The sequence below is a fragment of the Rhipicephalus microplus genome, chromosome X (assembly GCF_043290135.1).
Source record: "Rhipicephalus microplus isolate Deutch F79 chromosome X, USDA_Rmic, whole genome shotgun sequence".
Classification (NCBI taxonomy): Eukaryota; Metazoa; Arthropoda; class Arachnida; order Ixodida; family Ixodidae; genus Rhipicephalus; species Rhipicephalus microplus.
The window spans coordinates 443,228,333-443,372,511 of NC_134710.1; the positions used below are offsets into that span (position 1 = coordinate 443,228,333).

Genomic DNA, 144,179 nt, shown 5'->3' on the forward strand with positions numbered 1-144,179 from the left:
TAGAATGGGAACGGTTAGGGATAAGAGGTAATGGAGAGTACCTTAGTAACCTGCGCTTCGCCGATGACATCGCCTGGATGAGTAACTCAGGGGTCGAATTGCAATTCATGATTACGGAGTTAGACAAGAAGAGCAGAAAAGTAGGTCTTAAAATTAATCCGCAGAAAACGAAAGTAATTGTTGCTTTCACAAGGGGTACTTTCATTACCACTGAAAGTACCCATTGTGTTTAAACTGTCGCCAGACACCCATTGTGTAAAGCCTGGAAATGTTATGTAACTGTCCCGGAGAGCGTTAACAAGCAGATTGTCCTTAAAATACGTCCTGGAAAGTTTAAATGAGAGGCAATGCTTCTTATAGCAGTGTGTGGTAAAACCTGAGTTAAGTCGTTCAGAGATGAGATGTGCGAAGGTCCCAAACGGTAAACATCAGTGCACTCTCTTGCAGTTATGCTTATGTAGATGACGCCTTACAATTTTTCTCGAGTAATAAATTGACTGAGACTGCTAGGGTTTATATACACCGCTACAGATTTTACAACTACAGGGGTAACGCTCAGCATGTCAGCCTGGCACTGTCAAGTTCAAACCAGTTGCTAATATTGCTGCAGTGGACTAGAGCTTTCTGTGCTCGCCGCTCTCCTGTTCGCTTTCAGTGCGTTCCCGATTCTCTCGCTTGAATTGATAAAAACAGGCCGATATTGAATTACCAAGAATGCAGGGCATGTTTTGTCGCCTCCCGCGACAGCATTCCATCAGCTTGCTACATAGTTTGAGCCAAATGTAGCCTCTAATTCGGTCTGCCTAGGTAGGCCCCTTGAGGCAGTAGCGCCTGTTGTCGGAAGGTACAAGCAAATAAATGCAGTTCAGAGGGTGGATTGGTGGGCTAGTTGGTATTGCATTTTAGAACGGGTACAGGTGCATGAGACGAGAATAGAGTGAACAAGAAACAAGCCCCAGGGCTGTCTTTGTTTCTTCACTCTGTCCCTGTCCTGTGTCTTGTTTCTTCACTGTGTTCTTGTCTGTGTGCGCTCTAACCCGTTCAAATGCTTTTTACACAATTGTGTACGTTACTTGTTTGTGCTAGTTGTGTCAACTAGGGGCTAAGAAAATGCAAGAACACTGAGGTATAGGTGAAACTAACCTCCTCCTTGATAAACATATCTTCATTTAATTGTTGTTTTTACTGTACTATTGCATATAACTTTTTCGAAGGCACTACCATAGTCGACGAGTCGTGTTCTTGTCTGTGTGTGCAGTAACCTTTGTAAGATAAGCGAAGGGATTAAATTGCCATGCCTATTGGGCCAAGAGGCAAGGCCTGTTACACTCTGAAAAAAATATCAGCACTGAGTGTGCGCCAATGCATGGCTTTTGCAGTCTTTCACAAAAAAAGCTTCTGGCACCTAAAATTCATATTTTAAACATTCCTTTGCGAACTGCAAGCACCTTTGGCGTCTGTCTGCGTATCTATCATCTATCTAGCCGCTTACGCCCAAGTGCTCTCGTGATCACTCCCATCGCTTGGCGTGAACCAAAAGTGGTATGGGAGGGTAAGCTTGTTAGACAAATATTATGCACTGGTTGAGACATGAGGAATGATTCAATCCTGTCGCGTACGTTGTCAAACACTTCCGGGCAGACAGGGGCACATAACCGCTGCCGGGTATGTGTCACTGGTATGTGCCACAGGTGATTGACACTTGATATTTACCGAGAAATGACAAGAGCACACATGGGCAATTTTAAAGCGTGAGCGGTAAGAAAAGGCTGACATTGGCAACGTTGACCTGACAAATTTAAAGAATGAATGTCAGGGTCCCAGCATGAATCGAATCCCAGGATTCTGCATGGCAATCGAGTATCCTACCACAGAGGCATGCCAGGTTTCAGAACTACTTTTCAAATAAATCATAATGTTCGTAAAATGTCAATTGCTTTTGCAGTGTGGGCTATTCAATTTTATAAACATTTCATAAGACCTCCTATTATACAGCCGTCATGTTGGGCTAACGTCAATTGTAGTCGGGTGCCATGTGCTGAAGTTGATTTATGTAGCAATGTCTAGGGCTACCACCCTTGGGAGTTCCAGCGCTTCATATCAGGTTATCGTTTCTGGTGTTGCTAGTACTCATGTTCTTATTGGCATCGCAGCGCATATGCAAAGAACTGGTTATATAAACATTGGTAACTCTTCAACATATGTCTGTGCATGTAACATTCATACATATATTTAGCATAATTTCATGACGTGTTCCTCAATAAAAAATTTAAACACGGTGCCTTTCCCCTGCATGATTCGCATAATGTTGATTGCCGAGGTACGTGGGATATGTTAAATTTTTCAAGTAACCACTGTAATTTTGAGTGGTCATGCAAACATACAGGTGAGAGCTATGTTGTTGAAGAAATCTTAAAGGGCAATAACCGCATTCTCAGATTATTGGATTGAGTGTATGATGATGAGTAAATGACTTGTCATCTCTTGATGGATTCAGCTTCACATAATATTCATACGTAGTTACCATTCACACTCTGATACTGTCTTCTGCAAGCAACTTGCTCAGCTACAAGACAATGCTCATAGCATCTCGTAGACGGCGACCTAAGCATCCTAGCACATGCCCTGATGTAAATTGGGCTGACATCATTTTAAAGATAGAGTGCTCGGGGAGCATTTGGTTTGCACAAATAGCTCGCAGCGTACAAAACCATGTAAGCTTGCAGCTTTGCATGGCAGTTTTGATAAAAGAGCAAATGTTTCTGGCTTGTAGTGACCAAGGAAATGATGGGGCCTTGGATGTGAGAAATAGGAGCTGAAGTTGCCTTGTATTGAGAGAGTCGTGCAGTATTAATAATTGTAATGTGTCTATATATGGAAGCTTTATTCCAGCAGTCTACAAAATTTACATAGTTCAGTCGGCTAATGTGTGGTACGAGGAGCCGTCCAGATGCACCCATGCTAAACAAATTCAACTACTTCATACTGTGTAAATAAAGTTTCCTACTGCTACAATACCACACTGCAAATATACATTAGGTCAGTGAAATAGCTTGCGATTTCTATGGAGTCGCAGAGAAGTAATGCTAGGTGCGATGGCATGTTTTCGTAAGACCGCAGTCTTACTTGAATGATTGCAGTGATTAGGGAGTGTATGTATGCAGTGATTAGGGAGTGTATACAGACCATATCGTTTCAGCTAGTTGTTTTTCAAAAGTTTCCAGCACTTTAATGGATTTCTCCAAAAGCTGGGTCAGGGTGCTTAGGCCTAATGTTACACGTTGGCCATAATTTATTGCTGATTCTGGAGTAAAAGATGGCTAATGTCTGTGGGAGTATCATCAAAAATTTCCATCCATCTGTGGATGATCCCACCTATTTCAATGACCACCTGGGATTTCTCTGAGGATGCATCTCATCGCTATATTCTGGTATCTCTGCTGTGGTACTCAGCAGTGAAAAAGCCTCTTGTGAAATAACTTGTCCAAGCTAGTTATGTAGCCTCCATTACCCTAGATATCAGACATAAAGCACCAGTTAGTTATTGCTACCAATTTAATTAACTGCCCATGAACCAGGATTCTTGTTAATCTGCCAATTAGGGAAAACAGCGGGCACTTCACCTCAAACTAAAGGCTTGGGTTGTACTGGAGCCAGGCATCAATAAACTTTTTTTATTATTGTTATAAACATGCACAGAAAATTTATGCCGCCTGCTCTTTCAGTGCTCCACTCATAGTGTTAGAGAAAGGCTCAATGAATTATCGAGCTTTGCAAGCTCGGAGAAAGGCCGGTTAAACTTCAAAAGAGAGCAGGAATTGTTTTTTGCAACATTGTATTGAAAAGTACTTGCATGTGTGCATACTAATATATAACTTTTATTTAAGAGGCTACAACTGCTCTAGCTTAGACACTAAATATTGTCACGGGGTCGTGACGTGGCCAAAGACAGAAAACTTCGTGTTGGGATTTAACTGTTTATTTGGGCGAACCTGTGCCCGGTAAAGGGAAAGTCTAATTACAGCAGCAGTCTTGCACAGATAGCAGTCTCGGACTGATAGCGGCGAACGCAGCGTCGGCCTTCGATCAACAACTGACAAGCGGCGAAGCGCATCGGCATTTATACCCTTGCCCTCGAATGTTCTAGCGTTATCGCTGGCGGTGGCGTAGGTTCCAGAACAATCTGTACCGTTCGCACAGTGGGCGTGATCTTCTCGAAATGATCTACTACAGTCCGGAACCTTCTCGAAACCTGCAGGCGCGGTTTGCACCGAGAATCGTGTGGTTTTCCGAAAGATAACAAAAACTTGTGAAATGGAACGTGGCATTGCCCCCCTCTGAAAAAAAGGCATCGTCCCGATGCTTTAACTAAAGATGAAGGTACAATAATTATGCAAGAAAGTACAATGAATAAATTACAATACAACAATTATACAAAAAAAACACTGTTTCAGTTTGTTAACGTGCATGAAACGGCTTGAGGCGCGCGACATGGACGACTTCAGGTCGCGATCGGCGTCGTTGAGAGTTCGTGATGCCGTCGGGGACAACCTCGTAATCAAGTGGGCCGAGACGTCGAACCACCTTGTACGGTCCGAAGTACTGTCGCAGAAGCTTTTCACTTAGTCCACGTCGGCGTATCGGCGTCCACACCCAAACACGTTCACCGGGCTGGTATTCCACGAAGCGTCGTCGAAGGTTGTGACGGTGGCTGTCGGTCGTCTGTTGATTCTTGATACGAAGACGCGCAAGTTGTCGGGCTTCTTCGGTGCGTTGAAGGTACTCGCTCACATCGAGGTTTTCTTCGTCGGTGACGTTGGGTAACATGGCATCGAGCGTCGTTGCCGGGCTCCTTCCGTAGACCAATTTGTATGGAGATATCTGCGTCGTCTCCTGCACCGCCGTGTTGTATGCGAAGATAGTTATAGCGCGAGAACAAAACGACGACACAGAGACAAGAAGGACACGTCGTTTTGTTCTCGCGCTATAACTATCATCATGCCATACCAACTAGCCCAAGCTGCCACACTTCTAAGTTACATGTATGCGAAGGTCACATACGGAAGAATGGTGTCCCACGTCTTGTGTTCGACATCGACGTACATTGACAGCATGTCGGCGATCGTCTTGTTAAGCCGCTCGGTGAGACCGTTGGTCTGTGGGTGGTACGCTGTCGTCCGGTGGTGGTTTGTTTGGCTGTATGCCAAGATCGCTTGAGTTAAGTCGGCAGTGAATGCCGTTCCTGTGTCGGTGATAAGGACCTCCGGGGCGCCGTGACGTAGGACGATATTTTCGACGAAAAACTTAGCTACCTCGGATGCACTGCCTTTTGGCAGGGCTTTTGTCTCGGCGTAGCGGGTGAGGTAGTCGGTAGCTACCACGATCCACTTGTTTCCGAAAGCCGACGTCGGGAACGGCCCCAGTAGGTCCATACCAATCTGCTGGAAAGGTCGGCAAGGTGGATCAATTGGCTGCAGAAGTCCCGCTGGCCTTGTCGGCGGTATCTTGCGTCGCTGACAGTCCCGGCATGTCCTCACATAACGAGTGACGTCGGTGGTAAGACGTGGCCAGTAGTACCTTTCTTGTATCCTCGCGAGCGTGCGGGAAACACCGAGGTGCCCTGCCGTCGGATCGTCGTGCAGGGCCTGCAGGAGTTCTGGTCGCAGAGCTGAAGGCACCACAAGGAGGTACTTAGCTCGAAGCGGTGAAAAGTTTTTCTTTTGTAGAAGACCGTTTCGTAGAAAGAACGACGCAAGTGCGCGCTTGAATACCTTCGGGACTTCGGCGGTCCTGCCTTCGAGGTATTCTATTAGGGCTTTAAGTTCCGGGTCGGCCCGCTGTCGTTCAGCGAAGTCGTCGGTAGTTATCGTTCCTAAGAAGTAGTCGTCATACGAGTCGTCGGGTAGCGGTTGGTCGACAGGCGCACGAGAGAGACAGTCAGCGTCGGAGTGTTTTTTGCCGGACTTGTAAATGACAGTAATGTCATATTCTTGAAGTCTCAGGCTCCATCGTGCGAGGCGACCTGAAGGGTCCTTCAAGGTGGCTAGCCAACACAAGGCGTGGTGGTCGCTCACAACTTTGAAGGGCCCAGCTGCCGTAGAGGTAGGGGCGAAATTTCGACGTAGCCCAGATGATGGCGAGGCACTCGTTTTCTGTTGTGGAATAATTTGCTTCTGCTTTGGATAGCGATCGGCTGGCGTAACTAATAACCCTTTCAAGTCCGTCAGCTCTCTGCACAAGAACGGCGCCAAGACCTACGCTGCTTGCGTCAGTATGTATTTTTGTCTCGGCGAATTCGTCGAAATGGGCAAGTAACGGAGGCGTCTGGAGGCGATGTTTAAGCTCCTGGAAAGCGTGTTCCTGTGGCGTTTCCCACTTGAACTCCGAGTCGGCCTTGGTAAGGTTAGTGAGAGGATCGGCGATGCGGGCGAAGTTTTTCACGAACCGCCTATAATAGGCGCACAGGCCCAGAAATCGGCGCACGGCCTTCTTGTCAGTGGGCGGCGGGAAATCGGCGATGGCGGCTGTTTTCCGTGGATTGGGACGAACTCCAGACTTGCTGATAACGTGCCCCAGAAACAAGAGCTCCTCATACGCAAATCTGCACTTTTCTGGCTTCAGTGTGAGTCCGGATGCCTTGATGGCTTGAAGTACAGCTACAAGGCGCCGAAGATGCTCGTCGAAACTCGAGGAAAACACGACGACGTCGTCCAAGTACACAAGGCAAGTCTGCCACTTCAATCCTGCCAGTACTGTATCCATAACGCGTTGAAAAGTTGCAGGCGCTGAGCAAAGCCCGAAGGGCATCACCTTAAACTCGAAGAGGCCGTCCGGTGTTATAAACGCCGTCTTCTCTCGGTCTCTTTCGTCGACTTCGATTTGCCAATAGCCAGTCTTGAGGTCCATTGACGAGAAGTACTTGGCGTTATGGAGCCGATCAAGGGCGTCGTCTATTTGTGGGAAAGGATACACGTCCTTTCTTGTGATTTTGTTCAGGCGGTGATAATCGACGCAGAAACGTAGGGTCCCATCCTTTTTCTTCACTAACACCACGGGGGATGCCCACGGACTCTTGGACGGCTGGATAATGTCATCTCGCAGCATTTCATCAACTTGTCTCTTCATTGCCTCACGTTCTCGCGTCGAAACCCTGTACGGACTCTGACGGAGTGGTCTGGCATTTTCTTCGGTTATGATTCGATGTTTCGTGATTGGTGTCTGCCGAATTTTCGATGACGACGAAAAGCAATCTTCGTATTGCAGGAGCAGGGCCTTGAGCTGTTCTTGCTTATCGTTCGGAAGTCTGGGATTGACGTCGAAAGCTATGGGAGGGGCTTGGTTCCTCTGAGCAGGTTCCGCAGAATCGGCGAGGGCGAAAGCACTGGTGGCTTCGACAATTTCTTCGATGTATGCGACCGTTGTTCCTTTGTTCACATGTTTGTACTCATTGCTGAAATTCGTGAGCATAACCGTTGCTTTGCCTCCCCGCAGCTCTGCAATTCCTCTTGCGACGCAAATATTTCGGGTGACCAACAGATGCTGACTGCCTTCAACGACGCCTTCCAAGTCAGGTGATTTAGGAGTGCCGACTGAAATAATGACGCTTGAGCGAGGCGAAATGGTGACTTGTTCTTCCAGCACATTCAAGGCATGGTGTCCTGACGGCGTGCGCGGCGGTAGTGCTTCTTCTGTGGATAACGTTATCGACCTTGTTTTTAGGTTGATGACAGCACCATGGAGGCATAAGAAGTCCATGCCAAGGATGACATCTCTCGAGCAACGCTGTAGGACGACGAAGTCTGTAGGATAAATACGGCCGTTAATGGTGACTCTTGCTGTGCAGATTCCTGCAGGCGTTACGAGATGACCTCCGGCTGTGCGGATTTCAGGGCCTTTCCAAGCTGTCCTAACTTTCTTTGACTTCGCGGCGAACGACCCACTGATGACAAAATAGTCGGCTCCAGTATCGACGAGAGCAGTCACACTGTGGCCGTCGATAAGAACGTCAAGGTCGCTAGTTCGCCGTCTCGCATTACAGTTAGGGCGTGGCGTCGGGTCACGGCTGCGTCGGCTTGTTCCGCTGCTTCCATGTTGCGTCGTCCGGCCACCTTCGGTAAGTGAGCTTTTGCCTTCAGGGCTTTTCCTGGTTGGGGTTGTGTTCAAAAAGCTCCGTCGCGTCGGCGTCGTCGTCGGAGGATCTTCGGTAGTTCGTCGCACAGCAACCGCACCTCCATCGGTTGCTGCCCTTAGTTTCCCGGATACGGGCTAGGAGACCGGCCCCGCGTTGGGCCAGAGTACTGACGGGGGTGCGGTGACATGCGGTGGCTGGGCGACGGCGAACGGGAAGGACTTCGTGGTGTCCATTGAGTTCCTGCCAGGTAGTCGGCGATGTCACGTGGCCGATCTCCTGGCTGCGGACGCGGTGCATTGACGGCGAAGCCACGCAGTCCCATCTGTCGGTACTGGCAACGGCGGTATGTGTGCCCGGCCTCGCCGCAGTGGTAGCAGAGCGGGCGGTTGTCAGGTGCACGCCAAACGTCCGTTTTTCTCGGTGCACTGCGCTGGCCCGCTGGGGAACGGTAGGACGTCGGTTGGGGTGGTGGCGGCGGTGGCGTCTGGCGACGGAAGTGTGACGGGGCGGCGTTTTGGCGTGGACGGGAAGGAGCGTTGTGGCGCACTGCAGCGGCGTAGCTCATAGTTTCTGGCTCGGGCGGCGGTGTTTCGGGAATCCGAAGCGATTGCCGGACTTCTTCTCGCACAATGTCGGCGATCGAATCCACTTGAGGCTGCGCTGAAGGCAACAGTTTGCGCAGCTCTTCCCGCACGATCGCTCGGATCGTTTCACGCAGGTCGTCGGAGTGACTGGCTTGAGCAGCAGCGCATTCTGGAGTCAGGCGACGATTATACTGTCTGGTGCACATGTCCAGCGTTTTTTTGATGGTGGTCGCCTCGGATACAAATTCTTGGATGGTGTTCGGTGGATTCCTCATTAGTCCCTCGAAGAGCTCCTGTTTGACCCCTCGCATGAGGAAACGAACTTTCTTTTCCTCAGGCATGTCTGGGTCAGCGTGACGGAATAGGCGGGTCATCTCCTCTGTGAAAATTCCAACCTTTTCGTTTGGTAGCTGAACCCAGGTCTCGAGCAGAGCAGCGGCCCTCTCTTTGCGAGCGACGCTTGCGAACGTTTGAAGAAATGCGCCGCAGAAGACATCCCACGTTCGGAGCATGGACTCCCGATTCTCTAGCCAGGTCCTTGCGGTGTCTTCCAGGTAGAAGTACACACGACGGAGCTTTTCTTCGTTGTCCCAGTGGTTGAGGGCGGCCACGCGGTCGTATGTTTCTAGCCAGGTTTCCGGGTCTTCAAACGATGAGCCATGGAACGTTGGTGGTTCCCTGGGTTGATGAATGACGATCGCGGGCTGGGACGCTCCGGTTGTCATTGTCGCTGCAGTCGAGGTCATAGTCTTGGTCTTCCGCGCCTTGTCTTGTAGCAGGCCGTACTCCGGTGGGAGACCTTGCTGTCGGCGGCTCGTTCGCTGCTCTTGGTTGGCGTCGGTGTCTTCTCCGCGAAGGGGGCTGGGTTCACGGCTTGACGGGGGCGTCCGGTACATGAACGAAGCAGCACCTCCACCAGATGTCACGGGGTCGTGACGTGGCCGAAGACAGGAGACTTCGTGTTAGGATTTAACTGTTTATTTGGCGAACCTGTGCCCGGTAAACTGAAAGTCTAATTACAGCAGCAGTCTTGCACAGATAGCAGTCTCGGACTGATAGCAGCGAACGCAGCGTCGGCCTTCGATCAACAACTGACAAGCGGCGAAGCGCATCGGCATTTATACCCTTGCCGTGGAATGTTCTAGCATTATCGCTGGTGGTGGCGTAGGTTCCAGAACAATCTGTACCGTTCGCACAGTGGGCGTGATCTTCTAGAAATGATCTACTACAGTCCGGAACCTTCTTGAAACCTGCAGGCGCGGTTTGCACCGAGAATCGTGTGGTGTTTCGGAACGATAACAAAAACTTGTGAAATGGAACGTGGCAATATTAACGTTTGGAAATGTTAGACTGATAACTGCTTCAAAAGGTGGAATTGCTGCCTCAATGTGAGGTTCTAGCTGCTCTGGAAGCTACACTACTATGGCTTTGGTCAATTGCATCACTGCAAATTGAAGAATCATTTCATACAACCATCTAAACTTGAGGTTCACGCCTAAAAAGCGGGTATCAGAAAGGAAATGGAATAGAAAAGAATTCAGGAGAAGGAGAAGAAGTAGAATATTGTGAGGTTATAGAAATATAATAAGACTGCATGTAGTTAACTTCTGTCATGGCCGATTTTTATGCTTACAAGCCAACCTCATGTTTATTAAAAGTTTCATAGAGCATCAAGGGCAATAGTCGCTGCACTTTTGTGTGTTTGCAAAATTTTAAGTGAGCCTTATTCTTTGTGTGCAAAGTGTTACAGGGGTGGTAATACTCATGTCCTGTGCCAAATGACAGCATCAGGTTTTACTATACAGTGGCGGCTGCATTTCCGATGGAGGCGGAAATGTTGCAGGCCCGTGTGCTCAGACTTGGGTGCACATTAAAGAACCCCAGGTGGACGAAGTTTTTGGAGCCCTCCACTACGGAGTCTCTCATAATCATATGGTGGTTTTGGGACGTTAAACCCCACATGTCTATCTATCTAGGTTTTACTATGCACTAGTTTAAAGGGATAATGCAGGCACATTAGTTTGGTACTTGGATATTCTTTCTTTCAGCTAGAAGGTGAACCTTAGGCAGGTGTGCTTACACCGCCAAAATTCATTTGGTTTCTTTGCGTCATTCTGTCAAAATGTCAAAGCACCGACTGGCCCTACATGTGTTTCGCAAGTTGGAAGCTTCTAAGCTAACTCTGGCAACCTGTACTTCGCTAGTTTTCGTCCCTGAAACTGCCTTCCCCTGCTGTCATTGCTGTATTGTGGGATTCGCCACTCACGCCCAGCATGCACCAACATTGCCACGAACCTCTTTCGCAAAACCCGTGCCAACGACTCATCTCTGGGCATCTTAGCCAGCAATGATTGTCTAGGTAGGAATGCGCTTTTTGCTTTCATCTCCTTGATTTGTTCGTCGCCCTCTTTCCCTCATTTATACCAAGGCACATCTTGGAATTTTCACAATATTGATAAGCATGCATGGAATACATAGGCGGACAAGAAAATGATTAATTGCTAATAAGTTTGACAGGGTCATATATTTGATGTAATACTTGTCCTTTGAGGAGTCAACAAAAATATTATCGGGTGAGAATCTTAATGTTAATAGAGAGTACTGGCCCAAAATTCTGAAGGTGAAATAACTTGTGGAGAAGGTCTAATAAGAATTTTGCTGTTAACAAACACTCAAAGGAGTACTGACACAAAATTTCGAAGACAAGATTATTTGCAGAACAGATTTGTGTAGACACACATGAATGACCTACAAAATATCAACGGCTATAAAGATTAGAACAGATTTAAAATGAAACTCGCTATTCATGTCATCCAAAAGCACGCGAAGCGCCCCATCTCTCGACAGTGACAGAAACTTAGTTTTAATATAAACAGCCACCAGCATTAGTAGTCTGCGCTGGCTGCCGCGATCCTTGCCAGCACTCTCTTATAGCAGATCTTTACAATTCAAAGATGGGGTACCTTCTTTATGGAGTTTTACAGGAGTATGCAAGCTTGGAACTCTTTGCCTCAGCAGCGCATTTTTAAAGGGTCACGCATATTTACAACATCTTTGAAGAAATAGCGGCACCCAGTCTACCTTAGTTGAAAATTAGTCAGAGGGGATCATGTGAACGGGGTTTTTTGTGCACGGATGGCCACTATATGAAAACTATTCTGGGCCCTGCTTTGAAACAAATTGAGACTGGGTGCTGTAAAACAACCTCCAGGTAATTGACCGTCATGTGCTCAAGAAAGCAAGTTTTTCTGCCATGTAAAGTGTCATTATCTACTTATTCCGACAGAAAAAATTAGAAGTAAAATTGTGTCAGCCCTTCTTTGAAAAAAAAACTTGCTTCATTCATTTATATATGCGTTTAGTGTACTCGTGGCGTGCTCACAGTGCTAAAAATTTAGGATTTAAGGTTTAGGATAAGCACCTAGCAAACATGGTTTTAGCAACATTGTGTAATTTTTCTTAGAAAGGCATTGATAGACAATGCTACATCAAAAGGAGAGTGGGCTTAGAAGGTGTGAGATGTGCATAGAAAGTCAGAGGAACATATAAAATTTCCCTTAAAAAAAAGAAGCATTTACTGCATTGGCATCGGTCACTATTGCTGGTGGCTAACACTATTGAGCATTTCAGATAAAGTGCTGCTTTGCATTAAAAAAACATGACATGGTATTTGTGACCACTGGTTTCTAAGGCTCCTTGGCAGTGCCCTTACTTTAATAGTCAGCTTACAAAAAGCACCGTGATTATAGTCTGCAATAAAGGCTTTTTATTTATTTATCTTTCAAACAAGCATAATCATTTATGTATATATAAAAAAACACGTGGGGTTACTCCAGATTGCTTGCCTAGTCAAGGGGGCTATGAGGGGCCTTCTAAATTAGGATTTAAGAATTCTTACCCTGGCCTAGGACTTTTTGTGGGCTCATTTAGAAAGTAATGAATGAATTAATGCAAACTTTGCTTCATTGCAAAAAGGGAATGGCGCGGGAATAGTTAGTGTTGCGAAGTCTGAACTGAATGGCTTGAAAGAAAAAAAAAGAAACAGAACAGCAACACATTCTCTTTTCGTGTCAAAAATTAAATGTGTGTGGTGTTAAACTAGTTCTTTTTACAAAGTGTGAATGGGGAACCTGTGCACTGTTCTGTGTACTGTTCATACTGTTCTGTGTAGCGGAAGGTTATGCTGTCAATGCTTGCCACTGGGCTGCTAGACTTTCTTTTTTAAACAACTCTCTTGAGAACTGATTTTAGGTTATTTAGGCACTGGCTAGTATCGGCTTAGACATACACCTAGTCAGTTATTCACTGTGTTGGATTGGGTGTGGCTGCTCGAGGAATTCCTCGGAGGTCGGATGTTCTAAGGAGACACTAAAGTGCAATTTCAATAGAAATTTGAGTGCATCTTTTTTTTTCATGCATTTTCAGATTTCAGCCTTCTCGGTACATCGGCAAGGTCGCCAGCTGCTGAACAGGCCGTGATGGAGGTCACTTGTGTTTTTGTTAGTTCTTTAATGATTGCGTAGTTTTATAAAATAAGGTTGCAGTAAATTTTTCTCATAACATCTATAAAATGTTCATGCCATCGTGATGCACATTTTGACTCCTATGCTGTTTGAAACTGTGTAAATAGTGTTATTTATTTTACTGTATATCACTAGATACTATCGCCAAAAAGCCCCAATCGTACAGCAAAATGTGCAGTTGAATAGGAGAAAAGCAAGTGTAGTGTTGCTCTATAAATGCTTAATCGTATTAAATACACTTTATGAAAATGTTTCATTTACAGCAGTCTGAGGTTCAAAATTGAGATTGTGTTTATTATTGCTAATAAAACTCATCTCTGTGGTTTTGCTTTGCATATTATATTTTTGTAGGACATAGAAAGTGATCAAAAGAAAATGTATGGTTTTCTCAAAATTAGCCACTGAAAAGTAATTGAAAACAATCTCTGTTAATAAGTTGCATGGTTAGGGGCATATGGAGTGATATAATTGTCATTCCTGTAGGCCCAATGAACTAACATTGAGTGGTGAACTTTTTAGTAATTGCATCTAGTGGGCATGTTTGTAATTTAAAGTCAGGGGCCATTATGTTTCCACACAGTTTTGGATTTTTTAGCATGCATGTCTGTGCTCCAAGATATCTGGTTATAAATTTTAATAGGAGTTTGCATGATTAGGCATGCAAGACAGTGAGTGTCCAGGCACGATTCCTCCCTAATGTGACATGCAGTCATTCCTTGACATTGCCAGCCAGTAGTAGAAGGTTAACTGCTGTCTTCTTTTACTATGCCTTCGACTCGTCAGGTTAAATGGTGGACGAAACTGCTGTGGGGCATTTGGGAGGAGCTTTGTGCCGATCATCACTTTCTTGATTGCGAAATCATGTGAGCCAGCAGCCAGAGATCTGTCACCATGGACATGCTAGAAGAATTCTCTCAAGGTAAACTGTTTAGAAACATAGCTGTTTTCAACTTTTCAGTACAGGCAGGCCTGCTAATTGCATTTTTTACTAAGTTCATCATTTAATCTTAGTTTATTTGACAGCTGACAGAGATAATTATCATCGCGGTCTGTGTCCTCATGGATACACGACTTACTTAAAAAAGTTTTTTTCACGTACCTCAAAGTTCTCAATTTCGATATCATAATTTTGATCCCATTGTGTGGGCAAGCATGATGGTATAAGTACACCTAGCATGTATTTGGAGCAAAATAAATAAAAAGAAAAAACAATGAGGTGCATGCCATTTTTCGATAGTCAAGGAGTCGATAGGATCAGTGATGCCTTGTAATAGTGGCTGGGCTCTAGGCACAGGCCTCCAACTACCTGGCATAAAGTGGCTGGCTACCACCATGAGTTTACATCTTGGCCTAAGACTGAAGTTCATTCAAGTTAATCCAGCTGGCTTTGCAGGACGACAGAAGAACTTTAAGCACCACAAGGGGTTGGTGGGCAAATTAGTGTTATTTCATAGTGATATCTTTAGGGTTCCACGTCTACACAAGACAGATAAGATGACAGCACCTTCACCTGTCATCTGTCTTATGCTGTAGTTTTGCACCAAAAAAGCACCGTGGAAGTATGACCAACTCAAATACAGTTATCAGCAAGCTTGAAGGAGCACTGACATCCAATCATCCAATTTCAAGAATCGAGATGTGCCCATCATTCGATCACATGGTATGCATAGGTCTTCTTGGCCAAATTTGAATGGTGTCTGTCACATCAAGCTATTTTAGTTTGACGTCACACAGGCTAGAAAAGCTAAGGAGAAAAAACGAAAAATAGACTTCCCTGCAACATCTACACTAGTGCTCCCCGCAGGGGCGCCTGCGCAAGTAGGCGTTTGGTGTGTAGCGACACCACGGACCCGAGCTAACGGGGGAGCTTTGACTCCCTCCCATGCCTAGCCGTGCGTGGCTTTGCCGTTTCCGAGAAAAAGGGGATCCTGGGGGTTGAGCTGACGCTGGGTGATTGGACCTTTAAGGCCCCCCCGGCAGAGGCAACACACCCCTTTGGCCCCGGCTTCACGTAGACGGCACCCCTGGGCTGACTCACCCAGGGAAAATCCGCAGTCGCCTTTTCCTATCTCTCTCTCCCTACATCTTCGTCTTTATCTCTTACTATTTATCTGTCCTGTCTTCTACTCTCTTCTGTTTACTTCCAAATTTTCTGGCGGCAAGGGTTAACCTTGTGTAGTTACCCAACGTTGGGTAGTTATATCTGGTTATAGCAGCGATGTATGACTGGCGCGTTCAAGTGTTCTACCTTGTAGCGTCCCCCTGTTGGGCTCGTTGGTGGGTGGTCACCATCGCCGCCGAACATGAAATGCACCACATGGCGAAATCTTTCCCCCTTCTCAATGATCGGTCCCTGAAAAGGAACGGCATCGAGTAAAGCTCCAAACGAACCGGAAGCGATTGTGACCACTTCCCGCGCTTTCTAGTCATACACTCTTTGGAAGATAACGTCTCTGTTGCAGGACTGTCGGTTTTCCTGATAGCTAAAATCCTTGCTAACCTAATAGGCAAAAAGTACGACGCAAAGAAACTGTCATCTGGTGATCTTCTTGTTGAAGTAAGAGAGAAACAGCATGCAAACACTCTCCTTAAACAGAAGCAGTTCGCCCACGTGTCTATCACTCCCCATCGCAGCCTTAACACTGTTCAGGGCGTCATTTCACAAAGTGATCTGGTGTTAGAAACTGAAGCTGACATCCTTGAAGGCTTTCGAGAGCAAGGCGTAGTCGCCGTCCGTCGGGTAACCATCAGGCGAAACAATGAAGAAGTGGTGACGCCTCATATAGTACTAACATTCAACTGCTCCATCCCGCCATAATCTGGGAAAGCTGCGTTCCTTTACTGCAAAGTTCGCCCCTACATACCCAACCCTAGAAGGTGCTACAAATGCCAGAAATATGGACATGGGTCGAATACCTGTCGCGGAAAACAAACATGTGCAAAATGTGGTGATCATGAGCACCCAACGGAGAGCTGTACTTCCACGCAAACAGAGTGCCCCAACTGTCACGGGCCGCACGCAGTGTACTCGCGGACATGTGAAATTTTCGAAAAGGAAAAGGAAATTATCTAGATAAAAGTAATGGAAAAACATCACATACTCTGAAGCCCGGAAGAAGGTGTCGCTCTTCTCCAGAAGAATGTACGCTGACGCAGCGCGCAGGGGGGCCGGGCGGCATCTAGCAACTGTGGGCACGCAGTATAGCTTTGCTGATGCGTGCACAATTCGGCCCCCCACCAAGCAGCCACAGGCTGCACCAACGTTCGAAGTCTCGCAGGTCCACCTCCATCAGACCTCAGAGACAAAACAGGCAATCCAAACCCCGCAGGTCAACCTCTGTGAGATCTCGGGGACGACGCAGACAACTGAGAGGGCACCTGTCCCTCTTGAGAAACCTCCGTCAGCCTCCGAGTGCTCACATGAGGCAATAGATGTAACACCGGCGTCCTCAGCATCTCCGATGCTCACGGAATCCATGCTAGTGAAGCGGAGCCCAACAAAATGCCTCAGGGGGAAAAAACACCCTCTAGTCCAGGCGCCTGACAAACGCGGCGAAGTCTGAATAACCCTCCTACCTTTCTTCCTTCTTTAAAATGGCTGCCGAGAGTATCATCTACTGGAACTGCCGAGGTCTACTGAAGAACCTGGATGACATTTATGAAATACTTGTGCAGCACCAACCTAACATACTTTGCCTGCAGGAGATACACTTAAACTCAACACACACTAACTTTCTAAGAAGATATCCGGTATACCGAAAGGACAGGCAACTGCCCATTCATCCGGCGGTGTCGCTATTGTGGTGCAGAAAGCACTCCCGTCCCAAAACTTCACTCTGGTTACCGGCTTAGAGGCAGTGGCAAGACGAACCCTTATCTTTGGACGAATGACAACTGTGTGCTCATTATATATCCCTCCAGACTACCACTTGTCTACTAAAGAGTTTGAAACTCTAGTTGACCAGCTCCCGCATTCATTCCTCTTGATTGGAGATTTTAATGCGCACAACCCCCTATGGGGATGCAGAAGAACAGATTCTCAAGGCTCCTTAATCGAAAACTTCCTCTTGTACTCCTGCTCCTGTATATTTAACAAAAAAAAACCAACGTATTTTAACGCAGCGTGGAACTCATACACAGCCATAGAGATCTTGCTATCGGCTCCCCTTCATTCATGGCAACCACAGCTTGGCCTGTTATTCATAACCTCTATGAAAGTGATTATTTTCCTGTCTGCCTAAAACACACAGGAAGTACAAGTAAGACGACTACAAGTGTATTCAGGTTTAGAGAACAAGATGCTGACTGGACAAAATTCCGAGAGCTTACAGAACTGTCGCGTTCTTCAATTGAAAACCTAGACATTGAAGACTGTGAAGCGTTGGTCGTACTTCTTATCATACAGGCCACAGAGCGATCGATCCCACAGACATCTGACAAGACGCGAAACAAACGACGACCCTGGTGGAATGCGGAGTGCAAAAAAGCTCGCGAGAACCAAAACAAAGCTTGGTCGAAATTTCGCAGGTACCCGACAACTGACAACCTGATGAATTTCAAGCGTGCAAAAGCAAATGGTAGGCGTATCCGACGAGAATCAAAGAGGCAGAGCTGGCAGTCCTTTCTCTTGTCATTTAACTCCTACACTGATACGCATAGGGTGTACAACAGAGTAAGAGCACTTCAAGGGCACAACACTCATCCGGTCCCTCTCGGCAGTACTGCTGGTAATACGCTAGAACACCAGGCAGATGCCATAGGCCAACACTTTGAGTATATCTTCAGCTCAGCACATTATACAGTCTCCTTTAAACGACACAAGCTTGCTGAGGAACGTAAGCCTATCCGCGATAGAAGGCCATCTGCTGGAGGCTACAATACTCTGTTTACCATCGACAAATTGAAGGCAGTGCTGGCGAAATGTGGCAACTCAGCCGCAGGCCAAGACAAGATTACATATGGCACGCTGAAACACTCACACGAACACACCCTTGATGTCACTCTCTTACTGTTCAACAGCATATGGTGCTCCGGGCGTCTACCCAAGGCCTGGAAAGAGGCAGTTATAATACCCATCCTCAAACAAGGAAAAGAAGCCACACTTGTCGCTAGTTATAGGTCTATCGCCCTGACTAGCTGCTTGTGCAAGGTATTTGAAAAAATGGTAAACTACCGCCTCATGTATTACCTTGAATATAATGGCCTCCTTGACCGTCGTCAAGCTGAATTCAGATCAATTCGGTCGACAGCTGACCAACTCGTAGCATTCGAATCCTACGTCATGGATGCCTTCATTCACAAACAACACTGCCTTTCTGTATTTTTCGACTTGGAGAAGGCTTATGACACGACATGGCGTTATGGCATTCTCCGTGACTTGCAATCTCTTGGAGTGTCAGGGAACATGCTGAATACAACTCAAAGCTACCTCTCTGAACGTACATTCGTGGTTCGTGTTGGAAATGTCCTTTCAAGGTGGTTTACGTAGGAAAATGGTGTCCCCCAAGGTGGCGTACTTAGTTGCACACTATTCATCGTAGAAATGAACTCCATAAACACTATACTGCCTAAAACAATTTCCTACTCTGTATATGTGGATGACAATCAGATCAGCTTTAAATCGTGCACCTAGCCATCTGCGAACGTCAGATTCAGTTGGCAGTAAATAAGCTCTCAAGCTGGGCAGACAAAAATGGCTTTAAGTTTAACTGTGACAAGACTGTCTGCCTACTCTTTTCAAAACTACGTGGCATAAGCCCGTCCCTCAACATTTCAATGAACGGACACACTATTGCTACTAAGAAGGATCATAAATTGCTAGGTGTTGTGATGGATGAAAAGCTCAGCTTTGTCCCACACATCAAGCACCTGCGACTGAAATGCTTGAAAGCCTTGAACTTGCTCAAGATTCTCTCGCATCAGTCACGGGGTACAGATCGTGACTGTCTATTGAACCTTCTCAGTAGTGTAGTGCTCTCACGTATTGATTATGGCTAGGTTGTGTACGAATCAGCATCGAGATCCGCACTTAAGATGCTCGACCCAGTGCATCACCATGGGCTTCGTCTGGCTAGTGGCACTTTCCGAACCAGCCCAATAGCCAGCCTGTATGTTGACACAGATCGGTGGTCATTAGAACGACGACGGCAGTTCACAAGCATCAAGTATGCAACCAAGGTGCTCTCTCATGTCGACCACCCATCTCGCAAGCTATTGCAGGATACAGCAAACGCCCACCTGTTCTTGAGGCGACCATCAGCTACCCCAACATATCCCATCAGAGTGGCCTCACACTTTGAAAATCTTAATATACCGGTCTCTAATCTTCAACTAAGTTCCCACAAGGACACTGTGGCACCATGGGAAAGGCGAGCTATCAATTGCGACTTGTCATTCCTAGAGGTAGGAAAGCATGGCCTCCCAGTCGCAATCAATCAGCATTTTATGTACTTGCAGGCAAAATACAGGTGTGCTGAGTACTACACTGATGCTTCCAAGTCCTCGGTCATCGCATGTGCTGCATACGGCCTAGCGTACTCTGAATCTGCAACAATGAATGAACATACCAGCATATTTACTGCTGAGTGCTATGGCATACTATTAGCTATAAGGCACAACTTAAAGAAGAACCAGCCTCCATCATATACACAGATTCCCTCAGTGCAGTGGCTGCGTTGTCTTCTGCAAAGACACATAAAAATTCAGTGACTAATACTCTTCTAAACTGCCTCGTGTCAGCCTACAGATCCAAGCTTAAAATCAAGCTATGCTGAATTCCAGGACACCGCAACATAGCTGGCAATGAGGCAGCGGACCAACTTGCGAAGTCCGCTGCACTCCGTCCAACAGTAGACGTAGTCGTCATCCCATATGAGGACTTGAGGCCGCCAACCAGAAACCGAATGCATAAGCAATGGCAAAACAAATGGAACGTAGCAATTAAAAATAAATTGCACACAGTAAAGCCAAGAATAGGTAGATATGCTCCTGAAAAACGTAACAAGCATCAAGAGGTTGCACTGTGCAGACTCAGGATCGATCATACACATGCAACACCCACACACCTTTTAAGCAACTCTCCTGCACCGTGTTATGGAAAATGTGGTGATGTACTATCTGTCCTTCACGTTTTAATTATGTGCCCATAGCTTGAACCACAAAGACTGCATCACTTCCCAAAGCTATACAAATGCCTCATACCGCCTCACCCTTTATTTTTTCTTGGGGACGATCCCATGTTTCCCATAAAACTAGTTTTAAAGTTCTTAGCCTATGTTGGATTCCTGCACTTAATTACATATTCTCACTAATCTCAGCCCTCTCTCGATCCTGAGAGGACCGCTGAGACTTCTTTACGAAATGTCATGCAGCACGCACTCCTTGTCCTGACAAGGACCACTGCCACCACTGCGTGACTTTTTAAAACCCACAGGTTTAGACCGTTTTAAACTCATCACGCATAGTCATTACACTTAAGTTTAAACCATATGCCCCACTCTTTTATTCTTGCCACCCCGAGATTTTTTTCTATAATTGAACCAATGAAAAACCCTGTGTTTGGCGTTCTTTAGCCTGAGTTGCCCTTGCGCCACTAAAATCTACCATCATCATCATCATCATCTACACTAGTGCTATCTGTTTGGTGTGATACATTCCGCAAATACCATTCTGAGTGACAATACGCTAGTAACGATGGCGTCGATGATCTGTGAGTGCGTTTGGAGCCAAATCCCAGCCATGCTCTCAGTAGTGGCTCTCCTTGCTGGGTTGAAGCTTGCGTGCCAATCATCGTGTCGCATCGACTGTGCTCCACTGCATCGGCTTTGCTCTACTGCATGTGAGTACGGTCATTCAGAACAACAATACGTGCCAGAATGTTGGGGAACCACTGCGTAGTGTAAACTTGCATGTCGAAGCGCAGAAAAAGCGGGAATTGCGTGGCGTTTCATGCCTTTCCCAGCCACGAACCTCAACGCAGCCAGTGGGTCGACTTCGTACGCACCGGTGGATGGAGCGACTGAATGACTAAAAAAAACAGCCGCATTCGCTCACTTCACTTTGCGTCGAGCTGCTACAGGCTAAATCGTGTTGGCGAACCAGTAGGGTTTCACTGGCAGTAGGAGGCCTCTTCTCGAGGCCGGGACTATTTCTACCGTGTGCCCTGCTGAAGCTGAAAGAATGAAATCACTCGCCACACGTCCGCGACATGATGTGCATAGTTGGTGTTGCTTAGCTCGAACAGTACGGCCGGGACTAATAAATGCATTGCATTTAACGCGGAGCTTGTCAAGCAAGGGTCGTCGCAAATCGCGGCGATACCCAATTCTAGATCACTGTCATTGTCACTTGCTACTGTTCACCGCGGCTACGGCGAGGACGACGATGTTGGCAACAGAGGCATGTCTACGCCTTCGAGAGACACAGCTGGACTGACTGTACATGCGTTCCTAGCAGACGAAACGCTAGTGTGACGTCACCATTTTTTGTGAAAGCGGCATCATCTGTGCAGTGGCCGCGAGGTAGCGCTGCCAGCAGTGCAATTCGGCAGGCTTTCTACCCATTTTGAACAACGTTCGATAGCGAATGTGTTAATCAATATTACAGATACTCATTCGTCACTCAGATACATTTTACGTCGCGAATCGCTACTAGGGGGTTGATAGCTACTTGTTGACGCAAAAATTTTGACATGAGCAAATTTGATGTCAATGTTATTTTAACACGAACGCTTCATCGCGTGACCTGGACTACCTTGACTGATGCCAGCTGCGAAGTGCTTGGTGCTGTGGCCAAGTTGACGCCTCGGTATGCTTGGATAGTATGTCGGCATGCATGGGTAACATCTCAGCAAGAGAACCCAAAGCTATGCGGAACTAGCATCAATCAAACTACAGTTTACACCACTTTTTACGTAACAATTTATAGGGGAGAACTGACTACGATGCGGTCTTTTTCAACTTCCATTCACCCTCCCATAGAACCTAATGTATCTGCATACTATTGGGCAGTCCTCCAAGATGAGATGCCGATTATAATGCGGTTGCCGGAAAATCTTTGTGACAATCGCGGTAACGAGCGCGCTTCAGAAAGGAGGGGCTCTCGATGCACCGCTGGAGAGCGAGCGACGAGGTTGTTTTGGAGGAGGGGACCATGAAGTAAACGAACAAAGGTCAGAGGGAAGAAAAAGAAAAGGAAAAAATGCCTTGGCACGCTGTGCGGGCTTGGGGAGGAAGGTGGGTTCCTCGGCGACAGATAAGCTATATTGCTAGCATGGCTCCGGCCGCATGCAGCTCGACATGGCAAGTGCGATGCCGTCCCTATCAACTGCGCTTGATAGTTTAAGTCGGGAAATGGCTCGTTGTAATCTTGCTTGCTACAGATATTACGTTTGCTGCCTCGTACGCAAATTTAAAACATTTTACAGCCTAATGACACATACTTTTGCCTTTGATTCCAATGGGCTGTTTTTTGTAATCTTGGCGGGTTTGTGTCATTTTTGATCTGCCGGCGGCAAACGTCATATCACGCACGCTTTTCTCGCTTCAGTGCTTGAATGTCGTCTTTTCAATGTCAGATCTTCAATTCTTGGATAAACTTCCCACGACAACATACCAAATGGCAGGCTAGGCCCAATCGGCGTTGGTTGTGTTTCCGTAGTGGCCACATGCAATCTAAGTCATGGTTTGGTACGTAATCTATGAAACTCTTTGCAATGACTGTACTTGACAGGAAAGGATAGATATAATAAAAACGAGGGTGGCACGTGTAGTGCTCGTAAGGACGTTCGCGACTCGATTGTGACGTTTTAAAATCTGGAGCACGCATGTAAAATGGAATGATTGGCATCTTTCAAAGCATGAAGTTCCGGACGTGATTCCGCATTATGTGTACTGCGCATAATCGAGGTGGTTTGAGAAGCAATCGGCGAATTTTCGCGATGGTACTTTCTCTTGTTTAACTCCCTCCCCCCCTTTTCGTGTTCATTTCATTGGCAACGTGTGTCTTTAGACACCACAATTTTTTTAACATTCAAAAATTTAAAACATAAGCACCATGCATTGCATGCTTCAATCCTCTGACACGCGAGGCTGCTTGCTCAATGTGGTACCGCTTACAGTGCGGATATTAGCGACTCCCGCTACCTACGTTATGAGCGGTCTGTACTGTATTTGGAGTGTGGTAGCTTGGGCTAGTTCGTATGGTATGACGGTACTCATAGCGCGAAAACAGAACGACGGCAAAGAGACAAAAATGACACGAGCGCTAACTTCCAACTGAGCTTATTGCGCAGAGCGCGAAAACATAAGAAGGACATGAAGGACACGAGCACTAACTTCCAAAGAGTTCATTGCCCAGAGCATGAAAACATATGCACAATAAACTCAGTTGGAAGTTAACACTCGTGTCCTTAGTGTCCTTCTTGTCTCTTTGTCGTCGATCTATTCTCGTGCTATAATTATCCTCATGTACTTTGAGTATTCGTGTTAAGCTTGCTGACAACTATTCATGCAGGTGTGTTGTCTGGTTTGCAGTTGTGTGTTTTTGTTTTTGCTCAGAGTTTATTCATTCACCACGATAAAGGATGCGTAAGAACGCTTGGGGAACAGCATTGTTTAGTAGTGGAGAGCAAGCATGTACTAGCTGGGCCAAATAATGGAAATAGTGCGAGTGATCTGGCTGTGTGGTATTCTGGGGAGATTAGCATAGCAGAGAAAGGGTGGACAAGTATGGTGGGGTACAGCACACGTCTACATCTTGCCTTTTATCCCCTCTCCTGTTGTGCTGTATCATCAGCTGTTTGAAGCTGGTCGCAGCCATAAAAATGCTTGGATAAGTGGTAATAAGGGAAGCCAGGTCAATTTATGTTCTTGTTACTTCTATGAAATAGCTGGCTGACTGCTTTTCTGAATAATGGATATATCAGCGTGAGTACCCTACTGGTGGATTGTAATGCAAAATTTATGGCAAAGTGATGCATGTAATGATGTTTGCAGTTGGGGACATAGCATAATTTTGACTCAAACACTTACATGACATCCAACATTACTGTTAGCGACCAGATTTGCTGTAACATGATATGGCAGTCAGAAACAGTTGCTCAATAGCGCATGCATTTAAAAAATAATTTAAATCTTTGAATTATGCAGCGTCAGCATGTAGTTTCTTTGTAGCTTCCTTTCTAAATGTAACATTGAAATTCAACATTGAGAAAAGCTCATCTCTTTTGCATTGTGCTAAGGGCAAAATAATGGGTGTATTTTCAGTGATATTGGATAGACTTGTGGCATAATTTCACATTCACTTTGTGCTTCATAGGCGGCACCTTTGATGCGTTCAAGCACATACCTGAAGGAACGCTTTGGTGTATCTGATGCTGGTGAGTGGCAAAGTTATGGTAGATCCCTATAGGTAGATCACAAATAGATCGCTTACTGTAATGGTGACATATGTAAGTAGCCTCTTTGCATAAGACATAAAGAAGTTGGCTTTGCTAATTTGGAAATAATTACCACGTCCGCTTGAAAAAAAGAGGGCGTGGCCGGTAGCGTCGCGGTCAATGATTGAGCGCGTCTATGCCGAGTTGACAGTTGCGGCCGCTTTTTTGGTGAGGGCGCTGAGGCTCCACCCAATAAAGTGGACAATACTTTGCATTACAGTGGGATTGCGTGAATATTTGTGTGTGTCTCTTTGCTTTTTCATTCTTTATTTGTATATGATCGTGTGTGTGTGTGGAGGGGGGGGGGGGTACTTCATGGTTCCTGGGCTCAAGTACGATTCCTTGGTGTGCGCGTGTGTGGCAGACTTGTTTTTCAGTGGTGTGACGCCGCAAAGCTGTTGTGTGCCGCTGAGCATATCGAACACGACAAAAGATGCTAAGAAGAAGTACAACATAATCCCCTGGGATCTACAATGTCAAGAAGCATAATTTGGTGTGTATTATTCATAACAGAGCACTTATTTTTACCACATGCGAGGGCTGTCGCTGCCACCGCCTCCAGACGACAGCATCAGATCATTGTGCCAACTGTTCCCTTCCTGGGCGCGCACAACGAAACAAAAGAACAAGCATCAAAAGGCGCACAGGGCATGCCCTTTCTCTATACACATGTGACAGCCCACACAGATCGGGAGAAGTCGAGACATCGAAGCGGGGCCTCTTTTGGGGGCAGCCGTTTTTGCAGACAAACCGGCGAGGCGAAGCCCCTTCCCCTGGCTGTCGCCATGTCACTGTGCAATTACTTGAAATGTTGGAAAAACCGGCAAGGATTCAAACTAAAGGTGATGGAGGGGAGGACGGTTTGGTGAACTCAGCCAAGAAGTTGTGATCTTTGAGCAGTTCAAGTGAGTTGTGTAGTGCGGTCAGTTGATATTGAAGATTCTAGTGATGCTGCCATGAAATTACTGTTTTGAAGATTTTCGCCGGAACAACGCTCCCAGTTAGAGTTGGTTTCATTGTTTCGATGCAGAGAAATATTCGACATATGTTTGAAGAATAGTGGAATACACACGTGTGGTGAATAATCAAATCCTCTGTGTGTTTTCGTGCAGCTCGTAGTTATGCATGAAATTGCATTGGTAGCGTGGTAAGTTTGTTCCCGTGGTTTTAAATACTCTCTCAGTGATTTTGTGATTTGTAATTGATACCTGCTGAGTATGGAAGTTTGTCTGATGCTTTTAGTAAGAATACTTTTTGTTTGTGTTGCCAACTTTTGGTTTTAACTATGTCTTTGGGCCTCAGCCGGCATTGTTGGTAAGCTAAAAAAAACTGCAATGGAATTGTACGTGCTTTTGCGATGTTTTTTGGTGGGCCAGCATATCAGCTCTTGGAAACTGGGTGGCGATTGCCTCTTTATGAACGGAATCAGTGAGCTTTTTCATTTCAAGTGAGTCACACGGGCAGTATTCATGGGGGGTATTAAGGCCTACTCTACTAAAAATTGGCTCTTCTAGGGCAAACTATTCACATTTGTGTTGCAATAGGTACTAATAATGATTCAAAAGAGAACTTGTGACGTGCTCTCAGGAAATGCGTTATTTACGGCCTACTGTCGCGCGTAGCAATGCGTGTGATAGAGTTTCTCCTGAGGGGAAGTGTTGACGTCAGAGAGGGAGTGAGGAGAACCAAGTCCGGGACTCCGCTGCAGCGGCACGGAACAGGCCTCACCTTCTTTATTCAGCGACCGTAGAATCACACTGAAACCATAATTTAGAGGACCGGAATATAATGAGGTATCGGTTATAACAAAGTAAGTGAACAGTCTTGCAATTGATCTAGTGGTAGAGTATACTTTTATAACAAGTTTTTGTTTATAGTGAACCTATTTTCATGTAAAATACAACCCTCGTTATAATGAGGTTTGAGTGTATGCCTTCACAACTTGTTACTGCTGAAGCTTTCCAGAACTTGCTGGCATAAGAAGCAGTTTCATTACTTCTAAAGCTGTGCTGTTCCTTGCCCTGAAACATGGCTGCAAATGTCTTGAAAACATGTCATTCTACTGAATTCTGCTTGTTCGCATTGAGAACTCCTTTAGAAGAGACAGGGTTGCCAAGTTTGGCTACTTTGAGCCAATTCGGCTACCTTCTTTTAGGCCGGTGGTGGAAGGAAATTGGTCTACTTGACTCTTTTTTGGCTATTTTCTCGCCCCTCAGCTTGAGCCTAATTATCAAAATCTGGTGAGGTCGCAGCCTGTAGTGTTCGAGTACGCCGACAAAACGCTGAAGTCAAACTGTGCTTCTAGCTCCAAAAATAAAATTTTGCACTTTGAATAAAAATGGCAGGTTGCAGTGGCCTAAACAGGGGTAAGGGTAAACTGTTGATTATTACAAGAAATACGAAAACTACACATTTACAACCTCTTGGTGAAGCAGGCCTCGCACGCACAAATACAGAAAAAAAAACGTTTCAATGGCTGTTTGCTGAGAACGATTGTATGTGGTCTTGTTTTGCTGATTACTCAATGCTGAAGTCAGTTTTAAAACACGATTTCAAGGGAAGAGGAATCAACAGCGATCCACACCCATGCCCCTGTGCACTCATTGACATGAGAGATCGGATATTCGATTGTTCAAGTGAGCACTGAATACAGTGTATATTTACGTTTTCACGGATACGCTTCTTAGACATGCAAATAATAGTGTGGAAGTCGTTTTCACAGATGTTCGCCTCTTTTTGACTATTTTTTACTGCTGTTGGCTCAAGTTGGCTGAATTTTGGCTATTTTTTCCTATTTCGTATTGATTTTTTGTCTTTTCAACATGGCAATTATGACTAGCAATCATTAGACATCAGTAGTCTGTTGCATGTAGGCGTATCAGTAATGGGTAATGCATTTTACAAATGATGCCATGTCCTGTATGCCTAACACAAACGAAACCCCTATATTTTTTACTACTCTTTAGATGTTATACAGGCAGCGTGTAATCAATGTGTGTATAATATTGAATCAGGTGTCTGTTACGTAATGGGTTTTCATTATTTACCTACCGGAATTTTGCTCATTGGCACTGTCATTTCAGATATTGATGCCCAGGCTGCCCTAGGTTTCTAGGAAAGCTTAACAGGTGAGTTTCAGCATATTTATAGGTGTATTAATACTTATATTCATAAACTATCGATTTCCTATTAGTTTCTTATATTACATTGGTGTGACATATGTGGGTGGCTGATATCTTAGATTTCATGAAGAGGATGAAGTGGATTTGACGGGTCCACGTTATGTGTTTCATGTATAATTTGTGGTCCGTTGTAGTTGAATGCATTTTGACTACTAGGCAGTCTGACGAAGGGACAAATTCAGCATACATAAGATGTGACCAGCCAAAGCTGTAGGGGGCCAACTGGGAGTACACGGCCTGTCAAAAGCACCCAGGTCACTGTGCTGTGTACAATAGACTCTAGTTAAACAAAACCTGTGGCAACTGGCAGAATATCTTCAATTCAGCAGGAGTTTCGTTTACTGAGAAATGAACAAAGGTGCAGAATGTTAGTATTAAATCAATTGGAGATAGTTCTTTCATTTTAGCAGCAATTCCACATTAAAAGGTTTCCGTTTACTGAGATTCAACTGTATTCTTATGGCAGTGTGGCCTAGGAACTTTTGACCCTCCCCCTGTTCCCAAGGATTGCAAATGGCCTTCATCCAGAGCATATGATGGTGATGCACCATCTAACAGGCAGTACTTCATCCTTGATCAATAGTACTTGATTTCCGCTACCAGGAGTACCAGCAAGCCCTTAAAAAGCTACTACGTAACAAGAAATTTTCCACTTATCGTTTTTTTTCTCGTCAAATGATAGGCCAAGCCTTGGGAAATGTACCAGTAAGCTTGAGTGTGCTCTGAAATTGTAAATAAAGCATGCCTTTAAAAGCTAGTTCCAGTTCGTACTCTACCCTGACATCACGATATAAAATGAGCAGTGCCACCTGCTATTAGTATGTGCGTTTGCAGGTTTTTGCGTCGTATCCTCGTCCGTGCATCTGCTTCGTCTGCATGGGTGAAAACTGTTGCGGGAGGGGGGCACAACAAGGGGATGGCATCTCAGTTGTGCCCCTTTGCTCTTCATCGACAATCTGAAGTCTATTTATTTTTTTTATTTTTTTATTTATCATATACTGCGAACCATTTAAGGTCCAAGCAGGAAAGGTACAGCAAGTTCAAAGGTAAAATAAAGGTACAACAAAGTTACAACAAAATTGATACTGGTATACACGAAATGTAAGAAACACATAGCAATCACCAGCAAATTATGCTCGTTTCCAGAGGGCTGAGTACACCCACTGCAACACAATCCATAAGCAAAGCACCACACTCTTAGGCACACAACAATTTGTTAAATCAAACAAGTATTGTGAAAGCCAGGAAACACAAGGCGCATTTCATGGTGAAAAAGAAAGAAGAGTAGAGTTTCGGGGCAACAAATTCCACTCAGAGATTGATTTCGGGAAAAAAGAGTGTTTGTATAAATTAGTTCTTGCGAAAATTGGCTTGATGCTACAGCTGTGTTTGTGACGGGAAGGCCTGGAAGAATCCTTTGCCATGTAGTTGTCTGGCTTTATTTCGAGTTTAGAAAAATATATTAGACGGAGTAAATTAAGTCGAGCAGCTCGTCGTCTGTCCTCAAGAGGTTCAAGATTTGCCAACTGCAACATCGCAGAGGGGGAATCGTGGCGTCTATACCTACTGTAAATAAAACGGGCTGCCAGGCGCTGAATTTTTTCTATCTTTTTTATATTGCTTTTTGTGTGAGGGTCCCATACCACGGAGGCGTACTCCAAGGAAGGCCTTACCATTGTTTTGTAAGCTTTAAGCTTTAAGGAACTGGGGGCATTAGCTAATTGATGCTTTAGAAACCCTAGTTTTTTACGTGCGGAAGAGCATGTATTTACTATATGGGTTGTCCAGTTGAGGCTTGAGGTAATTGTAACACCCAAATATTTATATTCTTTGACTTGTGTAATCTGTGACCCTTTTATATCATGTTTAAAGTAAAGCTTGTTGATTTTGTTGGTGATACACAAGTAAGCAGTTTTTTCTAGATTAATTACCATGTTCCACTCGGAACACCAAGTTTCCAAGTTACCGATGTTTCTGTTTAAAACTTGTTTATCTGCCGTTGAGTGTATGACTTTGAAAAGAATGCAGTCGTCTGCGAACAGTTTAACTGATACGCTGGTATCTATTGCTTGAGCCAAATCATTATTATAAATGTTAAATAAAACAGGACCGAGTACGGACCCCTGCGGTACTCCGGAAAAAACGTCTAAGAAACGCAAGCGCGAACCCTCAATCTCTACGTATTGTTTACGGTTTAGTAGGTAAGATGTGACCCAATTTGTTATATCTGAAGGAACGCCAATTGACTTCAGTTTATTTAATAATTTTTTATGGGGAACTTTGTTGAACGCCTTCGAGAGGTCAAAAAAGATCACGTCAACCTGGCTACCAGCATCTAGAGCCTTCGCAAATTCATTAATTGTAGTTAATAACTGCGTAGTAGTAGAAAGACCTCGTCGGAAACCGTGTTGGTGCTCAGTGAGAATAATTTGGGATTGAAGAAAGTTATTGGGGTATTTTGCAATAATATGTTCCAGCAGTTTACAACAATGACAGGTGAGAGAGATGGGCCGATAGTTACAAAAATTGAGACGGTTACCCTTCTTATACACAGGAGTCACACGTGCAATACGCCAATCATCAGGTATCGCACCAGACGAAACGGATTTCTGCAAAATGTCTACAAGGAACCTGGCTAACAGTGTAGCATAGCGTCTGAGAAATACGGAAGGGATATCGTCAGGGCCTGTCGATTTTTTCGGATCCAATCGCAAAAGCAATTTTGTGACACCTTCCAAAGAAATCTGAATGACACCACAATCACCATTTTCACAAACAGCCCCGTTTGAATGATCTGACGTTGAAAACACACTTTGGAAATACTCGTTAAACACCTCCGCCACTTCTCTTGGATCAGTAAGTACCCGATCACCCTTGGCGATTTGATCAAGCCTCGTGCCACCCTTATTCGATAAAAATTGCCAAAATTTAGAGGGACTTTCGGATACAAAACGATTGAGTGTCACATTAAAGTAGTGATCCCTAGAAGCAGCTAAATTGGACTTTAATGTAGCCTGTAAATCAAAAATGTCTGCTTGAGCAGCATTGGAACGTTTCCGCAAGCGTTTTAATTTGCGCTTCACATGAATTATTTCTCTATTTATCCACGGATTCGTCCTACCAACTTTTTTCACTTTATCTGGAATAAAATGCTGGATACAGAAATGAGAGTGCGCTTTGAACTTTGTCCATAATGTATTGCTGTCATCACTATCATCAAACAAAACAATGGCTTCCTCGAGATAATTAGTTATATTTACATCATCTGCAGATGTGTACTGCTTTATGGTAATAGGTTTGTATTGGGGTGGGTTGGATTGACGTGGGAGCAATGACGTAAAGTATACCAATTTATGATCTGAAATTCCCTCACAAATATCGGTGGTAATGCCAGTTATAGTTGAGGAGCACAAGATGAGATCTAGAATCGAAGACGTACAGCTTGTCACCCGAGTGGGAAGTAAAACGGTTTGGGTCAGATTAAACGCCAAGAGCATGTCCAGAAAAATTTCAGAATTCGGTATGTCTGTTGGGCTGAACTTTAGCGTTTCCCAATTAATACAAGGCAGATTGAAATCCCCAACAACTAAAAGAATTTGGTTGCGATACTGATCTAGCTTGTCGTAAAGTTTTAACAAGAAATCTGGCTCAGCATTGGGTGGTCTGTACAGACCTATGACGATGATTTGGTTTCCTAAAAATTCACACCTGCAAAGCACACTTTCGTGGTCGACATCAATCTCGGGCAATTGATATGACGGCACACCACTTTTGACAAGAACTGCAGTGCCACCGCCCCTTGTTTTGCGATCCTTACGATAGCACGTATATGAAGGCGGAAACACGCAACTATCTCGATCGTCAGGGTGCAACCAGGTTTCTGAAATTACGGCTATGTGAGGGTCATAGGATAGCAGAACATGTTCAAACTGTTCTTGTTTCTTCCGCAGGCTCTGTGCATTGAGGTTTATCAAAAGAAGCCGCTTGTGCGCTAAGGTCTGCTCGTCATTGTGATGTCAATCTTCTGAGCGCGCAGCGCTGCGCAACAGTTTCCTAGGGTTTTGATGCTCGTCCCATACGTAGACGTCATCATTGATGTAAAGCTTATCATAAACTAAGTACGCCTTATCACCCTGACTTCTGTTGTCCTTTACTGTTTTCCAGAGCTTTTTTCGTAGCTGAAGTAATGCTTGCGAGTAGTCGTGAGATATTGATACACCCGAATCTTTTAGTATGCTACACTTCTTGAAAAGCAAAAGTGTTTCGTTGTAATTGTACAACCGCACAATGACCGGCCTTGGGCGTTGTTCATTCACCCGTCCAATTCTATGAATGCGCTCCACGGAAGTAACTGTGACCTTTAGGGTGTCTTGGAAAACTTTAGAAACAACTTTGTCTTCCAGAATTTCTCTGTTTTCGTCTGGTCCTTCCGGTATGCCGAATACGACCAAATTATTCCTTCTTGAACGATCTTCGTAATCGACAAGCTTTTTGTTTTGTCCTATCAGAGCCTTTTCTACGCGCTCTATTCTTCCCTCCAGTCAGCAACGGCATGTTGCGCATGTACTCTTCCGGAATGAAGTGCAGTGAACAGAGTAAGCTCCGCTTGGTTGGCGTTCAGTGTCCTCCTGGGCCGCGAAAAACGAAGACGACCCACGCTTGTGTTAGTGCTGGATCGAATGGGAATCGGTAGAACTTGCACCTATTGTCCCTTGTTTCACTGGCGCAAGGCTTATTCATGAAAAACTTGTTCACGCAAGACTTATTTACACTAGTGCCATGACGAGAAATTCAAAATCAAAGGATTTTGTTACCCTTGGATGAGCGTATATTTTGTATTCGTGTTCACATACACTATTCCAGACTCTGCTAGTTCGCTTCACAGGTACGCTGTATGACAGCAATGGCACGATCACAAGGCGCGAGCAGGCGATCGAGAAGGCGACGTGCAAGCTGCCATTTTCTGTATTTTGGAGCTTGACGCCATCTCAACTAGGCAGACTACTACGTGAGGTCACCGGGTTTAGTAGTACTGTAGTCTGACATCAAGTTAGCGTTGATTTCGATAGGAGAGCTGCGAGAAATTTGACTCTATAATATAATAAAGTATCTTATCAGCGTTTACTAAGTATCTCACTGGCTAAGAGTCGTCTTTGTATATCGGAGATCTGTGTGGCCGAGTAAACTTGCCTGAGAAAAAAGATGTCAGTACCCTTTACCTAGCTGAGTTATGTGTATGTTGTACCCGAACCTTAATACTGAGCAGTTGTAGTCGTGGAAGCACAATGTCTTAGATATTCAGCTGTCGACTAGAACTAGTACATTGTATGGAAGATATGTATCGTAACAACAATATATCTCTACCAGGGTGCATCACCGCGGGATGTCACCGGCGCATGTACGATGCCGCTAGTGCCTCAGCGTGGTACAGTGGTGCGATGCTTGGGGCAAGTTTTTTCTTTGTTTTTGAAGCTTAAAGTTCATTTTAAGTGGCAAGATTAGCTGTGGTATGGGTCAAAGAACAACTAAGAGTGAAGTAAACTAGTAAACTACGTGACGAAATATTTCGCTCGCTGGCTGCTTGTTTATCTTGGAGAAGCAAACACATGTAGTGGCCTCTGCGACGGACAGCAGCATTTTCTTTGAAAATGCGCCGTGTTTAATATTGCATGCAGTATGCATTGAAATGCATCGACAATATTGGTTCACCTTCAAGGACAGTGAAACTGAGAATATTGGTTGTGTGTGTAGGGGGGGGGGGGGGAAGGGGCTTGCATGAATAACGATGTGCCTTGTTTCCAAAAACATTACCACTCATTGTGGGTTGGTGGCACTAACAGGTCGCGGACGGAACTTCATGACTCGACATTTCAGTCAAGGTAAAAATGCATTTGACGCGATCACCTGCGGGAGGGTACATCTCAGTGTTTGCGCTGTGTGCAGAAAAAAAAGTACATGATCTCCGGGCTTAAAGATATTGACTACACATGAGTTATAAGATGTTTAGCATTGCTGAAGCTGCATATACGCTTTGCCACGGCGAATACGCAAACTGAATAAAAGTATAACTCTTATTATCCGAGACCTTACATGTCTTGAAGTAAACAGCAGGAATTTTTGTTTCACATATACTCTGTACATTTATACTTTGTACTTTTGTACCTTCACACATATACTTTGTACTTTACGGCTTGATCTTTATGAAGTGATGATGCGCACTAAAAGTTTGCATATCGGGTCTAAGTGAGCAGTGTAAGTATGGAAATACATTGTAGGCATCGGATGCAGCGAGATAACTGTACCAAAGTTTACAATTATAATGAGGTTATTGATTTAAATTGCATGAATTTTCAGTGGGTTACAAAGAACATCAGCGAGAACTTCATTTCAGTTTTCACGAAGATTTCTTAACCTCAGCATAATGCTCGCCAGAAAAATGTTCATTTTCTTTTTTTGTCATTCATCTATGATAAGAATTTTGTGCGGTGAATGATTGTAACAGGTTCGGTAAATAAAGCCAGTCATGGTTTCGTACATAATCAACGAAACTCTTTGCAATGGCTGTACTTGACAGGAAAGGATAGATATAATAAAAACGAAAGTGGCACGTGTAGTGCTCGTAAGGACGTTCGCGATTCGATTGTGACGTTTTAAAATCTGGAGCACGCCTGTAAAATGGAATGATTGGCATCTTTCATAGCGTGAAGTCCCGGACGTGATTCGACATTATGTGTACTGCGCATAATCGAGGTGGTTTGAGAAGCAATCGGCGAATTTTCGCGATGGTACTTTCTCTTCCTAAACTCCCCCTCCCCTTTTCGTGTTCAATTCATTGGCAACGCGTGTCTTTAGACACCACTATTTTTTTAACATTCAAAAATTTAAAACGTAAGCACCACGCATTGCATGCTTCAATCCTCTGACACGCAAGGCTGCTTGCTTAATGTGGTATCGCTTACAGTGCGGATATTCGCGACTCCCGCTACCTACGTTATGAGCGGTCTATACTGTATTTGCAGTTGGGCAGCTTGGGCTAGTAGGTATGGTATGACGGTACTCTTAGCGCGAGAACAGAACGACGACAAAGAGACAAGAAGGACACGAGCACTAACTTCCAACTGAGCTTATTGCGCAGAGCGCGAAAACATAAGAAGGACATGAAGGACACGAGCACTAACTTGCAATGAGCTCATTGCGCAGAGCATGAAAACATATGCACAATAAACTCAGTTGGAAGTTAACACTCGTGTCTTTAGTGTCCTTCTTGTCTCTTTGTCGTCGATCTATTCTCGTGCTATAACTATCGTCATGTATTTTGAGTATTCGTGTTAAGCTTGCTGACAGCTATTCATGCAAGTGTGTTGTCTAGTTTGCAGTTGTGTGTTTTTGTTTTTGCTCAGAGTTTATTCATTCACCACGATAAAGGATGCGTAAGAACGTTTGGGGAACAGCATTGTTTAGTAGTGGAGAGCAAGCATGTACTAGCTGGGCCAAATAATGGAAATAGTGCGAGTGATCTGGCTGTGTGGTATTCTGGGGAGATTAGCATAGCAGACAAAAGGTGAACAAGTATGGTGGAGTACAGCACACGTCTACATCTTGCCTTTTATTTCCTCTCCTGTTGTGCTGTATCATCAGCGATTTGAAGCTGGTGGCAGCCATAAAAATGCTTGGAAAAGTGGTAATAAGGAAAGCCAGGTCAATTTATGTTCTTGTTGCTTTTATGAAATAGCTGGCTGACTGCTTTTCTGAATAATGGATATATCAGCGAGAGTACAGTACTGGTGGATTGTAATGCAAAAATTTATGGGAAAGTAATGCATGTAATGATATTTGCAGCGTTTGCAGTCGGGGACATAGCATAATTTTGACTCAAATCCTTACATGAGATCCAACATTACTGTTAGCGACCAGATTTGCTGTAACATGATATGGCAGTCACAAACAGTTGCTCAATAGTGCATGCATTTAAAAAATAATTAAATCTGTGAATTATGCAGCATCAGCTTGTAGTTTCTTTCTAGCTTTCTTTCTAAATGTAACATTGAAATTCAACATTGAGAAAAGCTCATCTCTTTTGCATTGTGCTAAGGGCAAAATAATGGGTGTATTTTCAGTGATATTGGATAGACTTGTGGCATAATTTCACATTCACTTTGTGCTTTATAGGAGGCACCTTCGATGAGTTCAAGCACATACCTGAAGGAACGCTTTGTTGTATCTGATGCTGGTGAGTGGCAAAGTTGTGGTAGATCCCAATAGGTAGATCCCAAATAGATCGCTTACTGTAATGGCGACATATGTAAGTAGCCTCTTTGCATAAGACATAAAGAAGTTGGCTTCACTAATTTGGAAATAATTACCACGTCCGCTAGAAAAAAGAGGGCGTGGCCTGTAGCGTCGCGGTCAATGATTGAGCGCGTCTATGCCGAGTTGACAGTTGCGGCTGCTTTTTTGGTGAGGGCGCTGAGGCTCCACCCAATAAATTGGACAATACTTTGCATTACAGTGGGATTGCGTGAATATTTGTGCGTGTCTCTTTGCTTTTTATTCTTTATTTGTATATGATCGTGTGTGTGTGTGGAGGGGGGGGGGTTGCTTCATGGTTCCTGGGCTCAAGTACGATTCCTTGGTGTGCGCGTGTGTGGCAGACTTGTTTTTCAGTGGTGTGACGCCGCAAAGCTGTTGTGTGCCGCTGAGCATATCGAACACGACAAAAGATGCTAAGGAGAAGTACAACATAATCCCCTGGGATCTACAATGTCAAGAAGCATAATTTGGTGTGTATTATTCATAACAGAGCACTTATTTTTACCACATGCGAGGGCTGTCGCTGCCACCGCCTCCAGACGACAGCATCAGATCATTGTGCCAACTGTTCCCTTCCTGGGCGCGCACAACGAAACAAAAGAACAAGCATCAAAAGGCGCACAGGGCATGCCCTTTCTCTATACACATGTGACAGCCCACACAGATCGGGAGAAGTCGAGACATCGAAGCGGGGCCTCTTTTGGGGGCAGCCGTTTTTGCAGACAAACCGGCGAGGGGAAGCACCTTCCCCTGGCTATCGCCATGTCACCGTGCAATTAATTGAAATGTTGGAAAAACTGGGAAGGATCCAAACTAAAGGTGATGGAGGGGAGGACGGTTGGTGAACTCAGCCAAGAAGTTGCGATCTTTGAGCAGTTCAAGTGAGTTGTGTAGTGCGGTCAGTTGATATTGAATAAACTAGTGATGCTGCCATGGAATTACTGTTTTGAAGATTTTCGCCGGAACAACGCTCCGACTTAGAGTTTGTTTCATTGTTCCGATGCAGAGAATTATTCGAGAAATGTTTGAAGAATTGTGGAATACACACGTGCGGTGAATATTCAAGACCTCTGTGTGTTTTTGCGCAGCTTGTAGATATGCATGAAATTGCATTTGTAGCGTGGTAAGTTTGTTCCCATGGTTTTAAATACCATCACAGTGATTTGGTGATTTGTAATTGATACCTGCCTAGTATGGAAGTATGTCTGATGCCTATATCAAGAATACTTTTTGTTTGTGTTGCAAAGTTTTGGTTTTAACTATGTCTTTTGGCCACAGCCGGCATTGTTGGTGAGCTAAAAGAACCTACATTTGAATTGTACGTGCTTTTCTGATATTTTTCGGTGGGCCAACATATCAGGTCTTGGAAACTGGGTGGTGATTGCCTCTCTATGAACGGAATCAGTGACCTTTTTCATTTCAAGTGAGTCACACGGGCAGTATTCATGGGGGGTATTAAGGCCTACTCTACTAAAGATTGGCTCTCCTAGGGCAAACTATTCACATATGTGTTGCAATAGGTACTTCTAATAACGATTCAAAATAGAACTTGTGACGTGCTCTCAGGAATTGCGTTATTTACGGCCTACTGTCACGCTTAGCAATGCGTGTGATAGAGTTTCTCCTGGGGGAAGATTGACGTCGGAGAGGGAGTGAGGTGAACCAAGTCCGGGATGCCGCTGCAGCGGCACGGAACAGGCCTCACCTTTTTTATTCAGCGACCGTGGAATCACACTCAAACCTCAATTTAGAGGAGCGGAATATAATGAAGTATCGGTTATAACAAAGTAAGTGAACAGTCTTGCACTAGACCTAGTGGTTGAGTATAATTTTGTAAGAAATTTTTGGTTATAATGAACCTATTTTCATGTAAAATACAACCCTCGTTATAATATCGTTTGAGTGTATGCCTTAACAACTTGTTACTGCTGAAGCTTTCCAGAACTTGCTAGCATAAAAAGCAGTTTCATTACTTCCAATGCTGTGCTGTTTTTTGCCCTGCAACAAGGCTGAAAATGTCTTGAAAACATGTCATTCTACTGAATTCTGCTTGTTCGCATTGAGAACTCCTCGAGAAGAGACAGGGTTGCCAAGTTTGGCTACTATGCCCCAATTTGGCTACCTTTTTTACGCCGGTGGTGGAAAGAAAATTGCCTACTTGACTCCTTTTTGGCTACTTTCTCGCCCCTCAGCTTGAGCGTAATTATCAATATATGGTGACGTCGCAGCCTGTAGTGTTCGAGTACGGTGGTAAAACGCTGTAGTCAAACTGTGCTTCTAGCTCCAAAAATAGAATTTTGCACTTTGAATAAAAATGGCAGGTTGCAGTGGCCTAAACAGGGGTAAGGGTAAACGGTTGATTATTACATTAAATATGAAAACTACACATTTACAACCTCTTCGTGAAGCAGGCCTCGGAAACACAAATACAGAAAGAAAAAAACGTTTGAGTGGCTGTTTCCTGAGAACGATTGTATGTGGTCTTGTTTACTGATTACTCATTGCTGAAGTCAGCTTTAAACCACGATTTCAAGGGAACAGGAATCGACAGCAATCCACACCTATGGCTCTGTGCACTCATTGACATGAGAGATCGGATATTCGATTGTTCAAGTGAGCACTGAATGCAGTGTATATTTACGTTTTCACGGATACGCTTTTCAGACATGTAAATAATAGTGTGGAAGTCGTTTTCACAGATGTGCGCCTACTTTTCACTATATTTACTGCTGTTGGCTCAAGTTGGCTGCATTTTGGCTAGTTTTTCTTATTTTGTGTTGATTTTTTGTCTTTTCAACATGGCAATTATGACTAGCAATCATTTGACATCAGTAGTCTGTTGCATGTAGGCGTATCAGTAATGGGTAATGCATTTTTCAAATGCTGCCATGTACTGTATGCCTAACACAAACGAAACCCTTATATTTTTTTACTATTCTTTAGATGTTATACAGGCAGCGTGTAATCAAAGTGTGCATAATATGCAATCAGGTGTCTGTTATGTAATGTGTTTTTATTATTTACCTACTAGAATTTTGCTCATTGGTACTGTCATTTCAGATATTGATGCTCAGGCTGCCCTAGGTTTCGAGGAAAGCTCCGCAGGTGAGTTTCAGCCTATCTATAGGTGTGTTATTTATTATATTCATAAACTATCAATTTCCTATTAGTTTCTTATATTACGTTGGTGTGACATATGTGGGTGGCTGATATCTTAGATTTCATGAAGAGGATGAAGTGGATTTGATGTGTCCACGTATTGTGTTTCATGTATAATTGGTGGTCCTTTGTAGTTGAATGCATTTTGACTACTAGGCAGCCTGACGAAGGGACAAATTCAGCATACATTACATGTGACCAGCAAAAGCTGTAGGGGGCCAACTGGGAGTACAGGGCCTGTCAAAAGCACCCAGGTCTCTGTGCTGTGTACAATAGACTCTAGTTAAACAAAACCTGTAGGAACTGGCAGAATATCTTCAATTCAACAGTTTTGTTTACTGAGAAATGAACAAGGGTGCAGAATGTTAGTTATAAATCAATTGGAGATAGTTCTTTCATTTTATCAGCAATTCTAAGTTAAAAGGTTTCCGTTTACTGAGATTCAACTGTATTCTTTTCGCAGTGTGGCCTGGGAACTTTTGACCCTCCCCCTGTTCCCAAGGATTGCGAATGGCCTTCATCCAGAGCATATGATGGTGATGCACCATCCAACAGGCAGTATTTCATCCTTGATCAATAGTACTTGATTTCCGCTACCAGGAGTACCAGCAAGCCCTTAAAAAGCTACTACGTAACACGAAAGTTTCCACGTATCGTTTTTTTTCTCGTCAAATGGTAAGACAACCCTTAGGAGATGTACGAGTAAGCTTGATTGTGCTTTGAAAAAGTAATTAAAACATGCCTTTAAAAGCTAGTTCCAGTTCCTACTCTACCCTGACATCACGACATAAAATGAGCAGTGCCACCTGCTATTATGTCACCTGCTCCCTGCCACCTGCTAGTATGTGTTTTTGATGGTTTTTGCGTCATATCCTCGTCCGTGCATCTGCTTCGTCTGCATGGGTGAAAACTGTTGCGGGAAAGGGGCACAACAAGGAGATGGCATCTCAGTTGCCCCTTTGCTCTTCATCGACAATCTGAAGTCTGTCAGCAACGGCATTTTGCGCATGTACTCATCCGGAATGAAGTGCAGTGAAAAGAGTAAGCTCCGCTTGGTTGGCGTTCAGTGTCCGCCTGGGCCGCGAAAAACGAAGTCGACCCACGCTAGTCTCAGTGCTGGATCGAATGGAAATCGGTAGAACACCCACCTATTGTCCCTTTTTTCATTGGCGCAAGGCTTATTTATGAGAAACTTGTTCACGCAAGACTTATTTATAATAGTGCCATGACGAGAAATTCAAAATCAAAGGATTTTGTTACCCTCGGATGAGCGTATATTTTGTATTCGTGTTCACATACACTATTCCAGACTCTGCTAGTTCGCTTCACAGGTACGCTGTATGACAGCAATGGCACGATCACAAGGCGCGAGCAGGCGATCGAGAAGGCGACGTGCAAGCTGCCATTTTCTGTATTTTGGAGCTTGACACCATCTCAACTAGGCAGACTACTGCGTGAAGTCACCGGGTTTAGTAGTACTGTAGTCTGACATCAAGTTAGCGTTGATTTCGATAGGAGAGCTGCGAGAAGTTTGACTCTATATTATAATAAAGTATTTTATCAGCGTTTACTAAGCGTCTCACTCGCTGAGAGCCGTCTTTGTATATCGGAGATCTGTATGGCCGAGTAAACTTGCCTGAGAAAAAAGATGTCAGTACCCTTTAGCTAGCTGAGTCATGTGTATGTTGTACTCGAACCCAAATACTGAGCAGTTGCAGTCGTGGAAGCACAATGCCTTAGATATTCAGTTGTCGACTAGAACTAGTACATTGTATGGAAGATATGTATCCTAACAACAATATATTTCTACTGGGGTGCATCACCGCGGGATGTCACCGGCGCATGTACGATGCCGCTAGTGCCTCAGCGTGGTACAGTGGTGCGATGCTTGGGGCAAGTTTTTTCTTTGTTTTTGAAGCTTAAAGTTCATTTTAGGTTGCAAGACTAGCTGTGGTATGGGACAAAGAACAACTAAGAGTGAAGTAAACTGCGTGATGAAATATTTGCCTCCTTGGCTGCTTGTTTATCTTGGAGAAGCAAACACATGTAGCGGCCTCTGCAAGGAACAGCAGCATTGTCTTTGAAAATGCGCAGGGTTTATTATTGCATGCGTATGCATTGAAATGCATCGACAATATTGGTTCACCTTCAAGGACGGTGAAACTGAGAATATTGGTTGTTTGTGTAGGGGGGGGGAAGGGGGTTGCATGAATAACGATGCGCCTTGTTTGCAAAAACATTACCACTCATTGTGGGTTGGTGGCAGTAACAGGTCGCGGACGGAACTTCATGATTCGACATTTCAGTCAAGGTAAAAACGCATTTGAGGCGATCACCTGCGGTAGGGTACATCTCAGTGTTTGCGCTGTGTGCAGAAAAAAAAAGTACATGATCTCTGAGCCTAAAGATATTGACTACACATGAGTTATAAGATGTTTAGCATTGCTGAAGCTGCATATACGCTTTGCCACGGCGAATACGCAAACTGAATAAAAGTATAACTCTTGTTATCCGAGACCTTACATGTCCTAAAGTAAACAGCAGGAATTTTTGTTTCACATATACTTTGTACATTTATACTTTCTACTTTTGTACCTTCACACATATACTTTGTACTTTACGGCTTGATCTTTACGAAGTGATGATGCACACTAAAAGTTTGCATATCGGGTCTAAGTGAGCAGTGTAAGTATGGAAATACATTGTAGGCATCGGATGCAGCGAGGTAACTGTGCCAAAGTTTACAAATATAATGAGGTTATTGATTTAAAATTGCATAAATTTTCAGTGGGTTACAAAGAACACCAGCGAGAACTTCATTTTAATTTTCACGAAGATTTGTTAACCTCAGCATAATGCTCGCCAGAAAAGTTTCATTTTCTTTTTTTGTCATTCATCTATGATAAGAATTTCGCACGGTGAATGATTGTAACAGGTTCGGTAAATAAATCCAGTCATGGTTTGCTACGTAATCAACCAAACTCTTTGCAATGGCTGTACTTGTAGGAAAGGATAGATATAATAAAACCAGGGTGGTACGTGTAGTGCTCGTAAGGACAATCGCGATTCGATTGTGACGTTATAAAATCTGGAGCAAGCCTGTAAAATGGAATGATTGGCATCTTTCAAAGCGTGAAGTTCCAGACGTGATTCCACATTATGTGTACTGCGCATAATCGAGGTGGTTTGAGAAGCAATCGGCGAATTTTCGCGATGGTACTTTCTCTTGTTTAACTCCCTCCCCCCCTTTTCGTGTTCATTTCATTGGCAACGTGTGTCTTTAGACACCACTATTTTTTTAACATTCAAAAATTTAAAACGTAAGCACCATGCATTGCATGCTTCAATCCTCTGACACGCGAGGCTGCTTGCTCAATGCGGGGGTCGCTAATTTCCGCTTACAGTGCGGATATTAGCGACTCCCGCTACCTACGTTATGAGCGGTCTGTACTGTATTTGGAGTGTGGTAGCTTGGGCTAGTTGGTATGGTATGACGGTACTCATAGCGCGAAAACAGAACGACGACAAAGAGACAAAAAGGACACGAGCGCTAACTTCCAACTGAGCTTATTGCGCAGAGCGCGAAAACATAAGAAGGACCTGAAGGACACGAGCACTAACTTCCAATGAGCTCATTGCGCAGAGCATGAAAACATATGCACAATAAACTCAGTTGGAAGTTAACACTCGTGTCTTTAGTGTCCTTCTTGTCTCTTTGTCGTCGATCTATTCTCGTGCTATAACTATCGTCATGTATTTTGAGTATTCGTGTTAAGCTTGCTGACAGCTATTCATGCAAGTTTGTTGTCTAGTTTGCAGTTGTGTGTTTTTGTTTTTGCTCAGAGTTTATTCATTCACCACGATAAAGGATGCGGAAGAACGCTTGGGGAACAGCATTGTTTAGTAGTGGAGAGCAAGCATGTACTAGCTGGGCCAAATAATTAAAATAGTGCGAGTGATCTGGCTGTGTGGTATTCTGGGAAGATTAGCATAGCACACAAAGGGTGGACAGGTATGGTGGAGTACAGCACACGTCTACATCTTGCCTTTTATCCCCTCTCCTGTTGTATTGTATCATCAGCTGTTTGAAGCTGGTCGCAGCCATAAAAATGCTTGGCAAAGTGGTAATAAGGAAATCCAGGTCGATTGATGTTCTTGTTGCTTTTATGAAATAGCTGGCTGACTGCTTTTCTGAATAATGGATATATCAGCGCGAGTACAGTACTGGTGGATTGTAATGCCAAAATTTATGACAAAGTAATGCATGTAATGATGTTTGCAGTTGGGGACATAGCATAATTTTGACTCAAACACTTACATGAAATCCAACATTACTGTTAGCAACTAGATTTGCTGTAACATGATATGGCAGTCACAAACAGTTGCTCAATAGTGCATGCATTTAAAAAATATCTAAATCTGTGAATTATGCAGCATCAGCTTGTAGTTTCTTTCTAGCTTTCTTTCTAAATGTAACATTGAAATTCAACATTGAGAAAAGCTCATCTCTTTTGCATTGTGCTAAGGGCAAAATAATGGGTGTATTTTCAGTGATATTGGATAGACTTGTGGCATAATTTCACATTCACTTTGTGCTTTATAGGAGGCACCTTCGATGAGTTCAAGCACATACCTGAAGGAACGCTTTAGTGTATCTGATGCTGGTGAGTGGCAAAGTTATGGTAGATCTCAATAGGTAGATCGCAAATAGATCGCTTACTGTAATGGTGACATATGTAAGTAGCCTCTTCACATAAGACATAAAGAAGTTGACTTCACTTATTTGGAAATAATTACCATGTCCGCTAGAAAAAAAGAGGGCGTGGCCTGTAGCGTCGCAGTCAATGATTGAGCGCGTCTATGCCGAGTTGACAGTTGCGGCCGCTTTTTTGGTGAGGGCGCTGAGGCTCCACCCAATAAAGCGGACGATACTTTACATTACAGAGGGATTGCGTGAATATTTGTGCGCGTTCGTGTGCCTTTTCATTCTTTATTTGTAATTGTGAGGGGGGGTAGGTTGCCTCATGTTTCCTGTGCTCAAGTACGATTCCTTGGTGTGCGCGTGTGTGGCAGACTTGTTTTTCAGTGGTGTGACGCCGCAAAGCTGTTGTGTGCCGCTGAGCATATCAAACACGACAAAAGATGCTACGGAGAAGTACAACATATTCCCCTGGGATCTACAATGTCAAGAAGCATATTTTGGTGTGTATTATTCATAACAGAGCACTTATTTTTACCACATGCGAGGGCTGTCGCTGCCACCGCCTCCAGACGACAGCATCAGATCATTGTGCCAACTGTTCCCTTCCTGGGCGCGCACAACGAAACAAAAGAACAAGCATCAAAAGGCGCCCAGGGCATGCCCTTTCTCTATACACATGTGACAGCCCACACAGATCGGGAGAAGTCGAGACATCGAAGCGGGGCCTCTTTTGGGGGCAGCCGTTTTTGCAGACAAACCGGCGAGGGGAAGCACCTTCCCCTGGCTATCGCCATGTCACCGTGCAATTACTTGAAATGTTGGAAAAACCGGGAAGGATTCAAACTAAAGGTGATGGAGGGGAGGACGGTTTGGTGAACTCAGCCAAGAAGTTGGGATCTTTGAGCAGTTCAAGTCAGTTGTGTAGTGCGGTCAGTTGATATTGAAGATTCTAGTGATGCTGCCACGAAATTACTGTTTTGAAGATTTTCGCCGGAACAATGCTCCGAGTTAAAGTTGGTTTCATTGTTTCGATGCAGAGAAATATTCGACATATGTTTGAAGAATAGTAGAATACACACATGTGGTGAATATTCAAATCCTCTGTAAGTTTTTGCGCAGCTCGTAGTTATGCATGAAATTGCATTTGTAGCGTGGTAAGTTTGTTCCCGTGGTTTTAAATACTCTCTCAGTGATTTTGTGATTTGTAATTGATACCTGCTGAGTATGGAAGTATGTCTGATGCTTTTAGTAAGAATACTTTTTGTTTGTGTTGCAAACTTTATGTTTTAACTATGTCTTTGGGCCTCAGTCGGCATTGTTGGTGAGCTAAAAAAAACTACATTTGAATTGTACGTGCTTTTGCGATGTTTTTTGGTGGGCCAACATATCAGCTCTTGGAAACTGGGTGGCGATTGCCTCTTTATGAACGGAATCAGTGACCTTTTTTATTTCAAGTGAGTCACACGGGCAGTATTCATGGGGGGTATTAAGGCCTACTCTACTAAAGATTGGCTCTCCTAGGGCAAACTATTCACATATGTGTTGCAATAGGTACTTCTAATAACGATTCAAAATAGAACTTGTGACATGCTCTCAGGAAATGCGTTATTTACGGCCTACTGTCACGCGTAGCAATGCGTGTGATAGAGTTTCTCCTGGAGGTAGTGTTGACGTCGGAGAGGGAGTGAGGTGAACCAAGTCCGGGATGCTGCTTCCGCGGCACGGAATAGGCCTCACCTTCTTTATTCAGCGACCGTGGAATCACACTCAAACCTAAATTTAGAGGACCGCAGTATAATGAAGTATCGGTTATAACAAAGTAAGTGAACAGTCTTGCAATTGATCTAGTGGTAGAGTATACTTTTATAACAAATGTTTGGTTATAGTGAACCTATTTTCATGTAAAATACAACCCTCGTTATAATGAGGTTTGAGTGTATGCCTTCACAACTTGTTACTGCTGAAGCTTTCCAGAACTTGCTGGCATAAGAAGCAGTTTCATTACTTCTAAAGCTGTGCTGTTCCTTGCCCTGCAACATGGCTGCAAATGTCTTGAAAACATGTCGTTCTTTTGAATTCTGCTTGTTCGCATTGAGGACTCCTTGAGAAGAGACAGGGTTGCCAAGTTTGGCTACTTTGAGCCAATTCGGCTACCTTTTTTTAGGCCGGTGGTGGAAGTGGTGGAAGGAAAATTGTCTACTTGACTCTTTTTTGGCTATTTTCTCGCCCCTCAGCTTGAGCATAATTATCAAAATCTGGTGAGGTCGCAGCCTGTAGTGTTCGAGTATGGCGACAAAACGCTGTAGTCAAACTGTGCTTCTAGCTCCAAAAATAGAATTTAGCACTTTGAATAAAAATGGCAGGTTGCAGTGGCCTAAACAGGGGTAAGGGTAAACGGTTGATTATTACAAGAAATATGAAAACTACACATTTACAACTTCTTAGTGAAGCAGGCCTCGCACACACAAATACAGAAAGAAAAAAAAACGTTTCAGTGGCTGTTTGCTGAGAATGACTGTATGTGGTCTTGTTTTACTGATTACTCAATGCTGAAGTCAGCTTTAAAACATGATTTCAAGGGAAGAGGAATCGGCAGTGATCCAGACCCATGCCTCTGTGCACTCATTGACATGAGAGATCGGATATTCGATTGTTCAAGTCAGCACTGAATACAGTGTATATTTACGTTTTTACGGATACGCTTCTTACCCCCGAATGCAGAGATGTTACTTGACTCGTACTTGACTCGTTCTTGACTCAAGACAGTCTTGCTGGTCACCATAAATCGTTCTCGAACTTGCGGACGACTTGAAGGCGACTTGGCTCGGTCGAAGTCAGGACAAGTTTCAAGTCAGCTGCGGGGCTAGCTTGAAAGCGACTTCATGCGTCATTCCAACATGGCCGCCTCCCGAATGGACGTCGCGCAGAGGGTGGCCGCTTTTGAGTTCGCGTGCCACGCCATGGATGTTGTGTTTTCGGAGACCCATTACCTGCCGAAGATTCCACGGCCCGCCCTTCGTGACCGAGGAAATCCTTTGGAGCTCTATGACGAGGAACAATTCCACGCTCGCTACCGGTTCACGAAGCACACCGTGCGGCAGCTGCTGTCTATGCTGCCGCTCCAAGAAAGCGGGGACAATGGAGGTCAGCCTGTGCCACCCATGCTGCAGCTGTTGATGGCGCTGAGATTTTACGGCGCTGGGACGTTTCAAACAGTGACCGGGGACCTCGTCTGCATTCCGCAGTCTACAGTGTGCCGCGCAGTCGGAAAAGTGACCATGCTGATAGCAAAGCACTTGTATTCCATACTGGTGCGCTTTCCTCAGCCGGCGGAGTTTCAACAAGTTATGCGGGACTTCTATGAAGTGGCCGAATTCCCTGGAGTGACGGGATACATAGACTGCACGCACGTGCGGACTAAAAGCCCCGGCGGTGAAAATGCTGAAGTGTTTCGCAACCGCAAAGGCTATTTCTCCTTCAATGTGCAGGTAAGCAATGGAATTTTGAAGTCTCTGAACAGTTTAGTTGGTTCGTTTTTTTTTTCAATTACTACTCGGGTCGTAAACTTTTTTTTCCATACAGTAAACAACGTCCTTGTGTTTAGCCATTGTTTCCATGCATTAGCGAAATAAGTAAAGCGAAAAAATAATGCAGCTGTTATTCGAGGGGCCCGGCACTCGCGCCTTCGTGCTGTGTTTTGCTGAACTCGAGTTTTTGCTCTGGAAGGCAGGCTTCGTGAATATTTTCGAAGGAACAGTACTGTTTGTATCTTGTCATCAAAATACACCCTGACCGACCATGACTCTGTGCAACAACATTCATTTCTGCTGTGCATGTACTTTATACCGAACCCACAAAGTGAAAGGCGCTGTACAATGTCCTGTTTATGATTATTTGTATGCTGCTGCAGGCTGTGGCTGGACCAGGACTCCAGTTTTTCGACATTGTTTCCGGCTGGCCCGGCTCTGTTCATGACAGCAGAATTTTTGACAACTCCCGCTTGCGCGTGCTGTACGAAGAAAACCGGGTGCCCGGAGTGCTGTTGGGCGACGCTGGATACGCATGCCAGCCATATTTATTTACACCGTTTTCAGAACCAGGCCCCACGGACACACCCAAGGGAAGGTTAGTTCACGTGTCAGTGCATGGTGACAAAAAGACGGAGCACGTTTTTGTGGTGTGACATTGAATCTAGTTGCTTGTGGAGTGATGCCCAATATTCCTTCATTCGCCCAGGTACCAAAAAGCCCAAATAAAGACTCGGAACGTCGTTGAGAGGGCGTTCGGCGTGTGGAAGAGGCGTTTCCCTTGCCTGGACATGGGAATGCAGCTTAAGGCCAAAAACATCGTGCACATAATCACAGCTTGTGCTGCACTCCACAACTTGGCCTGCTTATTAAGGGAACCAGAGCCACCCGCTCAAAGGGTTCCGCAGCCTTCCCCTATCAGTACAGTGGCAACCAGAACAGTGCACCTGCCACCTGTTGATCGCCTCACCGACAGCCGTTCAGGAAATCAAGCACGGGACCTGCTCATACGCAAGAGCTTCACATAGTCAAACACTGCATAAATTTCGACACTCGGCCATACAAACTCTTTTTATGGCTGCTGTGCACGCTAATATGTTTATCAACCATGCATGAAAATAAATATACACTGACATGCTTTCATCATTTTATGAGCTATCCCATCATTTATTCATAAATGAGGCACGTTGCATTGCAGCCTGCGGGGCTGTTCTTTCTTTAATTCTTTTTCTATCTTCAGTATGTCGATTTGAAGTTCTTGCTTTTCAAGCTCATTTTTGAGCTTTGAAAGCTCGAGATCTCGCACTTGATTTTCGAACTTTCGTCTGTCTTCCCGTTCCCGCATCTTGTAATTGTGGTCCTCTTGCATAAGCCGGATACGCATTGCGTGCTCTTCTTCCTGTAGTTCTGCACGAAACGCATTTTCTGCGGCCAGTGTTTTTTCCAAAACAGCCATCCGGCCCCTGGGTGTCCTGTATGTTTCAGCAGCAACAGTTTCTGCAGGAGTGCTGCTTTCAGCAGCAGTGGTGGCTTGGTGGCTGTTTGCACAACCTTCCACAGAAATGTTTGCTTCTGCATCAGGCTGTGCTATAGAAGTGCACCTGCTGTCCTCGTCGGCATCTGTGCCTGTTGGCAGCTGTGACGGCTCTACAGGGTTGGCACCTTGCCACAGATCGTCTGCAATAAAGAAAAGATGGCATAATGGTACTAGTGGAGCATTGTCTATAACGCAAACACCTGTACACCACAACATGTAAAGAAGAGGCATTTCTGGGAAATACAAATCGTTAAATTTTTGAGACCATCATTACGCTTTAAAATGCAACACACCATACCTTGGCAATCAAAGTCCGCTTCATTTCGACTATCAGTCATAGGCTGCAGCAGCCTCACCACAGGCAGACTTGCGACGGGGGGCTGGTACCCTGTGGCATCCGAATCAAAGGCGTTTTCCACCCTTGTCGCCATGTGGGAAGCTATGGATCCAACCAATTCGTAGACAGGAGCCATGGCCGAAGGTGCAGATCCCCCTCCTAATCAGAAATAAAGTTTCATCGCAGAATGAAGCAAGTTTTCATAAACATCTTGTAAAAAAAAAAAACTCTGCGGTTCCAATGTTCCTCTCCCCTGAGTTGAGTGTAATGTAGTTTACCTGGTTCAACTCAAAGAAAAAACATTAGCAAAACATTGCGAAGAACAAACATGAGCGCGCTATACGCATTTTCCCTAAAGAAACGAAATGCGTCAGTTGTCCACAAATTCATCCTAATAAAGTTCTCAAAAAGTGTTTGCACTGAATATGCATGTTATATGCCAACTTCAAGGCAGTTCTTTGAGGAAAATGTCATTTTGAGTATTTCTTTTTTTCGCCATGCACTGCAAAATGTAATGGTCATGACTATTTGCACTCAGTGCTTACATTTCTACCGAATACAAAACATGTTGAAGATCAAAAGTGATCCAGCCATGCATATTATGTTTCGCTTACCAGTTTTGTGGCGCTCTCGCTTCTCTCTTGCAGCTTCCTCTTTCCATTTTTGTTTCAGGTTGTTCCAGCATTTCTTGAGCTGGACGTGGTCGCGCTGGGTGATTCCGTGGTTGGAATTGAAGCGCTTAGCAATCTCTTTCCATGTTTCATTTTTTTTTGATATCGACGCAACATCAGTATTTTTGCACTCGATGATGTGCTTGAACTCTCCCACGAGAGCGATAAGCACAGTCTTCTCGTCTTCGGTGAAGCGCGGTGCCGCTTTGCGTGCAGGTCTCTTGGGACGATAGTATACTTTGCTGCGACATCTCGGAGTGAGTAGTTTTTCCTCCTTGACTCGACGATGTCGCTCAGAAAAGTGACGCGGTGGGCCTTGCTTTCCCCAAAAGTCATTTCCTAGCATGCATTCCAGGAATTTTGTTTCTCGTTTCGTGCAGCCGTGTGGGGTTGCAAAAAACGCCAGACATCCATCTGCAGCACAAAGCTACAAAAACTTCACAAAAAAAGCTGCTCTTTCTCGTGGTTTCTCCCCTGACCACAACGAGTTTTTGGGTAGAAACACGAAGCTTTTCTCCGGATTTCCTCGTAGCTATGCATTGCAAAAGGGCAAATGAATTCTTCGTTCACCTCGAAGGCCTGTGCCCTTTTCATTGTTCTTGACAAAGCTTCCAGCAGGCATCCTGAGGCTGACCGCGATCGTGCCCCCCCCCCTGCACCTCACTAAAAATTTGGTCTCATTTTGGTGGAGGCGAAATATAATGGCCTTATACTGGCCCATATCTGTGCAGGATAAATAACACCAGGTGATCGAAATTTCTGGGACTTTCTCATACGGCGGTCCTCATAGTAACATCATGGCTTCGGGATGTAAAACCCTCGATTCATAACGCATATGATTTCTGCTGTAATGCCTTCTAATGACAATGCACATACCAAATGAAAACTACTTAAATATTACTATTATGACCCTTCCTCTTAGAAAAAAAAAGGACCGTAGAAAACCGCGATCCTCATCCGCACTTTTTATCTGTTAAATGAATGTGGTTTAACTTTTAGCATCTCCGATTTGATTTAGCTTTTTTTTTCGGGTCAGCACACCAACAGGGGCTTTGTAATTGCGTTTTTTTTTGTACACTGCGTTGCTTTTTTTGTATAAATATATGTGTGAATACAATATATACAAATACAGAATAAATACAACGTAGCCCGCTACAGGCATGTCCATTGGCGAATAGAAAGGCGAGTACGACGAGAAATCGCTATGCTTTCCTAACACTTGCGACCCAGAGAAGTGCCGCTGCATTCGATAGCAAAATACGATGAATGAACACCTAAAGAAACGCGCCTCTTTCGGGATACCACTGAAACTGGCTTAAAAATGACGCTTTCCACAAACAACACTGCGCGTCGCGGCGCGGCTGGCATCACGTAGGCGTTCGGTAGCAGTAAAACAAGAAAAATATGCTTTTAGCACTTTGAACAGATATGTATTTCGAAATATACGAACTTTTTTTCCTTTGACACGTGCATTACGTGAACAACTTCATTATTAGCCTTGTTACCAGGCGAGCAACGTGTTTCTGTATTGAAGCACGTTCTTGACTTGACCAAGCAAGACAGCCTGAGCATCTATGAAACGCGAAGGCCGACTTGAGCGTTTTCAAGTCCGCTGCTTACTTCGCGCCGACTTGCTCAAGTCAAGTCGAAGACGCGGCCAAGTAACTTCTCTGCATTCGGGGGTTAGACATGTAAATAATAGTGTGGAAGTCGTTTTCACAGATGTGCGCCTCTTTTTGACTATTTTTTATTGGTGTTGGCTCAACTTGGCTGAATTTTGGCAATTTTTTTTTATTTTGTGTTGATTTTTTGTCTTTTCAACATGGCAATTATGACTAGTAATCATTAGACATCAGTAGTCTGTTGCATATGCGTATCAGTAATGGGTAATGCATTTTTCAAATGATGCCATGTCCTGTATGCCTAACACAAACGAAACCCTTATATTTTTTTTTACTCCTCCTTAGATCTTATACAGGCAGCGTGTAATCAATGTGTGCATAATATTGAATCAGGTGTCTGTTACGTAATGGGTTTTTATTATTTACCTACTAGAATTTTGCTCATTGGCACTGTCATTTCAGATATTGATGCTCAGGCTGCCCTAGGTTTCGAGGAAAGCTTAACAGGTGAGTTTCAGCCTATTTATAGGTGTATTATTACTTATATTCATAAACTATCAATTTCCTATTAGTTTCTTATATTACATTGGTGTGACGTATGTGGGTGGCTGATATCTCAGATTTCATGAAGAGGATGAAGTGGATTTGACGAGTCCACGTTATGTGTTTCATGTATAATTGGTGGTCCGTTGTAGTTGAATGCATTTTGACTACTAGGCAGTCTGACGAAGGGACTAATTCAGCATACATAGGATGTGACCAGCCAAAGATGTAGGGGGTCAACTGGGAGTAAAGGGCCTGTCAAAAGCACGCAGGTCACTGTGTTGTGTACAATAGACTCTAGTTAAACATAACCTCTGGCAACTGGCAGAATATTTTCAATTCAGCAGGAGTTTCTTTTACTGAGAAATGAACAAAGGTGCAGAATGTTAGTATTAAACCAATTGGAGATAGTTCTTTCATTTTAGTAGGAATTCCACATTAAAAGGTTTCCGTTTACTGAGATTCAACTGTGTTCTTATGGCAGTGTGGCCTGGGAACTTTTGACCTTCCCCCTGTTCCCAAGGATTGCAAATAGCCTTCATCCAGAGCATATGATGGTGATGCACCATCTAACAGGCAGTATTTCATCCTTGATCAATAGTACTTGATTTCCGCTACCAGGAGTACCAGCAAGCCCTTAAAAAGCTACTACGTAACACGAAATTTTCCACTTATCGTTTTTTTTTCTCGTCAAATGATAGGCCAAGCCTTAGGAAATGTACCAGTAAGCTCGAGTGTGCTCTGAAAACATAATTAAAGCATGCCTTTAAAAGCTAGTTCCAGTTCGTACTCTACCCTGACATCACGACATAAAATGAGCAGTGCCACCTGCTAATAGTATGTGCGTTTGCAGGTTTTTGCGTCGTATCCTCGTCCGTGCATCTGCTTCGTCTGCATGGGTGAAAACTGTTGCGGGCAGTGTAAGTATGGAAATAGATCGTAGGCATGGGATGCAGCGAGGTAAATGTGCCAAAGTTTACAATTATAATGAGGTGACTGTTTTAAAATTGCATGAATTTTCAGTGGGTGACAAAGAACATCAGCGAGAACTTCATTTCAATTTTCACAAAGATTTCTTGACCTCAGCATAATGCTCACCAGAAAAAGTTTCATTTTCTTTTTTTGTCATTCATCTATGATAAGACTTTCGCGCGGTGAATGATTGTAACAGGTTCGGTAAATAAAGCCAGTCATGGTTTCGTACGTAATCAACGAAACTCTCTGCAATGGCTGTACTTGACAGGAAAGGATAGATATAATAAAAACAAGGGTGGCACGTGTAGTGCTCGTAAGGACGTTCACGATTCGATTGTGACGTTTTAAAATCTGGAGCACGCCTGTAAAATGAAATGATTGGCATCTTTCAAAGCGTGAAGTTCCGGACGTGATTCCACATTATGTGTACTGCGCATAATCGAGGTGGTTTGAGAAACAATCGGCGAATTTTCGCGATGGTACTTTCTCTTCTTTAACTCCCTCCCCCCCTTTTCGTGTTCATTTCATTGGCAACGTGTGTCTTTAGACACCACTATTTTTTTAACATTCAAAAATTTAAAACATAAGCACCATGCATTGCATGCTTCAATCCTCTGACACGCGAGGCTGCTTGCTCAATGTGGTACCGCTTACAGTGCGGATATTAGCGACTCCCGCTACCTACGTTATGAGCGGTCTGTACTGTATTTGGAGTGTGGTAGCTTGGGCTAGTTGGTATGGTATGACGGTACTCATAGCGCGAAAACAGAACGACGACAAAGAGACAAAAAGGACACGAGCGCTAACTTCCAACTGAGCTTATTGCGCAGAGCGCGAAAACATAAGAAGGACATGAAGGACACGAGCACTAACTTCCAATGAGCTCATTGCGCAGAGCATGAAAACATATGCACAATAAACTCAGTTGGAAGTTAACACTCGTGTCCTTAGTGTCCTTCTTGTCTCTTTGTCGTCGATCTATTCTCGTGCTATAACTATCGTCATGTATTTTGAGTATTCGTGTTAAGCTTGCTGACAGCTATTCATGCAAGTGTGTTGTCTAGTTTGCAGTTGTGTGTTTTTATTTTTGCTCAGAGTTTATTCATTCATTACGATAAAGGATGTGTAAGAACGCTTGGGGAACAGCATTGTTTAGTAGTGGAGAACACGCATGTACTAGCTAGGCCAAATAATGGAAATAGAGCGAGTGATCTGGCTGTGTGTTATTCTGGGGAGATTAGCATAGCAGACAAAGGGTGGACAGGTATGGTGGAGTACAGCACACGTCTACATCTTGCCTTTTATCCCCTCTCCTGTTGTGCTGTATCATCAGCTGTTTGAAGCTGGTTGCAGTCATAAAAATGGTTTTAAAAGTGGTAATAAGGGAAGCCAGGTCATTTTATGTTCTTGTTGCTTTTATGAAATAGCTGGCTGACTGCTTTTCTGAATAATGGATATATCAGCGTGAGTACAGTACTGGTGGATTGTAATGCAAAAAATTATGGCAAAGTAATGCATGTAATGATGTTTGCAGCGTTTGCAGTCGGGGACATAGCATAATTTTGACTCAAACCCTTGCATGGGATGCAACATTACTGTTAGCGACCAGATTTGATGTAACATGATATGGCAGTCACAAGCAGTTGCTCAATAGCGCATGCATTTAAAAAATAATTTAAGTCCGTGATTTATGCAGCGTCAGCATGTATTTTCTTTCAGCTTTCTTTCTAAATGCAACATTTAAATTCAACATTGAGAAAAGCTCATCTCATGTGCATTGTGCTAAAGGCAAAATAATGGGTTAATTTTCAGTGATATTGGCTAGACTTGTGGAATAATTTCACATTCACTTTGTGCTTTATAGGAGGCACCTTCGATGAATTCAAGCACATACCTGAAGGAACGCTTTGGTGTATCTGATGCTGTTAAGTGGCGAAGTTATTGTAGACCCAAATAGGTAGATTCCAAATAGATTGCTTACTGTAATGGTGACATATGTATTTAGCCTCTTCGCATTCGACATAAAGCAGATGGCTTCACTAATTTGGAAATAATTACCACGTCCGCTAGATGAAAAGAGGGCGTAGCCTGTAGTGTCGCGGTCAATGATTGAGCGCGTCTATGCCGAGTACAGTTGCGGCCGCTTTTTTGGTGAGGGCGCTGACACTCCACCCATTAAAGTGGACGATACTTTGCATTACAGTGGGATTGCGTGAATATTTGTGCGCGTCCGTGTGCTTTTTCATTCTTTATTTGTATGTGATCGTGTGTGTGTGGTGGTGGGGGGGGGGGGGGGGGGGTAGGTTGCCTCATGTTTCTTGTGCTCAAGTACGATTCCTTCGTGTGCGCGTGTGTGGCAGACTTGTTTTTCAGTGGTGTGACGCCGCAAAGCTGTTGTGTGCCGCTGAGCATATTGAACGCAAAAAAAGATGCTACGGAGAAGTAGAACATATTCCCCAGGGATTTACAATGTCAAGAAGCGTATTTTGGTGTGTATTATTCATAACAGAGCACTTACTTTTATCACATGCGAGGGCTGTCCTCCGGGCGAGAGCATCAGATCATTGTGCCAACTGTTCCCTTCCTGGGCGCGAACAACGAAACAAGAAAACAAGCATCAAAAGGCGCCCAGGGCATGCCATTTCTCTATACACATGTGACAGCCCACACAGATCGGGAGAAGTCAAGACATCGAAGCGGGGCCTCTTTTGGGGGCAGCCGTTTTTGCAGACAAACCGGCGAGGCGAAGCCCCTTCCCCTGGATGTCGCCATGTCACTGTGCAATTACTTGAAATGTTGGTAAAACCGGAAAGGTTCCAAAAGAAAGGTGACGGAGGGGAGGACGGTTTGGTGAACTCAGCCAAGAAGTTGTGATCTTTGAGCAGTTAGAGTGAGTTGTGTAGTGCGGTCAGTTGATATTGAAGAATCGAGTGATGCTGCCAAAGAATTACTGTTTTGAAGATTTTCGCCGGAACAACGCTCCGAGTTAGAGTTATTTTCATTGTTTCGATGCAGAGAAATATTCGAGAAATGTTTGAAGAATTGTGGAATACACACGTGTGGTGGATATTGAAGACCTCTGTGTGTTTTTGCGCAGCTTGTAGTTATGCATGAAATTGCATTTGTAGCGTGGTAAGTTTGTTCCCGTGGTTTTAAATACCCTCTCAGTGATTTTGTTATTTGTAATTGATACCTGCCGAGTATGGAAGTATGTGTGATGCCTTTATTAAGAATACTTTTTGTTTGTGTTGCATACTTTTGGTTTTAACTTTGTCTTTGGGCCACAGCCGGCATTGTTGGTGAGCTAAAAGTATCTACATTTGAATTGTACGTGCTTTTGCGATGTTTTTCGGTGGGACAACATATCAGCTCTTGGAAACTGGGCGGCGATTACCTCTCTATGAACGGAATCAATGACCTTTTTCATTTCAAGTGAGTCACTCGGCCAGTATTCATTGGGGGTATTAAGGCCTACTCTACTAAAGATTGGCTCTCCTAGGGCAAACTATTCACATACATGTTGCAATAGGTACTTCTAATAACGATTCAAAATAGAACTTGTGACGTTGCGCATCGGCGTAGGTGCCGTCCACACCCCCACTGCACATGCTCGGCACGTCTCGTGCTTCGTCTCATCTCCTCGCGACCGACCCCACATCCATACTCTCTCTCCTTCGAATGTGGATGGTGTGTATTAGGCGGCGGAGGTTGCATTTCGGAATTCTGTCAAGGCTGAATTTACTTGGCTTTCATTTTATTGACGCTTTGCTTAACTTGAGTAGATGTGATGAAGGCCACAGTACTTGCAGCCTGTAGTGAAGCACAACCGAACATCAGCGTCCCACCACTCGTTGAGGGCAACGTTGACCCACCTTCACCGTCATCGGTGCTAACAACAGACTGCAAGCAACGCAGAAGACAAAGCTGCAAAGAGACGAGCATATGACGCTGAAAGCAAGCGTTTGAAGCGAGCTGCAGATCCGGAACTTCATGCACAAGAACCGTTTAACAGCTTGGACGTTGTCATGTGCGGTGACCTGCGACAGGTGTCGCCCGTACGGGCCAACAATGTGTACAAGAGGTGCCGCAAGGCGGGCGGGCTTTTCGGGTCCACCATCAAGTGGCATTAGCTCGACTACTTCCCTCTCGTGCGGGCCGTCAGGCAAGCGAGTGCATCCTTCTCGGCGCTGCTGAGAACGATCAGAGACAAAAGGGAGCTCAACAATCAAGAGATGCAACTTCTCGAGAGCAGGTTCATTACCGCCAACGAAGGGCTGGTGCACACCCCGTCGGCTGTGCGAATCTTACACTTGAACAGAGAGGTGTGACCAAGTTCAACACCTTTGTGGCCATGCAGGGAGGCGACGACGTCGTGAGAACGGCTTTCATTGAGCATAAACATTTGCTCTGCAACACAGGAACGTTGATGATAGTCATGCAAGATGTTTCACTACACTTAAAACAAGCAGCGTTTATACCGGTGCAACGCACTGAAATGACGTTGAACACGTGGTCACTCACTGGCAGCATGAAATCCAAGTTGAATCTCCAATCACTGTCAGCGCTGTAAAGTTTCTTGATTGAAAAAAACATGCTGGAAAAAGCTATATGAGTATGCACATGGCCAGGTAGATAATGATTGTTAATGCTGGTTTACTGTATATATACAAAACTGTTAAATAGCAGAAACTTGCCTAATCTAAGACAGCTGTGCGCACGGCACACTGCAAAGAAATAGAACCAGTCCTACTGCTGTGCTAATCAGAGCCAAAATTCTTTTGTGGCCTTAACCACTATAAGCACTCTCGCATGATGAAAAATATGCAATGTCACTTGTGCTAGATTTCTTTCTAATAGCTTCACCATACAGCCATGATGCCTCTCCACAGTAATGGAAGAAATGAAGATACTTGTAAAAATTGCCTACTGTTGCTGACAGAGGAGCACTGCCGAGGAGGTGTCTTTGCGGTCAAGTGGTCAACACGAGTGATGCAAGCCAGATACCGGGTTGGAAAGTGCGAAAGGACGTGTCGATCCAGTGTGGCCTACAAAACATGGCCTTTTGCCTCTTCCGAGAGAAGTTTGTACGTACCTTGTACCCATCTCTGAGCAATGGCAAAGGTGCAGCTTAGTCCAAAGAAATTTGAAAATTGTTAAAGGAGTTTAAACAGCAGTAATGTGTTATTCATAGCACGACTACTTTTTATGTTGACCAGTGGCGATGTCCATGAACTATGGTCACTATTAAAAACTAAAGGAGACATTCGACAAGTTATAGCAAAGGATTTCACAAACTAAGTTGCTGCATTTTGTAAGAGAGACAGCATCTGCAACAGATGAGTGAGCTGTCTATGTATAGCAAAAGTAACCAGCAGATCAGTATAAAGATTGTCAACACATTTGTTTACTAGGCTTGCCATTGAACTTTGCAGCTTGTCAACTTTGACTAATGGTACGTGGCTTCTGTACTGGCCACTAGTGACACAGCGGTCTATCACTTAATACATCTATCTGTGAAATTAGGCTGCCTATACTTCATAACTATGGGGGGGGAGGTTCTTGGCAAAAAAAAGGATGCGGGAACCGAGCACCAAGTCACGCAAGGTTGGCACAGTGAAGCGCAAGCTTCTTGCTGCTCGTACTCCCCGTCGCTCAACATGTCTAGCTCTGAAATGTGTAGCTTCTTCGTAGGGCACTCTCTTAAGGCAACTTGTGAATTCTTGGACATGATGAGGTGCAGCCAGGCTAGATACCATAGAGAGGAGGTTGTGCGCAATGTCTCCATTAGTTGGTGTGGCGTATAGCCACTGCACACGTGTGGCTTGATGAGGTGGCGCAGTATCTGGTCTCTAGATGCAACAACGCTTGCTTAGTATTGCTTGCTTTTTTTATTGTAGTACATTTCTATCTCTATGTTTATCTCTTACTCTTCTGGATGGTGAATAGGAGGCAATCATTGCATCTCTCCTCACGAGACTTGCCTTAGCCACTCCTGTGACTACACTGTAACTATATACAAGGCTATGTTATGGTCTGTCAGCAGGCCCTGCATAGCAGACTGGTTAGGACGCTTCTTTTCACATTCAACAGACGCGTGTTCAAATTCTGCCTTGGGAACAATATTTTTGTGGCAAGAACACTGCTCTTTCTTCATATCTTTTATTATTTCTTTTCCTCGCTTTGTGTGCTCTTTCTCTCACCCATCTGGTTTATTGGAGGCCATGCCTTAGTAGTGGTGAGTAGAGTGATTTACCGAATTCCGTGAGGCGCTACGGTCGCCAGCTGGAGCAAACGCATGTAACATCGGCTCCGTTGATTTGTGAATGTTTCCAAAAGTTTTTCGAACTCTACCCTTGAAAGTGGCATACCATCGGACAGATCAAGTCATCGCGAACCCATGGATACCAGCTTTTTGGGTGAGCGTGAACTTTACGAGTTTTAAGGCTTGTAAACTGCAAGAACTATACGAGTCAGCGTCTAGGCCTAACGGTGGTTGGGCCTGGCGCATACGGCGTCTAACTCGAAGACTGAAAGAACAGCCGAGATGGATGTAGACAAGGCAGCGACAGGGGAAGCCACGGACCACAGAACTGAACAAACAAGAAGTGTTTCCACTAGTGAAGACGAAGACGCTGACAGCGCTGCAGATGGCTGGATTGAAGTTACACGAAAAAAAAAGAGGACGCGCGCGCCAGAACAAGGTGGTGAGACAAGAAGACGCCCGTTCACCAAGTCCGATGCGTCAAGGCCACCGAAGCATTGTCAGCAAGGTTCTACGAGCAAGCAAGATGCCCAGACTTCCCAGAGACGATATCAAGGTAATTGTTCGACCGAGGGATGTGCTGAATATAAGGAGCAAGTTCGGTGCGAGTCTTGATGAGGCGATACGCAACCGAGCAGGAGTGGACGACGACGAGATGATCACGATCTGCCCCAACCCCACGCAAAACATTTTGGTGATAAGCACACCGGAGGAAAGCACAGCGATGAATATCGCCAAGATGAAGGTTTTGACTATCAACGGAAAGAGGTACGAAACGAACGCATATGTTTGAGCGCCTGAAAATATGACAAAAGGAATCATACGCAATGTACCTCTTAAATATATTCAAGATCAGCTCGTGGAAGCACTGGTGAACACAAGAAACCTCTAACGTATGCGAAGAGGCTCGGTATTACGACGAACGTGATACTGCTCTATGAAGGAAACCGAGTTCCTTCGTGGGTTTACTTCAACAGCGTTATGATAAGAGTATCTCTGTACCGGAAACAGATAGACTTCTGCAAGGAATGTGGCAGGCTCGGCCACAGACCTGACGTGTGCCCAAGACCAGATATCAAACTGTGCCCAATTTGTGGATTAAAGAACCTCATCAATGGACACGAGTCCCCAGTGCCCAATATTTGGCGAGGCGCACCCCACGGCTGACCGGATGTGCAAGGCCAAATACAAGATGCCACACATAGTGAAGCAGAGAAGGTGGAAGGCCAGGTTCAGAGACTTTCAAGAGCGAACCCCGTCACCCTCGGATAGCAATGCTGGTGGGGTGGAAGGAGGCCGCCCTAGTCGCTCGAGATGCAGAACCCACTCCCAACAAGTCATGGGTTGTTCAACCAGATCCGGATCCCCCTGGCTGGTAAAAAGACGGAGCAAAAGTCGTAGTACGAGCAGAAGTCGGAGTCAGAGCAGAAGCCGCAGCGAGAACCGACATCACCCCCAACAAGACATAGGAGGGGCCACACCTGGCGGGAAACAGAAAGGGCCGCGCAAAATCACCTGGCATGACATAGTCACGTCGCCCCGCCGCGGTGGTCTAGTGGCTAAGGTACTCGGCTGCTGACCCGCAGGTCGCGGGTTTGAATCCCGGCTGCGGCGGCTGCATTTCCGATGGAGGCGGAAATGTTGTAGGCCCGTGTGCTCAGATTTGGGTGCACGTTAAAGAACCCCAGGTGGTCAAAATTTCCGGAGCCCTCCACTACGGCGTCTCTCATAATCATAGGTGGTTTTGGGACGTTAAACCCCACATATTAATCAGTCATCAATGACATAGTCACGCGAACAAAAGTGGACTCCGCACAGGGGCACCCTCTCTCCGGCCGCCCGCGGGCAGCCGCCGACCCCGGCCTGGCAGCGAGGGTGGAGAACATGGAGAAAAAGAATAGGGAGCTTAGACAAAAGTTGGCCAAGGCCAGAAAGCAGAAAAAAATCAACGCGGAAAATTTAGGAGCTACAACAGACACTGAACGAAATCCTCAAGCGAGTGGGAGGACACCCCGCAGATACCCCATCCTCTGGCGCCTCCTCGTCCCATGGAGTTGCCGATGAACGCGGCACAAATTGAGCAGTAGGAGACGGGGACACGGACATTGGCTGTGGAGCGCCGGTGGCGATGGGCTTTAAGCATAAGAGCCCAAGCGATTCGCAACATTTCGAAGGCGCTGAAAATCACACGCAAGAACCGAAGCGGGCACGACCGGCAGACCGAAAGATAGACGTGATCGAAGAAATGGTAGACAAACTAACCAACAAGACACAGCGACTGTTTGAGACGCTCCTCATTCGGCTGAACGAGTCTGACGCCGAAAGGAATGCACAGTATGCCGCGGTCGATGACCATCTTTTGGCTGTGAATAAGCGCATCGAATATCTGGAACGCGGGACGGCGCAGTTGCAGCAACAGGGACAAGGCCACGACGAATTGAGAGGGGACGCATCGACCATTCTCAACAGAAGCAGCAATGTCAACACCACCCACACTGAAAAAGGAGGGACGCACGGACCGTCGCGTTCCCCCAATGCTTTTGAATAGCAATTATGGCTCCGTCCCGCAAGTTTTTCGGCAGACGCATTGTCTGGCAATGGAAATGTAGGGACTTCAAAAACAAAAAAGGTACAATGGTGCAATATATGAAAATTCTCTCGAAAAGCTAACTTCGCGACGTGATTGCTTTGCAAGAACCTTTCGACCGGGCTCAGCTGCTAGGCTATGTGGCATGTGGCTCTCCGTGTGAATGCACGCGGAAGGACATAAAGGTGTGTATCCTAGTTAACAGAGGGACGGCCTTTATAGACCATTCACTTGATATCAGCGAGGAGTCGGACATAGACCACAACCTGATTGAGGTCGTGCCCTGCATTGGAAACCAGAAGACCGGCCTATTCGTGCTTAACGTGTACAGCCCCCTTTCAAAAAGGGGCCTCACGCACAACTTTCGCACCCTTTTTCGCGAAGCGATGGCGAAGGCCGCCTCCAGTCCCCTCTTAATCTGCGAAGACTTCAATGCACCGCACACGCAATGGGGATATGGAGCCGACTCGCCCAAAGGGAAGAGGCTAGCCGAACTGATGGACGAGCTTGGCTTGGTTCTACTCAATGAACCGGCATAGCACACCCGGATTGGACAGGGCGCGTGCCGCGACACGTTTCCTGATCTCTCCATTTGGTCAGACGCGGGCGCGATCACCTGGTCAAACACCTTTGAGGATCTGGGGAGCGACCACAGAGTCCTGTGCATGACAATGGGAGAGGATAAAGGCAAAATGGACGGCTGCCAAAAAGCTAGAGTCGTGGACTGGGACAAGTTTCAAGAGCAAAGAGAACGAGAGAAGCAGGAAGGACCGATCGAGGATATCGGGGAATGGTGCAGGAAACTACTCGCGGATGTAGAAAAAGCTACAAAGGAAATAGAATGGCTAGACAGGCGAAAAGAGCCTGACGGCGGCGACAGGCCCTGGGGAAGCGTCGACGACAGCGTTCTCGAGCCGTCCAGGGTAGACAGCCGGCTTACGCATCTTGTAGAGGCCAAGAAATCTATGCAGCGAAGAGCGAGTCAGCAGAAACTGAACAGGAAGATACGCAAGAAGATTGCCGAGATCAACCGAGAGATTGAGGCCCACTGCGTTCGACTGTGCGAACAGGAATGGCAGGAGCTGTGCGATACGATGGACGGAAACATGAGTGCAGGGCGCACATGGAAGATTCTCAGGCACCTGCTGGATACAACCAGCACGAGAACGGCGACTCGTGTTCAGATGGCCAAGCTGCGACACAAATACAAAGACGACCCGCAGGCCTTCGTGGAGGAGATCATCAAGACGCACTTCACTCGCCCGGCAGGCGCGAGTCACATGGAATACTGTGGGGCTCCCAACGAGGAGCTAGACGCGGAATTTTCCATGCAGGAAATTAGAGCAGTCCTCCAGCTACTGAACACTAAATCGGCGCCCGGTCCCGACAAGATCACCAACCAAATTCTGAGGAACCTGAATGATGACGCCATCGAGAAGCTACGTCAGTATATCAACGCATGCTGGAAGGAACGCCGTATTCCACAAGAATGGAAGACAGCGGATGTCATACTAATACCCAAGTCAGGTAAACCGCTTGAGGTTCGAAATGTGAGGCCGATATCTCTGACGTCCTGCGTCGGGAAAGTCATGGAGCACGCCTGCCTCAACAGGGAGACGACGATTCTCGAGAAACGGGGTGCCTTCGGCACTCACATCATCGGCTTCCGCAAAGGGCTTTCGACGCAGGATGGTATGCTGCAAATCAAGGAACAGGTCATTAACGCACCAAGAACGCACGTGCGCGCCCTGCTCGGGTTAGACCTCAAAAACGCCTTCGATACAGTAAAACATGCTGCCATTTTGGACAAGATCAGCCAACTAGGTCTTGATTCAAGGTTCCACCGGTGCGTCAGCAGCTTCCTCACCGGACGCAAGGCGACGATGAAGGTCGACGGTGCCCCACCACGAACAGTTGACATGGGGGGGTGCGGGTACGCAACAGGCCTCGGTGCTCTCTCCCATGCTTTTCAACCTCATCATGATCGGACTATCGGACCGTCTCGATGCAATAGAAGGCATCAATCACACAATCTACGCAGACGACGTGACCGTTAGGCCACAGCGAATACGAGCGTTGGTGAAATGCAAGAGAAAATGGAGCAGGCCGTCCGGGCCGTGGAGCGGCACCTTGAAGGCACAGGACTCGTCTGCTTTCCCGATAAATTGGAAATACTTCTGCATATACCACGCAAGAAAGGACCTCACCCGCAGGCTGTACTGGACGCCTGCCACTTGGGCATCCGCGTCATGACAAAGTAGGGAACCCAAATACCAACGGTGTCCAAAATACGAGTGCTCGGCCTGTGGCTGGAAGAGAACGGTGCGAACTACGAGCTGGTAGCACGACTGCAAAAGAAAGTGGCCGCCACAACGCACCTTGTGCGTCGGGTAGCGAAAAAAAGAAAAGGGCTAAAGGAACGCAACGTGACGAAGTTAATACATGCGTATGCGCTGAGCCACATAGCGTATGTCGCCGCGTATGCCAACTGGAACAGAAGCGAAACCGAGAAGCTGAACGCGGCGATTTGTCGAGCCCTGGTTGTGCCCCAGTACACGGAAACCCGTCGGCTTATCGGCTTCTGAAGCTGGGTGTGCACAACACCCTCGACGAGATAGCAGAAGGGCAGAGGATCGCGCAGCTCGAGAGGTTGTCTGGCACAAGAGCGGGAAGACGCATTCTCGATCTGCTTGGGATTCGATATCACGAGGCGCGTGGACTGAAGGAAGCATTGCTACCGGAAGTCAAGGACGCCATGCTGACAGAAAACATCCCCAGGAACATGCACCCCGTTCACGACTTGCAACGACGCAAATGCAGAGCTGCAGCAATCCTGAAGGCGCATGGAAGCCAAGAGGGTGTCCTCTTCGTCGATGCGGCCAGGTATCCACTGTCAGCCGGCGGCGGCGATGGGGGACGCTCGGAACCCCCGCCGCAACCCGTGAACGAGCGAGGCGAAGTCGAGGCGCTAACTCTACCACCACTGCTACTGCTACGACAAAAACGACTGCAGTGACAGCGGCAACATCAACAGCGAGTCCGGTCAGCGGCGGAGGGACCTGCTTTCTCTATAGCGATCCTGGATACAACAGGAAAGGTTCGGGTCACGGCATCAGCACGGCTGCCATCATTCGAAGCTGCAGAAGAAATGGCCATAGCTTTAGCGGTACTCCACAGCGGTGCAGACGACAGCCTGATTATTAGCGATTCTAAATCAGCGATTCGGAGCTATATTAAAGGCTGGGTGTCCGAGGAGGTGGCACGCATGCTTAACGCCAGAGCTGGGGACTTCGCGTCAGGCAAGATTACAGACAAGACCCTCAAGTGGTTTCCCGCTCACATGGGGGACAGTGGAACTATCAACAACAACAGCCGTAAAACTAGCAGCAACCACGCCAACAGCCAACGACTAACCGGCATCCCACCCAATCATAACGAGCACGCCCACCTCGTCGCGAGGCAACTTACCCACCGCGACGCAGCCACCCAGGGAGCAGCCGCCACCGTGGTTGGGAAGAGCACCGGCCGAGGCACGGTGGTGGCCACAGGCACTGGCAATGCCGAAATTACAACCCCCACCACGTACGTTGCTGCAGCAACTAAAGTTGGTGCAGAAGAGGCGAGGCAACAGAGGTGCACCGACTGCTATGGGGAAGAATTTCCTGCCACGTACCACGACGTGCTTGCGCACTATACGAAAGACCGGAAGAAATTTCCCAACCCCACGTGCACCTGGACAGGTCACAGGCGGTGGACCTGAGAAGGCTGCAGATGGGCACGTTCACCAACCCCTATCGTCTGCACCACTTATGGCCCACGCTGCACCTGTGGCCTGGCTGCCCGTGGTGCGCGCACGAACGGGCCGATATGGCACATATACTTTGGCAATGCGAAAGAGATGAAGCTGGGCCACGAGAAAGGATGACGTCAACTGAGGGACCCACCGAAATGGGGCACCTTGCTAAGCGATGGCAAGCCGCCTTTCTCAGCGAGGCCCTCGAAGACCAGGTGTGAGCCATCCAGCGGGCCAGGGCCGTCGCCGAGGACCTCAAAAGATGTTCCTCGAACGATGTGTCCCTGGCAGCCTAGCCCCAGGCACTGCAACAACCGTTGGACAAATAAAGTTTATTCAACTCAACTCAACAATTCCGTGCTGCATACTGGTTCGTGATGACGATACTTTTTGAGCACGGTCCCGGACTCTATTCTGAGCTAGAACAGTCTCACGGTTGAAACCATAATTTACTCTGCTCTATCAAGTGCTTTGCTTGTGGAATCCACAGAAATGTGTACACTGTTTAAATCTGACAGCAAACGCGTGGGGCGGACAGGTAATGCCTTTTGCACTAAGGAAACCTGCTGTAATATTTGTGTATATAAGTACTGTTTGCAACTGCAGCCTGCAAGCTCTCACAATCGAGAGAGTGAATGCACAGAGTGCCCTCCTTAGTTCTGGTTTCAAGGTGCCATTTGGCCTGCGCTCAATGCTTCCATCTAGTATCGGCTGGTTACTTCTGAGGCTGCTTTACCGTTATGCCTGGGCTGTAGTGTTACAAAGCAAAAGCTTGAATAATGACAGTTTTGTATTAATAATGTCGCAAAGCTCATGAGCAAGTTGCCTGTGACATATTGGTCTACTATTACGTAGAAATGCGGTTAAAAAATTTCAGTATTCTATAGTTTAGGGCGATAAATTTTTTTTCTGTATGTCATATGTTTTTATATTGTTTTAAAATAGTATGTAATTAGTTTTATAGTAGGCTGCACAGTTTTTACCTTGTAACATGATGATGTGTAATGTATAGTTCATTTTGGATAAACTTTTTATGCCTCTGAACTTTTATGGTTCTGAGCCATTATAGGCTCATACTACTCCATGCTAACTATAAAATGCAAATAACTACGAAGAAAGTGTGTATATTACATTCTAATGGACAAAAAAATTGTAATTTGAGAGTTCTTAGAATCATCAGCCCATACTAATTGTTTGCTTTAGATTCGTAATAACTATAGTGGCATTATAAAGATTTGATAGAAATACTTGCAGCCTTCACATGTTGATGAATATGTGGGCAAAACTTCGTCCTGATCTGGCTATCAGAAGTACCATAAAAATGATGCCTAAACTCAGGAAGTCGCCCGAAATAGGATCTTGAGAAAAACACATTTTAAAAATAGAAGTCAAAGCTCATCTATGTGGCAGAGATTTGTTTTTTCTTTTTTCAATAATTTTTTTTATCACAACAGCTTGGCAATCATTGTTATTTTGAGTGCTTGACTTATTTATTAAACTGCTCATGCAAAATGTAATGGTGAGCAGCCAGCTGACAATATCCAGTTGACTGCAGACATTAAGCTCGTTTTTTAGTTTTTAGTAGCCACCTTGTGCTCTCTAAAGATGATTGCAACCTACTTCAAATAGTACTTTCAAACCTCGATATAACAAACCCGGATATAATGAAATATTGGTTATAACAAAGTTATTGAAACATAGTTTTGCAGTCGATATAGTGTTAGAAGTGAACTTTTATAATCAATTTTATGCATATAGATAACTTATTTTCGTGTAAGATGCAACTTTGTTATAAGGAGGTGTAAGTGTACAATCGTCAGTTTTTTTGTTGTGAAATTAGAGGCACTACTAAAATATTTGTGGATAACTGATACAAGCAATGAAAAAAAGGAGATGATTCAGACAAGATAGGGCACTAGACTTTTAACTTGTTTATTTTCCTCGCATCACGCAAATATATACGTTCCCAGAATGCGCAGAAAAAGGGGCCGCAGCACAAGCAACTATCGCAATGCACAAACAGAAGAAAGATATCGCACAGGCCTATTTAGAAACATGCATTGCTTGGATGGGACATTGACAACTTTGCTCCCCTTTGATATGCCTTAAGTACTTTACATGCTAATGTTTTCCTGCTTAGTCCTGTCGCACGAGTTTTTCGCAACAGTGTAGTGCAGCCACACGAAGCACAATGAAATGCTAGGTGTGTACTCACGCCATACTTAAGACCTCCAAAGGGAAACCAGCTGCAACCAGCCTTAAAATGTGTTCCTGAAAACTTGTCCATCTTGTGCTCGCAAAACTTCAACATCGCAGACTGGAGACACATTGCCGCAACGGCTTTTTTCACGGTTTTCGAGTGTGCAGATTCGTAATGCAGGAGGTCTTTGTGTGCACGGGGGCTGTACCTTCAGCCCGAATGTGTAGCGTTTACTGACAGGTTAATGTGAAAAAACCGCAAATGATTGTCTTGAGGTCACTCATGCGTAAAGGTCAAGCCTTTAATGTGCTGAATAAGAACTGACAGGTGAGAATAAAAAATAGGCAAGAATGGGAAAAAAAAACCTTGCTCCTGTTATTACTTTGGTAGTCTGGTGCTTAAGACAGGGAGTTGTTCTTCGAGGTCAAAGAGATGGAGGGCGAATAGATTTGTCGAGCAAGCCTGCATAGAACGAAGAGAATTTCAAGGCCTTGTTTAGGTTGCGTGCCTGTAACTGGGATGATTCTCTGAAGAGTCACCTCGAAGACTGTGGTTTCAATGCAACTTACACTAGATGGAGAACCCAAAATGAGATTATCTCAGCATCATTATTCTGCAAAAACTAGTTTCTAAAGTCAATTCTGCTAAATATTTTGCAGTATTGGCTGGTGCGACAGCCGATATAGCCGGCGTTGAGCAGCTTTCAATTTGTGCGCCCTACGTGGACATGGAAGAAATTTAAATTTGGGAAGAGTCTCTGCAATTTGTTCCTGCTACTGACCTGACGGAAAGGGGCCTTACCGATACAATTTTAAAAAGCTTAAGGGATATAGGCATTGCCACCGAGTACCTCAGAGCTCGAGGGTATGACGGTGCAGCCTCAATGAGTGGTGCTTACAACGGCGTTCCAGCACTCGTCCAGCAGCAGTGTGCTAACGCCATTTATGTTCACTGTAGCTCTCACAGCCTCAATTTGAGTCTGTCGAGTGCATGCTCTGTGCCTCAGATTAGAAGTTGCGTGGGAACAGCGGCAAAAGTTTGCGAGTTTTTTCATGCGAGTCCAAAACGCCAGGGTGCCGTAGGTGACCAAATTGAAAATTGTAGGGGTATTGACACTTCCTGTAAAGTTGTTTGCGCCGCGTGGCCCGCGTGTCTCGCCCAAAAGCCGCATTTTGAGTTACAACCAACGGGCGATAGATGGCGTTGTGTTCGCGTTGAGCACCACTATTCTCATCATGGTTGGTAGATGGATGGATGCTATGAGCGTCCCCTTTATAACGGGGTGGTGACAAGTATGCCACCAGGCTCGAAAAAAAAAAACCTTTTTTCTTTTTTTTTTATGTTGGCCTAATACCTCTACTTCGATAAATTCTATCTTAATGGAGAAAAGGTAAATTTTCAGCTTAAGTTCTCTGCCATTTACGGCACACTGTCCATATTTTATTTTTCCAATATTTATTTTTGTCCTTTCTCTCTAATTTTTTGCCACCAATACTCTAACCGTCTCTTACTTATTTTAATCGCGGGTGTGTTCAGCTTTCCATTGTTGTCCCTAAAACCCAAGGCTTCCTGTAGGCTCGTGCCCAAACGTACACCTGGGTGGATATCTCCACATTCAATCAGAACATGCTCCACCGTTTCCTTATCTTTCCCGCAGCATGTGCATTGTTCTTCTTCTTTACTGAATCTTGCTTTATAACTACGCGTTCTAAGGCAACCCGATCTCGCTTCAAACAGTAAAGCGCTTCCCCTTGAATTATCGTAAAATGCCTCCCTCCTTATTTCATTTTTGCCCTTTCGGTAGTTACTCAAAGTCGATTTTTTCTTTATAGCTGCCATCCAGTAAATCCTCTCCGCCTCCCTGACTTTTCCCTTAACGCTCTTTGTTGACATATGGCTCACAATGCCAGCCGTATATTTACTAGTGAGTCTTCTAGTTCTTTTTCTCCACTGTGTGTCCACGCTCTTCCTATACAAATAACGGAACACCTTCTCTGCCCATCTACTCTCCTTCATATTTCTTAGCCTTTCTTCGAACCTTAATTTGCTCTGCGCTTCCCTCGCATCAAAACCTGCCCACCCCATATCGCCCTTTACAGCCTCGTTTGTCGTCTTCCCGTGAGCACCCAACGCGAGGCGTCCCACAGTCCTTTGATTTACATCCATTCCCGATTGCACCTCTGCCCTCATGCACACCACTGAGTTCCCAAAAGTAAGCCCTGGAACCATTACACCCTTCCACAGACCTCGAAGCACCTCATACCTATTGTATCCCCACAACGCTCTGTGCTTCATTATTGCCGCATTCCTCTTTCCTTTTGCTGCCGAGGCTTTTTCCTGTACCTCCATGTATCTATCACTCTCATTTACCCATACTCCAAGGTACTTGTATTCACTTACCCTCGGTATTTCTTGGCCTTGTATGGACACCGTCTGATCACAGGGATCATTGAATACCATCAAACCACACTTCGTTACACTGAATCCTAGTCCAAGAGCTTCACCTTCCCTTCCGCATATATTCGCCAGCTGCTGTATATCATCTCGACTGTCCGCAAATAAGACGATATCGTCCGCATAAAATAAACCTGGAAGCTTCTGCTCAATCATCATGCTGCCCTGTTTGTGTGACAGATCAAAACCAATGTTGCTACCTTCTAGCGCTTTTTCCATACTCACCATGTACAGCATGAATAACAGTGGGGACAAAGGACATCCCTGTCTCAGACCCCTGCTAACCTCAACGTTCTCTTTGCTACGCATTCCTTCCCACTCTATGCAAACTGTATTTTCTCGGTATATCTCCCTCAAAAGCTCTATACAGTCGTCGCCCATGCCCATTCCTTTCAATATATCCCACAAAATTTCCTGATTAACGTTGTCGTATGCCCCAGTGATGTCTAGAAAAGCCACGTACAAGGGCCTATTCTCTATTTTAGATATTTCTATACACTGAGTGAGAACAAACAGGTTATCGTCTAACCGCCTGTCGACTCGAAATCCGTTCTGAAGTTCTCCCAAAATATCGTTATGTTCGGCCCATGTTTCTATTTTCATTTTTACTGCTTGCATCGCCAACCTGTATAGTACCGATGTAATGGTTAGTGGTCTATACGAGCGAATCTTGTCCTTTTCTCCCTTGCCTTTATAGATTAAGTTCATTCTACTTTGTCGCCAACTGTCCGGTATTTGTCCGTCCTTTAAGCTTTTTTCTACTGCTTTTAGCAATGCTTCTTTAGTGTTATGTCCTAGTTCGTTAATGAGGCTAACGGAAATCCCATCTAAACCCGCGGCAGTGCACTTTGGAATTTTTCCTTCGGCCTTTTTCCAGTTGAAGTTATCTAGTACTAGCTCTTCCTCTGTTGCTTTCTCCGCCACACTTTTACTCACCGGGGAGATCCCTTGGACGCTCTTTTGAAACGAATCGGCTGTTACCTTTTGGATGTAACCTAGCGCTTCGTACCCTTCCAATTGATTTCCTCCTTCATCTAGAATATGCTGTTGCGTTGTGACAGACTTCCTACCTAGCGCCTTTATGTGGCTCCAAAAAATCCTAGGCGCGGCCTCCTTTTTTTCGTGTATCTCTGTCATCCAGCGTTCACTTTCACCTTTAATTTTTGCCTCTATCAATTTCTGTACAAGGGATTTTTTCTCCAAATATATTTCCCATATTTTTTTGACTTCGTCCTGCGGCCGCTTCTCCTTTTTTGCCTTTCTATGCTCCCGTGATGCTTCGCGTCGCTTCTCGATCGCCTCCCGGATTTCCTTGTTCCACCAACTTTTTGGCTTCCTTTTTCCTTTCCAGCAAACGGTTTTCTTCTCTTTCCCTATCTCCTTCGTCATTAGATGTAACAGCTCCCTATACTCCCAGTCCTTGCCTGGTATTTCGCCTACTTCTTCCTCGACCCTTGCGGCTATATTTATTATTTGTTTGTCATTTAAATACGAGCTGCCAGACTTTGATTCCATGCTCATATTTTGGTTTCGTATCCCATTTGTAATGTTATTCGTTTATGATCACTACCCAAGCTGTTAATGCCTTCCTCGTCTATCCTCATTTCTGTCAGTTTGTGGTAAATTCCTTCAGTCATGAGGCAATAATCAATACTTGATTGCTTGTTTCCGACTTCCCATGTGATCTGGCCGTCACATTTAGGCCCCGTGTTAACTATCTCCAGACTATGTTGCTCGCAAAGATCTAGTAATAACTTCCCATTGGTGTCTGAATATCCGTCAAGGTCATGTATGTGGGCATTCATGTCCCCTAGAAGGATGATTTCGGCCCCATTACCAAATTCCTTAATATCCGCACTCATGCAATCCACTATTTCCTGATTCTTTTCTCTGCAGTTATTCCCCGTCCACAAGTAGGCTACCCCTAGCCACGTTTCCTTTCCACCTACTGTGCCCAGAACCCAGAGGTGCTCTGAACACGTCTGTTTCACTCTAACCCATTTGGCTCCTCGGTGAATTAGCATTCCTACACCCCCACCTTTCCTTTCCGATGTGGTCCTGTTACACCCTTCCCAAACATAATTTTTAATATGTGGTGGCTCCTCCAAGTCTCTAAGGTGTGTTTCTGTAACCGCATACACGCCTATCTGTTCTTTGTTTAACTGCTCCTCAATCTCTAACCATTTTGCCTTCTTTCTGCCACCCTGCATGTTTATGTAACTAATTGCAACACGCGCCTTTTTCCTTTTTCTTTTACCTTTTTTCTGGTTTTTCGCAATTCTACCTGTCAAAGCGTCCTCCTGGTTGTTTTCCCTGTTACGAGCTACCCCGGACTCCGAAGGGCCCGTGAGCCCCCCAAAAAAGCTATTGCGCGTCCTGCCAGTCGCCAGCCCACCTCGTGTCCAAGCCTCTTATCTAAATGAATCTTGTCTCTTTGGAATCCACCCCACCTGTGCACTTCCCTGTTTAAATCCACTACCTCGAAACCCTTCTCTCGACTAATTCGCCATATCTCTTTGTTTGCGTCGACTACCGCTCTTTGCAGGTTGACGTTGCGTACTGGTACTTCCGGTACTGTGCATACTACAATTTGCACCTGGGGGGACACGGTGCGCATGTCATCCACCCCTTTTGCCAAGGTCGTCGCTAGTCCTGACGATTCTTTTTTCAGGACGTCATTTAACCCTCCCGCAATTACAACGAGGTTACGATTGTTAGCTTTAGCTGCGAGTTGTTCACCCGCTTGACTCATTACTGTCCCCAGCGTTTGTCCTGGGAACGTCCCTATCGCAACTCTCTTGTCGCCTTTCACCCTTTCTTTGATTGCCGCTGCGCATCGGACTAAATTTGAGTCACCGGCGATGATGACCTGTTCCGACATTCCTTCTGAAACCTGCACCTGGCTGCTGACTAGGTGACTAGCGTGAGTCACGGCTGCTGGTTTGCTCCCTCCCTCCCTCAAAACTACTTCCCGGTAGCTGGGCCCTCTGGCCAATGTATCTGCCTTTGTCATGCCTGTTTCCCTCATCTCTCCCGCACGGGGGGTCGTCGCCATAATGCTTCCGCCGTCACCTGCGTCTTCGTTCCCCTCCACGACCTTCGATAGGCCCTTCTCAGCTGCCCGGAGCCTTTCCTCCATGGCTGACGTTTTCTCTCGCTCCTTCGCCAATGCATTCTCCAGCTCTGTGATTTTCTCCATGAGCCCACTCTGGACCGCCATCATATTTTTCATTTTCTCCTCGAACTCACACTGCCTACACTTGGCGTCATCTTCTGCTGTCTCTTCCGCACTAATTTCCACCTTCCACCCTATCCCGCACTCTGAACACTTTACGGTCTTTTTGACCATGGCTAGCTCAGTTTACCGATGCCCACGTGTTAGAAAACTATACTAAAATACACTGGTCTAAGCCAAAAAGAACCACAATAATAAATAAATACGCTACACTTCACAGCACCTGCGCATGCACGTGATCGGTCTACGCGCAGGCCTCAGCCACGTGGTGGCTGGAGAAAAAAAAAGACACAGTACAGAATACTAAAAAAAAAAACGTACACCGTACTAGACCTAATCAAGCTTTACGCTAGCGCCTTACGTTCTCATAACGCTACATACAGAGGCAAGCTGGAAACATGCAAAAACACTTATCTGTAGCTGTCATTCCGGAGCTCTCCAAAAACACGTCCGACCTCGACGAAGGCGCCTCTAGCTCTCTACATACAGGAGACGGTACCGCCATCTAGACGGTACCGCCATCTAGGTAGAGTGGTAGCACCCACAGTGACCCCTGGCGGAAGGCAGGCCTTGGTGGTGGGCGAGAGTTGAGCGAGCCTCTTCGGCGCGTGGCAGTTGCCGCGAACGGTTGTCTCTAGCGTGGTTCCTCCGCGCGTGGCACCGCGGGCCTGCACGCCAGGGGGCCCACGAGGTAAGTCAAGCGTTGGCAACGCCGCCTTGGGTGTGTTTGTCATGTTGTGCGTTTGTCGTGTTATTGTGTAAGGATGTCCTAGCGTGTAATTACAATTGATGTATCGATTGAGCGAACAATATTATCGCTGTAAATTAGTTAAATAAATGTGTGTATGTTGTTTGGTTTGCACCGACCGCGTCTGCTGTGTCTGTTCACTCCAAGGGCCCGGCTCTCGCCAAATCAACATCCTGCAAAGTTAATATACCAAAAGCTCGTGTGACACGCTTGAAGTCAGATAGGTGCAGAGACACGATGCTCTGAATGTATTTGTAAACATTCTCCATCCTGTTTTGTCTACTCTCCAAGACATTAGCGAAAGCTGGAATGATTGGGAATCTTCCTCCAATGTTCAAATCCTTCTGAGCACTTTGCAGAGAAGCGAATTTCTTGTTTCTCTTGTTGTGAAAAAAAAATTTCTCCATGAGCTTGCCATTAAGCAAATACTTGCAAACCGTTAACTGGAATCTTTCCACCGCTCTATGGTTGACTGATGACTTTTTGTTTTCTGCGCGTAACCTTAGATCCTGTACTCAAGAAGTATTTCATGAACTTTTTGAACATGTTATGTCAGTTTGTGAAAAGTTTGGCTTGATTATTGAAATGTCAAGGCTCATTTATCAGCAAAGGATGCGCTCAATTGTGCCTTCATCGACTCCGGACGAGTACTTCCGTCGTTGTGTATTCCTCCCATTTCTCGATGCTTTCACAGAACAAATTGATGAGAGATTTGTGAAGCACAAGAGCATTCTTACTAAATTTGAAATTTTTCTTCCTTTTTTATTATGTCTGTTACCGAGCAAGGACGATGAAAATGGGATGCGCATTCTCTCTGAGAGCTCCAGTTCTGATGTCGGGGACTCAGTTTTGTGTGCTGTGGTAGAGCTATCAATTTGGTACAGTAAACATTAGCAGCTTGAAAAACACCCAATGGATCCTCTGGAAGTCTGGAACCTGTCCAGGCGGTATTTTTTCTGTAAACCAAAAACTACTTCAAATTATCGCTACTCGGGCAGTAACGACTTCCACAAGTGAGAAGTCCTTCTCAACTCTGACACGTCTTAAAACCTGTCTTTGCAGCACGACTGGGGCATAAAAATAAAGGCGTAGCTTTGCTAAATATTCACCGAGAAGTTCTCTTATCACCTGAGGAGATTTCGGACAAATTGACAACGAATTCATTACGGCTGGACTTTAAGCTATAGAGTGTCTCATCTATGAACAACAAGCCACTGTTACAAAGACCTGCTTGAGAATACGAATTGTGGGTGCTGCCTCCTGAATTAATGGTTTTACACCGTTTTCAACTATAGGTGCGCATGCCTCTAGTTTAATATTTTTCTTCGTTTGGTTTAGCCATTTTATCTGTGCTTAAACATACCGATTAAACTTTTCGGGCTAAGTTCACACTTTATTGTCTTGCTCTTCGGTCATTTGACTAGTTGATTTGATTATTAACTTATTCTTAATGTTAGTATAGGACAGTAGGTGAACCTGTCTTGCTTGCGCATTCTCTTGGATCTTCCAGCTGGCATAACTTGCGCAATCCTTGAGTTCTTTCACTACATCAGTCAATAGTACCCTAAAATGCTTACGAAACTCGCTGCTTCCACGGCTGTATAACTAAAAGCTTGAGTGGATGACTCCTCTACAACTTGTCTCTAACGGGACCATCGGTGCCACTATCGTGTTTGTCGGCAGTTCAACTTGCAAGCTTTCCCTGTATATAAATTTTCTCCAGGCTTTGTCCTATAGGCTCCTTTCTACTATCAGAAGCAAGACATTTTACTTGTGCTCTTACTAGTGACTTGCTCGTGAATTATGTATGATTTACTCTTCTCTGAAGTGTCTTCCCCATGTTACCGACCACAACAAGAAGACAACGAGCACCAGTGCACCAAACTAACACGCCTGTAATGACGCAGCTTCTTTGACAGAAACAAATCCTTCTGTCGAAATGTGGGACAGGACGACTTAGGTTCTTACTTGATTCGACTTTAATTTTGCTAATAATGCCATGATGGTACGCGTGAATGGCCAACTAATAATCCTAGCTTAAGAGAACGAATTCCTGAAGTATTTTTGCTGACATCAGGTGAACTTTCAGATTTTAACCATACGAGTCCTTGCGAGAATGAATATTCTTGGAAACATTCGGGATATATATTTCGTGTCCGTCCTTCAATAAACTGAGTTGGGAGTTAGCACCTGTTTGTCTTTTCGCCTTTCGTTGTTTCGTCTATTGTGTGCGCGCTAAAATGTTTCCAAGAATGTACTCAGACCAAATCGCCCAACTTTCCATACGATTACAGAATGAATATTATATACCTCTTATAGACCTGAACGAAGAACTTCTCAATGTGCTTGAATTTATGTGGCTTCATTTCTCTACTTTTTAAACCCGACAAACACAGTTTTTATGCAACGAGTATATTCCTTTGATTTTATATCAGTTTGTATGAACTGGTGTGGTAAAAACAGTGAGCTTATTCAGAATACATGGTTAATACAAATTCAGCTAGTTAAAGCCGACATTTCGCTTTTAGTACACTTTCACAAGACTCAAAAGAAACAGATATCATGTTCCTTTCTCATAATTTAAAACATCCTGACCTGCAGAGTTTTAACATCGCGCGACTGCCAACAGGCTGGCATATCCTCGACGCCCTTATCTCAGTATGGAAGCGGCAAAAATAAGCATGTGCCGACAATATTACATCAAATTTTAGATAAGTCTTTACATGCTGACTGCATATATTTAGATTTTTCAAAGGCATTCGATCAGGTTTTACACAGGCTACTATTTCACAAACTAAATCAATTAAACATTGACAAAAGTTTGTTGACTTTTTGTTGAATATTTTTTGACTGACCGTTCGCAGTTTGTTGTCGCTAATTAATCTTGCTCTCCATTTAGCCCTGTTTATTCAGGTGTGCCCCAGGGATCCGTCCTTGGGCCCCTCTTGTTTCTTATTTATATTAATGACTTGCCTTCTTTGTTGAAATTTAATGTCCTTTTGTTTGCTGATGACTGTGTGATTTTCCGTGAAATAACCTCTGATAACGACGCTATCATTTTGCGGTCTGATTTGAACTCTGTCGATAATTGGTCGAAAACTTGGCTAATGGAACTCAACACTAACAATTGCAAGACAATGCGTGTTTCTCGTACTAAAACCAACCAACCTATATATTCTCTTAACAATATCCAATTAGAATCAATTGCTTCCTACGAATACCCTGGCATTCACATTACCACAAACTTAACTTGGAATTTTCATATTGAGCATATTGTTAACCAAGCTAACCGCATGTTGGGTGACTTCAATTTTTTTACTGCTCCCTCATCACACATATTAATGCTCTACAAAACATTAGTTTGCTCCAAACTGGAAAATGCAAGCTCAGTATAGGACCCATGTCACGGAAAACTTATAACTGCAGTAGAACTTGTTCAAAATAATTCTGTTAGATTTGTGCTAGGCAATTACCATAGAACCGCGAGCATTACTAGATTGAAATCTGATTTAGCCCTCCCATCTCTCTCCATAAGGCATCAAATTTCGTGACTAACTATTTTTCATAAGCTGTATCACCACCCCGTGCTGCGTGGCGAGCTTATACCTAGGCCACACTATCAATCAAGTCATGTTGACCACGTGTGCAAAGTTGGAATTGATATGTGCAAAACAATGCATTGCTTTCATTCCTTCTTGCCCCGGGTAAGTCGTGACTGGAATGGTTTTCCTTTTGACACTGCATTCATTAATGACGTCCAACACTTTTGAAATGTTCTAGCTAACATTGTATAATCAGGAATGGAATGAAAAACCTTTATTTTATATAATCAGCAGTTCTTTTTTTTTAATTACATTGTGCTAATGATGTTATTGTATGTTGTATCTTAACGTCTTTGTGCTTATTTTGTTGTTCCTTGCTCTCACACCACTCCCTTCTGTAATGCTTTTGGCCCTGAGGGTATCATAAATAAAAAAAATAATAAATATATTGTGGGGAACTGTGTTATGCCTTGGTTTAATAATCTGTGGTTTATTTTTCATGCTTTAATGAATTGATTGATGCACCAGTCAAGCTTTTTCAAGGTGTCTATGAAAAACACTGAAGTAATCGTCATCATAATCATGATTGACTTTATTTGGCATTTTATTTGCTCTAAGATTTTTTCAGGTGAAATCGGGAACGTCATATTGCACAATGTGCCCCCCCCCCCTTTTCCAACTATGCAATCTCATGACCTTTGTCAAAATTTCAACCCCCCAGACAGAAAACCTGAGTGTGCTACTGCTTTGCACTGTACATAATCATTAAAAGAAATAAATGTGTTACTTAAGTAAAATTCAAGCAGGGACAAGAAATTGTCAATTTATAAACCGCAAGCGTTCATAAAGTCATACTACCTTGACATAAATACATTCTCTAACGTAGGGAAGAAGTGAGGCACAGAATAAAATAAATCCTCACAACGATACTAATGGCGCACCCAAAGCCACTTCTAATACTCCAAAAATCAGTGGCTGTGGCCGAATGTTTGTGGCAGACATGTGGTCAAGGCAAAGTTTATTTAGGTGCTTAAACAATAAGCAACCAACCTGAAGTTGCCAAGTGCCCCTTTCAGTGATATTATACCTGAACGGCTTTTCAGGTTTGTGTGCTTTAACTGAAAAAAAAAGACCTCAATGGAAACCTTTGCGCTCGCCAATAGATTTTGCTAGCTGGCCCAAATTTAGTTGCTTGCACAAAGCTAGAGCATGGTTTTTTTTACCTTGGCAGGTTTTTTTGATTAACGGACAAAGTTTTTTTTTCCAATAACGCAGGAAGCCTTCTCCTGGTAGAGGTCCTTAGGTGAAATGACAAAGCCTCCTTCCTTGTCCAACTGAAGAAGGAATAGTTAGTTTTCTTTGAAGATGGACACAATGTTCTCTGCAGAAAACCTCTGTGTCTGCTCTCTCGAGGAGGCAACGATCACGGTCCTGTTCTTTAGTTCTGAAGAAGACGTGCCAGTTCAGAGCCAAAAGTTGATGTGCAGGGACCTCATAGTGAAGGCAAAACTCCAGCTCTTTTTTAAAACAAAGCCAACTTCATCAGAAATGGAAACGTTCCGAGAATTTGCACATCATAAAACGTTGAAGGTGGCTTACTTGAGCACTTGGGAAGCCATATCAGGATGCACCACTACCAGTACTCCGTCATGTCAGCTGCCAAGGATTGAAAACCCTGTAACTACGAAACGGTCATTTTTCACAGAAAGTGCGAGTAGCAGACTGCCTGCAAAAATCCTGGTACAAATGTGCTTGTCTCCACAGTGCAGACTTCATGATCTTGCAGATACATTTCACATAACCGAACGAGAGCTGTACATGTTTAAGGAAGAATAAAACTTCTTGGGGTATGAGGCCTTTGTTCAAGCAAAATCCGATGTACTTTGCACGGCTTACCGAAGAAGTGATGAGGTGAACATGGGATGGTGTTTGGTTGAAGGATAGGCGAAGTAGGAAAGGGCCCACTGTACAAGAAATATGCTTGTATACGCATGTATATTTGAGTGATGTGAGAAAAATAAACGAGTTGAAAATCTGGTGCTTTATCTTGTTTCCTCCTTTTTTTTTTGCTTGTATCAGTTGGGCCGTGAATGTTTTAATAAGCTATGCACCAACTTGCGCAACGCCACACTTTGCTAGAGAAACTAAAATTCTGAAAGCAAATAAAAAGAAAAAACGGAGATTTCGAAAAAAAACATGTATTTTTTATTTGCATCTCGCCTTAAAGGGACACTAAAGGCAACTATTAAGTCAACGTTCATTGCTGAAATAGCGGCCCAGAAACCTCGTACTGTTACTGTTGTTCGAAAAAAGCGCCTATTCAGAAATAAAATATTTTAGTGGTCTGCGTTGGGTTAGCGCACTTCAAATTACCCGCCTTAAGAAGCGGACCGACTCGCGTCATTGTTGCCGTGCACAACATTGCCCGGCTTTACTGGGCTAGTAGCAGCAGATCGAAAACAGAGGGAGCCACAGCAGCAACAACCATTGATCGATTTCCCGCCATTGGCTTCGAGATTGTCGACGTTTTTTTTTTGTATCAAATGTGCCCGGCTAGATGGCACCACCCGTCGTATAACCATGCGAAAATTCAATTTTCGAGCCGCTTGCGCCATTCCACATAGTAACGTCCGGCTGTTCTTTTTTTCTGTGAATCAAACAGAAACGTACAAGGAGCATTTTATTGCATCTCTTGATGTACAGAAGGTTTTTTATTTAGTGCAGTTAGATCGACTACTAGTGATTGATTGTAGGTGGTTCGTCCGATGTCATCGGGATCATTTTGAAAATCTTCTACTGTGGCGCTTGCAATCTTGTGCATTTACCTTAATTTCTCGGGGTGTAGGGCACTGTTGTTAATAATATTGTCGTCTTAGATGTTGTCATACATTGAGCTTTCACTCTGATGTGAATTCTTATTTGACTTTAGTGTCGCTTCAAGTCACAGAACTGTTGTCAAGAGAAGAGGAATGTCATTGACTGAAGGAATATCTCAGCCATAGATGTAGATTGGCCTCTGCAGACTAATCATAAGGTATTGAACACGAAAGGCTAGCACAAATGTACATTATTTCGTGTATATAGATAACATAGCATGGAAGTGAAGTTGTGAGTCATGTTTTCTTTTACAAATTGCAGTTACATCAGCAGCACATGTGGAGAGCATAAGAAAAGAAACAAGTTGCAACCAGGCTGGAAGTCTGACCTTCAAGTTCGAGAATGCGATGAAACATGGCACAGGCAGTGCAGTGGGATGTCAGCAGCTGTTTCAGTGCTATCGCTGCCAGTACTCCACTTCTAAGCTTCATAGGTTGACATATTATCTTCAATCACACGGCGCAGAGAGACCTTTCTAATGCGAGGTCTGTCCAGCGGCATTTAAGCGCCTGCACTCCTATTAAGCCCACATGTGCATACAGACGAGAGAAGCGCTGTACCAGTGCCATCTTTGCCCATATACGACTTCCTACAACACACTCCTGTTGAATCACAAAAGCACTCACTTGGACACCGTGTCTTTTGCCTGCAACATGAGCACATATACAACTAAGAAAAAGGCAAACTTGCATGTGCACGAGCTCAACCACATGGGCGATATGCCTTTTAAGTGCAAAGTCTGCTCTTTTGGTTACAATAAGAAGCGGTATTTAAAAAGTCACATGCGGCAACACTTGGAATCGTAGCTATGCCGGTGATTGTAGTCATTCATGGAAGCAGCATCCACCATTTTGCCTGTTTTTGTACATCTGAATCTCTGCATTCATTGTGTTCATTATGCATTATAATGGGATGAACGTTTCAGACTCTGTGACCTTAACAGGACATCTAATCAACAAGGCAGTCGTCTGCATCACTTCATGGAACATCCATATACCAAACGCTGTGTTTATCCATATATTCTTCAGTCATGCAAACGATGTTGGACATTTCCCTAATCATTTTCATTCACATATATCTTGCCAGCATGTTCATCAAGATGCTATCACAAGCAATACTGGAAGTTGCACCAGTCATGTCACATCTGATGACTGATGGTATGAAAAAACAAGCAGCTAAAGCATGTCAAGTCTTGCCATATTGTCATAGGTGTTAGCAGTTTTGGCTATCCATGCAAGCAGTGAATGGGACTTTGTATGGTGGCATTTCTAATGCAAGAACACTTGTGTGGAAGACGAGTGGTAGAAAAGTTTTTTTTGCGCATAACTTGAAAAATGCGCTGATACTGTGATAAGTGTTCTGTTCTTTAAAGTTCTATTTCAGTGTTATCAATAGGAAATAATATATTCCCAAAACAAAACCCTTATGGTATCGAGGTGGGCCAGGCTCGTGCTTGTTTATTTTTTTATTAGTATGTCAAGTCTAGTGGACTTAAGGTCCTTGAGCATTGGTCGCAAGCAGCAGGCCCAGACCTGTCCTTAAAATATGGCCTGTGCAATACCTAACATACCTGACCATAGTAGGTACCATCTGGGCCACGGTTGTGTGGCCTCTTGGTTGTATGCTGTATAGAATTTCAAAAATCACAAAATTAAGCATGAAGGTTGTCCCCGCATTCAGTATGCAGCAGAAGATATCCTGTAACGCAGTTCATTGGGATTAAAATATGCGGCAGTCTAAATTGAGAGTTGGGCACCAAGAGTGATTTTATTGATAAAATATTTCCTCAGTGTTCCCCTCTAAAACTCTTTCGAAGGATAACACCTCGAGTTTGATTCTAATACAGCACAGGATTGGGTATGAAGGCTTGGTGGCACAGCTTAAATGTCTGAAAAGCCAGTGTGCTCCTGTTCCATTCCATCCATCCAGCAAATAGATTCTTGTAAGGGTTTGCTATAGAGTGCATTGCAGGGAACAAAGATGAAAATATGTCAGAAGTACGCTACCAATTTCAATGGCTGAAAGCGTTCATGAACCACTTTTGCAAGTACTAAAAAATTCAGTATGGTTGTCGCCTCACAAATCAATTGCTGCAAAACATTTTTGAATCTGCCAAGAACGGGCAGAGTTATTCTGCTTTTTCATGTGTGACCGGTTTCTCTTTTCTCTGTGCACGACGATGCGCACACAAGTGTCGCCTAATAAGTTTATTGAGGTTTGTGGGATTGTTGAATAGAAACTGAAGAAGAGCGTGCCAGTAGTATCTAAAGATAGCTGCAGGGTCGGACATGTAACTCTTTTTGTACAGAGTGGGAAAGGGTATCGTGGGTTTCTTGCCATTTTCCAGTGATTGTGTATACATAGGCCAAACAAATGGATGCATTAACACTAGGTTGTTGTACCAGAAGCAATGTTTATTAGGGAACGTACACTCGCATGTCTCCCAATGTGTTGGGCAGTGCCATTGCACACGTACCTTTCATGAAGCTAAACTTCTATTGACACACAGAGATCGAACCACACGAGAAATTATTGAAGCATATAATACCAAAAAAAAGGAGTGAACAATGCATTAGCGTGCCTTCAATAGCCCTACATGACAGTAGGCTTAGGCTCTTTGATAGAACAATATCCTAATTTTCATGCCTTTGGAAAGTACATGGATGGAGGGGGCAGGTATCAGTGTGTTTTCATTGTTCAAAATGTCACCAGATCGGCTGTTTTCTTGCTTTAATGTTTTCCTTGCCCTAATGTGAAGATTGAAGTGTTCCTTTTTTTCATTCATGTTTTCCTATAAAAACAGTTGCGAGTGAGCGCTGCAGTTTGTCCCTTCTTTTTGTGTCCATGTGGTCATGCGCTGCATTAAAATATGTTAAAGCACTGTCAATGTCCAGACCAGTTTTCAGTCCTCCTCCATCAGGTACGAATTATGATGAACTGTTTGTAAATGTTTAAAATTTGCACAACATTCTAAGATGCTTGATATTACATTCCACAAAAGAAAATGAAAAAATAGGTTGTTTTTGGTGAGCTTTGGCAATTATTCTTCATTGGCATATATTTAAATATTTAAATATAAATTTGCAGTCAGACATGTTTGATTTTTACACATAAAAGTAAAAATCTTGGGACGAAAATGCACCCACAGTTACTTTGTAGCTGTGTTCATTTTGAGCAAAGAAAAATAATACATGTAATGTTGGTCCTGGAAGCGGCACGTCGAGTGACCCTCCGAGCATTGCAGTGCTTTCGCTAAAATAGTCTGCTTCAAATTTACGCAGCACAATTGGGATAAATCAAGAGACGTTATCTATGTAGAAGGTTCAACTGATCTTATGCACAATGTGTGTTGCCCTTTCTTTCACACTGGTCTGAAAAAGTGGCAAAAGCAAGCCGCGTCCACATACGTAGATGCTGTGTCTGAAGGCGTTACACAAGGGATGGCATGGAGGAAAGAAGTTGCAGGAACGTGCGCTAGAAAACGCGATTGGTCTCCTGTAGTGGCGAGTGTGGCTCACTATTTAATGTTAGCAGGCTATGGAGTGCAGTGCCCGCACCGCGTGGCAAGGAGCATATCTGATCCAACGAACACTCATGATTTATGCCAGCTATTGGCATGCTACTCGCTTTTTAATGTAAAACACTGGTTGCTGGCCACTTTCAAACGAGCGAAGATACGGATCTGTGTATGAAAAAAGGGCAGTTGAGCAAATAGATGCTCTTCACTCTGCTTGTAAGCTCTCTTTGCTGTGCCTGGCTGCAAGGCTTGCCTCACTTGTGCATGGTGTTATGTGGAAGATTGGTTTCCTCACCAAGACTGAGCGGTGTTTTATGACCCCTTCAAACTGTTTGGCATTAGTGGAATGCGAAGCAATCAAAACAGTCCTCTTATGCAGCTTCAAGGTTTTATAGTGCTGACATGACCCATTTTTAAAGCGATAGCGTCGAAGAGCTCGTTTTGCTGAAATTCTGGCATCGGCGTCAGTTGTGAGCGAAAGATCATGGTCCTGTGCGTGAGCGTAAGATGCGCGAATCGAAATAAAAAAGTTTGGGTCTACGTGGGGATTGAACCCGGGTCGTTTGCAGTGCAAGTGGGCATTCTACCACACAGCCACGCGTCTCCTTGTGAATAGAGTGAAAATAGCTTCCTCTGGGAGAAACTTTCCAGAGAAGGAAAGCGGGTTAGGGGGAGACAGAAGGTTAGGTGGGCAGATGAGATTACGAAGTTTGCGGGTATAAATTGGCAGCAGCAAGCACAAGACCAGGTTAACTGGCGGAACATGGGAGAGGCCTTTGTCCTGCAGTGGACGTAGTCAGGCTGATGATGATGATGATGAACTTCCTCTGCTTTTGAATGCAGTGGAAGTTATGACATACACACTCGTCCTGTATACATGCTTCACAATTCAACTTGAAATATTGCAGTAATGATGCGTAATACAAGAGTACATTGTCATTGGCTGCAAAATGTGCGATTATCATAATGACTGCATAGCTTAAACCCAGTCACCCACTACAAAAGGCACACGCGTTACTTCGTTTATTTCCTTGTGGGAACAGAGTAAGCCCTATACCCACTGTGTATTTTAGGCCAAGTTTATGTACCTTTTTCTCCATAACTATAATAGCTACAGTAATCATTTTACTATCACTGTGATTACGAACAATCCTATTCGTAATGAAGCAGATTTCGCACTGAAGACTGTAATGCTCATTTGTTAAACCTTTGTCAATACTCAGAATGCTGTCTAACTGTGAAATGCCTCCCCCCCCCCCTCACTTCTGAGTAGCTGTGCAGCACCCACTTTGTCAAATTCATGCAAATCTGCCCTTCAGGGTGGTAGAGTGTTCGTAAAAGTTTGAAGCAAACAAGATGATGCAGGAGCGTAGGCACAAGCTTTTTTCAGAGGGGGTACACCTAAAAACGGTTATTTTTCATGCAGTATGCCAAGGTGAAAACAATTCAGGGGGGGGGGGCCCACCCCCTGGCTGTGCCACTGCAACGACGTCATGCAAATACACAAGGCACGTCTGTTACTTCTAGCCTGGCTTGAAAATGTGGATACAGTGTTGGCCGACACAATATCTTTTCTGTTGTGTCTTGACGGCCCCAACACTGACGAAGAGAAGAAGAACCGTAGAACCAAAGCCCGCCAACGGTGCCGGCGGGCACGCCAGAAGGCCAACACACAACGGGGTGCAGAGTGCCGAAGCGACGTTTGCCTCTTCTGAGCGCTCGTCACCAACTCCTTATTCACACATAAATACACATCGCTGCAACGCGAGGCGGCACATGACAATCAAAACCGGAACTAATAGAACACCACAGTATCAATAACACTTTGGAAATAAGCAGGAGCTGAGCAACAAGGGGCATGACCTTGAACTCACACAGGCCGTTTAGTGTTATAAAGGCAGTCTTTTCTCAGTCACTTCTGTTGGCTTCAGTTTGCCAGTAGCCGGTCTTGAGGCCCGTAAATGAAGAGTACTTCGTGTTGTGGAGTCAATCGGGGGCGTCGTCTGCCCACGAACTCTTAAATGGCTGAATGATGTCACGTAGCATTTCGTCGACTTGCTTCTTCACGACCTCGCCGTCGCACATTGAAACTCGGTACGGGCTCTGACAGATTGGGTAGATATTTCTGTTGTGATGCGATGTTTCGCCAGCGGGGTCTGTCGAACCTTTTACGATGACGAGAAGCAATCATGGAATCGCAAGAGCAGGTCTTTGAGCTGGTCATGCTTGCACTTAGGAAAGCTTGGCTTGACGTCGAAATCGTTAGTTCTTTAGGCTGCCGGGACACGACTGATGTTGGCGGCGGCGCAGGGGTCATCACTGTGCCTGCAGTTGAGCTAACTGTTAATAAGATCGATCGTGATAAGGTTCCCAGCGATGAATTGTTCATCGCCACCGGCCAAGTCGCCATCGCACTTTTCCGATGCTTATCCCCTGAGGTACTGCCGCAACCGCGCAGAAGTCGTTATCACAAATCTACCACTCTCTGCCATTACCGAAAGATGAAAAAAACCTTTTCCGGCACATTGTGATGTCAGAGAGTTGAGCGTCTCAATGACCTTATATGCGACAAAACTTACTGCTTCTCACATTTATGGCTTCTTGCGTTCGAAAGCATTGTTGATTAATCGTCGCCGGTCGTAGATGCCGAGAGCGGTGTCAGAATATTTTGCCGTGTGAAAGCTGATTGCAAGTCTTTGTGCTGTTATTTATTTTTTTTCGTGTTCTTTTCTCTCACTTCCGTTTTGCCGGTGAACAAACGTCTGGAAAATGAGCGACCTCGCTCACCATGCCTGAAATCTATGTGCGGTGTACACATGAGCGGGGCACACATGAGCGTGCACCTATATGCTTTAGAGTGCCTTTCTTAACATTTTTTTCTCGCTTTGTATGTCCCATATTTTTACCGCGACCGTGTCAGCAGTGTTCATTGTTATGTTCGCTATATGTGGACTCAGTTTCGAAGGGTAGCATAGGGAAATCGTTAGTGCACCGAAACAGGGTCGTTTTAATCGATAAAATGTCATTCTGGGATCATTATGACAGGGTTGGACTTAAGTATCAAGTGCTGCATCTGTATTGGCGAGACGGGAAATTTTCAACAGCAGATAAAACAGTGTGTCAGGCATGGGCATATCCAGAATGGGGGTTAGAGAGTGCTTAGGTGGGAGGGGCGGGCTCAAAGCCCTTCGGAAATTTTCTATTTTGCTTGCGTATACAGTCGAGCCCACATATAACGGCCTCAGTTAAAATGAACTTTCGCTTAAAACGAACAATATCCGCGTGACCGTGAAAATGTACATTGGTTCGATGGCACAAAATCGCACTTACAACGAACGTCTTAGAGCGCTACTGATCGGTTACAGCGAACGGAGTCAGCGGTCTGCCGACTTTCCGGCAATTCACTTTTGACCACCGATCAGGCATCTGCCAGGTGCCCTTACATTCTTATTGTTAAACGCCGACCCTGCCTCCGTGACCCTCTAGTTGCCGCTCTCCCCGACCCATGGAGGAAGGAAAGCTGTCCTCCATGATGATGAGGATGATGATGTTAATAAGGCCATTCCCTTTGTAACGGGCGGGCACACTTTGGCACCCTAGCCGATAGTAAAAAATACAAAGAAAATAAGAAAAAAATAGAGACGGGGCGGGATGCCGAGATAAGAACCCTCCCGAAATCCCCGGAGAGTTAGTTTCCTCCATTTTTTAGGCGAGTCTTGCTGCGCCTCATTGCGGCGTAGTCCACCACATCACCTGTGTCCACAAAACCCAGTGCGGCAGCGAGATCTGTGTTCGAACTGGATGGGTTCAGTTGCGGGGCACTCAGTCACGATGTGTGCGATGGTCTCGTCAGCCCCGCCACACGCGCGACACACCACACTCACGAGTTCACCATCGTAGGCTTGCCTACGGACGAGAGTACGCAGGGCCCCTGCTCTCGCCTCAAACAACAGCACACTTCCAAGGCCATTGTCGTACAGTGGGACTGGAGCAATGGTGTCCTTGTGCTGGCGGTAGAGGAGGAGACTTGACTTATTTACTTGTGCCTGCCTCCACTTCTCCTCCTCGGCCTCCTTAATACGTTGGCAAATTCCCTTAGTGTGCCCCCGTTGGTTTTCGGCCGCCAGTGGTGCCTGGAAAACCCAAACTTTTTCTCAAGTTGGTACACTCGTCGTACCCACTTGGTGCGCATACATGTCGCCTTGAGGTAGTCAAAAACTCGTCGAGACCACCTCTCGCGGGCCATGTACATCAGGCGGCAGTGGAACGTCAGTTTGCTGGCCGCCTCACGCGCTTCGAAGCTCGACCAGCCGATGTCCCCCTGGACCGCCTCGTTCGCCACCATGCCATGACAGCCCAGAGCGATGCGTCCTACTTCCCGCTGTCGCCGCTCCAACCATTCCCAGGTGGCCGCTGACATAATCACGACTGCGTTCGCAAATGTCAGCCCAGGCACGCGGACGAGCTTCTAAAGATCACGTACCATTAAATACCGGTTGCAGCCCCACAAACAGCGGCCTCATGTAGTCTGTACACGTGTGTTGATGCTGACAATTTTACACCCAGGTACCTGTATTCGGTGCTGCTGCTCACTTCGGCATCTCCCAGGGTCACAACACTCTCCTTGGTGCACTCCCCCACAAGTCTGAGAAGGGCTGTCTTCTTAACGTTGAAGCAGAGCCCAAGGAGGGTGATTTCATCCTGGCAGATGTCCAGCAGTGCCTGCATTTTCTCGGTGCTTTCTGCCATGAGCACGATGTCGTCTGCGAACGTTAAGCCCGGTAGACGACGCCTCTCGTCGATACCGCCGGTCGTGTGGTGGAGCCGAAAACCAAGGCTGGAGCTAAGAAGCTTCCTCTCGAGGCTTGAGACGTAAAGAATATACAGTAATGGTGAAAGTGGGCAACCCTGACGCAGGCCTTTCACTACTACAACGGGGTCTGACTGAACATCCCCGAAGTGTAACACTACAGTGTTACCTCTGTACGTACGTCTCACAGTCGAGATGAGGATCTCTGGAAGGCCCAAGTGGTTCATGCAATCAAACAATGCTGCCTGCAGGACACTATCGTATGCTTTCTGTACATCCAGAAAACAGGATAGCAGAGATCACCCTTCAAGCTTCGCTATTTCGGCACACTGGGTCAGAGTGAAAATATTATCCTCCAATCTACGACCCGAACGAAACCCATTTTGTAGTTCCGTCAGCAAGTTCTTCGTCTCAGCCCTGCCACTTAGTCATTCCCTTAGGATACCGGCAAGCATTCGGTACATCACGCTAGTGACCGTGATAGGGCGATAGCTCTGCAGCAGGTCCGCCTCGCCGCCTTGCTTTAGGATCAATGTTATCCGACCCTGACGCCAGTCCTTCGGGATTTCAGCGCCATAAGGATGCTCGACAGCTGGTCTGCAAGCTTCTCCCTAGCCTGTGGGCGGAGGCACTTCAGCAGGCGCGCTGGCACCTCGTCGGGCCCCATCGCAGTTCGAGTGCTCATTCGCGCTAAGGCACGGATGACTGTCACACTGCTCACCGCCCAGCGCGGTTCCGCTTCCTCTTGCCTTTTGCCGAGGGCAGGGTGCAGTGTCGCGGCCGCGGAAGCATCCCTGTCGCCGTCATTTCCCGTCGAGCCAGTGCCTTCTCTATAACTTTCAGTGCCTGCCGGAAGGGGAGGAGAACAATAGGCGGCGGCCGTCAAAGCGAGTGCAGCTGCTCACCACCAGGCGCCGCCACGTAAACATGGGTCTCTCGTGTTGTCGGTCGCAGCTCGCGCGCTCGCGCATCACCTGCGCAGATGCGGTTGCTAGTCTCGTTTCTCGGATTCTGGTTGCCTGGGTGCTCATAATGACCGGTAAAGCCACAAAAAGGCCTCCTCGACTTGTAAGCTCTCGAACCCGCTTGCGACAGCGTCTCAATCAACAAGACAAGGACAAGACTTGGCAAAACCAGGGGTTGCTATAGCGTCCCACAACGAAACAAGTTTATTCCAAATATCTCGTGAAATCGCAGTGAACCAAAAAAGAAGTGCGTTTTTCGGCCTGGGGGGCACCCTACAGTTCCCCAGTAGTAATCGGACCACAAGAAAAAAAATAACGGTAACCTACTTTACAGCCTCACATATGTTGGCCTACAAATCGAACGTTTGGTGACAAAAGAACAGAGTATAAACTAGAGAAGAAACAGTATTTGTCACAATCCTACGCAAACTGGCTTAAGGCTAAAAGATTTGGTCACAAATAATTGAAATTGCACAAGAAAACAATATTTGCCCAGTCTTACTTACTGGCCTACGACAACAACAAAAAGTACACTTGGCGACGTGAGATCATAAAATGCCAAGGGAAGATTTTTTCGGTGTTATATAAGGTGGCCTAACACCAAAACATTAGGTTTTATTGTTAAGCCAGTTTGACATACTAGCCTACAAAAAAAATAAGAACAAAAAAACTTCATGACAAAAGATCACGAAATGCACAAGGTAACACTATTTTTTTCATAGTGTTGGAAGACTGAAGCATTTGGTGAAAAAAAATCTAACTGCACAAGAAAGCCAGTTTGACACACTGACCTATAAAAAAAGAACTTGGTGACAAAAGATTATAGATTGCACAAGGAAACGCCATTTTTCTTCTTACGTAAGTTGGTCTCACATTAAAGCATTTGGTGGCAAAAAATCAAATTGTACAAGGAAGCCAGTCTTACATAATGGCCTAAAAAGAAAAAACAACTTGGTGACAAGAGATCATAAATTGCACACGGAAACAATGTTCTCCCAGTCTTGCATACTGGCCTATGAAAAAAAAACTTGGTGATACAAGATCATAAATTGCGTTGGGAAAGCAAATTTTTTTTTTCACAGTGTTATATAAGTTCGTCGAACATTAAAACATTTGGCGACAAAAATAAAACCTTAAGGGAAACACACTGCCCAGTCATGGATACACTGGCTTGGAATTCAAATATTTGCTGACAAAAGAAAATTATATATTGCTTGAGCAAACAACCTATCTCAAAGCCTTGCATACTTCCTCGAAAGTGGCTTCTTTGCAAAATATTTACAGGCATCTTGCTTGTCAGTCACACTCAATGCATAGTTTAAAATAAGTGGCCTGAGGTAGTGCACTGATATAAGGTTCATGAGTCGTGCCGTGTGGTCACAGCTTCCGTCACTCTGGCATTTGAGGAACCTCGATGCACATAGGGCTGGCACGGTACACTTTGTCAAGCTACTGAGTGGCTTTTGCAAAGTAGGATTGTCTCTAAGCGCACTGTCTGCAAATGCTCGCAAAGTGTCCAAAATAAAAAGAAGCTGGTCTGATGGATACAGCAAACCACCCCGGTCCTGGTTGCGTGTCAGCTGTAGGAGTGGCTGGTTGGTTACTGGCTTCGTACACAGAGAGACACAGTTTTCGCAGTTCATTTTTTCGCTGACTACACGGGCAATGTATCCCCCTACATACACAGTGGCCGATATTTGAAGACATGGGAGGTACTGAGGCAACACCGAGGTGGTTAGCCTTTGCAGCACCACAACTGCCTTCTTCAGTGAAGGCGGTGTCTGGACGTCTGTGTTCGCAGATGAGTTCTATGTTCGTCGGTGTTCACTGGCTGTTGTTCTACGGCTTTTTCTTTGATATAGGAGATATCTGCTACCATGGAATCTTGCTGTAGTTTCTCAAGCTCCAATTTGTACTTGTCAACTGTCCTTTGCAGTCTTGACACTTGGTTCCTGAGGTTCCTTTCTTTTCTTTTCCATTTGGCTTTCTCCGTGGCCAGCAAGCTCGCCACCGCTTGTCTACTGTCCAGCTGAACACCTTGGTCACATGCTGGAGGAGTCTCGGGCGGAAAGTTACTGCATTGGTTGGTATCGCTGAAAGCATCGGTGATATCTATGGGCTCTGGTTCCTCAAGTTCGTGGTTTTGTGGTGTCGGTACTGCAGGTGGCAACACCACAGATGCAGCGGCACTCGTCGCATGATCACTTTTCTGTTTCAAAGGAACACAAGCTCGCTTTACGATGCTTGCTCTGCTTCGCTCGGCGCTTGATTTTGGTTGCAAGTGCGCAGGGTAATCTTCAAAAACTGAAGGAACAACACCTTTTTTCAAAAACCGTCGTCGTTTTCCTTCCACAAAGTCCTCGGCGCGAAAATGACGGCTGCATACCTTCGTGTAGCAGGATGTTGAATTGGGCGACCAGTTGTCACATTGAATAACGGCCAGCCACTTTTCTCGTACGTTCGCGGCAGAAGGAATCTCGTGAAAAGACAGTCCCGGCGTTTTCTTTTCCTCGTCAGACTTACACAGCGGTACGCAGCAGTACGACATCTTAAGTCGCGCTACACGCGCGGCCGAAGCACAGGATTAAAAAAAAGAAAGAAACGTGAATCAATATACGACAGCATGCAACTTGAAGAACGCAACACCACGTGCAGTACAGCGAAGGGAGTACTGCCCACGACCTCCTCGGTGCCACCAAACCAGCGAGGCATGGATGGATGGATGGATGGATATGGCTGTACCCTTTAGATCGGGCGGTGGCTAGCGCCACCAAGCCGTAATACCTAATGAACTAAAATCTATATATTTTTTTTCTTAAAAAGTGAGTTTGAGGATTCGTACTTTGCAGTGAAGAGTTTAATTTTCACTCGTGCCTTGACTTTAGCCACCAATCAGATAACCTCCTTCTAGTTAAGTCTACCCGCTTAAAGTTTATTTTGCCCTCCCGGTCCCTAAACCCCAGTGCTTTGAAAAACTCTGCGCCATCATCCTGAACTATAGGGTGAAGCCCTTTACAGAACATTATCAAGTGTTCGGCAGTTTCTTCTTCCTCTCCACACGCACTGCATACTGTGTCTACCCCTTTGTATTTGGCCCGATATGTCTTGGTTCGCAGTACTCCCGTCCTGGCCTCAACCAGTAAAGAACTACCCCGAGTATTATCATAGATCCTTTCCTTGGCAATTTCCTGCTTAAAAGTTCGATATATCTCTAGTGCCGTCTTCTTAATCATGCCCATTCTCCACATGTCAGTCTCCGTTTCCTTCACTTTCTTCTTAACCGATAGTTCTTTTTGGTTTGGCCACCTGCTGTTTTCTAAGTATTTACCAGTCAACTTCCTCGTTCGCTTCCTCCAATTTGTATCGACATTCTTCATGTACAAGTAGCTGAAAACCTTCCTAGGCCAACGCTCTTCCCCTATTTCTCTCAATCGCTTCTCAAACTTTATCTTGCTGCTAGCTTCCCTGCCCTCAAATGATGTCCATCCCATATCACCTTGTACTCCCTGATTTGGTGTATTCCCGTGAGCTCCTAAAGCAAGCCTACCTATTCCACGTTGCTTAATTTCTAATCTTGCTTGAACTTCTGATCTCATGCACAAGACCGCATTGCCGAACGTCAGCCCAGGAACCATGACCCCTTTCCATATTCCCCTCACAACATCATACCTATTGTAATTCCACAGTGCCCTATTTTTCATGACTGCTGCATTCTTGTTACCTTTAGTCGTCACGTAAATTTCGTGTTCCCTCAGATACTCGGTCCCATTGCTTATCCATACGCCCAGATATTTGTATTTATCTGTAATCTCTAGCGTGACCTTCTGTATTCTAAGCTCACTACCTTCATTGTCATTAAAAATCATGACTGCTGATTTTTTCTTACTGAATCTGAAATCTAACCTATCTCCCTCATTACCGCAGATGGTCATCAATCTCTGCGAATCTTCCTTGTTGTTGGCCATTAGCACTATATCATCTGCGTACATTAATGCTGGTAGTGCCTGATCAATAAGTTTTCCTTGTTTGACTAAAGAGAGGTTGAAGCCCAGTCCACTTCCCTCTAATTTTGCCTCTAATCCTTGTAGGTACATCATGAATAATAAGGGTGACAGGGGGCACCCCTGCCTAAGCCCCCGTTTTACCTCTGCAGGCTTGGATACCTGTTTTTTCCACTTTATAACTACCTTGTTACCTTTATAGATACCCTTTAAAAGATTAGTGACTACATGTTCCACGCCTAGTGTGTCCAGTATTCCCCACAATTCCTCTTGAACCACGCTATCGTACGCTCCCTTGATATCCAAAAATGCTAGCCACAGGGGCCTGTGTTCCTTTTCTGCTATTTCGATGCACTGCGTCAGTGGGAACAGATTGTCTTCCAACCTCCTGTGTTTCCGAAACCCATTCTGCAGTTCCCCCAGCACCCCCTCATCCTCTATCCACGCCTGCAGTCTTTCCTTTATAATCTGCATCGCCAGCCTGTAGACCACTGATGTCACTGTTATAGGACGGTAGTTGTTTATGTCAGCTTTGTCCCCCTTTCTTTTATAGATCATGCTCATCCTGCTAAGTTTCCATCCATCGGGAACTTCACCATCGATTATTATTGTGCTCACTGCCTCTCTCAAAGCCTGCTTCGACTTCAGACCTAATGTCTTTATCAGCCTAATTGGAATGCCATCTGGGCCTGTTGATGTACTACTAGGAACCCTTTTCTCAGTCCTTTCCCACTCTTGTTGTGAAAATGGAGCCATTGCACCACTTGATTCGTCCTTGTCTATTGTGGTGCATAAAGTACTTCTTTGTTGAAATTTTTCTGTCACCCTTGTTTTTATATATTCAATAGCTTCGTCCCCTTCTAGCCTAGCACCTTGGGCTGTAGTTATAAAACTCTGATCTAGGATCGTCTCATTTGTTAGGGAGTTTAGATGGTTCCAAAATTTCGCAGCTCCTTTTCTATCTTTTTTATGTACTTCTGCCAGCCACTGAGCTCCCTTCCTTCTAATCTTTTCATTGATCAGAAGGGATGCATCCCTTCTACAGCTTAGAAAGGTTGCCCATTTTCTTTCAACATCATCTGTCGGTTCACCCCGCTGTTTAGCATGTCTGTGTTCCCTAGAGGCTTCCTGACGTTTCCCTGCCCTAGAGGCTTCCTGACGTTGAGGCAATCATGTTTACACAGCGCCACTACCCAATAGTGGCGAGCGGGGGAAACACTAGCGCCGACGGCCGTGAGAGGGTCTTCTTTCAGGCACTGAAAGTAATAGAGAAGGCATTGGTCGAGCCAAACAGTCCACTGATGTATCGTGTCAGGTGCTGCCGCACATGTGCCACTGGCTGGTTGGTGTCAGCATCCCTTAACTGGGGCGAATTCTGTTGTCGCCTGTCCAGTGTTTGCACATATTGCCAGAACTTCTGGACTGCGTTCTTGCCCTCTTCGCGCAGAGATTGAAATAGCTTCTTGTTGTACTCGGCAATTTTCGCCTGCGCCAATGCCTGTACCTCGTGCTTCAGTTCAAGATATCTCTGCCAGGTGGCTGCGCATTCCTCTGTGTCCGACGACCGCACCATCCTTTGATGCTCCTGTTTGCCTCTCGACGCCTTTTCTAGGCTCCCTCAACATCGCTATCCCACCACGGACTCTTTAACGCTCGTGTCGACCGTCTGTCTGGGACCATATGTCGTTCCACCACCCGTCGCAGGGCCACCATGTACTCGTCATAAGTGGTAGCCTCGTGCATTTCGCACAAGCCTCGAAGTCCTCAACGACAGCCTCGATGGAATGGTGTGGTAGGTACCGCTTGATCTTCTTTTGTCTGGAAATTATTTTTCCTTTATGACAGGAGTGTCCGAAGTCGAGCCTGAGGCAGTTATGGTCGCTGCCGGGACTGTACTTTCCCTCTTTGTCTACACCGCACCTCTGTAGCATTGCATGCAAACGCAGAAAGACCAGGGGATAATCAATATTGGTGGCGCTGCCGCGAGCACACCATGTGAACTGTCCCTCCCACTGTGGCTCGAGGTTCATGATGACGAGGTCTAAGTCTTCAGCCAACTGCACGAGGAGCTTCCCGTTGGCATCCAGGTGCCCGTTGAAGTCGCCAATAACGATGAGCTTGTTGTCTGTCTGCTGTCGTCATGCGTCCTTGCATAAACATCCAATACGCCTTACATTTCCTTCGTGTAGGCCTTGCACAGACAATTATGCAACACACACCGCAGTGTTCACACCAAGCACATTTCCTGTTACCCACATGTGGTCTCTGCATTTCCCATCCAAACATTGCCAATGGAGGTCGTGGCGCCATAAAACACCGACCCCTCCCCCTTTGCGACTCTGGCCAGATCTGTTCTGACCCTTCCAGTGTCAGTCTGGCTGAATTGGTGGCTCTTCCAGATCTCGCAAGTGGGTCTCTGCCACTGCATATAACGAGAACTCTTCGTCTCTCAGGGCATTATACAGCTCTCCCCACTTTTGTTCCCGGTGGGCACAGTGTATGTTAAGAAAACCCAATCGGAAGCATTGCCACTTCGCCCGGCGCCTATGGCACTTTGATCGACATGTCCGAATGTCCTCGGGACCACAGTGTCTCCCACACTCCCCACTGCGAAAGCTCTCCTGCTCATGTCCTGCTCGGCACGGAGGGCATGCCATTGGGGATGTTGTTGCCTCATGTAGTGCTGGACCATGTCGGCTATCATGCGAGCAAGGTCTAGTCCAATAGGTAGTGCGCCCATCAGTTGGGTTAGGTATGGAGGCCGTATGTTGCCCTGCCAGGGCGGGGACTGCTGGGGCTGGACAGCTTGTGGTATCACGTCGTTTGATCGCGTCTCCGGGAATAGTAGCCCCACAGGGGACACTTTGGCCCAGTGCTCTGTTTTCTGGGGGTCCGTCGGCTCCTGTGGGTGTTTGGTGGTGCCGGGTTGTGGATGCCGGAGAAGCACGGGGTGCTGCATCTGGGGCCGAGCTGGATTACCTTCGCTCCCCTGTCCGCAAACGTCTAAGGCAGTAGGTGTCAACCCGCCCGTACTCCCGTGGCCAGTGGTACCGGTGTCGTTTTCCTCTTTTCTCTTCGGGCCCCTTTTGTCGCGTCTCCGAGGACCTTCTCGATTCCCTAAAACATTGTTTGCAATCGTTGCCAATCGGGTCGCCACTTGGGAGGCTGTGTCTGCGACATAGAGAGCGCTGTCCCGGGCCAGCCATCCTTCTTCCAACTGCTTGCTGTTGTCCAAGAACGTTGCTCTCAGTATGGAACACATCTTTCTTAGCTGGACATTCAATGTAATAGCTCGAGCCAGTGTAACCTTCCCTCGGGTAGTCACCTCTGGAACAGAGCAAATCACCAGCCTCTCCGCGTACAGGGCCACGCTGTCACGTATCACTTGGACGACGTCTTCCGGGTGGGTCCCCCGAATTGCGTCTGTTGCTCCCACCAGCAGCACCACCAGCTGGCGACAACGGCCAGCTTCCCCTTGGGGTTCTCCTATGTACTGGTGTAGCAACTTCTGTGCACGTTTCACAGTCGCATGTTGCGTCCAGCATGTCTGCAGATTCTGTATAGGGCCAAGATGTCGTTGGAGTGCTCTTGCAACGCGTGGCACGTTCCCATCTCCCACCAGCAAAATCTGCGAGTGGGTATTGCGGAAAGCCTGAGCTGACTTCGCATACCCTTTGGAGTGTCGACGCTCCTGCTTCATCGCATCGTCGTTCGGCCTCGGGGGCGCCTCTGAGCCCGTTGCAGATATATCCATTGTGTTGTCTGGGCCTGGGAGGTTGTCTTCTTGCCCCGACTGCTTTTTGTTACGCACCCCTTCGTCCTTTGTCCCCCCGCTACTCTCAGCACCCCGCATCGCCAGACGAGGCCCATGTTTTCACACTGCCGCCAATCTTTCGAAGACCAGTCGGCCATCTTACCCTGTTTTTTGATCGCTGGTACTGTCGTTGGCGCCGCCGGCCTGGAGTGACCGCATCGTCGGCCACCGACTGTATCCGATAGTCTGCGTCTAGTGCACGCGCGAATGCTACCCCACTGACTTTGATAATTCGCGATTCGTTTCGTGTTAGGACTTGTTCTCGCTCACTTCACACTCGGCTCAGCAGCCTTCCGCGCGAGTGCGGAAGCGCAAAAACAGCTTTTAATTTGCGTGGAACGAATCGCGAAATATCGATGTTTGTGAAGCCACGCAAACCCACCGGTGCAACAAAACGATTTTTTGACCACGGCCACCGATTCTTCGAACACCGCCGCGCGTAGGCACACTTTCCAAGTTTTTTTACGGGTGAGTTTCGCGGACCTTTCAAGCAAGCTACCCAACCTGCCTCCTTCCCGCGTGTTTTGGTTTTCAAGGTCGCCATATCGTCGCATCCTCCCATCTCTTTATTGCAACTAATTGCCGTTCTCTCGCAAGTCTGCTCTCCTCTCTTGATCGCAACCCCTTCGCCCGTCTCCACAACTCCGCGACGCCCGCAATGTTGGCTCAAATTAGTTTCGTTTTCTGACTGGAAACGAGCCCAGAGCTCTTCCACGCGTTCTGACATGTGTGTCGCGTGTAAGCGTCTTGCTTGCTCTTGGTGTGCGTCTGTGGTCATGATGGCCGACGGGAGGAGGCTAGCACGCTTTTTCCTGCCGCTCACCAAAACGTCGGAAGTGTGACCGCTTGGCTTGAGCATAATCAGTGCGTTAGGTGCCGCGTTGCGGAGCGCTTGCTCATAGCTGTTGACCACCTGGCAGCCAACTTGCCGCTTCAGGCGTCCCGGTATTCAGCTGGGGAGAGGGTGAATCCTATATGCGTGCGAAACTGTTTTCGCGAGTTTGACTTCGTCGACGTCGGGCCCGATGCCGAGCCTGAAGCTTCCGAACAGGACTACTGCGGCGGCGATTCGTGGCAGCGCGTCATAAGACTCCGACCTGGGAGAGCGGGTGGGACATCTGTTGCGATGGTTTAATTGCGGCTGATGATGATGCCGACACTGCGGAACGGTCCACGGATTGGGACATTGTGAATGAATTACGTGGCGAGAGCGATTTGAAGGAATGGTATTGCAAGAACAACGAAACTTCGGAGCCAGTGCCTCATGGAGCTTATGCCACGGGCCTCAGCGAACGAGCACTCTGCCGTTTTAAATAAACTCGAGACCGCCTTTATCACTTCTGCTCTGCGAAACACGTGCATCACGGACTTTTTGGGGGAAAAAGTTTGTGTTTTCACTCGCAACTTTCTTAAAAGCTGTGTTTCATTTACTACGAACTTCAGGATACAGCGAACGGAAGCCGCGTCACGCTCAAGTTCGTTATAAGCGGGCTTGTCTGTATATACCAGCACACACACAAACACATGTACGAACATATATAAAGTATGGTCAAACCCCATTTCGAAAAAAAAGGACTTCTGGCTACTCTCCCGATGCCAATGACGGTAAGACAAGAATGTCTTTAAATGGCTCGGCAAAGAATGCAGAAAGCTTGATGAAATTGTGTCACGTATTTCCGCAATTTAAGAAAGAAAAGATCTGTCTTCAATAGATCCCTTGGAATCCATTTCGATATAAACGGACGATGGTACACTGTACCTTTTCTCTTATCTACACCCGCTGCTTGCGTCACACATTGAAGTCTGCGTAAACACTGTATCACATGTCCTCGTTTTGATTGCAAACAAGGCTCCCATTAGAAGAGGTTAGCCACCTTTTTTCGTGCTGTAGAAAATGCAGGATGTCTAAGGTAGTTACAATGTGAATATTCAGATTAATTTCAAGGATACTATAGGTATCTTTCAGAATTACAGTCACAGCATTTTAGGATTTGTTTCCTGTGGTATCAAGATTTGACAGCATTATGTTGAATTATGACTGGTGCACTACAGGAAGTGTTAGCCTGTCAGTCTGGCTCGGCAGTTGCATTGCATGTGCATCTCGTCACTGTTTGATAATTTGCAACTACATGTGAACTGATTCAGTGTCACAAAGACTGATTAGACCTCTTTATGCACAAGTCGTGGCCTTTCATTTCCCACAGTTCCCCTTTCCAGATAATTTGCGACAATGCGTACAAAATAAAAGCACGTTTCTTTTGTTGTTTGAGTGAACCATTGCGTCAACATAACATCTATTGCATAAACTCATGGCATTTTCCCCCCCTTTCTATTGCCTTTTGTGCAGTACTATTTGTTCATCGCAATACTAATGAGAACTAACAGTAAATGATGCCAAGGAAAGTATAGGGGATATTATTGGAAGTAGTTGTAATGCAGTTGTGACGAAAAAAAAAGTGGACACAAAGAAAGCTTGCCGTGGGAAGGGACTAAACCTGCGACGTTCGAACAATGCGTCCGATGCCCTACTTTCCTTGATATCATTGTCAGCCAATTCTCATTATTATTGTATCTAACAAACAAAACGAGTCCTTAAATATACCCTCCTTTCCTTCATTCATAGGGAGGGTCTCGTTCTAGCAGGCTTGATGCCTTCAGATAGTATGTGAGGGATTACTGGTCAGCTGCCAACTCGTAATAAGATCAAGTACTACGTGATGCCAAACAGGCTGATAAAGAGTGTTCCACACTCGCCACCGTGGCTACAAACGGCCATGACTGATGGTACCACGTTTATTTCACACATATACGCAACAAAGTAGATGGGTGTATAGCTGCTGTGGTAGCTCGGTTGGTAGAGCACCAAACGAGTTATTCAAAGGTCGCAGGTTTGATCCCTGCCCACGGCAAGTTATCTTTTCGTTCACTTTTCTTTTTTCACAAGTACATTACAATTACATTCAATTATATCCCCTATACTTCATTGGCATTGTCTGTTAGTTATCATTATTATTGAGTCTATCAAAAAAAACGACCCCTTCAATACACTTTTTCAGTTGTTCATGTAATATTAGTTCAAGTATTTGTCAACAGTTTTACACACGGCATCCTATCTCTTTTGTTGGATATCATTCTTTTTTACATTTATCATGCTAATAATTTGTTAAACATTTTTCTTTTTTCATGCTCCTGCTTAAGGCTTGCAAAACAGCCCAGCAATATGAATCAAGAACAAGTACTCGAATGACTGCTGTCAGATATTTTCATCGTTTATTAAGCTTCCTGAAGAATTCCATGCACTTGCAGCACTGACGAAGTGAAAGGCAATAATTAAGGCAATGTAATGCACCTACTTACATTCCAAGTCTTAATTTTGCGTCATCCCGGCTGCGGCGGCTGCATTACCGATGGAGGCGGAAATGTTGTAGGTCCGTGTGCTCAGATTTGGGTGCACTTTAAAGTACCTCAGGTGGTCGAAATTTTCGGAGCCCTAAAATACGGCGTCTCTCATATTCGTATGGTGGTTTTGGGACGTTAAACCCCACACATCAATCAATTATTTTGCGTCTTATAGGCGAGATTCTAACTCTAGCGCTTACATGAGAGACAACATTACCTCTAGCAGCCAAAATTTGTAGCAAAAAGACACTGCCTTTTTGAAAAACTACCGTATTTTCGCATGTATAACCCGCCCCTGCATATAATCCGCATCCCCATTTTCTTTCAGCTCACCGAGAAAGAAAAAAAAATCCTCGCGTATTGCCCGCACATTTTATATACAGGAAATGCTGTACAAAAGCTACTGCTCAAGCAACATAGCACATATGTAGACAGAAAAAGCTTTATTTAGCAAGTAGAATACGCTGTCTGCAAGGCCAGTCACAATTCACTCACTGTCGCTGCTCTCGCTACAGCTATCACTTGAGCCACAGTCATCACTATTATGCACAAGGTAATCTTCAGTTCCATCCATGTTGTTCTTGATGCATCATTTCTTGAAACGTTTTCGCACCATCTCACCTGGAATGGCCTTCCATGCCTCGACAATGCACTTGCAGAATAGGGCAATATTAGGCCTTCGGACTCATCTTATCGGCGTCAAGTCGTAGCAGCCTTCGGCCATCCACTCGCCGTAATAGCGCTTGACATGCGCTTTGAAGGGCTTGTTAAGCGACACATCTAGAGGCTGCAACATTGACGTCATTCCACCGGGTATAACAACAAAGTCGGTGCCGTTGCGGGAAAGGCGGTTCTTCACTTCCTCAGTTGTGTGGCCGCAGAACGAGTCAAGAACGAGCATGGGCCTCTTTGCGAGCATTGCACCGGGCCTCTTCTCTCATACCGTCTTGATCCAGTCTACGAACAAGTCACTGTTCATCCACGCGTTCTCGTGTGCGCGCACCAGCACGCCGGCAGGCAAATGAACCTTTGGTAGAGTTTTCCTATTCAAGGTGACGTACGGTCGCAGTTGCGTGCCGTCAGCGAGGGCACAAAGCAAGACTGTGATGCGCAGTTTCGTGTTCCCGCCGGTCAGCACGCTCACCGAACTGCTGCCCGTCTTCTCAATCGTTGTGTCCAACGGAATTTCAAAATAAACAGGCGTTTCATCCGCATTGCCGATTTGCGAGAAAATGTGTGCTGCTTTCGCAGGCCAATTACATATCTCTGGTACTTGAGCAGCTTCTCCTCATAAAAAGCCGGAGAGCGTTGACATATTGTAGTCCGCCGTCTGATTGAGAGCCCTTGCCGCTTCATAAAGCAGTGCAGCCATCCGCGGCTCGCACGGAACTCGTGAGGTAGGCCTAGCTCCCTCGAAATTCGCCGCGCTTCCACTTGGGCCATCTCGGTCGAAACGGCGTGACCCCTGCTTCTCACATCTTCGATGAACTTTACTGGCTCCGCCTCTAGCTCATGGTAGGCACCGGTCTTGGGGCCACGAAATGACCTACGGTCGCGGTGCGCGGCTTGTAGGCTCTCTTTCTTCATTCTCCACAGTCGCACGCAGAACTCGTCCACATCGTGCCGTCTTTCGCTTCGTGATTTCCGGATTCCTTGGCAACAGCGATGATTTTAAGCTTTTGCTGTGCCGTGAAGGCCTGCCACCATACGCTACTCATGGTGACAGAACAGATCGACTTAGGCTTGGCGAACGGGTCGAGATGTGGAGAACTAGCGGTACCAGCGAGGTAAAGAGCGCTCACACTTGGCGACAACTTGACAGCATTACCCCTTCTAGTACACTGTAAGAGCACCCTGGAAACAACAAAACCGAAATGAATGCCTGCTACCGCGTCAAAAAGTAGTACAATAATTTACTACTAATATCTCTATAGGCAGTATAATATCTCATTTGCCTTGCTGAAATAAATACTGCTTTATTTATTATGGAACTTACTTTATGTATTATGGAACTTTTTTAGACAGCACCACTTTTTCGGCACGCCCTTTCCAAAAGTAAGCATGGCGTCCGTGACGTAGGGACATGTGGAGGATCACTGAGCGGCCGCGAATGTCCAAACAATATGCTTGTGGTGTGACAGTGAGATTTTACACTGAACAATCGAATTTTCTCTCCCCAAATGTTTTTCTAAACGCTTCAACGATGCAAGCAAACGAAACCAAAATCGGCCGCAAGCTGCCGTGCTACTTGCGGAGCAACACGAATTTGCGAAAACCGCCTCCGTAGCCTTCGCTACACTGTCAAGAGGCTTCACAGCACAATACGCATTGCTGTGAAGCAGCACTATACGAAAAACTCCGCGTACTATCCGCACCTCCACTTTGCCACTGAAATTTTCGGGTTTTTGGTGTGGGTTTTACGAGCGAAAATACGGTACAGCTACTATTTGTTATACTAAAAGTTTTAAAGTTGCATTTCAATCCTAAGCACTGTAGACAAGCAATAACCGAGATGCCCCCCAAAAATAGACCTGTGTGCCCGAACAGACACTGTGGTGTGTATTCTTCAACTGGTCAAAGGTGGAATGTGGTTGCCTATTGCTCAGTACTGTTGGCGTCGGCTGATCAGCTTCTGGTGACGTGCAAGCGGTGCGAGCGCAAGTGAACCTTTACGTTGCTGCGTTGCGAAAATGCAGCCGGGCACAGCGGCGACCGGTAGGGTTGCTCTCCGGTGTGTGTGCGAATGCAGCGCACCAAGTGCGAGCGGTGCGCGAACCCGCGGCTGCAGAGGTGACACCGAAAGGGTCGCTCGCCCGTGTGCACTCGCTCGTGCAGCACCAGGCTGCCTCGGTGCTGCGTTGCGTACGGACAGAAGCGACACTGGTGCCGCAGAGCTTTGGCCGGGGATCCTGTTCCGGGCCCCAGAGATTGTTCAGACCCCTTTGTTGATGCCAGTGGGATACGTGTACATGCAAATGCAAAGCCCGATTATGAATGGTATATAACCTTTTTGAAGAAAAAAATGGAAATATAAGAGCTCGTTTCTAGGGGCAACATTGTTTGTTAGTTTTCATTATGACGTTTTTCTGGCTTTCAAGTGTGCTTGTCTTTCTCTTCACTGTTACTTCACGTGGCTGTAAGCACGTAGATATCTAGTTCTTAGGTATACAGCCCCTGAGATCCTTTTTTCACACTCCATAGTGTAGCACAGGCCTCAAAATAGCAGGCCTGATGCCACAACGTTGAATATGAGGTGTTATAGCTAGGATGCCATCTCCTGAAAATTAAGAAAGAGGCTTTTTTGAGCAAGTTCGACCTCCATTCTTGAACAAAAGTGCACCAATTTAACGAATACGGCAGCGCAACACAGTGCGTTGCCGGGCTAGTTGGTTTATCGTGCTGGGTTTGCACGGCGTGACCGAACGCAGACAGAGAAGAACTGAGAGTGTGCATGCATGCTGTTCTCTGCCCGCAGTGCGCCATTCAAACTCGGAATACAGACCTAACAAACCATCAACTGGGGATTTGCTAAGGTAACAAAGACACATACTCGCAGAACACCACGCGATTCAACAAACATACAAGAAAACTTGTAAACACCAGTCAACGGTGCACTCTCAAGAAACAAATCTTAAGGCTATGCAATGTCATGGATGGCAGTACAACCTGTTTTGCTCGTCTTGATTAAAAAAAGTAATTCAGTCTCCCTTGCTACACTGTCGTGTAATCTGGAGAGTACCTTATTACTAAAATATACTGATGGGCAGCCACACTCTTTGCAGTGTAATGACAAGTCACAGCACGGCTGTACTCTCAATGATGCTTAATGATTTTTTATTCAAACGACACCTCCTTTCTCCTATGTAAAGTTCTCCGTAGTAAAAAGATGTGCTATAGAGAGCTCCTTTTATGTGCCACAACATACTGCGTCTTGGTGTTCTCTGCACAGTAACACACCAAGAGACAGCGTTCACTGCACAGCTTATTGGATGAGGTTTCTTGACTCAGCAACACTAGGCATTGAAAAGTGACCGCTTACCCTTTTCAGAGCAATGAAATTATCGGGCAACTTAAATAACACCGTCACCGACATGATCTCCACGTACATCGATGTCCAACACAAAGGATGGAATTGGATGTTCCTTACGCGATGTTCACTTACAACAGAGTCATTCGGGGGGCTGGGGGGGGGGGGGGGTCGCCCCGCTACGCTGGTCTAGTGGCTAAGGTACTCGTCACGGGTTCGAATCCCGGCTGCGGCGGCTGCATTTCCGATGGAGGCGGAAATGTTGTAGGCCCGTGTGCTCAGATTTGGGTGCACGTTAAAGAACCCCAGGTGGTCGAAATTTCCAGAGCCCTCCACTACGACGTCTGTCATAATCAAATGGTGGTTTTGGGACGTTAAACCCCACATATCAATTAATTTATTTAGCAAAACAACTTCCCACAGATCTTTCATAGCTTCTCTTTTTTGCTACTCTACAGTTAGCCTCCACAAATTTTCCAGCGATTTTCTTTCTGAATTATTGTCACAGATATCACGAACGAATGACTTAACTTTTTCTTGCGCAGAACCACCACGGATCGAATGGCATTTGTTGCACCGAATGACAATTGAACCTAATAATATTAACACCTCCAGTGTCACTGTGGTATTACCACTTTTCCAATTGCAACATTACCGCGCTAGCCACGAAGAAATGCTTGGCAAGCGAGAGAATGTGCAAAAAATTCATGCGTCTCCACGAAGGGAATCATGACAAGAGGGTAAAGCTAGTTCCTAAAATATATAATGTTTGTATTGAAGTCACCATATAGGGTTTGTGCTTGTAGCTGTCTTACATTGTTCTGACACAATTATGATTCATATTAGTGCACTTTTGAACCTTTTCTTGTGTCTCACAAATGCTACCTGAGCGTTGCTCCATAAAATGTAAATCGAGTGACATAAAGTGAAATAAAGAGTCGACGACAGAGCTAGGTGCAAAGGTTCATATTGTTAACGTTTAATTCACTGACTAGTAAAAAGGTTGGTGCTTGTATGTGTTTCATATTCTGTCACAATTATGATTGATATTAGTCCATTAAACTGTTTTTAAATGCAAAGCATTTCTTAGCGAACTTCAGCGACGTTGAGCGTATCTATCTATTTATCTATCTGTCTATCTGCCTGTCTGTCTGTGTCTAGCCGCATACAGCTTTTAGCTCTCCTGGCCATTTCAATAATGTTATCGATACCAAGCTTTGTATGGCATAACATGACTGTATGAAGAACTGATTTGATCAGTCATAAAATGAAAATCATTATATGCGTGTCATGTAACAACATGACTGCATGTCACGCTCATAATGCGCTTGTGGCCGTTTCACTAACGTCGCATAACTACCAAATTAGGTAATAAAGTACGTGAATGGATGAAGAAGGTATGTGACTGGTGCAAACATGATAATCATGAGATGCGTGTCATGTAAAAACATGACTAGATGCTACGCTCTTGATGCGCTCGCGCCCGTTTCGCTAGCTTCACATGTACCAAACTCGGTATTACGTGACGCAAACGGACGACATAAGTAAATGACACATTCAAACATAATAATCCCGACATGCGCGTCATGTAACAACATGACTACATGCCACACTGATATTGCGCTCACGGCAATTTAGCTAGCTTCACATATGCCAAATTTGGTATAACGTGACTCCAATGGATGACGAAAGTATGTGACTGGTGCAAACATGATAATAATGAAAAGCGTGGCATGTGAGAATGTGACTACATGCCACAGTCAAGGCGCCAATACATTTTGACGTGACGCTGTGCGCGTGTTCGCCGGCGTTTATTTTGTAGGGTCATGCCGGCGTTGCCACACCAGGCACCGGTTCTGCCATATACTCGAGGGCACGCGCCGCGTTGCTAGAGTGTACTAGAACTTTTGAGTGGCGCGACCGAAACGCTTTCCCCTTGCTTTCTCCATCCCCAACTTGTGGCGAAAGTAGCGGCGGCGCTGCCATCGCCCAATCTACCCACTTGGTTTACTCGGCTGGCTCGGCGGCATGGCCGGCATCTCGGTTTTAGTCGCGAAATGACGAAGAAGCAGCGTCTAAACCATTGTTACGCGTCAGGTTGCACAACTGGATATCCGCGTGTGCAACTAAGTTGGAAGTTATCGCTTTTTAAGGCCCCGAAAGACGAAGAACGACGACTTCTTTGGGAGCGGAACCTTCATCGGCTTGACAAGCCACTTGACGCCGATTGTTGATTGATTGATTGATTGATTGATTGATTTGTGGGGTTTAACGTCCCAAAACCACCATATGATTATGAGAGACGCCCTAGTGGAGGGCTCCGGAAATTTCGACCACCTGGGGTTCTTTAACGTGCGCCCAAATCTGAGCACACGGGCCTACAACATTTCCGCCTCCATCGGAAATGCAGCCGCCGCAGCCGGGAATCGAACCCGCAACCTGCGGGTCAGCAGCCGAGTACCTTAGCCACTAGACCACCGCGGCGGGGCTTGACGCCGATTGTGCTGTGTGCGAGTTACATTTCGAACCGAATTTCATTGTGAGAGACTACGTACATGTTATCAATGGTGTTCAAGTCCGAATTCCTAGGGGAACGCCGACACTTGCCCCTGATGCAGTCCCGTCGATCTTGCCCAACCTGCCTGCATATTTGACGCTCAAAACTCCGGCTCCACGGACCCAAACAAAGCGGCGTCATCAGTGTGTGCCGGCTGAGAATGACAACAGAAAACGGTGACGCATTAGCACTCCTGCACAGCTCCTTGTGGATACCGACCGTGCAACTTCTGCAGATGCCGACGAAGCTGACGAGGCAAGCTCAAGTCCCTCGTCTGACGCGGTTATCACTCTCGGTGACCTTCGTGATCTTGTCCTACCATCAAAGTCATGGGTGCTGCCCGAGTTTCCTAGATTTGCCGGCGTGTCGTACGTAGCGTGCTCACTGAATCCTAGCACTCGTGAACTTTGCATTCAACGAGCCGTATACTTCACCTGTTTGAACAAGTCGCGGGATTAGAAACGAAGAAGCGCACAGCAGCACCTAAAATTGAGTAGGCTATAAAATGCTACAGTGGCGTAAAAAGAATGCCATTTTTTTGTGCATATTTTCTTACACACTTAATTTTTGGACGGTACACCAAGAAGAAAAACAATTTTTCGTAGAAGAGGCTTGTAAGCGAGAGAACGTGCAAATAATGACGCGAAACCTCAAAATAAATATTTGATCTTGAATCTTTTTGTATTAAACCTGTGATGGTAAATTTAGCAGCATTAGGGATCTCGGTGCATAATTAATCAATCTAAGCCAATTCATTGTTACACTTCAGTGTCCCTTCAAACGATGTTTCGACCATAATATCTTTTTTTTATTTAAATGCATTTTGGAAAGACAACCTAAACTCTGTCGTTTTGTTTGCTTTGTTTTATGCGATCTTTTGTATCCTGGCTCTATATTTTGCGTTTTTTACAATTTACCTAAGTCAAAATGTATTGTTTTTTAAATATGTAAACCTTGCATTTTTATACTATCAATTAAGACTATCATTAGTTACGACTTTGCTTTGCAGTATTGTTGCGTTTTTTAAACTCTCAAAATCTTCGACTACTATGTTTCACATAGTTCACAAGACATTCTTCTACAGTATTACGTATTTGCATTTCTGTGGGTCCTACAACAATGAATCTATTCCCATATTTCAAAACCAAAAAGAGGTTTGGAAAAACTCTGCCGTTCACAAATAATATCAATAAAGCCTACTTTTTTGTCGTGTGTGCACGCAGCCACAAGCAACGAGCCTTTTATTTGAGTCCAGCTTTGGTGTTTTACGTAGAATCGTCCAAGAGTTCTTCGTTTTGTGTGCAGCATATTCCTTTTCTTTTTTTTTGGGGGGGGGGGGGCGCTTCTGGTGTGTACCGGCCAGCTGGTTTCTCGTATAAAATATGTACACTTTAAAGATTAAAAAAAAACGCGCTCGTTATATTGTACAATGTACTATGCTGCTTCGGGCTGCAGTGCGGTCAGCAGCAACTTCAATAACAATAATGTCAAATAACGTTTATTTGCGCGGAAAAGGGGAGGTATGTGAATAAGAAAAAAACAGGGAGATCATCTTCACACTTGGCGCGACAGAGAGGTAGCAACACGTACGCGGAACGCCTGCCAGCCATCCGCCCGGGTAGATTGGTCGGCGCCAGCGCCACCGCATCTTTCCACGCCGAAACGGCCGCTCCCAGGCAGCCGCTCGCGCCACTCAAAAGCTTCTAGTACACTCTAGCGCTGCGTTGCTTTGACGCATGCGCGTTTCAGCACGTCCGGCGTCCCTCCGCCACGAAAACAGGGAGACGCAGTGTTGTCTGGGTAACGCATCGGCGCGAAATGCAGCATGTCACATTTCGCCCCAGTTGCCATCGGGCTGGGCCGAAGGACGCTGGTCGCGCCTGGCGTCAGACAATCGAGTGCTAGCGTTTTGCTAACGTAGTGTCGCTGTGCCCAGCGTGCGCGCACGTCAACGCTACATTGGAGTATATTGGGCTTTTCATGAAGAGCTCGTGGCCGTTTTGCTAGCTCCACATATACCAATATTTGGTGTTACGTGACGTCGATGAATGACGAAAGTATATGACTCGTGCAAACAGGATAATTCTGACACCCGTGTCATGTAATAACATGACAACATACCACGCTCAAAGTGTGTTGCGGCCATTTTGCTTGCTCCACATAAACTAAATTTGGTATCACGTGACGTGAATAGTTGACAAAGGTAAAGAACACATTAAGACATGATAATCATGACACAGAAGTCATGTACGGCATCATTCACCTACACCTGGTAACGTTGTGCTGATTTTAAAGTGAGATATGAATATTTCTGACTCGTGCTTCGCATATCATCGATTGCTACTGTACGTGGGATCTGCCATTTTTTTCTATCTCACATCCACACAGCTCCCGTGACAGTCAACGAATGCAGTGGATGAACATGCCTTGACCATAAAAAAGCTTTGCCGCTAAAAGAATATGTGGCAGGTGTCACTACCTGAAAATCTCCACTCTGAATTCCATAATGCCACTGATTTTGACTGTGTCTACCATGTCTTACGTAGTTTCTAATTGGTAACAGTAAAAGTAATTGCCCTCTAATTGTTTAATCAAAGGTGTACTAAATCAAAATTTTGTGGCTGAGATAGCCTGTAGGATCGATTCGCATAAACTTGAGTATATATTGCGTAATAAGAGTAGCAATGGTGGTTACTTTATAGTACAGTACTCATGAGTTGAAACAGCACAAATTAGGGCTAAGTCACACACATCTTATTGTTTCCACCATGTTCATTTCAGGTGATATCTGCGTAATTTCGGCCCCAACACATAGATAAGGGCCAACATTACCGTATTCATACGAAAGTAAGCTGGCTCGAATGCAGGTTGGCCCCCCTAAAATCACACTGCAAGAAAAATAAAAAAGAACAAGCACATCTCATTAAAAATATTTATGATAACTCCAAAAAAAAACGAAGTTGAATTTTAGTGTGCCAAGGTGGCTTCATGACAGTGCTTGAAATCTGTACAGAAAAGCTGGCTTTGCGGAAAGATAGAGGTATTCTTTCGAGAAAGACTTCACAACCGAATCTAGTTTTTGATTATTGGACGAGCCCCAACTTTATATTTCGAAATATGACAAAATGGGTTCACCTACAATCAAGTAAATATGGTACCTTTGTAGACCAGATGCTTTAGGACATGACATGATCATCTTTAGCAAATGTGCATTATACTAAATATAATTTCATGTAGCATTTCAATCTGCGAGTACGTACAGTGAAACCTCGTTAAACCGTAGTTGGCCGGAGCTTGGAAAAAGTACGTACTAAACGGTAGTACTGCTTAACCGAAACAGCGTCAGGTGGCTCACTTAACTGTCAAAAAAAGAAACTTTCAGGGAGTGCGATGAAAGAACAAACAATATGCAGTAATTTATTAACTTCGCGTGACAAAGTCTGTAATCTTCAATGGACGAAGCGGTGGCCTAGCAGCAACGACAGTGGCCTCAAACTCACTTATGCTGTGAGCCAGCTTCTCCGCCAGCCCCCTCTTCTCGGCAAATACCCGCATGGCGCTGACGCAATGTGCAGCTTCGGCCACTGTTGGACCTGGATCACCCGTGTTGTCGCTTTCCATGTCGTCCTCATCACTATCATTTGGCGCCACTTCAACAACCGAGGCAACAATGGCTTCGTCGAACATGTCCGTAGATGTCTGCACATCGCTGTCTGCGTCTCTGAAGTCGGGGAAGGAAATGCCTTCCGTAACACCCTGCCGCTCCAGCAATTCAGCTAGCAGAGTTTTGCAAGCTTCGTCTACGATGTCCGTAGTCTGGTCGACGGTATAACTGGCGTCATCTGTGTCACCCGCACACACACTGAAGCCAGCACGCTTGAAGCAATTTAGAACTGTCGTTGCTTCAACCTGCCGCCACGAGTATTCGAGCAGGTGAATCGCGCCAATCAGGTCGATGGAGAATAATTTGCCACATTCAATGGCGAGAAGAAATCTGTGCAGCAGATTCTTCTTGTAGAGCTGTTTTACAGCTCGAATGATGCCTTGGTCCAAGGGCTTGGCAATCGCTGTTGTGTTTGGTGGCAGAAACGCCAACTTCACAGCCGTCAGTTTGTCCAGAGCGACGTGCGCCGAATCGTTGTCTAAGATAATAACTCTTCTGTTCTTAGTCTCAAAACGACGATCAATGAGGCGCACATACTCCTCAAAGTTTTTGTCTTGCCTTCATCCATGCTTTGTTGTTGCTGCGATGGATGACCTCTGATGGCAAACGGGCGCCTTTGAAACATCTAGACTTCGCCAACTTTCCCATCAAGAGGAGCGGAGTTTTGTCGGTTCCAGTCATGTTTACGCAAAACGCCACCGATATTCTGTCTTTTGCATGCTTGCCGCCGGTGCACGGCTCACTTTAGAACGCGAGCGTTTTGTCTGGTAGCAGCTTAAAGAATAGCGCCGAATCATCCATATTAAAGATGTCATCAGGTGAGTAGTCTTCCAAGATGTTCTTCAGCTGACCATTTTGCCACTGCTCCGCGCCATCCACGTCAGCACCAGCACCTTCTCCCGAAACAGTCCTCGTGATAATGCCGTGCCTCGCCTTAAATCTGGCCAGCCAGCCATTGCTGCACACGAAGTTGTCATGGTTGAGCTGCGAGGCAAAACCAGGGCCTTCTCTACGAGCAGGGGTCCGCTGATAGGGATATTTTTTGACCGTGCAGCTTTTAGCTTCTTCACCAGCGCCTCCTCTACATCCGAAAATGCCGAACCACGTAGCCGGCACCTTTTCGCAGTTGCAGTAGCACTGCCGAGCAACTACTCTCTGGAATTCCTAATTCCACACACCGTGGCTAACGGCAAGTCCTTTTCGCGTGCCAGCGCTGATTTTTTTCGTGCCACTTTCAATAGCACGGATTATGTCCAATTTCTCCTGTATTTTCAGCACTCGATGCTTTTGTCCCAGATTCGGCATGGCGCAGATACGAAGCAGCACAAGCACACATACACAACACGTGAAAAACGACGCAAGAGCTGTAGGGCACGGATAAACCAGAGAACACCTATGCATGGTGCCAAAGGAACAAAGAAAGCAAAGCAAGCGCACATCGTGTTTGTGTATTTGTGCAAAGCGCTATCGCGTGGACAACACCAGAAGTCTAGCCAGCCGAGTGCTTCTTGTCGAAATTTAAAAGTCAATACGGTATTTCTGATTCCTGAATAACAATTTTTAGGCTTGCCGTAAAACCATCCTCTATCTATGTTACTCTCGATAAGTGCTTCTTGCAAGCATAGTCAGGAGTCATGAGCTCTCTAGCTTTTCTTGGTGTTTCTTGAGCCTACCCTTCGAAACTAATTGGTTGACTTAGAAGGTAATTACCTTCTTCTTGCAAAATTCATAGCCATATTAGCAGCACCCATCAACATATTTGAATACCATCACTTAGAAGCACTGACTAAAATCGTAGAAAGTGCTTGCCTGTGTTGAGCCATGAACAGCGTCTGCAGAGATTGAGCAGAGCAGGCTTGCTCAAGGAATGCACTTAAGAAGCCTGCGAGAGCTCCAGATAGAGACAGAAAGCCTGCAGACTCCAAAATTCAAGGCCCTCATGCACAGAACCCTTGCGTGTGTGCGACACAGACAAGGATCCTGTGGATGCGGCAGACATCATCTGCTCAGAAACCACCAACTAGTAGCGTGCACCAAGCGCTGTAGAGCCTATAATTACGTCACTATCTATTATTAACTGTAGCTAAAGCATCTGTTACATTTATTTATAGACGTTAAAGATAGAAATCGGGCAAATACACAGTATATGAGATGTTATCGTCGTCTATTTGATTGATATGTGGCGTTTAACGTCCCAGAACCACCATATGATTATGAGAGATGCCAGATGTCATCCTGACTTTTATACATTATGTCGCCAAAAGAGCATGTAGGCAATGGCAACACACTGGAAGCATCATCTGCCATGCTAAGCCATTAACCGCATTTTCTCCGTGATGTTATCAGGCCTACCTGTGGTGCCGTAATGGCCTAGCACGATTTCCTCCTCAGATACTCTTTAAATGCGAAGAATTTCTTTGTGTACTCCAGGCGCCTTGAGCATATGTCTAACTGCTAGTCTGGGTGCTCTCATGATCACTACTTTAACTTGGGGTACACCAAAATAAAAAAGGGAGGGTAAGATGGTGAGACGAATATGACCCGCTGGTCATGACTTGAATAATTTCACAATCCTGTCGCGTTTGTCAACAAACCCTTTCCACCAGACAGTGGCACATACGTGTGGCCAGGTACGTGTCACAGGTGTTTGACAGTTTATACCTACCGTGGAATGGCGAAACCAGACATGGGCAGTATTGTCTCGACGAATGCAAAGAATACATTTCAAAGTCCCAACAAGAACCGATCGCCAGCATTCTGCGTGGCAATAAAGTATGATGAATGCAAAGAATACATTTCAAAGTCCCAACAAAAATCGATCGCCAGCATTCTGCGTGGCAATAAAGTAAAGTCAAACCTCGATATATTGAACGGCGCGGCGATCGCGAAATAGTTCGATATATCCAGAATTCAATATTAAAACAATCACAAAAAAATGCGTCAACAGCTTGCTGAAAACAACCAAGCGTGGTTGCACCAAGTGTTCAAGCGTGGTGCAGTAAATACTGACTTGAAGATTCAAAGAAAGTATTTATTGTGTTGGTTTAAAATATTGAAAAAGAGTAGCCTGCTTTGTGTTGGCCATGGCGTGTTTGATGACTGCGTCCTCAATATAGTCTAGGCGATCCATAAGTGATAGGCCGGTGCCTTCAATCGCGCCGCTGTGGCGGCACACAAGGGCCAAGGCAGCTACGACCTCAGCTGATGTTGGCAGTGGGGCACCATCAGCGCTTGCGGGATCCACCTCGGCAGAGTCTTCATTTAGCTGCTCAGCAGTAGCTTTGGCGACAATCTCCACATCCGTGAGCTCCGCCGTTCTAAGTCAGGCCTGTCGCGCACCACAGCGCGCGACAGGCCTAACTCCGAATGCACGAACACTGCGAGCACAACGACCAATGCCTGCCAATGCTACGGGGGAGGAGCTTGCAACAAGTGCACAGTGTGCCGTTGACACCATAGAGACTGCAACGACTGCGAGCTGCAAGGCTGCAGCGTGAGTCTGGGTGTAAAGCGCGCACATAGGGTGCCTTGATGCCCGCGCGCTTCGCTGAGGGTGAGGACAGCCGCGTCGTCTGCTACAACCGCCGCCATTGCGCCTCCCCACCACAACTCGATCGTATGCAAAGCCCGCTACGCAACGCTCGTGTGGTGCCCTGATACGCCCGGAAACATGTGCAAGCTAGCGAGCTTTTCTTCTTATTGAAGCTTGGACATCTTTTAGAGTTAATTTTGCCTGAATGCATGCAGGGAGCGCATATTTCATGTAAGCTGACGGCTTGCGCATGATTTATGCGCTGGAGGCAGACGCTGACTCTTTCATGTTGAAAACGAATCCCTACGCCGGTTACCACAGAGGGGATTCTAAATCTATATCGGTGGTGTCGTTTATATACTTTCTTTGTTAGTGCTAATTATTACCTGAGGCTTTTACGTTCTAAAATGACGCCTGATTGCAGGACTGCAGCAGTTTTGACAATCAGTTTTTTTTGCCTGCACTGACACACTGCATGGGTGTCCTCTGGTGTTTTACGTAATTCAAAATGAGACCGCCGTGGCCTAGATCAAAAGCGTGAGCCTCGCGTCAGCAACCGAGCACCGTGCCCACGGTACCACTGAGGCGGACGCCTTTCTTATTGCATTAACTATTTCTCCACGATCTTCTCATCGCACAACTTGACTTGTTTTTTTTGTTTTTTTTGCGACATAGCGTGTTCATTATACACAGCGGTGCCCCGTCTTGTCTTTATGCATCTTCTTTGTATGGACGCTTCGCGAGTACAGTTTGCATAAGCACTTGCGTATGATCCCTGATAGCTCAGAGGATTAATAAATAAATTTTTACTTAAATAATAATGCGTGCTAAAAGAGTTTAAATACTGACGGTGTGTGTGTGTGCGTGTGTACACGCCTGCCGTTTCCCCTATTATCATCCAGTGTAGAAATAATTTATTTTTGTGCATTAATGCAGCGCTGCCAGAAGCAATTCAAATTATACTCTCCATGGCAGAATTCACTGAGTACTGTCACTAGTGGCTTCGCAGTGGTCGTAAATGATTAAAAAAACAACATCAATTGCGTAATGATTCGAGACAGGACGAAAAGAAAACTTGAAGTACAGGAACAATGAAAAAAATTTGAACTGCACACATTCTTACAAGGGTCATCACACCAGCATAGAAGGCGTACCTAAACCGAGGAAAAGATCGTAGAAAGAAAGAACCTGTGTGGCTTTGTAATGGTTTGGGCGCTCGAACGGTCGGTAATCGAATTCCGGCTGCAGTGGCCCCACTTCGATGGAGATGAAATGCCGGAGTTCTTAAACTTAGGTGCAAGTTACATAAAAACACCTGTTCAAAATTTCCGAAGTCCTCCAATGTATACCGCGTCTCTCGTGATCATATGGTGATTCCGTAACGTACACACACTCTTCAAACTTCATTGGGTACGACACCACCGCTGCGCAAAGCTTTATTCCCACAAATGAATATTACGAAAAAAAAACAAGGATATCATCTGCAAAAAAACACGTGTAATATATATTTAATGATAAAGTTCTCATCGCACATAGTGAAACCAAGAATGAAGGGCAGATACAGTACCAACCAAGAGCAGCAAGCAATGTTTACGAAGTGAAATACGCGATTCATGCACACGAGAATCAAGCGTACAGCCGTCAGCGTGTCTGTTGCTTACACGAAATTGGTGCCGGTACAAATCATGCATGCGGAATACCGGCTGGAAACTTACGCTGGGAATGGATGATCTGTTTGTCGGATGCCACTTGTCATGTTTGATTTTCACAGTTGAAAAGGCCTTCATTTAGGCTCTCTTAGGAAACGATACAGCTTCCAGAGTTTCTGCAATGATTAGTGCCCTGCGGCACGCAATACCCGCTACGGTGACGGTAGCGAGCGCCAGCACAATTATTCGGGCGCAGCGAACACGCAGAAGTGACTGAGTGGAGTCAAAATGGCGGCCATGCCGCCGCTAAGGCCGAGGAGGCGGCACCTGCCCTTACAAAGGCTGACACCACTCTAAGCGGGGGCGCGCGCATCGAGGCACTCTACGCGCACATGGCACGCCCATGCCGGCTCACCTGACTGCTTTCCCTTTTCCGGCGGCAGCGCGGACCGCGTCCGAGACACTCGTCTGCGTCCTTTCCCTCCTATTCTTTCCTCCTCAATCTTTACCTCCCACTCCCCCTTCCGCCGCGCGAAGCCGTGTTGGTGCCTTCGTATTGGAAGAAAATAACGGCTCCTCGCTTTTCTCTTCACTTTACTCATTCAAGAACCTCTACCGCAAGGCTGCAGCGCGCGTACGCCGCTACGTTAAAGTGGCGCTCTCGGCGCCATCGATGTGCGCAGCATTCCTAAACGCCCGCCGCTCTACCGCTACTTTCGAGAGTTGTGGGAAAGCTCGCCGCCTGTCAATGGAGCGCGGGCGGTTTGGGGTGGCTGAGTTCGATATCTTCATTATATGTCAAACTTTGTTCGAAATAAAAAATCAATAATGCATGCGATTTCCCGCGTGATATAAGAACCGTTCGATATAGGCAGTAATTCGATATATCCGTGTTCGATATATTGAGGTTTGACTATATTCTACCACAAAGCCACACCAGGTCTCAGAACTACTTTTCAAATAGACCCTAACATTCGTGAAACATCAATGATGGCCGCAGTACTGGCTATCCAATTTCATAAACAGTACATATGTATTCCTATGATACAGCCGTCATGTCAGGTTAACTAACCTTAATTGTAGCTAGGCGCCATCTGCTGATTTATGTAGCAGTGTCCAAAGCTCCCATCCCTATCTAATTTTATAAACAGTACATATGTATTCCTATGGTACAGCCGTCATGTCAGGTTAACTAACCTCAATTGTAGCTAGGCACCATCTGCTGATTAATGTAGCAGTGTCCAGGGCTCCAATCCTTGCGAGCACAAGCATTTCATATCAGGTTACCGCTCCTGGTATTGCTAATATGTATATCGATGTTGGCATCGTTACCCAATCGTAAACAACTGGTCATATAAAATATATGCGGCCGCCTAATGTATGTCTGTGTATGTGCATTTGTACTTATCTTTAGCGCCACTTCATGAAGTTTCACTCAATACAAAAATTACAACACAGCCCCCTTTCATATGCGTGCTTCACATAACATCAACTCCCTAGGTACATTGAATTTGCCAAATTTTCTCCGTTTCATGCACTGTATCATTCTTCTACGAGTGCTTTGTTGTGTTATGGCAATGCTACACTTATCTGGACAGGTTGATTCTTCAAAATGGAAATGTCCTTAGGAGATGAGGGTTAAAATTAAAAAGAAGACATCATTCTTGTCTCCACATTTAATGTGTTTTGTTTAGCGCATTAGTGCATTCACTGCATCTCATTTTCATTGTACAAAAATAATGTTTATAGAGGCATCAATAAGTATGCCAGAATGGCATGAAAACCTACAAAGTTGGAATTATATAGACAATTGATTTGATTGATATGTGGGGTTTTAACGTCCCAAAACCACCAGTATATCAATCAAATCTATAATTGATATGGTGGGGGATATGAGAGGCGCCGTAGTGAAGAGCTCCGGAAATTTCGACCACCTGGGGTTCTTTAACGTGCACCCAAATCTGAGCACACGGGCCTACAGCATTTTCGCCTCCATTCAAAATGCAGCCGCCACAGCCGCGATTCAATCCCATGACCTGCAGGAAGGAAGCTGAGTACCTCAACCAATAGACCACCGCGGTGGGGCATTATATAGACGTAAAAAGAAGCCTCAAAAGTGCCTTTCATGGTTGCAAATCATAAAAGGAATGCTTTAGAAGCCTGACAGGCTTGAACCCACAAGAAAGTGCGCTGTTTTAATGAAGATGTGCCTTTCTTGACATTGTAACCACCCTGCTGCAGCGCCTTCAGGCTCAGCGGGGTAATCATTGATTAAAGAAAAAATAAACAATGCATTTGTGCATTTTATCGCCAATTTTATGGACACTATCAGCGGGTTTTCGGTCGCAATCAAGTCCTGTGTAAAGTCCAGGTCCATAGCACTGCTGTGTACAATGCATGTTCTATGCACAAGTAAAGCGCTCATGAGAAGTAGGGATGCCTGAAAGGAAAGTGAGATAACACCACCATGTTCGAGGCCTGCTGTCGATGGCTCCTCAAGCCATTGTGCTGGCACTGGAAAAACAGCGCTGGCACGCCTACTGTCTCAAAAGACAGTTCGTATAACTTTTCATGAGTTGCACTTTAACTAATTTGCTTTGAGATGACAGACAACACGAAAACTGCTTTACTCATTGAAACAGCTGTATTTTCTTACACTAGTGTTTAATAAACTTACATGAGTTCCGAGCTGTTAGCCTTACTTTGTGTAACATTCTGATTTGTTGCTGTTGCATACATTGTTCAGCCTTGTGTTAACCAAAGAGAATCATAAAGGCACTGAAGAATTTTAAAACAAATATGTGTGACATCAGTTTTGGTGCCAGCATATCAAACTTTGAAGCAGTGGTAAGCAGCAATTATTTTTATTTTTGTGTTGCAAAGTCAGTAAAATTAATTTGCACACCTGCCTTTGGGTTTGTAGTATTGCTTGACTTGTGTTTTGGGTACTTATGTGCACTACGAACAATATGTATTGCAAGCTTAGTGGGCATTTTTGGCCAAGATGAACAGCTCTGATAAAGAAGTCTACTGCACAGTCATAGTATAGACATTACTTTCCGCTAATGAGTGGCACAATGCTACTGCGGTTTACCTCTCTTTAATCTAATTATTTTCCTTCATGTTAAGATGCCAAATATACCCCACAACTCACACTGCTTTCTCACGGTCTAGAATCTTCACTCAAAACAACAGCCTGCATGCCTTCTGTTGACACACTTGCCTACCTGTCTCCGAAAGCCTGGAATCGCCAGCGCTGACAACCGACACAGAAGACTGCATTTCCCGTTCCTCCAGGTTGGCCGAAGTAAGGTAGAGGGGCCGAGAACGAACGTTTATGCCACGAAAACCTGGCTTGTATTTCTTAGATGACTCCACGCTCAATCCTTAAAGATTTGAAAAAAGAAACAGAAGGAGGCTGCTAATCAGAGACAAACGGAGCAGTATGCCAAGCGTTTTCAATCTGGCAATCTCATCTTTCATCAGGGTCATCACATAGTCATAATTCATTGTTTGCCCAAGACAGTCAGTGCCTGGTGCTACAGAAGTGTTGTGCAGCTAAGCACACGTCTAAAAGTCTCATTCCTGGCATGGAGGAAAAAAAGAAGAGGGACATTTGCATGATGTGACATAAGTCAACATAAAAACAACAGACTAAATAACATGTGTACAATCTCTACCAGATGAAATCAAGGCTTCGACGGACACTCGCCTGGTCGGGAAGAATCATTGAGTAAGATGACGAAGATGACGAACCGAAAGAGAATAATAATGTACTAAGACGTTTCGGCACCCAGAACAAGAGCCTTGTTCGCAATCTAAGATTGCGAAAAAGGCTTCTGTTCTGGGTGTTGAAACGTCTTAGTACATTTTTACTATCTTGTGGTCGGCATCTCCCTTTTTTAGTCAACATACACTAGACTATGCTTCTGCTGTATGGGATGATTTGCAGGTCAGATTGTTTGAAGAAATTGAGAATTAAAAATCATGCAGCCAGGTTCTTTCTGAGAAGGTACAAGAGAAGGAAGAGGTGCACCTAAATAAAAGACGAACTTGGGTTGAGAGTGGTTTCTTCGCATCGGCAAAATTCGACTGGAGTTCTTTTTTTAGATTTATAACAACAGAACAGGAATTAAGAAAGAAGAGTACCTTAAAGAACTTTATTACCATTAATGTAGACCTGACCATGTATCAGGATGAACCTAATCGGAGAATCATTTTTTGTTAGAACCATTACATTTAAGAGTGGAATGAGTTGTTTGAAATTCAAGTCTGCTGTAAAAATGAAATGTTCATGTCATTACTATAACCTCCTGCAGTAACGCCTTTAGGCAATGCGGGCTAGTCTTTGAATGAAGAATAGAGAGAGAGAAATAGAAGGCGTCCCAAATTTTTTTCTATTTCGAGCTTTCACCTTACCACGGAAGGATTACAAAATAGACTGTAGCAGAAGGCTCCTAATCAAACAGTGCACACAGATTTGGGTACACAGGTGTTCATGCTTATTGCCTTCATCAAGTGGAGGCAAAGCAAAGTATTGAAACTATGTCATCAAGCGTAGCATTGAAACGTTTTTGTCGCTAATCTACAAAGACAGATGCCTTATAGAGGCAAATGAAGCACGACTCCAACACCACTGCGTGCTGCATACTCTGGTGTAAGCATTGTCAAGTTTTACATACAGGAAGCACAGCAAACCATAAATAAATGTACAATCAAAAAACTGACCACAAAAAAAATATTAAGAACGATCAAAAACTATCTACGCAACCCCCTTGCATTGGTTGGCCATGTTCAGTTATGCAAAGGACCTCACTTACACTGTCCAAGCTTCAGTAGATGCTATATACGAGGGGTACGCAGAAGTAACCAGACTGGCACTATTGCTTGGTGCCAAAATAGCACATTACTCTCCCGGTAGGCGAACATCGTGCTGCACCCCTCAAGTTCATTGCACCCAGTGAATTCGCCCAGGCAGCTTTTCTCGAGGTTCACAAATTTTTTTCCGTTAAATCAATTTTGTCAACTCGGCGTTTCTTTTTTTGTCATTGCTGACAAAATGTAGTGGAGGGTGGCTGAGAGATTTCGTTCAGAGCTCAAGCAACATTACTGAGCATCTATCGTGATAATGTGATAATAAAGAAAAGGATGACGTGACAGGCAAAACATAATGGTTCAAGTGATTTTCTCTCTTCGAAAGAGAGGAAAATGGCGCTTCACGAGAAACCTCGTTCTGGAGGTCCGCCAGCTTCGTGAGTGGATAAAAATGTGGAAAACGTTTTGCCACTTACGCATAAAGACTGACCACAGACCACTAAACAGTTAGATAACTTATCTAGTATAGCTTGGAGCTGATTCAGCAAGCTTTGTAGCAGTAGATTTGTGGATTAGAATGGTCGTTCAGAAATTTCTGTCACAAATTTCAAGGAGCGAAGAGCTGGTTAAGCAAACAAAGATCGTGCTTTCAAAGAACAGCTCTGAAGCTACCCAGACTTTCACTCTAAGGTTGTTATAAATAGTCATATTGCTATTCTAACCACAATAAAAAATGACACCCACTCACAGTTCACTCAAAGCAGCCAGTACAACAAACTACGGGTGCACGATACTGTTGTCACAAAAACAAAACAAAAAATCGCTGCACACCAAGAAAAGCTTCCTGGGATAAGCAACCAGAGGCAAAGAGCTCGAGAGGTATAGAACGATGCTTGCCTAGCAGGAGAATCGCATGCTACAGTAGCTCCGCCAGACACAGCGCCACTACATTAATTTTGGAAACCTCGTGGTTTATAACACCTGAAGCAGTGAACACTAGATAACACAACGCCTTGATCGTTACCATAAAGTTTTGAATAGTATTTACTAGAGAAGTCTGGGGCGTTGCAATTGTTTAGCCACCATGGGAACGATGGAAAGTTTATGGATTTGCCTCACCTTCGCACTGGCAGCTTTGATGAACTTGTTGGTTTATTTACTGTATGTTAGAGCTTTCAAAACTGGATTGATTAAATGGCACACCACGAACCTTGTGAGCTTAATCAAGTTGCTCAGCAGTGGGACTGCTGAAAATTCACTAGACTTCATCTTGCTACAAAGTGACTGCTGGCCACACGAAGCAAACAAAAAAAAAAGAAAATGAAGCTTAGAGAAATCCGTGCACTACCCATCATTACCATGATGGCTCTTAAAAGCTTCTTTCACCTTCAAATTGCCGCTTTCTCAAATAGGCTGATTTGTCAAATAGGTAATACCTGCAGCAAGTGGTTTTTTTTGCAAATGGCTATTTTTAATGAGTAGAAAAGTTGTAAAATTAAGTATGTTGGTGACGAATACTTGACCAGAGAGTTCTCCAAGATCATTCCATGGAGTGTTCCAAGGCAACTTTGTTTATTTACTTTGTTTAGTTCAATTATCTATATCCAAGCATAAATTCAGACATGATCAGATGCAAGTAAATATTGCGAGGGTAATGAAAGTGCAGCTTGAGAGAAAAGGGTGTCACACATTACTGAGACAAAAATAACGGAACAATGTTCGTAAAGACAACATACATCAGTGCACTCAACAGCAGTTCAAGGTCGCCAAACTGGCACACTCATGTAAAACACATCTATCAATGATCTGGGTGGTGGTGAAGTCCACGTGCTACAATCTTTTGTTTTATACTACGCAATAAAGGAGGCACAGACTACACAAGAAGTGGGGTTCTTGAAGTTTTGTCAGATGTACTTAGCATTGCTGGTGTTCGATCAGCGAAGCTTTTAACAGATTAACGTAAACCTTAACTCGCACATATACGGCCTGGTCATATTGTCACATGGTGGTGACAATAACGTAGCTTGGTGTTGTCATACAATTGTGCCAACGTCACAACCACATGACATCACATGTTATTCATGCGTCAACACGCTTCCAGAGTGCGACGTTACATTCTAGTATTAAGGCATTTACCGTGGCCCCTGTTAGCAAAAATGTGTCACCGTGCTCATTCAATGGCAAAAAGGTCTATATCTGCAATGTCTTTCTGACAGGAAAGCAACTGAGTTATAGCCTGACAAGAAGCCATTGCGAAGCTAAAGCCATCAATGTGACCAAGGAACTTCTGTTTGTATCCTCTCGTGGCAATGGTGGTTCCACCTAAATGTCCCGTGAGACGATTTGTCACCACTTGAAACAACCATCTTGCCCCAAACTTTTCTTGTTTGGTACTACGGCATTATATGCGACATCAAGATGTGCCACTAGATGTTACACTTGATACCATGATAGATACTAACGTTCTTGTTTCAAATTTTAACATTTCTTTCAACCACAGGCACAATCAGTTGGAGAAAGCCACTGCAGTATTTAATACATTGCATGCAACAGAGTGATAGCACCACATCTGAAAAAATCCCCTGACTCGAAGTTACAACCGCTCATATTCCCAGGTGACAGATGACACCCAGCAAGTTTGCATGTTGGCGAGACACAAGAGAAAAGAAATTAACACTTTATCAACCAAGAAAATGAAACTTGTGAACACTTCAGAAGCTGTGCACCCGAGCATAGCCACAATCTTCCTCATGATGCGATGAGCACCCCTTCGAAGTGCATACCTGAAACCATAGAAGAGCAGGATTATTTCAGATGCTGACACTGAAAAGTTTTAAAGCTTAGGCACAGCTGAAGAAACAAAGGCTGAGATTAATCCAAGCCAGAATAATAGATCTGGCATGCATTATTCTCAGCCTTTGTTTCCTCAGCTGTGTCTATGATTTAAAGCTTTTGATCTGGCTAGCAATTATTCCACTCAGACAACAAAGTGCTGGTAAAAAACAAAACGGTATAGGTAACATCAGTGGATGCACGTTTACATGTTGGCAAGACACAAGAGAAAAAAGATTAACACTTTATCAAATGAGAAAATTAAACTTGCGAACACTTTAAAAGCTGTGCACCCGTGCATAGCCACAATCTTCCTCATTATGAGATTAGCGCCTCTTGGAAGTGCATACCTGAAACCATAGAAGAGCTGGGTTATTTCAGTATGCTGACACTATGAAAAGTTTTAAAGCTTAGGCACAGCTGAAGAAACAAAAGCTGAGATTACTCCAAGCCAGATCAATGGGTCTGGCATGCATTAATCTCAGCCTTTGTTGTCTCAGCTGTGTCTATGCTTTAAAGCTTTTGATCTGGCCAGGAATAATCACACTCAGACAACAAAGTGCTGGTAAAAAACAAAAACGGTATAGGTAACATGAGTGTGAAAACAATAACTAATCACAAAACCAAATGGAGCTGGTTCATTTAATATTTATAGTTAAGTCCATTCATTAATAGATTACAGCATATGTGAAGAAACAAAGTTTCACAGTTCCCGTAACTGAATTAATATTCTTACACAGGAAGGTGTGGCCCTCTCTCTACATGGACTTTTTCTGCTCTTGCTTAAATCCAGGAAGATAAAAACATGTGAAAATCTTGCACAGCTGCATTATGGATCATGTCCTAAATATGTAGGTTGCTCACTTGGGTCTGGTGCCAGAGCATACACCAAAGCATCGACTTAGTCATTAGTTTGTACTATTCTAGAAAGCCATTTGCAGTTTTAATGGGCCTGTAACCCTACTGAAACGTTCCATATGTACAGATGCCCCCCATATAGAAGTATTGGAATACGGAAGCTGTATATGGTGAGAGATCATGCGGCACTCCACATATAAAGAAAGCAGAATGATACGGAAAGGTCCGCAGATAAGGAAAGGCGTATGATACGGAAAGATCCGCACATAAGGAAAGCCGTAATAATCATGCCTAAATGAAATTGATGTCTGAATCTGGTGGAAAGCTATATGTGCAAGTCGAATGGGCGTCCACATCTAGTGTACATGCAATACTGTGTACAAGTCTCCCAATATCTCTTAAAGATGCATGATGAGAGAATGAAATTTCCAAAAGTCGGGATGTGTGAGCAAAATAAGCTTTTAGAGAAAATATATTAGGAAGCTACTCAATTAACATGCTTGGCAACGTAAGTTGTGGTTACATTGTAACCAAATAAAGCAGTGTTTTATGCAATATACAAAAAAACTTACAAAGTTAATAATTGTATTACAAAAGCATTGATATGTACATCGAAACCAGCCCTCCTACAATAGATGGATGGATGAATGAATGAAAAACTTTTATTGGGGTCCTGAAGGATTCCACTCTCGTTTTATAGGGGTACGATCCCGGGCTGCTCCCACATTGGGACGGGGAGGCCCAGCCTCACCGCCGCATCGTGGGCCTTCTTGACAGCCTTGAGTTATTGTATGAGAACCGGACTCATGAGCATTAAATTAAAAGAGTTCTCAGAAAATTCTTCATTTTTTCTTTGTAAGGAGGGGCACCTCCAGCGCATGTGGTTCAAATCACTGCGATTCTGGCAGTCCGGACAAAGTTCTGAAATATCGGAGTAATGGCTATAGGTTACGAGGCTACGGTATGTTCCCGTCTGAAGCATGCGAAGAGAGATTGCCTGTGGCCTTGACAACATTTTGTGTGGCAATGAAAAGGACCTACGGCCTAATTGATGATGCTTCGTGATCTCGTTGAAAGTAGTCGAAATGTCCCTAAAATGAAGGCTGGTGTCTGACTCCTCTGTCTGAGAAGCACAAGTCTCAGTGCGGTAAGTGAAGCCTCGCGCCTTGGAGTGGGCTACCTCGTTGACATAGGGAAGGCCTCTGACCCTCAAGCCAAGGTGAGCAGGGAACCAAATAATTGTGTGGTGGGTGAGTTCCTTGTGAGCGAGAGTTCTAAAAACTTCCTTGCACACGGAACCAGAAGCGAAGGCCCTAGCAGCGGATTTAGAGTCAGTATCAATATCAGTCCTTTGTGGATCAAGGAGTGCTAGTGCAATGGCCATCTGTTCTGCTTTGTGAGAAGAAGTGGTTCGAACTGACGCCGAGGATAAAATCTGACCTTAAGTATCTACGGATACTACCGCAAATCGAGCGGAAACGCCATACTGGGCGGCTCAACAAAGCATGAAACAGACGAGTGTTTGTGAACTTGAGCTAAAAGAGAGGAGGCTCGAGCGACACGCCTGCCCACGTTGTACTGTGGATGAATATTTCGTGGAAGGGGGCACACTTTGATGCGAGAGCGTATATAATCATCGAGTGGTGTATTTTGCACTTCGAGCGTCAGGGGGTTGACTCCAGTGTCAACCAGAATCTTTCTCCTCGCTGGTGTGGTCGAAAGCCTGGCAACCTGTGCCGTTTGTTGAGCCTCGAGAACTTCTTCAAGCGTGTTGTGGACTCCAAGTTTCATAAGGTTCTCAGAGCTTGTGCGCATAAGAATGCCAAGAACTTTCTTTATGCTTTTCTTTATGAGGATGTTCAATTTATTTCTTTCGTGGAGTTGACACCTGTGCATAGATGCGACATAGCTTCTGTGGCTCATCAGGAATGCATGGAATAGTCTAAGGAGGTTGTGCTCTCGAAGACCACCCCGCCTGTTGAAGGTCGACTTTAGTCGGATGACCCCTTTGGCTTAGAAGTCAGACCGTCGATCGTGCGGCTGTTCTGTCCATTAGCCTCGATAATCATGCCCAGAACGCGTATGAAGTCCACCCTTGGAATACGCAGCCCCGATGCCGTGTGCAGCCTAATGTCGATGTCGGCCAGTGGTTGCCAGTTTTTGGGTTTGGGTCCCCGTCTCGTGGGTCGATATAAGAGAAGATCGGACTTTGCTAGCGAGGGCTTGAGGCCCATTTCATTTATGTAGACTTCAACACAGTCCACGGCCTCTTGAAGAGGGCTCTCCACCGAGCCCTCCGAGCCACCGACACTCCATATGGTGATGTCGTCCGCATAGATGGCGGACTTAATGCCTTCTTGGTTTGAGAGCTTCGCTTCTTGGTTTGAGAGTTTGCCGTGTGAAAGCTGATCGCAAGTCTTTGTGCTGTTATTTATTTATTTTTCGTGTTTCTTTCCTCACTTCTGTTTTGCCGGTGAACAAACGTCTGGAAAATGAGCAACCTCGCTCACCATGCCTGAAATTTTGTGTGGTGTTCACCGCCGTCTACGATATCTTCGACGCATATATGAAAAGCAGCGGGGCACACATTAGCTTGCACCTATATGCGTTAGAGTGTCTTTCTTTACATTTTTTTCTCGCTTTGTATGCCCCATATTTTTACCGCGACCGTGTCGGAAGTGTTCATTCTTATGTTCGCTATATGTGGACTCAGCTTTGAAGGGTAGCATAGGGAAATCGTTAGTGCACCGAAACAGGGTTGTTATAACCGATAGATTGTTATTCTGAGATAATAACAGGGTTGGACTTAAGTATCATGTGCTGCATCTGTATAGGCGAGATGGGAAATTTTGCACAGCAGATAAAACAGTGTTTCAGTAATAGGCATATACAGAATGAGGGGATAGGGAGTGCGTAGATAAGAGGGGCGGGCTCAAAACTCTTTGAAATTTTCTATTTAGCCTGCGTATATATACAAGCGCACACACAAACACATGTACGGACATATATAAGGTATGGTTAAACCCCCTCCAAAAAAAAAAGACTTCCGACTACTCTCCCGATGCCAATGACGGTAAGACAAGAATGTCTCTAAATGGCTAGGCAAAGAATCAGAAAGCTTGATCAAATTGCGTCGCATAATTCCGCAATTTAAGAAAAAAAATCTGTCTTCAAGAGATCACTTGGAATATATTTCGATACAAACGGACGATGGTACGCTGAACCTTCCCTCTTATTTACACCCGCTGCTTGCGTCACACATTGAAGTCTGCGTAAACACTGTATCACATGTCATCGTTTTTATTCCAAACAAGGCTCCCATTAGAAGAAATGAGCCACCTTTTTTTCTTGCTGTAAAAAATGCAGGATGCCTAAGGTATTTACAATGTGAACAGTAGGATTAATTTTAAGGCTTTTATCATAGGTATCTTTCAGAATTACAGTCACAACATTTTAGGATTTGTTACCTGTGGTATCAAGATTTGACCATTTAAGTGAATTATGACTGGTGCGCTGCAGGAAATGTTAGCCTGTTAGTCTGGCTCGGCAGTTACGTTGCATGTGCATCTCGTCACTGTTCGATAATTTGCAAATACATGTGAACTGATTCAATGTCACAAAGACATATATATTTAAGACCTCTTTATGCACAATTCGTGGCCTTTCATTTCCCACAGTTCACCTTTCCAGATAATGTGCGACAATGCATACAAAATAAAAGCACGTTTCTTTTGTTGTTTGAGTGAACCATTGCGTCAACATAACATCTATTGCATAAACTCATGACATTTTCCCCCCCTTTCTATTGCCTTTTGTGCAGTACTATTTGTTCATCGCAATACTAATGAGAACTAACAGTAAATGATGCCAAGGAAAGTATAGGGGATATTATTGGAAGTAGTTGTAACGCAGTTGTGACGAAAAAAAAAGTGGACACAAAGAAAGCTTGCCGTGGGAAGGGACTAAACCTGCGACGTTCGAACAATGCGTGCGATGCCCTACTTTCCTTGATATCATTGTCTGCCAATTCTCATTATTATTGTATCTAACAAACAAAACGAGTCCTTAAATATACCCTCCTTTCCTTCATTCATAGCGAGGGTCTCGTTCAAGCAGACTTGATGCCTTCAGATAGTATGTGAGGGATTACTGGTCAGCTGCCAACTCGTAATAAGATCAAGTACTACGTGATGCCAAACAGGCTGATAAAGAGTGTTCCACACTCGCCACCGTGGCTACAAACGGCCATGACTGATGGTACCACGTTTATTTCACACATATACGCAACAAAGTAGATGGGTGTATAGCTGCTGTGGTAGCTCGGTTGGTAGAGCACCAAACGAGTTATTCAAAGGTCGCAGGTTTGATCCCTGCCCACGGCAAGTTATCTTTTCGTTCACTTTTCTTTTTTCACAAGTACATTACAATTACATTCAATTATATCCCCTATACTTCATTGGCATTGTCTGTTAGTTATCATTATTATTGAGTCTATCAAAAAAAACGACCCCTTCAATACACTTTTTCATTGGTTCATGTAATATTAGTTTAAGTATTTGTCAACAGTTTTACACACGGCATCCCATCTCTTTTCTTGGATATCAGTTTTTATTACATTTCTTATGCTAATAATTTGTTAAACATTTTTCTTTTTTCATGCTTCTGCTTATAGCTTGCAAAACAGCCCAGCAATATGAATCAAGAACAAGTACTCAAATGACTGCTGTCAGATATTTTCATCCTTTATTAAGCTTCCTGAAGAATTCCATGCACTTGCAGCACTGACAAAGTGAAAGACAATAATTAGGGCAATGTAATACACCTACTTACATTCCAAGTCCTAATTTTGCATTATATAGGCGAGATTCCAACTCTAGCACTTGCATAAGAGTCAACATTACCTCTAGCAGCCAAAATTTGTAGCAAAATGACACTGCATTCTTGAGAAATTACAGCTACTATTTGTTATACTAAAAGTTTTAAAGTTGCATTTCAATCCTAAGCACTGTACACGAGCAATAACCGAGACGCCCCCAAAAATAGACCTGCGTGCCCGAACAGACACTGTGGTGTGTATTCTTCAATTGGTCAAAGGTGGATTGTGGTTGCCTATTGCTCAGTACTGTTGGCGTCGGCTGATCAGCTGCTGGTGACGTGCAAGCGGTGCGAGCGCAAGTGAACCTTGACGCTGCTGCGTTGCGAAAATGCAGCCGGGAACAGCGAGCAGCCGAAGGGTTGCTCTCCGGTGTGTGTGCGAATGCAGCGCACCAAGTGCGAGCGGTGCGCGAACCCGCGGCTGCAGAGGTGACACCGAAAGGGTGCTCGCCCATGTGCACTCGCTCGTGCAGCACCAGGCTGCCTCGGTGCTGCGTTGCGTATGGACAGAAGCGACACTGGTGCCGCAGAGCTTTGGCCGGGGATCCTGTTCCGGGCCCCAGAGACAGCTCATACACCTTTGTTGATGCCAGTGGGATACCTGTACATGCGAATGCAAAGCCTGATTCCGAATGATATATAACCTTTTAAGAGAAAAAAATGGAAATATAAGAGCTCGTTTCTAAGGGCAACATTGTTTAGAGTTTTCATTATGACATTTTTCTGGCTTTCAAGTGTGCTTGTCTTTCTGTTCACTGTTACTTCACGTGGCTGTAAGTACGTAGATATCTAGCCCTTAGGTATCCAGCCCCTGAGATCATTTTGTTCACACTCTATAGTGTAGCAGGGGCCTCAAAGTAGCCGGCCTGATGCCACAACGTTGAATATGAGGTGTTATATGTAGGATGCCATCTCCTGAAATTTAAGAAATAGGCTTTTCTGAGCAATTTCGACCTCCATTGTTAAACAAGAGTGCATCAATTTAACGAATATGGCAGCGGAACACAGTGCACTGCCGGGCTAGTTGGTTTATCGTGCCGGGTTTGCACGGCGTGACTGAACACAGACAGAGGAGAACAGAGAGTGTGCGTGCATGCTGTTCTCTGCCCGCATTGCGCCATTCAAACTTGGAACACAGACAGTACGAACCATCAACTGGGGATTTGCCGAGGTAACAAGGACACATACTCGCAGAACACCATGTGATTCAATAAACATACAAGAAAACTTGTAAACACCAGTCAATGGTGCACTCTCAAGTAATGAATCTTTAGGGTATGCAATGTCATGGATGGCAGTACAACATATTTTGCTAGTCTTGATTACAAAAAGTGCTTCAGTCTCTCTTGCTACCCTGTTGTGTAATCTTGAGAGTACCTTATTACTAAAATATACGGATGCGCCGCCACACTCTTTGCAGTGTAATGACAAGTCACAGCACGGCTGTACTCTCAATGATGCTCAACGATCTGTTATTCAAACGACAGCCCCTTTCTTCTATATAAAGTTCTCTGTAGAAAAATGGTGTGCTATAGACATCTCCTTTTATGTGCCACAACATACAGCGTCTTGGTGCTCTCTGCACAGTAACACACCAAGAGACAGCGTTCACTGCACAGCTTATTGGATGAGGTTTCCTGACTAAACAACACTAGGCATTGAAAAGTGACCACTTACCCTTTTGAGAACAATGAACTCACTGAGCAACTTAAATAACACAATCACCAACATGATCTTCACGTACATCGATGTTCAACACAAAGCATGGAATTGGAAGTGCCTTACGCGATGTTCACTTACAACACAGTCGTTCGGGGGGTGGGGGGGGGTCAATGAAGTTTACACCACTTCACCTTCGCTATGGCCACGAAATTCGGAAGATGCTGGATACTATGCTTTTAATGCACATTATGCATGATGCACAGCATTGAATTACTTTTGTTGCGGCATACCCGCAACGACTTCACAATATCCTGTATAACATTCTAAGTACTGAAATTCATTAAAAGAAGGTACAGCTATCTATCGAAATATATGATATTTGAACAAGTTCTGGAAAATCATGCTTTTCAATGTAACTAAGTTTCAGGGTATGCATGATCAAAACTCTCAATAAAACAGAACAGAGAAAAATATTTTCCGCTCATTAGTGAATGATACCCCTGGCCCACTGGATGTTTTAATGTCAGTTGAACGGAATGACATTCACATCTGATGACGCTTAGCGATTGCTTCAAAGAGATATATGTGTCATTAGAATCAAATTACTTAGGCAATTTAATGAGTTCAAGAAACACATTCACTACCACAGTCGAATTGAATGTATACTCTCTAACCCAAACAATACCTAAAAGATGGCATTCAGCATCCTTAATTTGACCCGCATAGATGGAAACACACTATTATTGCTTCTTTTTAAAGGAATATCTCAATCTCACGAAGTCAAGTGTACGGAGGGCTGTGTATCTCCAGTGATGACATCAAGGGGAGTATTTTTTTTTCTAATCTCACAATCAAGTCTTCTGGCCTATGGGCATTTTTCGCACTGCCAATAACGAAGCGACTAAATATATTACTTACTGCAGCTTGAGGTCATCGGTCAGTGTCTCTGCCATGTCAGCTTTGTTTGTTTGTATTCATTCTATTCGCTACGGCTACCAGATAAGCAGATCATCTCAGTTTATAGTGGCCATATATTCTAAGACATAAAATTTCTATGCTTCTTTATTTAACAAAGCAACTTCCCACAGATTTTTTATAGCTTCTCTTTTTTATTACTCTACGGTTAGCCTTCACAAATTTCCCAGCGACTTTCTTTTGAATTATTGACACAGATATCACGAACGAATTATATATTTTTCCCTGCGCAACACCACCACGGATTGAATGGCATTTGTTGCACAAACTGGCAATTGAAGCTAATGATATTAACACCTCCAGTGTGACTGTGGTATTACCTCACTTTTCCAATTGAAACATTACTGCGCTAGCCACGAAGAAATGCTAGGCAAGCGAGAGAATGTGCAAAAAAACATGCATCTTCACGAAGTTAATCATGACAAGAGGGTGAAGCTAGTTCCTAAAATTTATAATGTTTGTATTGAAGTCACCATAAAGGGTTTGTGCTTGTAGCTGTCTTACATTCTTCTGACACAATTAAGATTAATATTAGTGCACTTTTAAACCTTTTCTTGTCACACATATGTTACCTGAGCGTTGCTCTATAAAATGTAAATCGAGTGACAAAGTGAAATAAAGAGTCGACACCAAAGCTAGGTGCAAAGGTTCATATTGTTAACGTTCAATTCACTGACTAGTAAAAAGGTTGGTGCTTGTATGTGTTTCATATTCTGTCACAATTATGATGGATATTAGTCCATTAAACTGTTTTTAAATGCAAAACATTTCTTAGCGAACTTCAGCAATTTTGAGCGTATCTATCTATCTATCTATCTATCTATCTATCTATCTATCTATCTATCTATCTATCTATCTATCTATCTATCTATCTATCTATCTATCTATCTATCTATCTATCTATCTATCTATCTATCTATCTATCTATCTATCTATCTATCTGTCTGTCTGTCTGTCTGTCTGTCTGTCTGTCTGTCTGTCTGTCTGTCTGTCTGTCTGTCTGTCGGTGTCTATCCACATACGACTTTTAGCTCTCCTGGCCATTTCGATAATGATATCGATACCAACCTTGGTATGGCATAACATGACTGTATGAAGAACACATTTGATCAGTCATAAAATGAAAATCATGACATGCACGTCATGTAACAACATGACTGCATGTCACGCTCATAATGTGCTTGCGGCCGGTTCGCTAACGTCGCATATACTACCAAATTAGGTATTACAGTACGTGAATGGATGATGAAGGTATGTGACTGGTGCAAACATGATAATCATGAGATGCGCGTCATGTAAAAACATGACTAGATGCTAGGCTCATGATGCGCTCACGGCCATTTCGCTAGCTTCACATGTACCAAACTCGGTATCACGCGACGCGAACGGACGACATAGGTAAATGACACATTCAAACATAATAATCCCGACATGCACGTCATGTAACAACATGACTACATGCCACACTGATATTGCGCTCGCGGCCATTTGGCTAGCTTCACATATGCCAATTTTGGAATTACGTGACTTCAATGAATGACGAAAGTATGTGACTGGTGCAAGCATGATAATAATGAGATGCGTGTCATGTGAGAATGTGACTACATGCCACAGTCAAGGTGCCAATACATTTTGACGTGACGCAGTGAGCGTGTTCGCCGGCGTTCATTTCGTAGGGTCACGCCGGCGTTGCCACACCAGGCACCGGTTCTGCCATATACTCGAGAGCACGCGCCGCGCTGCATTGCTTTGGCGCATGCGCGTTTCAGCGCTTCCGCCGTACCTTCGCCACAAAAAGAGGGAGACGCAGTGTTGTCTGGGTAACGCATCGGCGCGAAATGCAGCATGTCACTATTCGCCCCAGTTGCCACCGGGCTGCGCCGAAGGACGCTGGTCGCGCCTGGTGTCAGATAATCGAGTGCTTGCGCTTTTTTTAACGTAGTGTCGCTGTGCCCAGCGTGCGTCCACGTCAATGCTACATTGGAGTATATTGGGCTTTTCATGACGCGCTCGTGGCCGTTTTTCTGGCTCGACATATACCAATATTTGGTGTTACGTGACGTCAATGAATGACGTAGGTATATGACTGGTGCAAAGAGGATAATTCTGATACGCATGTCATGTAATAACATGACAACATACCACATTCAAAGTGTGCTTGCAGCCGTTTTGCTAGCTCCACATATACTAAATTTGGCATCACGTGACGTGAATAGATGACAAAGGTAAAGAACACATTCTTACATGATAATTGTGACATAGAAGTTATGTACAGCATCATTTACCTACACGTCGTAACGTTGTGCTGATTTTAAAGCGATGTAAGAACATTTCTAACTCGTGCTTCGAATATCATCGATTCCTACTGTACGTGGGATCTGCCATTTTTTCTATCTCACATCCACACAGCTCCCGTAACAGCCAACGAACGCAGTGGACGAACATGCCTTGACCATAAAAAAGCTTTGCCGCTAAAAGAAAATGTGGTAGGTGGCACTACCTGGAAATCACCACAACGAATTCCATAATGCCACTGATTTTGACAGTGTCTACCATGTCTTAAGTAGTTGCTAATTGGCAACAGTAAAAAAAATTGCCCTCGAATGTTTAATAAAAGGGCTATTGAATCAAAATTTTGTGGCCGAGATAGCCTGTGGGATCGATTCGCATACACATGAGTATATATCGCGTAATAAGAGTAGCAATGGTGGCTACTTGATAGTACAGTACTCATGAGTTGAAAGAGCACAAATTAGGGCTAAATCACACACATCATATTGTTTCCACCAGGTTAATTTCAGGTGATATCTGCGTAATTTCGACCCAAACACATAGATAAGGGCCAACATTACCGTATTCTTACGAAAGTAAGCTGACTCAAATGCAGGTTGACCCCTCCTAAGATCACACTGCAAATAAAATAAAAAAGAACAAGCACATCTCATAGAAAATATTTGATATCTCGAAAAAAAATTAACGAAATTGAATTTTAGTATGTCAAGGTGGCTTCATTACAGTGCTTGAAATCTGTGCAGAAAACCTAGCTTGGCGGAAAGACAAAGGTATTCTTTCGAGAAAGACTTCACAACCGAAACTAGTTTTTGATTATTGGTCAAGCCCTAACTTTATATTTCGAAATATGACAAAATGGGTTCACCTACAATCAAGTAAATATGGTACCTTTGTAGACCAGATGCATTACGACATGACATGATCATATCAAGCAAATGTGCATACAAGTCATTATACTAAATATAATTTGATGTAGCATTTCAAACTGCGAGTACGTACAGTGAAACCTGGTTAAACCGTAGTTGGCCGGAGCTCGGAAATAGTACGTACTAAACGATAGTACTGCTTAACCAAAATAACTCAGGTCGCTCACTTACCTGTCAAAAAAAAAAGAAACCTTAAGGGAGTGCGATGAAAGAACAAAAAACGTGCAGTCATTTATTTACTTCGCGTGACAAAGTCTGTAATATTCATTTGACGATGCGGCGGCCCAGCAGCAACGACAGCGGCCTCAAACTCACTTGCGCTGTGAGCCAGCTTTTCCGCCAGCCCCCTCTTCTCGGCAAATAACCGCACGACGCTGACGCAGTCAAATTTACGCAAAACGCCACTGATATTCTGTTTTTTGCATGCTTGCCGTTGGTGCACGTCTCGCCTTTGAACGCGAGCGTTTTGTCTGGTAGCAGCTTAAGGAATAACGCTAATTCATCCACATTAAAGATGTCATCAGGTGCGTAGTCTTCCAAGATGTTCTTCAGCTAGCGATTTTGCCACTACTCCGCGCCATCCACGTCAGCAGCAGCACCTTCTCCCGAAACAGTCCTCATGGTAATGCCGTGCCTCGCCTTAAATTTGGCCAGCCAGCCATCGCTGCACACGAAGTTGTCATGATTGAGCTGTGAGGCAACAACCAGGGCCTTCTTCACGAGCAAGGGTCTGCTGATAGGCAGATTTTTTGACCGTACAGCATTTAGCCACTTCACCAGCGCCTCCTCTACATGCGAAAACGCCGAACCACGTAGCCGGCACCTTTTCGCAGTTGCAGCAGCACTGCCGAGCAACTTCTCTCTGGAATTTTAAGTTCCACACACCGTAGTTAACGGCAGGTCCTTTTCGCGTGCCAGCGCCAATTTTTTCGTGCCACTTTCAATAGAACGAATTACCGTAATTACTCGAATCTAACGCGCACCTTTTTTCCGCTAGAGCGAGTTCATAAGTCGCATGCGCGTTATAATCAAGTACAAACAAAAAAATTGCAATCAATCTATTGCCATCGACAAATTCAAAATGGCCGCCCCCTACGTGCGTCAGCATGACGCGTCGGCCATTTCTGCCTATGTGTTTCCCATGTGCGGCACTTCGTACGTATGCTGAGGAGTTCGTCATCTAGTAGCGCATTAGCATCGACGGCGTGGAAGGGCCGACTCTAAAAACTCGAGTCCACCACGATGCCGCTTTTAAAAGAAAAGTCATCGCGTGTGCAGAAACAAACGGAAATCGGGCCGCATCGCGGTCGTTCGGAGTTCCCGAAACGTGCGTGTGGGACCGGCGGAAACAAAAGTAGAAGATTGTCGACAGCAAAGCTTCATGCAAAGGCTTCAGTGGACTACAGCAAGGTCGGTTTCCGCAAATAAAGAGCTGCTCAGCGAGTATGTGCTTGAGCAGCGAGCGGCACAGCGGCCCGTGACGACAGAACTGCTCCAAGTGCGGGCAATGCAATTAGTCTTAGAAAAAGGTCTAATGCGGAGCTAGTTTAAAGCGAGCAGGTGCTGGCTAACTAACTTTATGAAGAGGAAAGGCTTTTCTCTCCGAAGGGGAACATGCATATGCGAAAAGTTTTGCAGTGGAGTACGATAAAAAGCTTCACAGTTTTCAGAGGTTCGTCCTAAACTTGCGGCACAACAACGGCTACCTGCTTGGGCAAATCGCGAATGCTGGTCAGACGCCTCTTTACTTCGACATGCCTGGCACCACAACCGTCGAGAAGAAGGGGGCGAAGCAAGTTCGCGTGCTGACATCGGTCCACGGTAAAACTACAGTGACGGCAATGCTCCGTTACACGTCAGATGGGCACAAGCTTCGCCCGTACCTCATATTTAAATGGAAGACGCTCCCGAAAGGAGTCGTTTTTTCGAGTGGTGTGATCGTGCGGGCCAGCGAGAAAAATGGGTGCGCGTTGCAATCGATGTCTTACGTTTTTTTTTCGTGGTGGAAATCGGGTGCGCGTTACAATCGAGGGCACGGTAGAATCGAGTAAATACGGTATGTCCGATTTCTCTTCTATTTTCAGCACTCGACGCTTATGTCCCAGCTTCGGCATGACGCAAGTACGAAGCAGCACAAGCACACATACACAACAGATGAAAAACGACGCGAGAGCTGTACGGCACGGATCAACCAGAGAACACATATGCAAGGTGCCAAAAGAACAAAGGAAGCAAAGCAAGCGCACACCGTGTTTGATGATGATGATGATGGTAATGAGGCCATTCCCTTTGTAACGGGCGGGCACACTTTGGCACCCTAGCCGATAGTAAAAAAATACAAAGAAAATAAGAAAAAATAGAGACGGGGCGGAATGCCGAGATAAGAACCCTCCCGAAATCCCCGGAGAGTTAGTTTCCTCCATTTTTTAGGCGAGTCTTGCTGCGCCTCATTGCGGCGTAGTCCACCACATCACCTGTGTCCACAAAACCCAGTGCGGCAGCGAGATCTGTGTTCGAACTGGATGGGTTCAGTTGCGGGGCACTCAGTCACGATGTGTGCGATGGTCTCGTCAGCCCCACCACACGCGCGACACACTACACTCACGATTTAACCGTCGTGGGCTTGCCTACGGATGAGAGTACGCAGGGCCCCTGCTCTCGCCTCAAACAACAGCACACTTCCAAGGCCATTGTCGTACAGTGGGACTGGAGCAATGGTGTCCTTGTGCTGGCGGTAGAGGAGGAGACTTGACTTGTTCACTTGTGCCTGCCTCCACTTCTCCTCCTCGGCCTCCTTAATACGTTGGCGAATTTCCTTAGTACGCCCCCGTTGGTTTTCGGCTGCCAGTGGCACCTGGAAAAACCCGAACTTTTTCTCAAGTTGGTACACTCGTCGTACCCACTTGGTGCGCATACATGTCGCCATGAGGTAGTCAAAAACTCGTCGAGACCACCTCTCACGGGCCATGTGCATCAGGCGGCAGTGGAACGTCAGTTTGCTGGCCGCCTCACACGCTTCGAAGTTCGACCAGCCGATGTCCCCCTAGACCACCTCGTTCGCCACCATGCCATGACAGCCCAGAGCGATGCGTCCTACTTCCCGCTGTCGCCGCTCCAACCATTCCCGGGTGGCCGCTGACATAATCACGACTGCGTTCGCAAATGTCAGCCCAGGCACGTGGACGATTTGTGTATTTGTGCAAAGCGCCATCGCGTGGAAAACACCAGAAGCCTAGCCGGCCGAGTGCTTCTTGTTGCAGAAAAATCCATGAGATGGCGCTCAAAAGACACAGCCGCCAGGGGGCTTAGGCAGGGGTGCCCCCTGTCACTCTTATTATTCATGATGTACCTACAAGGATTAGAGGCAAAATTAGAGGGAAGTGAACTGGGCTTCAACCTCTCTTTAGTCAAACAAGGAAAACTTATTGATCAGGCACTACCAGCATTAATGTACGCAGATGATATAGTGCTAATGGCCGACAACAAGGAAGATTTGCAGAGATTGATGGACATCTGCGGTAATGAGGGAGATAGGTTAGATTTTAGATTCAGTAAGGAAAAATCGGCAGTCATGATTTTCAATGACAACGAAGGTAGTGAGCTTAGAATACAGGAGGTCACGCTAGAGATAACAGATAAATACAAATATCTGGGCGTATGGATAAGCAATGGGACCGAGTATCTGAGGGAACACGAGATATACGTGACGACTAAAGGTAACAAGAATGCAGCAGTCATGATAAATAGGGCACTGTGGAATTACAATAGGTATGATGTTGTGAGAGGAATATGGAAAGGAGTCATGGTTCCTGGGCTGACGTTCGGCAATGCGGTCTTGTGCATGAGATCAGAAGTTCAAGCAAGATTAGAAATTAAGCAACGTGGAATAGGTAGGCTTGCTTTAGGAGCTCACGGGAATACACCAAATCAGGGAGTACAAGGTGATATGGGATGGACATCATTTTAGGGCAGGGAAGCTAGCAGCAAGATAAAATTTGAGAAGCGACTGAGAGAAATGGGGGAAGAGCGTTGGGCTAGGAAGGTTTTCAGCTACTTGTACATGAAGAATGTCAATACAAAATGGAGGAAGCGAACCAGAAAGTTGACTGGTAAATACTTAGAAAACAGCAGGTGGCCAAACCAAAAAGAACTATCGGTTAAGAAGAAAGTGAAGGAAACGGAGACTGACATGTGGAGAATGGGCATGATTAAGAAGTCCTCACTAGAGATCTATCGAACTTTTAAGCAGGAAATTGCCAAGGAAAGGATCTATGATAATACTCGGGGTAGTTCTCTACTGTTTGAGGCCAGGACGGGAGTACTGCGAACCAAGACATATCGGGCCAAATACGAAAGGGTAGACACAGTATGCAGTGCGTGTGGAGAGGAAGAAGAAACTGCCGAACACTTGATAATGTTCTGTAAAGGGCTTCACCCTATAGTTCAGGATGATGGTGCAGAGTTTTTCAAAGCACTGGGGTTTAGGAACCGGGAGGGTTAAATAAACTTTAAGCGGGTAGACTTAACAAGAAGGAGGTTATCTGATTGGTGGCTTAAGTCAAGGCACGAGTGAAAATTAAACTCTTCACTGCAAAGTACGAATCCTCAAACTCACTTTTTAAGGAAAAAAAATAAATATAGTTTTTGGTTCATTAGATATTACGGCATGGTGGCGCTAGCCATCGCCCGCTCTATAGGGTACAGCCATATCCATCCATCCATCCATCCATCCATCCAGCCATCATCATCAACACAAACAAGCAAGGCATGTTTCGATCTCTGGGGCTTGGTGTTCTGTCGGGACGCCCAGTAGGGGACGACATGCCGCGGCGAGTGTGCCACGAAAATTGGAAAAACTACTTATTAACCGATACATACGCGATAAGCTGGTATGACTTATGCGGATACAAAATGCATTATATTCAATGGCCGCCGATTCGGGGATTTGACTTCACTACATTTAAAACGAAACTACTGTTTACGCGGGTACGGTTTAACGAGGTTTCACTGTACTGCAGGTATTCTTGGGTAACAGCCCTTTTGACGTACTTAGACCTGTGCCTGTGGTGTATCTAGTCCATCCCAGCATGCCAAAAGCATGATTACCCAGGAAGATATATTATCTACCAACGCTGAACTATATTCTTAAATTAGGAATGCATTCATGAAATGATGTATTTTGTGCACCTCTCTTTCTGGAGCTTCAAAATCGCGAACAAAAAGTGCCCAAATTCTAAAAGTCAATACGGTATTTCTGATTCCTGAAAAACAATTTTCAGGGTTGTCGTAAAACCATCCTCTATCTATGTTACTCTTTGATAAGTGCTTCTTGCAAGCATAGTCAGGAGTCATGAGCTCTCTAGCTTTTCATAGTGTTTCTTGAGCCTACCCTTCGAAACTAATTGGTTCACTTAGAAGGTGACCTTCTTGCAAAATGCATAGCCATAGAAGCAGTACCCTTCAACATATTTGAATACTATCACTTAGAAGCACTGACTAAAATCGTGGAAAGTGCTCGCCTGTGTTGAGCCATGAACAGCCTCTGCAGAGATTCAGCAGAGCAGGCTTGCTCAAGGAATGCACTCAAGGAAGCCTGCGAGAGCTCCAGTTAGAGACGAAAAGCCTGCAGACTGCAAAATTCAAGGCCCTCATGCACAGAACCCTTGCTTGTGTGCGACACAGGCAAGGGTCCTGTGGATGCAACAGACATCATCTGCTCAAAAACCACCTACTAGTAGGGTGCACCAAACGCTGTAGAGCCTATAATTAGGTCACTATCTATTATTGACTGCAGCTTAAATGTCTGTTACATTTATTACTGACGTTAGAGATAGAAATTGGGCAAACACACAATATATGAGATGTTATCGTCATCTATTTGATTATGTGGGGTTTAACGTCCCAGAACCACCATATGATTATGAGAGATGCGAGATGTCATCCTGACATTTATCCATTACGTCGCCAAAAGAGCATGTAGGCAACCGCAACACACTGGAAGCATCATCTGCCATGCTAAGCCATTAACCGCATTTTCTCCGTGATGCTATCAGGCCTACCTGTGGTGCCGTAATGGCCTAGCACGATTTCCTCCTCAGATACTCTTTAAATGCGAACAGTTTCTTTGTGTACTGAAGGCGCCTTGAGTGTATGTCTAACTGCTAGTCTGGGTGCTCTCATGATCACCACTTTAGCTTGGGGAACACCAAAATAAAAAAGGCAGGTAAGATGGTGAGACGAATATGACCCACTGCTCATGACATGAATAATTTCACAATCCCGTCGCGTATGTCAACAAACGCTTTCCGCAAGAGAGTGGCACATACATTCGGGCAGGTACGTGCCACAGGTGTTTGACAGTTTATACCTACCCTAGAATGGCGAAAGCAGACAGGGGGAATTTTAACGTGTGAGTGGTGTTACGAAAAAGCTGACATAGGCAGCATTGTCTCGACGAATACAACGAATACATTTCGAAGTCACAAAAAGATTCAATCGCCAGCACTCTGCGTGGCAATAAAGTATTCTACCACAGAGCCGCACCAGGTCTCAGAACTACATTTCAAATAGATCCTAACATTCGGGAAACATCAATGATGGCCACAGTACTGGCTATCCAATTTTATAAACAGTACATATGTATTCCTACGGTACAGCCGTCATGTCAGGTTAACTAACCTCAATTGTAGCTAGGTGCCAACTGCTGAAGTTGATTTATGTAGCAGTGTCCAGGGCTCCCATCCTTGCGAGCACAAGCATTTCATATCAGGATACCACTCCCGGTATTGTTAATATGTATATTGATGTTAGCATCATTACCCAATCGTAAACAACTGGTCATATAAAATATATGCGGCCGCCTAATGTATGTCTGTGTGTGTGCATTTGTACTTATCTTTAGCGTCACTTCATGAAGTTTCACTCAATACAAAAATTACAACACAGCCCCCTTCCATATGCGTGCTTCACATAACATCAACTCCCTAGGTACATTGGATTTGCCAAATTTTCTCTGTCTCATGCACTGTATCATTCTTCTACGAGTGCTTTGTTGTGTTATGGCAATGCTACACTTATCTGGACAGGTTGATTCTTCAAAATGGAAATGTCCTTAGGAGATGAGGGTGAAAATAAAAAGAAGGCATCAATAAGTATGCCAGAATGGCATGAAAACCTACAAAGTTGGAATTATATAGACAATTGATTTGATTGATATGTGGGGTTTTAACGTCCCAAAACCACCAGTATATCAATCAAATCTATAATTGATATGGTGGTGGATATGAGAGGCGCCGTAGTGAAGAGCTCCGGAAGTTTCGACCACCTGGGGTTCTTTAACGTGCACGCAAATCTGAGCACACGGGCCTACAGCATTTTCGCCTCCATTCAAAATGCAGCCGCCAAAGCCGGGATTCGATCCCACGACCTGCAGGAAGGCAGCTGAGTACCTCAACCAATAGACCACCGCGGTGGGTCATTATATAGACGATTAAAGAAGCCCCAAAAGTGCCTTTCGTGGTCGCAAATCATAAAAGGAATGCTTTAGAAGCCTGACAGGCTTGAACGCACAAGAAAGCGCGCTGTTTTAATGAAGATGTGTTTTTCTTGACATTGTAACCACCCTGCTGCAGCGCCTTCAGGCTCAGCGGGGTAATCATTAAATAAAGAAAAAAATAAACAATGCATTTGTGCATTTTATCGCCAATTTTATGGACACTCTCAGCGGGTTTCGGTCGCAATCAAGTCCTGTGTAAAGTCCAGGTCCATAGCACTGCTGTGTACAATGCATGTTCTATGCACAAGTAAAGCCCTCATGAGAAGTAGGGATGCCTGAAAGGAAAGTGAGATAACACCACCATGTTCGAGGCCTGCTGTCGATGGCTCCTCAAGCCATTGTGCTGGCACTGGAAAAACAGCGCTGCCACGCCTACTATCTCAAAAGACAGTTCGTATAACTTTTCATGAGTTGCACTTTCACTAATTTGCTTTGAGATGACAGACAACACGAAAACTGCTTTACTCATTGAAACAGCTGTATTTTCTTACACTAGTGTTTAATAAACTTACATGA

At 45.1% G+C, this 144,179-nt stretch overlaps 1 protein-coding gene and 1 long non-coding RNA gene across 3 annotated transcripts; both read left to right on the plus strand.

Moving 5' to 3' along the window:
- The first annotated feature begins 11,003 nt into the window (after positions 1-11,003).
- LOC142777484 (uncharacterized) lies at positions 11,004-39,963 on the plus strand. Of its 2 annotated transcripts, none has more exons than XR_012888131.1 (5): positions 11,004-11,074; positions 13,141-13,199; positions 36,027-36,087; positions 39,228-39,272; positions 39,790-39,963. It is a non-coding gene; the product is annotated as an uncharacterized LOC142777484 (long non-coding RNA). The 2 variants fall into 2 exon arrangements; XR_012888132.1 differs by lacking the exons at positions 11,004-11,074; positions 13,141-13,199 and adding exons at positions 24,555-24,615; positions 27,759-27,803.
- A 6,962-nt stretch (positions 39,964-46,925) lies between these two features.
- On the plus strand, positions 46,926-80,099 carry LOC119159829 (putative nuclease HARBI1). The gene is made up of 5 exons (XM_075880567.1): positions 46,926-47,516; positions 47,939-48,153; positions 48,265-52,229; positions 53,119-53,185; positions 79,337-80,099. The coding sequence occupies exons 1-3, from the start codon at positions 46,926-46,928 to the stop codon at positions 48,581-48,583; spliced, it is 1,125 nt and encodes a 374-aa protein (XP_075736682.1). The 3' UTR covers positions 48,584-52,229; positions 53,119-53,185; positions 79,337-80,099.
- The last annotated feature ends 64,080 nt before the right edge of the window (positions 80,100-144,179 follow it).

Bases quoted from the DNA above. Each gene is read 5' to 3' on its own strand.
- LOC119159829 (XM_075880567.1), top strand. From the start codon at position 46,926: ATGGCCGCCTCCCGAATGGACGTCGCGCAGAGGGTGGCCGCTTTTGAG. The intron at 47,517-47,938 runs GTAAGCAATGGA...ATGCTGCTGCAG, and splicing joins ATTTCTCCTTCAATGTGCAG to GCTGTGGCTGGACCAGGACT. The intron at 48,154-48,264 runs GTTAGTTCACGT...TCATTCGCCCAG, and splicing joins ACGGACACACCCAAGGGAAG to GTACCAAAAAGCCCAAATAA.